This window comes from Microtus oregoni, unplaced genomic scaffold (assembly GCF_018167655.1).
Source record: "Microtus oregoni isolate MIOR12 unplaced genomic scaffold, Mior012 000002F_ref0000024, whole genome shotgun sequence".
Lineage (NCBI taxonomy): Eukaryota > Metazoa > Chordata > Mammalia > Rodentia > Cricetidae > Microtus > Microtus oregoni.
In genome coordinates this window covers 84,594,971-84,716,866 of record NW_024543061.1, presented here as the reverse complement: position 1 = coordinate 84,716,866, position 121,896 = coordinate 84,594,971, and the positions used below count along the sequence as shown (strand labels likewise).

Below are 121,896 nucleotides of genomic sequence, written 5' to 3'. Positions count from 1 at the left end.
GTTTACTAAAAACCTAAACTGCACTGATCCCCGCAGACTGGGGACACACGGTGAGGAAAACACCTCCTCCTCCTAAAACTCGCTGCCACTCCCCATGCTTTCCAGGAGTTCAAGGAGCTCAAATGAACTTTGAGTATTTTAATAAAGTATATCCCAGATAGTTTGTGGCTTATTCACAGATTAATGATGACTTGTCATTTGAAAACCAAGTATCCCTGGAGTCTTGATTTGTTACTAGCTAAATGTAGTGACCAGAAGGCCACAGAGCATCGCTCAGAAAGGCCCTGAGAGCACACCAGTTCAGCCACGTCTATGTCCTTGTGCACTGTACACACCGCTTTCCAGAGTTTGCCAAGTCCAGTGTTAGACCGTTGAGGTTAGCGAGAGGGCTTAGCAGTTAAGTTCTGACTCTCAGGACCTGTGTGGATGTGGAGGGGGTTTGGCAGCCTGTCTGTAACTCTAGGCTGGGAAGGTGAAGACAGGTAACCTCAGAGGAAGCTAGCTACCAAGACTAGCCGCACTGACGAACTTTGGGTTTTCCTGAGGGACTTTGCCTCAGTGAACTTGGTGGAAGAGCAGTCTGGGGGCGAGGGATTCAACCGTGGGCCTCCACATGCACACTCAACATATGTGTGCCCTTATACATACATATGTATGTAAATGCATACAACCAATGTGGAACCAATTTCCACACACATGGAAAATACTTCTAACAAAATCAAAAGGTTGAATTATGTATCTGTTGTAGGAATTTCCATCAGGGCTCAAGTGAGGTTATGCTACGTAGAATCCTGACAGCGGTCACCCAAGCCACTTAACTCCTCTCGTCTGATTTTGTAGTCTCGCGGAAGCAGGCACCACTGCTCCTATTTGTAGAACCCAGGTCCTGTTGGTGTCATTGCCGGAGCTGCCCTCTCTACAGCAAAAGAGCTGAGTTAACACCCGTCTGAACCAGAACTGCACAGCAGGAGTTCACTTCTCTGGTGCAAGACGACGTCTATAAAATGGGAATGACTCACGTCTTAGGTGTCATTGGAGTATAGTCTCAGGAGTTGTATTAGTTTAGCTATAGCTAGAGTCTAGCCAGCCTTATAACTATACTGACAGCAATGGTTTAGTCTCAGGGGTTGTGTTGTGTTATTTTATCTATAGCTACAGTGCAATCAGCCTTATACTGACAATGATGGTTCAGTCTCAGGGGTTGTATTGTGTTAGTTTATCTATAGCTACGGTGTAATCAGCCTTACACTGACAATGATGGGTTAGTCTCAGGGGTTGTTATAGTTTCTCGAACCTTCTTTCGTGATCCAATGGTGTCCAACACTAGTCTCTGAGATTGCACTCTGTGGCTCACGGCTACACAGGCTTGTTTTGTCTCCTGAAAGAGATTTTGGCGAGTTGTAATAAATCTATGCACGATACAGGCATCGTTACACAGCCCTTAGGTATTTACTGATAATGATAATTGAAGAGCCCGTGACGGATCAATATATTACTAAGTAATGATCTTCTTGCAGAAAGAAACACACAAGATGGGACTGAGAGATTGTAGCGGCATTTAATTTGTATTTTCATAAATAAAGTTTACCTGAAGATCTGAAGAGCAAAGCAGCCAGCCACTGGCTCTTACCTCAACCTCAATCCAAAATTGTGATCCTGCCTCCAGGAGTCTCAGAATGAGACTGCGTTTGAGAGTTGTCTCCTCCCATTTTATAATCCCTCCAGGGCTGGGATTAAAGGCATGCTACACAGCAGGGTTCCTATGGCTCGTGGGATTAAAGGTGTGTGTCACCACTGCCTGGTAGTGAGGCTGACGAGTGGGGCTGATTTACTCTCTGTCCTTCAGGCAGGCTTTATTTGTTAAAATACAAATGCAATGCCACTACAAGAGATAGCTCTTGTGCCTCACAAGCGCAAGAACCCAAGTTCCACCTATAGAATAAGGAAGGAAGAAAATAAGGGAGGGGGGAGGAGGAGGAAGGGAGGAGGGAGTTTGACCTTTTGCCCTCAGTGAGGATGGAACTTCCAGAACACTGTATCTATCACTTTGTATCTTTCCGGCTTTGCTTTTTTTCCGTTTGCTCTACTGAGCTTCTAATTTACACTGACTGTGTTGGTCAACGTCTCCGGCAGCAGATCATTCTGAGGTGGAGCGGGGCAGCATGGGGGCCGGCCCGTGGGGTGGTTTTTGCCACGGGGGCAGCACATTGTCTGCCAAGGTAGCTATGGTGAGGGCTGGCTGAAATCCACATATCTGTTGGGGAAACGCCACCAGTGTATTTTCACCGGCGTGTTCCTGCACGCCGTGGACCAACCTCCAACCTCTGCGTCCACACCAGGGAGAACAGAGGTCTGCCTATGGGAGGGAGAGGGGGGGAGCTCATTTATGCTGGTTTATATCTGCCCGCAAGGGGGCGGTGTGGGCTCGGTCACACCGGTCTTGGTTCTTCTGTAGCTCATGGCAATAGTCTTAGCAAGCAAAGACCCATGGGCAGGCTGAGGAGGAAGCCTGTCTGTGGACCCAGGTGGATGCTGTTGGCAGATTAGACCTGAACAGCCTTTCCTCAAGCAGAAGGTGGGAAAGCCTCCTACCTGTTTCTCTTCCGACATCGTGTGCTAGCTCAGGCTGGCCTCAAACTCATGCTGTAGACAGATGCTGGGATTACACGCTTGCACTATGGTTTAGGAAGTACTGGGAATTGAACCCACGGCTGTGTGCTAGGCAAACACTGTACCAGACCAGGCCAGGTGACATCCACAGATGCAGAGATCAATTTTGGAATTTCCTAAGATAATATGGAGTTGCTGTGTGAGTGTGTGTGTGTGTGTGTGTGTGTTTGCAAACATAACAGGATGCTGTCCCTTCCTTTTCTGGCTTGGAAGACACGGTATATAAATTGTGTAAAATGTAACAGTTAAAACACTGAATGCTCAGTATGTAAACAAAGCTGCACCCAGGGGAGATGATGTCCGTTCAGCATCCTGGCATGCTCTCCAATGGAAGGGTTGGCGGAGGGAGAATGTGGTGGGTGATGCTGGTTTGAGGAGTTCAGTCAGGTTGAAAAATGCATACATTCTCCTCCATTGCCAGTTCCTCAAACAAGTAAATAGCACTCAGCTGAGAGTTCTAGAACCAGAGCGCCACAAACCCCAACCCCAGAGCGGCGAGGAAGCAAGCCAGGACTCCGGCTCTGAGCTCAGAACCCGAAGCGTCCTCAAGTTTGCAGTCCCGAATGAGACCCACAGGGATTCCGCAGCCTTCTGCAAACTTCCTTATGTTAGTGTTTCCCTTACCACACACAGTGCCTCCCACAGAAACGACCACTGTGTTTCCTCTTTGCATCAGGGTCTCCCAAAGCCAAGGCTGGTTTTGAATTCTCTGTGCAACCTGGGCTACATGTAGCCCAGGCTGGCCTCAAACTTAGTCAAGAATGACTTCATGAACCTCTGATTCTCCTGCCTCCTGAGTGCTGGGATTATGGGTGTGCACCTCCACACCGGGGTTTGTAGTGCCGGGGATCCAGTCCAGGGCGTCATGCAGGCTAAGCACACATAGAGCCAGTGAGAGATAGCCCTGGCCCATCAGGTATTTGGATGATCTTCTGGAACTCCTTTAACACATGCAAAGCTTAGCTCCCCTCATCTGGCAGTTAGGCCTGGGAAATGAGCCGTGAGCCTGGCCTTTCCTCTGGACTTGCTCCAATTAACTTCCCAAGAGATTCTAACATCCAGGAATGTCACCTGCGCGTTCAGTCCACAGAGACCAAAGCCAGCAATACCCAGAGATCCGCCCCACACTCCAGGCAAACAAGAAAGCCAGGGCAGGGCCAGAAATAACCATTCCAAACTCAATAGACCTTATCTGTTCTCTGACCAGTGAGAAAAACTTCCTGCTCTCATTGAGGGCTCACACTGAATGAGGTTTCTCAGAGTGGCAAAATGGTGGCCGCTGGCGGGTAGCAAATCCCGGCAGAGAGGATGGGGGTGTGGAGGGGGATGGTGGAGGGGGGGGAGGGCACACGACAGACAGACGACGACAGGATTCCGCAGATCGTGTCTTTCCCGAGTTAATGCAAGCTCCATGGTCGACTTCTCTATTTTTTAATATTTTTATCTATGCATATGCTACATGTGTCCAGGTGTCCATGGCAGAGAAGCCTGTCAGATCCCGTGAAACTGGAGTTGCAGGTGGCCCTGAGCCTTGAGACGTGACAGTTAGGCATTGAGTTCAAGCCCTCTGGGAGACAGCAAGCGTTCTTAACCACTGAGTCATCTCCCCCCCCCCCCCCCCTCAGGAGCCCGGGCTGTGAACCTGAGAACGACCTGGACCTCCTGGTCCTCCTGCCTCTGCCTCCTTAGTGTGGGGATTACACACTTGAGCTAGCGAGCTCAGCTTTTATTTTTAGACTCTGTGTAGCCTAGTCCTCTTCTCTCTTTTTTTTTTTTTTTTTTTTGGATTTTTCGAGACAGGGTTTCTCCGTAGCTTTTGGTCCTATTCCTCTTCTTAACCACATGCAAGCAATTTAAACAAGATTTGTCTAAGTGACTAAGAAATCTTGAGGGTTTTTCTTTTGAGAGCCGGTCACTTTATATAGCCCTGAGTGGCCATTAATGCCACAAAGTCTAGGTTAGCCTTGAACTCCCAGTTCTTCTTCGTCGGCCTCTGTGCTTAGATTACAGGTGTCCACCAGGATTGCTGCTTCATTTTGAATATCTTCTCTCCTGTGCTGGGTATGGAACCTAGGACCTCATGAATTTGAACACTATAGTAAGGTAACCTTGAGCTGTCCTTTCCTGGTTTGTTTTGAGACAGGATCTCACCGTGAGCCTCAAATTCACAGCAATCCTGCAGCCTCGGCACAAGTTGTGGGCTATAGGTATGAGCTACCACACCTGATTTCATTTTGAAATTTTGTTAGCAGTTGCCAAATTTATTTCTGTAGAGATTGTATCAACCTATTCTCACCAGTGTCTGAGATGGTGTGGTACGCCATACTCTTACGAACACAAATGTGTCTATTGTTGCTGACCAGACAGCGGAAGTACATAAAAATATGCATAAATGTAAATCCAGAATTAATTTTATGATAACCGCATACAATATAGATAACCAAATGTCATAGACACCGTTGGATCCAGTAAAACACAAGGTGTTGTGAAAATATGGGAATCTGTAGCGCCCTCTGGTGGTAGCTAGTGGAAACTCAAACGGTCCCAAAAGTTACCTCTGCAATTCATCTTCCACTCACTCTTGTGATTTACTAGTGTGTGCTCAACTGTGAGCAATGAGTATTAATATTAATATATTATGTCATACTTTGAAAATATCCCTGTAGAAATATTTGAGCTTCAAAACTCAGTTTTAATCTAGTGTAACTGGGCTTTGTTCATTTTGGATTTTTAAACATAGACTTTTGTTTTATCACCCAGGCTGGGCCTCAGACTTGGGATTCTGCTGCCCTAGCCTCCACTGACATTATTGGTGTGTGCTACACACCCAGACTTCTGCTTCTAATGACGGGGTGGGGATGGAGGATAAAATCGTTCCTGGGGACTGGAGTGATTGACGGCTTGGTTGTTAAGATCACTGGCTGCTCCTGCAGAGGACCCGGCTTCTGCTCCCAGCTCCCGTGGGAAGTGGGAAGCAGGTTCCACCATCTATAACTTCTGATCCTGGCAATCCAACACCTTTGGTCTGGGAAGTCACCTGCACTCGTGTGCACCATCTTTTGTATACACACGTATACACACACACACACACACACACACACACACCTACACAGATACACAGAGATGCTAGCCAGCTGGGCCTATAGAAGACTTTGACCTTTAAAAAGAGCATAAATAGACTCCAGTTTTGCCACTAAAAGCCAGTTTTGGTGCCTAATGTGCTCACTGTTACATAGGCTGAGGAGGTCAGAAAACCTTGCAGCAGGTGCTGACCGGGGTGGGTGATGTCAGAGGCCCACCCACCTTGTCCGTGCTCCAGAGAGGTCAGCTGGTCTTTCTTACACTTACAGATTAAAGTGATGGGCATATAATTATAGAATGCTAAAACCCCGAAGTCCCTGTGTGTACGTGTATGTGTGTGCGCGTGGAAGCCACAGGAGGACACCGGGAGCTTGGCTCTACCACTTTCCGTCTTATTCTCTCACTGACCGTGGAACTAGGATTGTAGACGGGTAAACACCAGCAATGGAGCCTCCTGTCTCCTGCCCTCTGCAGGGCTGGGCTATGGGAGCTCCAACATCTGTACTTAGCTCATCGTGTGGGTGCTGGGGACTGAACGCGTGTCCTCATGCATGTATGTAAGAGTACACCAAACGTTCTTGCCTAGTGAGCCATCTCCTCAGCCCACAATTACCCGTGGAGATCGGGAGACAGCCTGGAATGCCAGTCCTCCCTGGCTACCTTGTTTTGAGACAGGATCTCTCTGCTGTCCTCTGCTGCATGAACCACCTGGTTTGAATACACCCCAGCTTCTTTCCCCACCTCACAAATCCCCACAGAAGCCCTGGGATGATAGACCCTTGTAGGACCGTGCGGTGTGATTTTTTTTCACTTTTATTGCTATTTTTGAGGGTCCCGCCACCCAGTTCTCAAATAAACCATAAACACAGGCTTATTCTTAGTTATGAATGCTCAGTATTGGTGTGGCTTGTCTCTTGCCAGCTTTTCTTAATTTAACCTGACTACCTTTTGCCTCTGAACTTTTATCTTTCTCTGTTTTTTTATACCTTTCTTTACTTCTTTCTCCGTGACTTGCTGTGTCCTGGGTGGCTGTGTGGCTGGTCCCTGATGTCCTCTTCTCCTTGTTCTCCTTGCTGATTTCTCCTTCTGTTTATTCTCTCTGCCTGCCAGCCCCGCCTATCCTGCTCCTGGCCGTTTAGCTCTTTATTAGACCATCAGCTGCTTTAGACAGCCACAGTAACACAGCTTCGCAGAGTTAAACAAATGCAGCGTTAACTATAGTCACATCTGAAAATAATATTCCCCACACTACTCCCTCGGAATTCCAAGGCAGGTCCTCACAGTTGTGCGGCACAATCCTGTAGCCACAGAACAGTCTTCTGGCCTTGAATGGTTCTTAACAGGCAATATTTCTGAACCGCTGGAAGCATTTTGGAAAGGCGCACAGACATTTGGGGCTCCTGTAATGACGTGAAGTGGTAACTAGGGCTGTTTAATAGGGACCTAAGTGTTTGGGATGTGTTCTAGGAAGTCCATCCCACAGAAGGCTGATGTCCCCATGTCCCAGAGGCAAAAAGTGTCTTCTGAGTAAGTCAAATCAAGACCTGCATGTAGGGGCTGGAGGGATAGCTCAGCAGTTTAGAGTGTTGACTGCACTTCCAGAGGACCTGGATTCAGCTCCTAGCACCTACATAGAGGTTCACAACCATCTGTGACTCCAGTTTCACGGCATTGGTGCCTTTTCTGGCCACCTTAGGTACCATGCACATATGTGGTACACAGACATACATGCAAACAAAGCACACATGCACATAAACAAACAAACAAATTTTCAGCAGGGTGGTGGTGGTGCAAACCTTTATTCCCAGCACTCAGGAGGCAGAGGCAGGTGATTTCTGAGTTTGAGGTCAGCCTGGTCTACAAAGTGAGTTCCAGAGCAGCCAGGGTTACACAGAGAAATCCTGTCTAAAAAAGAAAGTAAATAAATAATATAAACAATAAATAAAATTTAAAAGCCCTATATACCTGGATCTTGCCGACTTCCAGTTTTCCTTGTGGGAAGGTGAAACTCCTCAGGGGACTTCCTCTTAAGTTCCCTTGACCAAAACTCAGTCCCTTTGTCCTTCCTTGTCCAGGGGAGTGTGAGCCGGTAAGTACACTGCAGGTCAAAGAGAAAGCTTCCTCCTCCCAAAGAACTATGCACATCCTGTGTAAAAGTCGGTCTCAGGTCCCAAGAGGCGGCTCAGTGCTTCTGAGCGCATCCTGCCTGTGCAGAAGACCCACAGTAGGCAGCTTATATCAGCCTGTAACTTCAGCTGCAGGGAATCGTATGCCCTCTTCTGGCCTCCACAGGATGTGCACCCGTGTGCTCATGCCCGCACACGGGCACACACACAGGAGGCAGAGGCACGTGGATCTCTGTGAGTTCTAGGCCAGCCTGGTCTACAAAGAGAGTTCCAGAACTGAGAAATCCTGGGGCATATGAGGCATGTCAGGGTTTTATTAGAAGGGAAGAGGTCTCTCAATAGGTAAGTAATGGAATTAGCCAATGTTGAATTTATCCGGCATGGAGAGCATTTGGAATGAAAGACCAAATGTTAAGAACACGGGATGAATCCTGAGGGAGAAGAAAGACAAAGATATAGACACTCACAGACATGGGGGTGGGGGGGATGGGTGGAGGTAGTAGGTGGTGAAAGGAAAAAGCCAAGAAAATTCCCAGAGGCATTAGATTCTCCCATCTGACCATCTGACCTCTTCAAACATGAGTCAGCCTCCAACCCCACATCTTGAAAGGCTGCTGTGGTCTTACCTGTGGGTTTTCTGCATCCTCTCAGGAGCCCCCCTCCACCCTCTGCCAGGACACTCCCCTGTAGTAATGAGGCAAGCAGGCCTGCTTTTAGTCCCGCTCAGCTCCTGCACAGCTAGCTATACACCCAAAATAACAACACACAAACTGTATTCTTTTAAACACTGCCTGGCCCATTAGTTCTAGCCTTTTATTGGCTAATTCTCACATCTTGATTAACCCAATTCTAATAATGTGTGTAGCACCACGAGGTGGTGGCTTACCGGGAAAGATTCTAGCCTACATCTGTCTTGGGTCAAAGAATCATGGCGTCTGCCTCACTGCCTTCATACTCCCAGCATTCTGTTCAGTCTACTCTGCCTATCTAAATTCTGCCCTATCAGGCCAAGCAGTTTTCTTTATTAATTAACCAATGAAAGCAACAGATAGATAGAAGACACTCCCACATCACTCCCCCTTCCACCCCCACGCTCGCCCACACAGCCGACCTTCTCTGGGAAACTTCCCTTCCATGGTACTATTCTGTATGCTTTCCAGCTTCCGTGACAGGGCCCTTTTCTCTGTGTGCACATGTGTGTATGTGTGCATTCATGTATATGTGTGTGCGTGCTCATGTGTGTATGGAGGTCAGCCTCTGACATTGTTCGCCAGTTGCCATTTATGCTGGTTTGAATAGGAATGACACCCCTCCCCCACCCCCGCCAGAGGCTCACATATTTGAATGTTTGGTCATCAGGGAGTGACACTACTTGGAGGAATTAGGAGGCTTAGGAGGTGTGGCCTTGTTGGAGGTAATGTGTCACTGGGGATGGGTTTTGAGGTTTTAGAAGCCCAAGCCAGTCTCTCTCTCTCTCTCTCTCTCTCTCTCTCTCTCCCTCTCTCTCTCTCTCTCTCTCTCTCTCTCTCTCCCTCTCTCTCCCTTTCTCCCTCCCTCTCTCCCTCTCTCCCTCTCTTCCATCAGATCAGCATGTAGCTCTCAGCTACTGCTTCAGGGCATGTATGCTGCTGTGCTCCCTGCCGTGATGAAAATGGACTAACCCCTTGAACTTGTGAGCTTTGTTTCATAAGCATTGCCTTGGTCGGTCAAGCTGTTCCTCACAGCAGTAGAGCAGCACTAAGAGGCTGTCCTTGTGTTTTGAGATAAGGTTTCGCATAAGCCCAGAGCGCCCCCATTAGGACCAGCTGACTGGCTAGTAAGCCTCAAGGGTTTGCCTGACTCCACTTCCCACCTCTAGGATTATGAGCGTGTACAAGGGGAGTTTTCTCTGTGTTCTGGGGACTAAATCCAGGACCTAGCACTTGTACGGCATGCAGTTTATCCACCATGCTATCTCCCTAGATCCCCTCCCTGCTATGAATTCACATCTTTCTTCTCAAGCCCTCCAAATGCAGGCAATGTTCTCTCCGCCCACATCTAGGCTCTGCCATCTATCCACACAGCCTCTACACTGATAAACTCCGAAAGCGGCACTAGATCCCAGGCTCATCGCAATCACCTAAGTTCAGTGGCTTCAGATCCAAGCACAGTCCCAGAAAGCTGGTGTCTGAGGACATCCTTGGAGATCAAAACAAGAGTGATTAACTTGAGTCATCATTAAGACAGGCCGAGCAAGCAAGCTGAGCCCACAGTAGGATAACAGTCTTAAGTGGCTTCAAGATGTATTATTAACTCTGGCTAATATTAACTTTGAGGTCCAGCAAAGGTTCCCAGCCACTCAAAATGTCAGAGATATTTTCATAATGCTCTATCACCACAGACATCCTGCTGACAACTGGCATTCACCCAGTCACGCTCCAAACGTTAATTGGTTAATATCTTCACAGGCTGCACTTAAAGGGGGGAGGGGAATCCGAGCCCCCTCCACTAGCTTACAACTATGTCTTCTTATTACCCCCTCCGAGGGGTTCAGGAGGCCATCTTATGTTCCCATTGCCCCAGTTGACTCGCTGGGTTTAATCTCTGCTTTTAGCCTCCCTTGCCAACCCCCCACCCCACTCCCACTCCCGTCCACCCTGACCAGCTGGAAGTCTTCCTAGACTTCTCTCTAATCTGATTTTTCTCTGCTTTTCAAAAGCATATACTTTGCTGGCCACAGTGGTGCAGGGTTGTGGTCCCAGAACTTGGGAGGCAGAGGCGGAGGGAGGTTCCCTCTTCTTGGTGACTCTGGAGTGTGTCAAATTGACAATAAGAACTACCCAGGATGCATTCTTTCTTGAATGTGCCCTGGGGAGAAGAAATTGTGAAGAACAAATAACTAAAGATTGGAGCTGTAGTAAAGGAATTGGGGGGGGGGGGTTCAAAGGTGAGAGTCGCTGGGGTCCATACAGACAGAGCAGCTTCTGTGTTTGCAGAGTGTACAGCAATCTGCCCTACGAACCCACCTCATTGGTAGCACGGCATGGCGAACGAGGTTCCTTGATTCTAATCTTAATTCTCATATCACGGCACATAGTAAATATATCTGTATATCCATATCCACATATATGGGGTTACAGAGTAAAGAGGGGGCTGCAGCAGAGTCCAAGAGGCTTCAGGCTGCTGAAGGAGCATTGATCAGATAGCAAATCAGACCAGCGCCTGACAGGGCTGATAAATTTTGAAACCTGGTTCCCTTGAAATGATTTTAGTATGCTTGTGTGCCCTTGATGTGATTTTAGTATCTTTGTGTGCCCTCCCCATCTCGATCTGCCCTGATAAACTCATAGTCTATTTTCTTCTCCAGGAACAAGCTTTGTATCAGTCGTGCTGGATGGGTGACCTCCGAGAGATGGGGCCCTTTCTCTGGGTCTACCCAGTGCAATCTCCTTCTCCTCTCCTAGAATGGAATCAAAGGCTGCTTAGGAAAGTTGTCTCCCAGGGCAATGTACCATCTGGAAAACCCCACTCCTTATACAATGTGGAGTAACCCATGTATTTCTACATTCATCAGTCGATCACCTAGTGCTGCTTGAGTTAAAGCCATGCCTAGACTTACAGCCACAGGAACGGAAGAACCTTTTACTGCTGTGCTGCGTACAAAGACAACAGTGCGTTTGCCAGACAGATAATTCAGCCATGCGCTCACCTGGTCACCAGTTCCATCCCAGGCTCCGGAAAAGAAAAAAAAAAACAATCATTTTTATTTATTTATTTCCTTGTTTGTTTTATATAGAACACAGGCAAACACACGGTCCCAGACAAGGCTGATCCTTTTCCAGGGAGTTAGGAACGAAAAGTTGACAGCAAAGATGTCTGCTTTAGATTTACTGAACATCAAGTTTGCCATATCCTTAGAGGGAGGTAACTCCCCTCAACAAAAACACCCTTGAGTAGTCAGTCAGCTGGAGCCTAACCTGAGGCTCCACACAGAAATTCAGCCAAAACGTGCGCGCGCGCGCGCGCGCGCGCGCGTGTGTGTGTGTGTGTGTGTGTGTGTGTAGGGCAGGGAAGTGACCAGGCAATTTCACACCAGAAAACTGTGTGCATCAGAGGACACAAACTAAGAAAGTGAGCTGCCCAACCTGAGAGCCCATCCCAGGGCTCAGATGGCGGAAGGAGAGAACCCACTCCAGCTAGTTCTCCTCCACAGTGCGTGCCCAACCCTACACAAAATTTATTACATTTATTTAAATGCGATTTTAAAAAGTAGAGGAATTGGTCATTTGAAAGTAGCCCGAGGGTGGAGAGAACACGATAGACAAGACCCACAACCCTGGAAAAATCCAACCTATTCCTTACTATCCTAAAATACATCTTAAAACTTCCACGATCGGAGGCCAGACCCTGGTGCCCTGTGTGACTGGGGAGGGGGAAGCAGATAGCCAGGGTTTCTCAGCAAGGAGCAGGGAGGAAATGGATCAAAGGTGCTGTCAGATCCGCCCGTCTTCCCCTCCTGCAACACAACTACGTGCTCATCCCCGGTCCTCCACCCCGGCTGCCTCTGCCTGCAGGGCCAGTCGCTGATGCAATCCGCAGTAGAGCGCGCCCAGCTCTCCATCTTCCGTGCTCCGAGACCCTGAGCGCCACGTGTCGCCGCGCTGCAGCGGGAGGAGACGCAGACCTGCACCCAGGAGCTGGAGGCACCACACGGCCACGAGCAATGAAGGTAAGTGTTTGACTGAAGCTCCTGCTAGAATGCAGCCCCCCCCCCCCCACACACACACACACACTCCGGGACATCGCGGACGTAGAGAGGAGGATGGAAGGACAAGCTTGCTTTGTTCCCCGTCCTCGGCCACCAGGCGTGGGGACCTGGACTCGTTTCTGCCCGCAGATGCTTCCTCTCCGGTTCGTGCCTGGGGTCTGTGGGTACGGTACCCAGCTTCAGAGGATGCCACAGCGCCTGTCCCACATGCTCCCAAGGCGGGAAGAAAGACGGTGCTTTTGCGTTTGAGCTGCCGCCCAGAGATGGGGTTTGGGCTGGATGCTCTGGGGTGCTCTCCTGGTGGGTGTAATGGAAGTGGGAGGAGCACCCTCTTGCTTGAGGGCAGCTCATCTTTTCGGTTCCAGATTCCACGTGGGAGTTACAGATCACTTGAGCTTCAGGGCAGCCCGAAGGACTGGGGCGTCCCGCGTTGTATTCTACCGCTAATGGGAGGTAGCTATCCGAGTCACCAGCCAGAGGCGTTTAAGGCTGTTTTCCAGGGCTCTGACTCTAGGAAAAGCTGCGGGATCTGAAAGGTGCCCCTTTCTAAGGGAAATGATACTCAGTTGGTTGTGCTGTTTTCTAGCTTCCGGGAAGGAAGATTCCAGCTATAAAATGTGGGCTTTTGGGAGCAGCGGCGCGCGGCCACGTTTCAGAAACTGAAACGTGGAAGAGGGAGTTAAAGACGCAGACTGCTCAAGCCTCACTGGGCGGCATCCCCGCTTCTCCATTTATACCGTGTCTTCCCTTGCCTCCAGCCCTGACAGACACGGGTGATGAGTAGTTTGTTTTTTCTTATTTGGCATCTCTACTTTATTTCACTAAATCCTATGCATTTACTATTTTTATAGACGTGCATTTAATGTATCCACTATCTCTCTTAGCCAGTAGCTCATTCTGTAAACATCTACCTTAAAATATAAGTTCCCAAACTCCACGGGTGGGCAGTTTGTGTATAGAGAAGAGCTTACACGCTGAAGGTCACAAGCCCACTGAGAAGAGGGGCTTACATTTTCCAGCTGTGGCCCCTCTGGCGAGGCTCAACCCTGTGTACTAACAAAGGGGGCCTAACCTAGGATGGTACTGCCTTGTCGGGAAGTGGGGGAGGGGAGAGCGCGTCTCAACTTAATCTGCTTTCTGAGCCCTCGAGACAAGATGGAGAGCTTAAAAAATTGTCTCTCTGAAGCAGACTTGGAGGTAGTCCCCGTGCTTGTGGGGTGGAGAAAGAAGAATCCGGAATTCAAGGTCATCCGTGGTTAAAAAGCAGCAACCCTGAGGTACAAGAGATCAAACCTGGGCTATAGGAGATCAACGAAAACAGAGAAAAAAGTCTGTGTGTGAGAACTGGCCTCGGCTCATTAAATTCTGAAGTTTATATATTTGGAAGGGGTTGGAACCCTTTGGACGGCAGTGAAAAACAGCCCTGTGGTCCTAGCTGGTATGGCTTCCCGGAGTACCTGTGACTCACTGGTTGTTTTCCTAACTGTAGGTTTAATTGTTTCTCATGTGTGTCCAGGAGGGAACTGCCTGGAAGCTGTTTCCAACTAGAGGAAGTTAGGACTATCCAGACCTTACTTCAGTGCATAAATGAGGAAGCTGCCCGGCTTTCAGGTTATGTCTTTTGGGGTTTCAGGATTCAGGCTCCACAGAGAGCCTTTATGGAGGTGTCATGGTATTCCTGGCTAAAGAGTTCCCACTATTCCTCCAAAGTCTGCTAACCATATTCATAAAAAAAAGATTTATTTTTATGTGTGTGGGTGTTTTGGTGTATCTGTGCAGCACACACATGCCAGAAGGGGGCCATCAGATCCCTCTGGAACCCCAGTTCTGAATCACCATATAGATTCTGGGAATCGAACCCAGGTCTTCAGTGTTCTTCATCACGGATCTCTCTGGGCCCGAGAGGGCAGCATGCGAGAGTCTGTTCTCTCCGCCCTCTGTGGGGGTCACCAGGCCAGATCTAAAGAGATGAAACTTGGTAGTGAGCGTCTTTGCTCATGGGCCCGGTTCACTGACCCCACTGCCTTTTGTGTGTATGTGTTTGATGTGTGTTGGTGTCTGCATGTTTATGTGTAAGTGCAGGCCTACACATGCTACCATGCATGTGTGGAGGTCAGAGGGCAACCGCTGGAGCTCCTTGCCCTTCCTTGTTTGAGACAGTCTTTGTTGCCAGCCAGGAGTATGCCAGGGAAGCTGGCCTGTGAGCTCTGAGGAAGTGTACTTCCGCCTCGCTTGACATTGCTGATCTCTGGGGATTTGAACTCAGGTCCTCATGGCTGTGTCTTACTCACTGAGCTACCCACCTCCCACAATCCCTTTAAATATGTAACGGCTCCAGGGGCTGTTCAGCGCATGCTAGGGGCATGCCTGTGGGACCTGTATGTTAAATGTCATCGTCCCAGCTCCCCCTACCCTCTGTGGACACGACTTTCCCAGCTAGCATGGGAGAATCTAGCCGACCCACTCAGTTCTCGGCTGTATCTGTGGGCAGCCTTGGCAATGCCACTTTATATCTCAAAAAGCTGCTCAAAGTGTTTAATACAGCGAATAACAACATCCCTCCTGCTGGGTCTCCAAAGCACAGCTGGTAAGAAAGTGCTTATTCAGTCTATCCCCAAGAAACTGGTGCTGTTTAAATCAACAGAGACACATGTGAGGACTGTGGCCCAACGTGAAAAATCATTTCTGGGTTGGAGAGATGGCTAGGTGGCTAAGAGTGCTTGCCGTTCTCACCGAGCCCCGAAGTTTGGCTCCCTCCTTTCCCGTTATGTAGCTCACAACCACCTGTACCCCCAGTTCCAGAGAGTCTGCTGCCCTCTGGCCTCCAGGAGCTCGCGAGCTGAAGTCCACGCTCAGACGTGCAGAAAATAAACCCAAAGTTAGGGCTCAGGGTGTGCTGGTCCACAGGTGTGACTCTGCCTACCTCATCGAGGTCCCCGTGTCGTGTGAATGTGACATCCAGGCAGAGCTCTGGCCACCAAACAGGCGCCAGCGTCCATTTCATCACTGCCCTAAGTAATTCTTTGGACTCAGTCACTGAATTACATTGCTTCTGGAATTGAACATTTATGTCCTTAACGTAGCTTAGAAATTAGACCATCATCTCACCTGCAATAGCACGGTGTGCCTCACAGGCATTCTTACATCAGACAGGCCTCGACTTTCGGGGGGAAATAGCTTTCCCAGAACAACGTTTGTCTAGTGTTCAGGGGTTAATGGGAAAGGTGTGTGTGTGTGTGTGTGTGTGTGTGTGTGTGTGTGTAGTTTTCCGAGACAGGGTTTCTGTAGGAGCCAGGGCAGTTTGCTGCACACCTGCCGAGACAAGTTTGATAGACCAACAGGAAGGTTAGGCCTGAGTCTCAGTTTACCCTAAGGCAATCCCTGGTTCCAAGAAAGACCACAAGCTGGGACCACCCATGTTCCACCCAGGAACAAACCATCCAAAGGAAATTCCTAACTTTGCAACTATTATAAATAGGATCACTTCACTTGAAGTCCAGCATGCACCCATCCCCTTTTGTCCAGGGCACCCCTAGACAAATGTCAGCATATCAGGGATCCTGAACCTTAAAAATCCCTCTGCTATTATAAAACCCCACCCTAAACGTGCTCAGGGCTCTTTGATTGTGCCAATATGTCGGGCACATGGAGAGTCCGAGTTTGCAAACTTGTGTAAGAATAATGACTCTTTGCTTTTACATACAGGACTCGGTCTCCTTGTTGATTTTTGGGGGGACTCCACGAATCTGGGTATAATGGTTTTCTCTGTGCAGTCCTGGATCCTAGAACTCACTCTGTAGACCAGACTGGTCTTGAACTCACAGAGATCCACCTGCCTCTGCCTCCCTAGTGCTGGGATTAAAGGCGTGAGCTACCACCCTTGGCTGATATATTCTTTTTAAGAAAAGACTTTAATTCTTACTTTTTAAAGATTTATTTTATTTTTTTAGTGTGTGCGTGTGTGTGTGTGCACTATAAAAGGCCAGAATGGGAATTACATATGGTTGTGAGCAGCCTGCTATGGGTGCTGGGACTGAACTCAGGTCTCCTGGAAGGGTAGGAAGTGCTTTTTACCACCGAGCCATCTCTCCAGGCCCTATTTCTATAAGACAATTTTACCAGATCTTGAACTTGAGATCCCACTACCACTGAGTGTGGGATTATCATGTAGTGTGGGGTTACCACATAGTGTGTGGTTACCACGTAGTGTGGGGTTACCATGTAGTGTGGGGTTACCACGTAGTGTGGTGTTACCACGTAGTGTGGGGTTACCATGTAGTGTGGAATTACCACGTAGTGTGGGGTTATACTAAAAACTGGGATTGAAAACTATGAACTTGCTATACATTACAAATAACCTTAATTAAAAAACCGCAAGCTCATTTATTGTTTATTTTCATGTATACACTTGAATGTTTGATCAGTTGGCATTAACTGTCTCCTATGTAGTGTGTGTGTTTGTTATTTTGGCCTTACCTGGATGTCTGCCTTTGGAAGCCTTGTTTGGTTTTGGTTCTTTGAGACAGTCTCATGTAGGCTAGGTAAGGGTGTAACTCACCATGGAGCTCTCAATGGGGGCTGGAGGCAGGCATGGCAAGCCCCTGGCACACTGGCCAGGGATTCTGATTCATTATGAGTGTAAATAACGCCTGCTCGGGTGCTCACCCAGAGAAGCCCTGGCTGTTAACAAAGAGACTCAGCTGAGACACCGTTTGCATCCACCCTGCGTGAGGCCATGATGGATTGCCCAGGGCAGTCATTGAGCGGTTCTTTACTGTCCATCACCACACAGAGGCGGGATTTCTGCCAAGTGTGCTCATGTCTGGTTAGCTGGTGGAGGTACCATTTCCTGTGATCTCGGTCCTGGATGCTAGTTCAGCAAACTGTGAAATCATAATAAGCACTTCTTTGAACTCTGAAGATGAAAGGTAAGAGCATAGGGAGTTGAGCGCGGTGAAGGATGCCTGCCATCTAGGCACTGGCTCTGAGTACCTGAGGACACACACAGATGTGAACCTGTCCCTCCGCTAGAGGCGGTCAGAGTCTGAGCTCATCTTTGCTCTTTCAAAGCTGTTGACAAGTCTGGCCACACGCCCTGACCTAGGGTGTGGTTACTTGGTGGTTTGGACATTAAGATGGCCCATAGAGGTGGATCCGCTCTCCCTGACCAAAGGTCAGAGAATTCAAGCCTACTTCTGTTCCTTCTTTTAAAATAGGAGGTTTGATGTAGGGAGTGGCTGCCTACAGGGTACTTGGTCTAGGGTGTGTTCACTGCATATTCCTGCCCAAAACATCAAACAACGTACTCAGGAAGTAACGGCATAACGTCTCAAGTATTAAAGCAGGTCACTGTCCTGGTTGTCCTTTGTGTCCTGTTAAAGCAATCTTCTGCCTTCTCTCCCCTTGTGTTGGGGCCTAAAAATGTAAGAACAACCATGGACAAATTCAGGATTCAGATTCACTGAGTGTCCCTCCCTGTGCTGTTCTGTGCTTGTCTCTCGTTTCTCCTATATCTGGTTTTCTTTCTCAATAATTCTAATCCTCATGCTTCCATTCTGGAACGTATGAGTTTTAGCTGGTCTTCGACAGGGAAGGAGATAGGATCATAAATTTAAGGTTACCCTTGTGTAGAAAGTTTGAGGCCAGCCTGGGTCGTGTGATACTTGGCTTTAAAGAATAAAGATAGCTAGAGCCGTAAAGTACATAGGGAGGCGTACTGCATCGCAGACTCCACGGTGTTGGGTTGGTGGACGCTCTGTGCACAAGGGCCTTGTTGGTGAACCAAGGAGAAACAGTGGGCTTGAAAAAGGGGGTGTGATAGCTTCATTAAGAAAACAATGCTTGGCAGGAGAGGGTTGGTGGCTGTCTGTAGGGATAAGTCCCACCCCTTAGGGGGCGTGTTCGCCTCGGGCTAATGTTGGCCTATAAATTTGGCAAGTGTGCTTCCAGCCAGCCCTTTCTGCTTTCCTGGTCTCCGCACTGTAAGTCTATTTCGCCATTAAAGCTATATATATTTTTACAATCTGTCTGCATTCGTTTATGCTGTTACATTTTGGCACCCAACGTGGGGCTATTTTGCCCCCGACTCACGCGGGTAGTCCTCTAGCTAACACAGCACCCTCCTGGGTGCTGTTTTTTAGTTCGTGACTCTGGCCCCAGACATACTCGGCCACACAGGCCCATTCTGCCTGCTTTGGCTAAGTTTGCAGCGGCCCACTGCCTGAATTAGCAGAAGCTCAAGTACCTGCAGTTTTGCAACAAAAGCTGCCACAGCGGCAGATTTGGTCTGATGCAAAGTGACTTGGCTGGGCAGTGGTGGTGCACGCCTTTGATACCAGCACTTGGGAGGCAGAGGCAGGCGGATGTCTGGGAGTTCGAGGCCAGCCTGGTCTACAAGAGCTAGTTCCAGGACAGGAACCAAAAGCTACAGAGAAACTCTGTCTCGAAAATCCAAAAAAAAAAAAAAAAAAAAAAAAAAGGTTCTGCCCTATCAACAGTCCAAGGCAGTTCCTTTATTAGCCAATGACCTTCCTCCATCAGCTGTCTTCCTACTCTTCAGCGACTCAGCCTGGGGTTAGAGTATAGAACAGAAGTCATGGGCCCAGAGTGCTGCCCATTCCCGTCATGGACAACTTGTTTTCCGTTGTTGCAGACAATGCTATTTTTAAGCGAACTAAAGAAGGCATACCAGGGCAAAGCCAGCAAAGAAGCACTGACAGCGCTCACCAAACCCTCCGACTCTGAAAGAAAAAAAGATCTATTAGGCTGCTTTGTACTTGCTTTCTGCCAAAGAAAACTTGTTCTTTTGGGTTTATTTTTCTAGCTTTTAGTTCTCTCCACGTAGAGCAGGGATGTTCCCATTTCCTGCTGACTTCTGCCACCCGCTGGGCCATCTCAAATTCCTACGCTTGTTTTCCCTTCACTTTTGCTCTTCACACCAACTGTTTGTGCCTCTTTTCCTGACTGGCTTACCAAGGGGCTTATGCATATTTTTACTTATTTTTACATTTATTCATTTAATTTTATACACACCTGAATGTGTGTGTGGCCAAAGAAGTACCACATAAAGTTTGAGATTAGCCTGGACAATATGAACTCAAAAACAAACAATGAATGAACAAACAAATAAGCAAAAATCCAGCCTCCCCCCCCCGAATAAAAACAGCAAGGAGTATGTAAGTGTGTCTTTAATGTACTAGTTATACGTGCAGTAACAGTCTATAGGCAGTAGCTGATTTTATTTTTATATAATTAAGCCTTGGCAGAGCTAGTTCTTATGCTACAGAACAAGTTTGAGGCTAGTCTGGGTTCCACGAGACTCTGTCTTGAAAGCAAAAGAAATGTCAGTCAGCCTTGCACTAGGAAGAAATGATCGAATTTCAGCTGCCCTGGGGAAGCAGTTTAATCTCCCCGGTGCTCAGTCCTCCAGGTAAACCAGAGCATTGATCTCCCCGGCCCCCAAAAAACGGCCTGGAAAGGGACCAGCTGTTAAGAGCAAGGATCATTCCTCCCCCCCCCCACACACACAGAGGACACAAGTTTGGTTCCCAGGACCACAATTGCCTGTAACTTCAGCTCCAGGGGGAGCTGCCCCCTTCAGCCTCTGACACCTGCATACGTGTGCACACATTCAGCCCCACCACACAACTGAAAATCTTAAAAGTAACTAAACATTCAACGGAGTGGATTTGAGAAGTTGGCCTTCCTTGGACCTCTGCTCTTTCCTTGGCCCTGACTTGAATCAGAAATGCAATTCTTGCTCCAGGCTCAGACCTTTGAAAACACTGTATCTGCAGAAGACCCTTGAAAACACTGTATCTGCAGAAGACCCTTGAAAACACTGTATCTGCAGAAGACCCTTGAAAACACTGTATCTGCAGTAGACCCTTGAAAACACTGTATCTGCAGAAGACCCTTCCTCAGGTTCAGACCCTTGAAAACACTGTATCTGCAGAAGACCCTTCCTCAGGTTCAGACCCTTGAAAACACTGTATCTGCAGAAGACCCTTGAAAACACTGTATCTGCAGAAGACCCTTCCTCAGGTTCAGACCCTTGAAAACACTGTATCTGCAGAAGACCCTTGAAAACACTGTATCTGCAGAAGACCCTTCCTCAGGCTCAGACCCTTCCTCAGGCTCAGACCCTTGAAAACACTGTATCTGCAGAAGACCCTTCCTCGGGCTCAGACCCTTCCTCAGGCTCAGACCCTTGAAAACACTGTATCTGCAGAAGACCCTTCCTTAGGCTCAGACCCTTGAAAACACTGTATCTGCAGAAGACCCTTCCTCACGATTAACTTTCTGACAGACAGCAATATTGAGGATAAGGCAGAGGCAGAATATGTAGCTGCCTCTGGCTCTTCCAAAATGATATGGGACACAACCCAGCTACTGGAAAGACTCTTCTTCAGTCTGGGAGACCTAGTGATAGTTTGATCATTTTCTGACAATTTAGAAATTCTAGGCCATCTACTATACAGATTGTTCAAGACCAGCCTAGGCTCCATGAGACCCTGTCTCAAAAAAAAAAAAATCAAAAATTAAAAAAAAAAACCCCAGTAATACTAAAAAATACCAAAAACTGCTGATTCACCTGCTTCCTAAACTGAGACTGTCATATATCACGGTTACTCACAGAAGTAATTTATGCCAAGTGATTGGTGATAAATAGATCCCCCCATGCACTTCAGAAATGTAGCAAGCTTTTCATCAGCTGCCAGCTCACAAATATAACTACACAGAAACTTACTATTGTGAAATCTTGGCCTATAGCTTAGGCTTGTTCCCAACTAGCTCTTATAGCTTAAATTATTCCATTTATATTAATCTACATTCTATCACATGGTGTTATCTCTCTTCCATCTTGCACCTCCTGTTTCCTCTCTATGTCTCCTGGCTTCTCCTATGTGCCTAGATTCCTCCTCCTCTTCCTTCCTTTCCTTGGAAATCCCACCTATACCTCTTGCCTAGCTATTGGCTGTTCAGCTTTTTATTACACCAGTCACAGAAAATATATCTTCATATAGTATACAAATATTCTATAATGCCCCCCCCATTTATTTAAATAAAAAGGAAAGGCTTTAACTCTAATATAGTAAAACTATATACAATAAGAACAATTATCAGGTAAGAATTACATTCACAATGTCCAATCCATTTGTATTTGGCAAATTCAGAGAATGTATTATCTATCTTATCTTAGTGAGTCCAACGTTTTGTACCTAATTTACTTTTTATCCTAACTTGCATTATCATCCTAAAAGTATCTTTTTAGACTTTAAAACATCTTAGATAAACAATTTAAGCTTTTATGTTTCTTGATCTTAATAAGCTTTTTACCTCTTATGGAACTTTCTTTTCTGAATTTGGTGACAAGGAAAAGTGACTATCTGGTCTTTATCCCCATCAGAGACCCGAAAAGGATATAATATTTCCTGAGTAAACAGGAAGTTCAGGGCAAACAATGTCCAAAACTATAGAAATGACAGAAATAGTTGGCTGCCTGGACAGTCATCCAAGGTTCCTTTGCAGCATTGGGGTATCCATCTTTGGCTTACTGACCTAGATTATCTAGCAAATGTTTTTGTGAAGCAGGAATTTTGAAGGATCGTCCTACCATGTCTTGGCAAAGTTCGGCAGTTGCTGTCTTTTGTGTCCTGTTTATCCTGTTTGGACGGCATACTGTCAACAGTCAAGGTAAGGGAAGATTCTTGCCCAGTGGCTAGCTTTGGCACAATAAAAGCAAGCTCCATATAGAGGTTTTTCAATGCCCATCACCCTTTTTTTGAAGTAAATTGATGCTGCTAGGAGCAAACATGTCTCACTGTCACGAAAAGTCATATGCTATTAAAACATTTTTAAATGCTGTATTCTGTAGGTCTTTGAAGTGTGTGAAGACCATCTATCTATTTAAAATATTTTTTCTGTTTGACATAGCTAATGTGACTATGAGATTGATTTTTATAGTTGACTATTAACTTGTGTTTATTATCCTAAATAGCTTTCAAAAATAAATTCAAATTACATTTTAAAATTATCTGCATAGATACAATCCCTTAAACAAGATTAGAAGCCTAAATATATTATAATAAAAATAACCTTAAAATTGTATTAATATATAAAAGTCCATATCCATGTAAAATATTTGAGCCTAGTAATTGTTCAAAAGTAGACTCAACAATCTACCCTTTTATTCCATCATTTCTTGTTGGGGGATGTAGACCCTCAGACTCTGAATTTCCTATAAGTAAGTTGCTTGCAGCTGCTCTGAGCAAAACAACTTGTTTTCCTGTGTTTGCAGCTGCTCTGAGCATGAGACAGGGGAGTGGGTTCTGGTGGCTGCAGCTGAAAGATCCTGAGAGCTGGGGTATGGCCAGAGCTGGGGTGTGGCCAGAGCACTATATAAGCTGCCCCTGAACACAATAAAGTGGGCATTCTTGTATCAAGGATGACCCATGTCCCCCATCCCTTGCTCAGCTCACAAACATGAATGGTCTTGTAGTGCAGATGGTATGCTACATGTGTGGTACAGGCGTAGCACAGCATAGCGCAGGTGTAACAAGTGGTGTAGATGCTCCAATTTCTATGCTATATTCTCTTTATTCCCTCCAGAAAGAGATCCCTGAATCTAATCTCCTTCGTTTAACTTTTTTTCTGACCATGACCAGTAACAGCTTGTAACCAACCTCCCTAAATGATTACAAACACCCATAACCTGCTGACTTACTAAAAACCATCCACTCTACCTCTTGAGAAAGTGGGTTTCTTGTCTGGGAGTGATGGCATCTTTAGGGGACCCTGCAAAAATTGAAATAATGGTCAAGTTCTAGGAGGACTTTATACCATCTAAGCTAGCAGCTTTAAAATTGTTTTGGATGCAGATTTTTGAGGAAATTGCAACAGAGGCATTCTGAGAGGTTGGATCACATGGGCTACTTGTTTTTATTGGTGTCTGGTCCTTTTGTGAAAACACATAAACTTTTAAAGGTAACATATATAACTGCATTAACCCAAATACAGAATGTGTGGTTTGTACAAGTTAGCTAAGGATTTTTTTGTTTTATATTTGAGCAGGTAAAAGACATCTGTCAATTTTATAAATCCATTTGGACGTATAATCAAACTGTAATATAAATCTTTATTCATATGAAAGGGTGGCATATAATAAGTCATGAGGACTCTGTAGACAACAAGATTTATCAGGTCTCATCAACTTCAGAACTGTTGCCATTTAGAGGGATCAGTGTATTAAAAAGACCTGAAGTCTTTTTCTTTTAATTTTTAATGTTTGTAGCTAAGATATTCAGAAGGTCTTCCCCAATCAAATATGATCTTCATTAATTTTGAAGAGACCTATAGCTTTTTGTTTCCTGTGGAACAAAGGCACAACCTCTCTCCCAACACAACATATTTTCTGACTTCCATTCTGAAGTTAAGACATTCTTAAAATATAGATTGGTTTAATTTAGCAGTTTCTATAACCCAATGTCTCTCAGAAGCTATTGTTTTTTGTACATTAGCATTTAAAAAATTCAGAGTCAGCAAAGCACCATACAGGATCCAGACACCCTGTGTATTTCCCATCTTTTTGTTTTGTTTTTGTTTTTTTTTTTTCGAGACAGGGTTTCTCAGTAGCTTTGGAGCTTGTCCTGGAACTTGCTCTGTAGACCAGGCTGTATTTCCTATCTTTACATGGCTTATTTCTTATATACTTTACTCGCTCTATAAAGGCTTCACTTTATTATTTTTAAACTATTTATTTTTCCGTGACTTTCATACCCATTTTTAAAAGATTTTCTTTAGCGTCCAAGCACATGTTTAAACATATTATATCCGTTTAGAAGATTTTTTGGTCTGGGCCTGACTTTTTGCATGTGTTTAACCTATTTTGACTGCATGAGCCAAATCTTAAACCACTAAGTGGTGGCTAGTCTCTCCGTTGCATGGCTCAGCTTAGCACACGGCCTGGCAGCTGGCTCTTCCCCTTCAGGGTTGGTGAGAGCAGAGCCTCAGGCCTGTGAGCCCCAGCCTGGAGCAGGTCTATCTGCCCTGGCTCTGGTAGGTGCTCTACCTCATATCCCACCACTTGGTAGTGAGCACTCTGCTCATAGACCGCATTCAAGTGCTTACCATATCCTACAACACAGAAGCCCAGAAAGAAACCAACCAGACTAAAAAAGTAAGAGTTAAGTCTTCAGAGGACTGGACTGCATCTGGGCATTGAGGGAACCTCAATGGGAAACTGGCTTTTCTCTGTGTGTGGCTCCAGCCATCCAGGACAGGCTAACTAGCCAGCATTCTCAGGAAATGGGAAATCCACACGGCATAGTGAATTTGCCGAAAGCCTTTGTGGATGGATCGTGTCTGGTCAAGTGCTATTTCTTTGTTCTGCCCAAGCCTCTCATTAAGCCAGGCTGTAACTGTGCCCTGTGGAGCTCTGATTCTGTGGTTCTTTTATGTTCCCTAAATTATATACAGATTAGGTTTCACAAACGACACCGATGTCAAAGGAGCTCTTGACTCAGGCGTGTGATGGAGCACACTCACAGTACAACCACTTCTGAAGGACGAATACTCAGGATGGTCCAGGCCAGCCTGAGCTACCTGAGAAAGAGAGAGAGAGAGAGAGAGAGAGAGAGAGAGAGAGAGAGAGAACGAACTCAGGAGCTGAGCGTGCACTTGCATGACTTCTGTGGCTTGGGTCCTAGAACCCTAATTAGCGGTTGCAAGGGAATGAGGGAAGGACAGGCCCATGGATGGGAATCAGGTGGGATTCTCTCATGGCCACAGCCTGGAACCCCAGAACCCCAGCATGTTTATAGGTACAACTCCGGGAGAGCAGGGTCTTCACTAACACAGTTTCCCCACTGTCCCCCCAAAAAGCAAAAGTCCCAGTGACATTTAATGGGGAAGTCTTGCTAATCAATTATCTTTAAGAGGTGGGGCCAAGTTAGGGTGTGGCTTTCTGGGACCCAGGTGCTCTCTCTCTCTCTCTTTCTCTCTGTGGTTCCCTCGCTGCACAGCTGAGCTTAGACTTCTTGCTTCAGTTTCGTGAGTTTTCCCCTTATGATAAATAAAAATATAATTGTTTGTCTTTAAGCTAGCCTGGTTATTTCCCGAATTGAGTTAGTTTCTGCAGACATTTAATTATGTCTCCCGCAGTCTATGGAAGTTGGGCAAGGCAAAATATCATGGAAAGAGGAGGAGACAGGAAACAGTTTAGTAAACTAGCTAATTTAAAGTTCCAACCTTAACAGCCACATTTAAAACCTATTTTTGCTTTGCTTGGTCTTTTGAGACAGTGTCTCACTAGATAGCCCTGGCTGGTCTGGAACTGTGTAGATGAGGTGGCCTAATTAAGGTCTTAAACTCACAGAGATCCGCCTGCCCCTGTCTCCTGAGTGCTGGGATTAAAGGTGTGCCCTAGCGTGCTTGGTTCCAGCTTTAAACAAAAGCATGGCAGGTCTGAATAATTCATCAAATTTCAGACACTAAACATTTAGAAAAGAATGAAGTCACTGCCCTGGACTAGAAATGAAAACTGAACTCATTTCTTCAACCTAGAACTTTCCAAAGAAGATGGCCACACAGAAGGACTCTGGAGTCCCTCAGTTTCTCAATCTTCAGCACAAGTGACTGCTTTGAAGTTAGCATTTGTACTGATCAGGCTAAAAACCAAAATGGAGCCAGTCGTCCCTAAGTTCTACATTACCTACTCTTCTAGTTTCAACAGACAGAAAACATTTCCTCTGTCCAAGCTCGTACCAGATGTTCCCGGTGTTAACCAATCGGCTGGGCCCTCTGCTAAGTGTTCTAGCTTGTTGGAACGAAGTGTTTTCCCATTCTGAAATAGAAAATAATGTCAACCAAGCCAGGGGTGGTGGAGCATGCCTGTCACAGCAGTATGGAGGCAGAGGTAGACAGATTGCCTCTAGTTCCTCTAGTTTGACGTCAGTACGATCTACTTTGAGTTCCAGACCAGCCAGTGCTGCATAGCGAGACCTTGTCTTAAAGCAAAATGAATGAAGCCAGATATTTAAATTAAATTAAAAAGACCTTTTAAAGGTCTTGAAAATGTAATTTTTAAGAAAGAACATTGTGTGTGTGTGTGCGTGTGTGCATGCATGTGCATGTATGTGCGTGCGTGTGTGTGTGCGCGTGTGTGCATGCATGTACGTGTATGTGCGTGTGTGTGACACACGTAGTCTACCTTGTGGGAAGTAAGTTCCCTCCTAACGCCACGTGGGTTTGGGGGTCAAACTCACGCTGTCAGGCTTGGTGGGAAATGCTCGTGCCCGCTGAGTCATCTCTTCAGCCCATGGGTTTGTCCTTGGTAACCCTTTCTTTAAATCTTTCCCGAGGTTTGCCTGGCAGGAAACATTTGATGGAGGGAGCATCTTGGCAAGCATGGGTCCCACCTCTATTTCACACTTGCTTTTCACCCTCTTTAAAAAAAATCAAAGCCTTTCTTTCATCCTCTCCCAGTGGTAAGCCACAAAAGTTGCTAGGGCAGAAAGAAATGAATGACTTTGGTTATTGCATCTCAAACCCTCTTTTAATTACACCACCATAAATCCCTGTCTGTCCTCCCGACTTTGTCTCTCTGAAACTTCACTCCCAGTCAGGGTGGAACAGGATCCCAACGGGGGCAGCTACTGTACCCTCCACTTAGCCAAAAAGAAGACAAGGGTCACAATGCATAAACCAATGGACTGCTCCAACAGAAGACCCGGGTTCATTTCCCAGAACCCCTGGGTGGCTCACAACAGCCTGTTACTGCAGAGGGATCCCACAGCCTCCTCCGGAGTCTGAAGCCACTGTCCTCACAGGCACATACCTATACACAAAATTAAAAATGAAAAGAAAGCATTTGCCTGGGAATGGTAGTGTCTACCTTTAAAGATGAGTTCTCAGAAGCCAGAGATAGGTGCATTTGGAGCTAGCCTGGTTTAAGGCAGTGAGTTCTAGACCAGCCAGGCCTACATAATGAGACCTTGTCTAGAAGTAAATTTTAAAAAAAAGTATGCTTTTAAAAATTGCATATTTAGAGAAAAAGAAGAGAAAGGGAAAACAGTTTCTTAGCAAGCCTTGGAGAAGTAACTTGAGAGCTATCAAAATGATGGTTTGTCTGAAGCCCGTAGAAGCCAGAAGAGGGTGTTGGATTCCCTGGAACTAGAGTTAGAAATGATTGTGAGCTGTTGTGTGGCTGCTGGGAATTGAACCTGGGTCCTCTTAACCACTGAGATACCTTTCTTAAAATTGATTGTTTAAGATTGTCAGCGCTGGAGCTTGCCTCCAGGGCCTTGTGCATGCCGGGCGAACATGCCAGGCTGTCACTGATGCACCCCCAATTCTGATTTCTGCTGAGTCACCCTGCAATCCAGGGATCCAGTGTCATCTAGTGTCAAGGTCCCTACAAAATGAACAGAACTCCTTTGGATACTGTGATTGACAGTTTCCTGCCCAAGCTGGTAATGGCATTTAAGGTTATAAAGAGCACCCCAAAACCAGGCTTGCCCCTGGCAGCGTTGCCCCAGGAAGCTTGACGGGCCCTTTTAGCCAGATGGTGTTTGTTGTGGACTTAATGATGTCCCGTGGCGCGCCGGGTGCTGGTTACTTCATCTCTGCAAGGGCACAGCAGTTTGTAGAATGAGAGAGTGATGGCAGAGAGGAGAAGTGACTCCACTTAGTAGACAAGGGTCGAGTCTTCCATTTGGGCTCTGTATCTGTATGCATCCAGTCCAGTTTTGTGGCCCAATGAGTTTATTGGAGACAGTCTACTGGGTTATGAGAGCATGGTGAGTATTGTACGCCTTTTTCCTCAGGGCCATTCACAGTTTGGAAGAAACTACCCTGGCCAGGGTGTGAACGACAGAGTGACAGCCGGGCCTGTGGTAGTGGAACTTTCCGGTCACAGGACACCATGGTTTTTCCTTCAACACAGCAACTGCCCTTAAGCTACTGCTGTCTCTCTGGCAATTGTAACTCTGAAGCCACTAGCAGTGGTTTGGCCAAGGCTGCAGCCAGGCACTGGCTCTATCATAGCCACTAAGGGAAACTGTATCTGAATCTCTATCCTTCAGTAGAACTCAGGATTCAAAGGTTGATGAAATCCTGCTAGCTCAGAGAGGCTGAATAACAAGTAGCTAATCTTCCTTTTGCTTCGCCCCCACTAAAGAACCCCACCTATACTTAGTTCCTCCCTACCACTTCCTGTCAGCTAGTTGCTCAGCCTCCTGACCCAAGGTTAATTTTATTTAATCAAACAAATGTAACATGTCTTTGCATCGCCAACAAAAGCAGCAGAAACAAATGTAACACCTTTACACAGTTAAAATAATAGTCTACAACAAGACCTTCACTTGGGAGTCTGTCACTAACTCCTTCCTGCCCACCTCCAACTGTGGTCTTGGGAGATGCCGGTTGTGGTGGTGCACGCCGGTAGGATTTGCTGAAGGAGGCAGAGGCAGGAGGATCACGAGATGCTGGAATATACTGTTAAAAATAATCCTTAAAACCGCCGGTGAAAAGAACTCCAATCAAACCAAATTTGACCGAATCAAAAATGCCCATATTTAATAAATGCCACATTCCCTGGTGAACGGCGACAACATGGCAGGGAGAGGAGCCCACGCAAACCTGAAGACCACAGACCACGTGTTCCTTTTTCTGGGCGCAAGCCTAAATACCCTGTGGGAGTGGTCCTGACCCTCCCTGGGGAGGGGGTCAGCGCTTGTCAGGCTGGGAGTTGGAGTCCAAGTGCTTGGCAGGCTGGGAATTGGAGTCCAAGCGCTTGGAAGGCTGGGAATTGGAGTCCAGACCAGGGCAATTCCCAGGCCAGGGGCTAGGGTGACACTTCCAACTCAATATTACATATATGAAGTAGTGGAAGTCATCCATGACAGGCGGGACTTTGGCGATGCCGCTGTCATGGGGTCACCCGTGGTCCTTTAGTAAACACTCAGTGACTTTGCCGGCATCTGCACTTCTGTCTGTCGTTGATTGGGGGGGGGGAGGGGAGGGAGGGTGATTGGATGTTTCTCCATGTTTTCCCAGAAAATGCGAACACAGTAAGAGGTTAACATTCACTTACATGGGTGACTGAGGTGGCTGTGTCACCCCAAAGCCCAGCCTAGGTGGGCTGCGTGGTTGAAGCCTCACCCCTGTCAGCCTTCTCCTCCTATAGACTCCTGGAACTTTCAGGACCATAGGCGTTTGGGGCAGGAGAGATTGGGTGACAGGACTCCCAGGTGTGTCATGCTCAGAGGACAGAGTTCCACAACTGGGCCACCTATTAAATAAGTTACACATATATTAAGTTAATTAAAAAATTTGAGACAGTTTTATGTAGCCCAGGCCAACCCCGAACTCTCTTTCTCTTGAGACTGGGTCTCACTAAGTAGCCCTGACTCTCCTAGAACTGACTAACAGAGGTCCCATTGCCTCTGCCTCCCCAGTGCTGGGATTAAAAGCCCTGTGTCACCTCACCCAGTTACTTTGAGCCCTACTGCTTGTGTGTCTCGGGCATTGGGAGGACAGGTGTGTCCCATGTACTGGGATGTTCTTTTGAATGTACAGCACCCTTACAGAAAAATCCCTTTAGTTAGCTGTTCCGGCAGACTAGGTGCTTCAAGTTCCCATGCCGTCATTTGCTGAGAACCTCTGCCCACTGTCCACCACCAGCCATGTTCTCCATCTTTCCCTGTATTCACGTCCTCTCAATAAGTCCTGCATGTGCCTCCTAGAACTGCTTCACGCTTACTGGGCAGACAAATGTGGACCGCATCTATGCAGTGGTTCCCATGTCTGTGGACTCTGAATCTGGGACTAGGGACTAGGGCATCTCAGAGGAGCATGGCAGGCTTGCAGTGGTCACATGTGCATCTGCCTCTGCCCCATCTCTCTCTCCCTCCCTCCCTCCCTCCCTCCCTCCCTCCCTTCCTTCTTCCTCCCTGCGTCCTTCCTTCCTTCCTTCCTTCCTTCTTCTTCCTCCTCCTCCTTTTCCCTCCCTCCCTCCCTCCGTCCCTCCTTCCTTCTCCATTCCTCCCTCCCTTCTGGCCTCCTTCCTTCCCTTTTTTCCTCTTAAATTACTTACAGACGTAGGTTTCTTTATGGCATTTTCACAACACTATGATGTTTGCTTCCCTGCCTTTCCCCCCATGGTTCCTTCCCCTTTTCTCTGCCTTTACCTTTCCCACTATGCTTCTTTGCCTCTAATATTCCCCCCTCACTTGTGTTCTGTTTCCCTTCCCGCACCCTGTCCCCCCACAGCTTCCCATCTTGTGAACCCCCCACCCCCGGCTAGATTCCTGGACTCGACACATTTACTCCCACCTAGCTACAAATATTTAACAATTAGAAGCTAGGATCGCCATGTGGGAGTAGCATATGGTCCCTGTCTTTATTTCCGGATGAACTGGTGTAAAGTGATGGTTAATTTCGACTGTATACTTTGTTACACTGAGAAGGACCCAGAAGAGCTGCTGAGCCGAAGGGAGCCTGTCCTCTCCTCCCTTGCTCTCTGTTAGGTCTTTCCTCACTCCTGCCAGGAAGTAACTAATATGCACAGGATCCACACTGTCGAGCATCACAGGTCACACAGGGACGATGAGGGAAGAGAGAAACAGTATAGGAGAGGGTGTGAATGCCTTAGATATGGATGCTGTCTCCTTTTTATCCAAATTCCAGTGTCTCAGGAGTTTGCTAGCTCAGCGGCGGGAAACCTTACATTTTACCCTGGTCAGTTATTGTCAGTAGAGTCATCTGGGAGGAAGGAACCTCAGGTGAGAAAATCCCTCTACTCCCCTTCTTCCTTGAGCCTAGATTCCTCCTCCTTATTCTCTCTGGCTACCAGCCCTGCCTAGCCCTCTACTGCCTAGCTGTAGAAAAACTACTGTCCAGATTTTCATTAGATCCATCAGGTGCCTTAGGCAGACAAGGTGAAGTAGCAACATCCTTACATAATGAAACACACCTTTACATTGTTAAACAAAGGCAGCGCAGACAAATATAACCCACCTTTAAACGGTTAGGTAATATTGCGTAATGTAAAGAAATGTAGCACATCTTTGCCTACTTGAGGAAATAGCCGTCAATCTGTGTGGGCAGCAAGCGTTTTTAACCATGTCTCCAGCTCTAGGACATGAACTTTAAAAACAGAGTAGCACCCAGTGCTGGGGTTCATGTGCATATACAGGAGGCAGACAGATCTCTGTGAGTTCAAGGCCATCCTGGTCTGAACAGTGAGTTTGAGGCCAGCTACACAGTGTGACTGGATGAACGTGACAATGTATAGCACAAACTGTTCTCTATGAGTCATGAAAGAAATATCTGTTGTCGGTTTTTAAGCCTCATTTAATTAGGCTTAATGTCTTTCCTTCAGAACTTGAGATGTGAGGCTATTTTGGTGAAATATAAAATTCTGAGTTTGTTTCCAAAAATACACTGCAATCTCTCACGGCTGCTCAAGCCCCTTTCCCTCTGTTGATCCTGCAGAAAGAGCTTGAAGGTGGCGGGGGCCTTTCAGGCTGATGCTGTCCTCTGTGTACAGAGAATAATGGGACGGAGAGGGAGGAGTAGGCTCTGGTGTCTGTCCTGTCCGAGAGGGGCCTGGGCTACCAGAGCAGTTACCACATTCGTTTTCCCTGAGACACTGGACTGCCCGTGTTCCGCCTAACACATGACCATCCTGTGACAGATTTGTGTGGTTTTCTGAGGGACGAGGAGACTCAACCATGACCAGGGATTGGGTCATCTGTGAACCTGCCTCTCAAACAGGTTTGCCACATGGAGGTCTACAGAAGTTGAGCTAAGGAGATTTGAAGATTAGGTCATGGAGTGTTAATTGCTTGGGATAATTGGATTTGAGAGATCTGTGAGGAAAAAGCAAACATAAATAAGAAAAAATGGAAAGAATAAATGCAGGAGAAAGAAAATAGCAGCAGTGTAACCCGAGACCACATCACGTCTATTGTGGCCAAATGAATTGATTTGCGCTCTTATCACAAGGGCTCCTGGTCTGCATTATAAAAGGACAGCGGCAGAACAATAGTAAGCTTTCCTTTAGGCCCACAGTCTAGATTTTGGACTCCTTAAGTAGTGTTATATATGGGTTCCATCTCATAGAGTGGGCCTTTAATAAAAAATAAGTGGCTGTGGAAAGAAAAGTTTATCTGAGGGAATCAAACTGCTGGGCTGTCTGCACAGGAGACAGCAGGAAAAGCCTTGCTAATTTGATGGAGACAGAGAAGGAAAGGTGTGGGCCAGAAAAGCCTGGGAATTAGTGCGAGATTAGTCAGGCACTAGATGCCCTTGCCAGAGGCTGGGCTAGGGAAGCCTGGGCTTTCCTGGTAAACAGAGACCTGGTGGATGCTGAGTTTACTATTTTTCACCCCACAACAATCCGTCTGTCCACCTGGTCAAGTCACAGTCCTTCTGTTTAAGACATTCTCACCAGCACTGCCATTTGGGGGACCCCACTTTGGGCAACAGTAACATTTGTCCTCTGTTCTACCAGTACATCCTGCAGTCAGGTGGTTGTTGGAGTCACAGGTTCATACCTGGGAGTTATTGGTGATCACCTTTCTCCTCTGGTGGTGCCTCCCAGCCCAGCATGCCTTCCAGCACCATGCATCGCATGCTAATCTGTAGGGATGGAGCGTCAGCGGGGCACTAGCTCGATTTCTCCATGTTTGATGACGTAAGTTAGTTGTGCCTTACCGCCAGGTTATGAAGAGAAACCAATAGCCTTGACAATAGCCTGTGATGTCTGGGAATCCATGGGACCCCTTGGGCCAACAATTCATCAAGGTACAACCTTGGCACTGGAGGCTCTACGTGGTAGCATAAGATGTCTCGTTGGGCAGCATCTCCCCCGTTACATGGTGATTCCACTTAAGTTCTCTTCCTTGTCTGTATATATTTTAGGAAGTTTTATAGCACTAGGTTTCCATACGGCTTTCTGATAGTCCCTCCTTTACTCTTCTGCCCACCCGTCCCTGTCAATGCTATTTTAGTTTGCCCTTTGTCTCTTTAGAATGCTCTATTTCTGCTTTCCGGGAAGGTCCGTTCTTCTCCCTGCTCCTTTACCAGCTACCCATCCTCTGTGAACATTCCCCGAAACAAATATTTAGAGCTGGAAGTGAACACTCACACATAAGAGAAACCTCATTCTCTGTCGTTTGGGGTCTGGGTGACCTCATGGTGGTTGTTCCCAGCTCCATATACTTCCTGGTACACTTCATTTTTCTTAACACTTGAGTAATTTCCTTTGTGTAAATGGACCACATTTTTATTACTCATCAGTTCATTGACGGACATCCAGGCTGTTTCCAGTTCTTGGCTGTAATGAGCAGAGTGGCCATGACTATGAATGAGTGGTAAGATGTAGGTCCTTTGGACATCGGCCCAGGAGGGCTAGAGCTGGGTCTTTAGGTAAGCCAATTTTCAGCTTCTTGAAGGCCCCCTGTGGTGGGTCATATCCTGGCCAGGTGACGGACAGGCCCAACTATTTAACTCTTTAGGGAGAGATCAGTAGAAGACAGTATAAGAACTTTGGGGACAGATCAGAATTCCCTTCTCCACTCTGGCTGGAGGTTGAACTTAGTTGGGTTCCTTTGTTAACCAGGATGAAGTAGGTCTCCTTTAAAAAGGCCTCAACAGAGTTCTGATGTTTCCACTTTGCACGTGGAGTTTTACTTGGGAAACAGCAGGTGGGGTTCAAAGCTAAGGGGGACGGGGTTGATCCACCCTCTACTAACCCCCAAGAAAGCAGTTCTCTGTCCAGCTACTTAATAGCAGGACTTTGAAACCAGGTGGATTTTAACTGCCTTCTCCCCACAATACAGGGCCAGGTCCCCATTTCAAGATCAGCAAGGTCAACCCAGTGCCCACAATTGATTTCTGAAGGAGGAGGGCTCACCGTCTGTAGGCTGACACTGACCCAGAATCCTTGGGACCATAGTGTACCTTAGTAACTATAGACAAATACGCCCCAACATTAAAAACAAAAGAAGAAAATACATTTAAGAGAGACTCTTCAGGCTGTTGGAACAGGACAGGGTTTGCAACTTTGCAACTCATCCGGAGAGCGGATGGAGGGGATTAAAGCTGTCCTACTCTTCCCTGCCCTTTACTAAGCCCAGAAATATCTCCAAGCCCCCTTAGCTCCTCTTTCTAACGTTGCTAGCATGGCCCTCTGTCAGGAAAATGCCAAAGCAGTATACCTGGCCATTTAAATTATGTGTCCCGAGTGCTGGCACTCAGAGCCCAGCTGTGTGGGATCTCTTGCAGGTGGGGGTGGACATGGGTGCTAGGAATCAAGCACCATGACTGAGCCAACCCTCCAGTCCCCAGTTTTTTGTCTCTGAGACAGAGTTTCACTGTAGCTCAGGTTTGGCCCGAACAGCGCCGCAATCATTCATCAGCTAGGGTTAAAAGCGACAGCCACCTTGCTAGCAGGGACGCTGTTTTGCCTGAACAGGACAAGCGGCACGGAGCTTGCTTCTGAGGCTGGCAGCAGGGTAGCAAGGCCCTGCGGGTACAAATGCCGGTCTCCAGCACAAACCCTGGTCCTTTTCCCTCCCGAGTTTCAGAGAAAGCCATTGTGATGTAAATGTGTCGCAGAAGTGTCCTGGGTCCTGCCCTACTGAGTTCTTGAGTAAAACGCCTGTGCTCCTGGGCCCTTGATTCGCGTGCCCAGCCCCGCGTCATTGCGCGCACCCACAATACGGAGATGCTGCAGCGTCTGCGCTCCTCCCTGTGCCGGGTACTAGCCCGTGGTTCAGCATTCGGATTTCCAGGGCTCAGCAGAAACAGCAGCCCCGGGTTTGTAGGATTCATCGTGCGCCACGTGTCGCCGCTGCGCCACGCATTCCCACACGCCCGCAGCTTCGTCATGGCCTGCTTGCCCCGGGCAACTGCAGCCCTGGCCCGCCAGGTACCCGCATGGGCGAGGGGCGTCAAGGACCAGCACCCCTTGGGGGACTCTGGGGGTCACCGCGGGAGGGCGCCACGAGGCTCTCGGGATCACCGCCGGCGCCACAGTTCAAGAGGGGATGCCAAGGGGGATTCGGGGGTTGCCACGGAAGACACAGGGATTGAGAGACTCGGGATCAAGGCGGAGGTCGCCACCAGGGGACTCGGGGATGGAGATGATTCATGGGTGCTCTTGGGGTCGCCACCAGGGACTCAGGGACTGCTAGTGTCTCCAGGGAATTCTGGGGTCATCCTGGGGGTCTCAACCGGCCATGGGGGGGGGGTTCTACTGGGGACTGAGGGTTCACTGTGGGGACTCAGGGGTCGCCACTGGGAACTGGGGAAACATGGTTCTCCACTGGAGACGCAGGAGTCATCACTAGGGATGTTGGGGTCACAAAGTGGAACAGGGAGAACTTGAGGGTCGCTACAGGGACTTGGGCAAAACCAAGGATAGCGGGGATGCCACCAGGAATGCGGGTGTCACAGCCTGGAAATCTGGAGGATGAGGGAAAGCCTTCCCCACCTCAAAATATCCCACCCCAGCCTCTGCAAGCCTGGACCCCTTCCTTCCCTCCTTTCCAATTATTTAGCAAATTAACGTCCAGCTTTTTGAATGCCTGCCCCTTTCCCTAGTTAATTCCGAACTTCGGTGTCTTTTATTCATTTAATTGCCACCAGTATCAAGAGGTTTTGTTCTTCAAGTGTGAGGTTTTGGCGGCGCCAAAGCACCAGGGACCCTGCGGGTGGAGAAAATGGTTCCAGCCAGTCCGCGCCCCCTCCCTCTTGAAGCCGCTTGCCTATTGTGCGCCTCTGATTGACAAGACCACGAGGCTGAGCGCGCTTGGGAGATTTTTTCCCCCCCTATAAATGGCTTAAACCCTCGGTTTAGACGACTCACTTGGACATTCGGGAGACAATTGCTTTCTTGTTCATTGCGGGTGGACCCTGTCTCCTGGGTTGACCTGGAATTTAAGGAGCCCCTCCCTAAACTACTAGAAGATAAGCCAAACCTGGGGCCAAGTTGGGAGGCTGGGTCGTCATTCTGGTTGGAGCTGACGCTGGGTATTGAACCGTCCAGGCTCGGCTTTTCTGTCTTCTGTGATGGTGAGTCCCTTGATCAGGTACCGGCAATGACCCACCTGACTTTGGTTAATGGAGGTTTATTTTTACTTTTAAGGACTGCAGTAATGGATGCCCGGCGCCCTTTGCTGGAGAAAGAGGATCAGAAGTGGCCGAGACTTTCAGGGTAAGTCTGCAGGAGGTTAAGTTGCTAGGTAATGCATTTCACGTTGAGATTGGGGGTTGGGGAATTTTAATTGTAAATTTACACAGATTTCTTAAGTTTTAAATTACAGCCGGTGAGGGAAAAAGTCATTCGAGATTATTACCAGTCAGCAAAACAAAATTCACTTAGCAGCAAACTGCTTGTTTTATTTTATGAATCATTCCTTTTATTGGCAAAGGGTCGATTGATGAATCGGAACCTGAGTTTTGTTTTGATCTTTTATTCTTGCTTAATTGAATCAGCTCAACCCTTCACTCTGCTCCTCCAAGAAAAAGGCACCGTGTCTTTCCTCCTTAAAAAATCATAGAACTCACTTACAGTGCGGTGTTTCGTTTTCTTTCCCTCTGAATTATGTGGTTTATGTACGACGTGGCCTCCTGCTTCCCAGGAGAGTTACTCAAGGGATGAAGATAAAGATCTCCTCCGAGTTCTTCATCATCCACACCACCCCACAGGGTTGTGTGGCTCTTCATGGGTGCTTGGCTCTGTCACTTTGTTGGCTCTGATAGCCACTGCCAACTGTCATCCATAGAACAGAATGTCCTTCTGACCTCACATCCTGGCAGAGCTCAGGGAGGGGCTGAAACCTGACTCATCAGTTTTGTGCTACAGGGAAGGCTCGGTGTGTGGGGACAGTGCTGGGAACAAGGGGGGGGGGTGCTAGATTCAAGATGAGGCTCTGCTCACAACAAAATATAGTAAAACATGCTACAGTGAGCTGCTGTGGATTTTGTCTCTGTGGTTTCTGGTGCACTAAGCAATAGGCTTAACCGCTAATCCTTACAGACTGCTTGGGAGCTTCCAAGACTGCCCTGGTCAGTGGAGGTGGGGTGCAGTTCTCCCAGAAGTGCTTGCCTAGAATTCTATACCCAGTACTTTCCAGAACTCAATTATAATACATGAAAAGCTTGGGATCATTCTGGCTGTCCCGGAACTCCATACAAACCAGGCTGGTCTTGGCTTCTTGCTAACCTTTATAAGACAGAGATTCAATTTCTCAAAAGAAATTATTATATGTTTTTTTAACTGAAAGGACTTTATGTTTTTATACAAAGTATTCAGCACAAGATAAAGTTCATAGTGAAGATAATGTGTTTGTTAACTAAAATTTGTATACAACTTGATTGTGTGTGTTAATGCTTGTCGTGGCTTGAGACAGTATTGATAATCTGGGGAATAAGATTGATGGGTTTTATTGAAAGCTCAGTGCTGGCTGTTGAACTTAGGGCCCGTGTACACACTAAGCCTAGAGCCTCTTTGACTGAGTAACACCCTTAGCCTAGATCTTCTGTCTGCCATCACCTTGCTCCCAGGTCTCTCCTAGGTCCCTTTCCCACTGTGACGAGGTCCCATTAAAGGGAGGGTGATGTTTTCTAGCTGGGCCCAGAAAGCAGGCATGTTTGTTTCTATATAATTCTTTTTTTTTGTTTGTTTGTTTTTTGTTTTTCGAGATAGGGTTTCTCTGTGGCTTTGGAGCCTATCCTGGAACTAGCTCTGTAGACCAGGTTTCCGAATTCACAGAGATCCGCCTGCCTCTGCCTCCCGAGTGCTGGGATTAAAGGCATGCGCCACCATCTATCTAATTCTTTACAAATTAAAAACACATCTATTGTCATTTTAAAATTTTCATTTGTGTATTAATTATCGTGGGAGGGCACCGTGGTGCGAGTGTGGGTGTCAGGGGGCAACTCGGAGGGGTTGTTCCTACCCTTCCCCACCATGACTTGAGCACCCTGGAGCGAGCCTATAGGTGTGAGTAGTGCGCCTTTGTGTGTGTGTGTGTGTGTGTGTGTGTGTGTGTGCAGTAAGTGTGCACATCTCTGTGAGTGCCCTTGGAGATCAGATGCGCTGTATCCTCTGAAACTGTACTTACAGATGCTTGTGAGCCCCTGGACTCGGTGATGAGAATCAAACCTGGGTCCTGGAAGAGCAGCCTGCGCCCTAGCGGGTGAACTGTCTTTCCATTCTTTTAAGGAGCTGTGTGTGTTACCTGTGAGTCTTACCGCAGACACCAGGGTCCTCTTTGAAAGAGATGAGCTCTCTGCGTCTTACGTTGCCCCTAATTGACCCCAAAGCTGTAGCATCATCTTCTTCTTCAGACCCCTCTAGGTTCTCAGAGAGGAGCCATCAGAAGCACTGAGCAGATCAGGGCGTGTTTGTTTACTTATTTTGTATACGTGGATGGGTCCGTGTCTGTGCAAATCAGTGAACAACTTGTAGACCGTGACTCTCCCCTCCTACCATGTGGGTTCCAGGTTTTAAACTTAGGTCACCAGGCAAAGCACCTTTACCCACCTAACCATATAGCTGGCCCAGAAACTTGTTTTTAATATGTTGGGTGTTTATCTATATATCTTATTATTTTCTAGTTACCATGCTTTCCTGTAATCTTCCAGTGTCCATGATATAAAACATCCCTGTACAAATACTGGTTGGTTGGTCCCCTCCCCTTTTTTTTCTTTCTGAAACAGGGTCTCACCATTTTAGCCTAGACTGGCCTTGAACTCCTAGAAATCCACTTGCGTTAGCCTTTCAAATTCTGGGATTAGAGGTGTATACCAGCCATCTGACATTTGTTTTTTTTTTTTTAAATTTATTTATTTATTAAGGATTTCTGCCTCGTCCCCACAACCGCTTCCCATTTCCCTCCCCCTCCCCCGATTAAGTCCCCCCCCCTCATCTGCTCGAAGAGCAATCAGGGTTCCCTGACCTGTGGGAAGTCCAAGGACCGCCCACCTCTATCCAGGTCTCGTAAGGTGAGCATCCAAACTGCCTAGGCTCCCACAAAGCCAGTACGTGCAGTAGGATCAAAAACCCACTGCAATTGTTCTTGAATTCTCAGTATTCCTCATTGTCCGCTATGTTCAGCTAGTCCGGATTTATCCCATGCTTTTTCAGACCTAGGCCAGCTGGCCTTGGTGAGATCCCAATAGAACATCCCCATTGTCTTAGTGTGTGGGTGCACCCCTCGTGGTCCTGAGTTCCTTGCTCGTGCTCCGTCTCCTTCTGCTCCTGATTTGGACCTTGAGATTTCTGTCCGGTGCTCCCGTGTGGGTCTCTGTCTCTGTGTCCTTTCATCGCCTGATGAAGGTTAATATTCCTGAGGATGCCTATGTGTTTGTCTTTGGATTCACCTTCTTATTTAGCTTCTCTAGGAACATGAATTATAAGCTCAATGTCCTTTATTTATGGCTAGAAACCAAATATGAGTGAGTACATCCCATGTTCCTCTTTTTGGGTCTGGCTTACCTCACTCAGGATAGTGTTTTCTATTTCCATCCATTTGTATGCAAAATTCAAGAAGTCCTTGTTTTTTACTGCTGAGTAATACTCTAATATGTATATATTCCATACTTTCTTCATCCATTCTTCCGTTGAAGGGCATCTAGGTTGTTTCCAGGTTCTGGCTATTACAAACAATGCTGCCATGAACATAGTTGAGCATATACTTTTGTTGTATGATAGGGCCTCTCTTGGGTATATTCCCAAGAGTGGAAACAACCCACTGACTGGGAGAAGATCTTCACCAACCCTGCAACTGACAAAGGTTTGATCTCCAAAATATATAAAGAACTCAAGAAACTAGACCGTAAAAGGCTAATCAACCCAATTATAAAATGGGGCACTGATCTGAACAGAGAATTCTCAACAGAAGAACTTCAAATGGCCAAAAGACACTTAAGGTCATGCTCAACTTCCTTAGCGATCAGGGAAATGCAAATCAAGACAACTTTAAGATACCACCTTACACCTGTCAGAATGGCTAAAATAAAAAACACCAATGATAGCCTTTGCTGGAGAGGTTGTGGAGAAAGGGGTACACTCACCCATTGCTGGTGGGAATGGAAACTTGTGCAACCACTCTGGAAAGCAGTGTTTCGGTTTCTCAGGAAATTCGGGATCAACCTACCCCTGGATCCAGCAATACCACTCTGACATTTGTTTTTTAAAGATTTATTTTTACTTTGTATGTATGAGTGCTTCCCTCTCCGTGTGTGTGTGTGTGTGTGTGTGTGTGTGTGTGTGTGTGTGTACCATATGCATGTCTGGTGTCCACATAGACCTGACCAGGACATCGGATTTCTAGGACCCTCATTATGGATCAGTGTAAGCTCTCATGTGGGTGCCAGAATTGAACCAGACCCTCTGAAAGAGCAGCCATGGTCTTAACTGCTGAGCTGTCTTCAGGCCTCACCTCCCTGCGCCCCCAGCCATTTGCCTTTAATACCAGCACCCAGAACATAGAGACTGGTGTATCTCTGAGCTCCAGGCCAGCTAGGACTATACAGTGAGAATTGCAGAGATTTCCTCAAATAGAGGAATTCGGAGTTCTTGGTGAAATTATGATGGCCACAAAATTTTGTGTTGCTGAGAAAAAACTGGATCCAAAGCATTCTTTATGTTCAAGTCTGGATGAGTGGGGAAGTAGTCAGGGAAGTTGCTGCGGTTCACACAAGCAGAAGGAACGCCGGGAGATTTTCTCATTTAGGGTTTCCACTAGTGTTTGAAATTTCTTTTTGGTTAATTGTGTGTTTGTATGGATGTTGCTGTGTGTGTGGTGTCTTCGGAGGCCAGAGGGGATGGCAGAAAGTGCTGGAGCTGAGGCTAAGCTTGTCTGTGAGCTGCGAGACTGTGCTGGGAACTGAACTCTGTAACAGTAGCTGGTGCTCTGACCTCTGAGCCATCTCTTTGACCTAGAAGAAACACTAAATGAGCATAAATGTTCTTTGTGTCTCAGCTTGGCCACGAAGCAGCCCTAGTGCTTTGGTCTAGCCTGGGAAGACTGGGTGTTTTTCCACTTTTTGTAATGTTGCCCAGTATTTTACACAGTAAGCAAAGTTCTCTACCCTGAGCTACAGGCCCAACTCTGGAAGCATTTTAGGCAAAGGATTCAGAATATAGAATTATAGAAACTAAATCGTGGCCTGGGGATTTGAACTTGGGTCTTCTTTTACGGCAAGTGTTTTTTTTTTTCCACACTGAGCTATCTGCCTTGACCAACCGTAGGGGGAAAAAACTATCAGCTAGATTGCATTGCAGAAAAATGGACCTAGAACCTTCAAGGGCTGGGGGTTTAGACTCATTTTGTTCCAAGTTTCAAAGTTGATATTTAGCTGGGCAGACACAGTGAGAGCTACCAACTCTCCCACTGGTCTCCCAGGCTGGAGAGCCTGGGTCTGGAGGGAGGGAAATCTGGAGAAGGATTGCAGGACAATACTCAACTTGCTCAGATTCTTTTACCTAAATCTCCTTAAGTGCTTCCTAGCCTAGCTGGCTTGCTCAAGCAACTGATAAGCCACCAGGAAATACAGGACAGACATCACCCTGCAGGCATCCCTAGTGGTGGCCCCTCCCATGGGCTGGCCTGCGGTAGTGTGGCTTCCTGTACCTGCCGAGGTTTTGGAAACTACATTCCTGGGGAAGGAGATAACCAGGGCTACAGTCTGGGCCTCTGAGGACTGGAATATGATTGGCATATGGGGACATAGCCTCCTAATTTGGTCCACCCCTTGCATGGTTTTCCCAGCTGTGACAGCCATAGGACCTCTGACCCTTTCCCTGTTCCTTCTCTCATTCCTTCCTGTATTCCTAATGTAGGGCCTTTGCTATGACCTGCTTGGCTCATCTGCCCAAAGTACGTCAATCCTAGGTATATAGATAGATGTCAATCCTGGGTATATAGACGTCCCTCCGGCCCGCTCTCTGTGCTCAAGGCTGCTCAGCTGTACCCACAGGATTGTAGAAAGCCAAGACTAATGTTCCCTTCCCTGCCTGTCACTTTTAATTCAGAAGGCCATTGAAAAGTGAAAGTATTTTTTTTTTTTTATGCTTGAGGACAACTTTATTAAAGTTCAAGAGAAAAATAGCAGGGTGAACAAGCTGTAAATCTTGATAGCTGCCTGGAGGAGGTGGATTGATAAGGGGAGGAAAGAAAGCCTTGTTGAAGAACCATGGGCATTCTTGATTACGTCACTTAAACCAGAAGTCAGGGCCACAGATGGCTCAGTGGGAAAAGATTGCTGTATAAATCTGACTCCATGTCTGATCCCTGGACTGCATGATGGAAGGAGAGAGCCACCTTCCAAAAGTTGTCCTCTGACCCCCACAGATGTTGTGGTGTGCCCACACACTTATCATGTGTATATACACACAATAAATACAATTCTAAACCGCCAGTGTGCATTGGCTGTGCAGTGTTTAAGGTATGTCTGGAGGGCCAGAGAGATGGCTCAATTGTTAAGAACACTGGCTGCTCTTCTAGAGGTCCTGAGTTCAATTTCCAGCAACCACACGGTGGCTCACAGCCATCTCTGATGAGATCTGGTGCCCTCTTCTGGCCTGTAGGCAGGCATACAGGCAGAGCACTGTTTATATGATAAATGCATAATGGACATTACTTTTTAAAGAATAAATAGGTCTGGAATTCAGTCTCATCCTTCAGCCACACTGTCCATCTTCAGCCTGCCCTGTTCTGTGTGTTCCTTGTCAGAGGCCATGGGTGGGGCTGGTCATGAAGTCCCTTTGGTAGAATTCTTGCTCAGTGTACCCCACTCACACCTGGGGTGATGGTGCACATCTCTAACTCTCAGGAGGCGGAGGCAGCCTGAGTGACAGGAGTCTGACAGGACACCCCCCACCCCCACCAAATGCTTTCTCCTCTCTACCTAGGGTTTTTGTTTATTTGTTTGTTTGTTTTTGTTTTTTTACTGTTCTCTAACTGTTCACAAGTTAGGGATCAGCACCATGGTGACTTTGGCCATTCGTGATGGTCCAGCCCGCTTTGTGGGGAGTGCCTAGGGTAGTTGTTTCCTGTGGCCCTTGTTGCCCTTGCTTCTGTGTCCCCGAATAGGAGGGCTTTGTTCATCGTCTCATCCTCCTAGAACAGAGGGCTTGTATCTGAGGCTCCATTCTCTGCTGGTCCATCTTCAAAGAGGAGAGCGCTTTGATGCTCTCATCCCTGCCCTGTGCATCTGGAGGCATGGGAGGCTTGTGCCCACAATGCTCTGGGGAGATGGATGGACGCAGCCATGGGAGCAGTGGCTCTGACCTCAAAGGTCCTCCTGCCTCGGTGAGCAGCACTGTTCCCTGGACGATGCCCCTCCTTTCTGAAAGGATCCATTCGAGTCTGGTGGGAGTGGGGAGCAGTCCCTCCTCTTCCTGCATCTTTCCCCACACCTACCATGTGGGTACATCCCTGAGGTGTGCTTCCCATGACTTTTCAGCCAAAGTCACTGCAGAGATTTGTTTGTGAGTTAGCCTTGTTATGTAACCTTGGCTGGCCTGGTACTCGCTATGTAGCCTAGGCTGCCCTCACATTTGTGACTCTCTTCCTCCTTCAGCATCCTGAGTGTGGGGCATAACAGGTGTCCAGTGCCACTCCTGTTGTAGGGATTACTGATTTTTATAAGAATATATTTTTAGATGTATTCATTTTGTTTTATATGTGTTTGGCCTTCAAGTATGTGTGTACATGCACTGTGTTCATGCTTGGTACACACAGAGGTCAGAAGATAGTATCTGATCCCCAGGGTGAACAAGCTGTAAATCTTGATAGCTGCCTGGAGGAGGTGGATTGATAAGGGGAGGAAAGAAAGCCTTTTCCACTGAGCCATCTCTCCAGCTCTATGATTATAGTTTTGTTTTAAATGTTTTTAATTGCAGTAATTTCTTGTGTGTGTGTATGCGTGTATATGTGTGTGTGTTTGTGCATGTGTGTGTGTGAGGGTGGGGAGGGAGGATGAGAATACGTGTGTGTGTGTGTGTGTGTGAGGGTGGGGAGGGAGGATGAGAATATGTGTGTGTGTGTGAGGGTGGGGAGGGAGGATGAGAATACGTGTGTGTGTGTGTGTGTGTAAGGGTGGGGAGGGAGGATGAGAATACGTGTGTGTGTGTGTGAGGGTGGGGAGGGAGGATGAGAATACGTGTGTGTGTGTGTGTGTGTGTGGATGTGTGTGTGTGTGTGTGTGTGTGAGGGTGGGGAGGGAGGATGAGAATACATGTACGTGTGTGTGTGTGTGTGTGTGTGTGTGTGTGTGTGTGAACTCCAAGCACAGGTTTGGTCTATTTGCTTCTCTTGGTGTTATGGTGTTATGCTTAGGTTGCTGTCTGAGACTTGTTTTGTTTTTTTAGACAAGGTTGGTGAACTTCTGAACCCTTTGCCTCCATGTCTTTCAGTGGTGCGGGAGGTTAAACCTAGGGCTTCTTGCACACTCAGTGTGCACTCCTCCAACTGACGCATGTCCTCAGACCCTCTATTGTTAAATTATGTGCTCATTGTGGATATCAAGGGACGCCATTCACTTGTGGACCCTTGGACCATTTAGCCGGCGCGGTTCTGATTGCTTCCCCTCACGGTGCTCATTTCTCGTCTGCAGGCCAAAGACATCATCATCACACCAGCCACCGTGTTAAAGGAAAAGCCAGACCCCGACTCGCTGGTGTTTGGAACTGTGTTTACCGATCACATGCTGACGGTGGAGTGGTCCTCGGCGTCAGGGTGGGAGAAGCCTCACATTAAGCCCTTTGAGAACCTGTCTCTGCATCCTGCCGCCTCCGCTTTGCACTACGGTGTGGAAGTGAGTGCTTGGGAGCTGCTGGGAGCCGTTACTCTCCTCCTTACGAGCTTCTCTGGGCTAGGCAGGCTCAGCTGTCATTACTAAAGGTTGCCATGCATGTCTTCCAATTTTTCCTGCAGCCAAAAGGACTGAGGACACATCTAAGAACGGCTTTGCAGATTGTCTTGGTTTCTCTGTGATGCTAGTTTAAAAAAGTACCAGTACATACGTAACTAAATGTATCTCTGTGTGTGTGTGTATATGATATGTGCACACACACACACACACACACACACACACACACACACAAAGGATAGTGAGGAAAATTAGAAACCTAAAGAGTCCACAGGAAGCCAGGTTTGGTGCTCATGACTGTTACCTCAGCTCTTGGCAAGCTAAGCAGTGGTGGGCAGAAGGTCCAAGGCTAGCCTCGACTATACAGTTCATTCCAGGGCAGCCCAGGCAGGCCAAGGAATGGCACTTCACAGAGCCCCAAAGCCGTGAACGTTGCTATTTTATTTATTAAGTTCCCTCTTTACTCAGGTGCCCGTGCTAACTGCTGTCTTGTAACCAGCCTGAGGTTTGTTTATTAAGGGATGGTGTTGAATGTACTCTTTCATGTTTGAGGATCCATTTCCTGGTCCTCTGCAGACACATGGTTAACCAGCTCCGTCATTGCCTTGGTGGTCCTACACTTTATTTTATGCGATAGCTTTTTCCAGAATATTGAAGGTGCTAGAGATAAACGCTACCAAGGGCTTGAAAAATGACCATAGGAAAAAACAATATCAATAGCAATGATAAAAATAACCATTTCTGAGTATTGAATTCCAGTGCTGTGCTTTGTAGAGATCTTGTACTTTCTTTTTTATTAATATTTATTTATTATATATACAATATTCTGTCTGCATGTATGCCTGCAAGCCAGAAGAGGGCACCAGACCTCATTACAGATGGTTGTGAGCCACCATGTAGATGCTGGGAATTGAACTCAGGACCTTTGGAAGAGCAGGCAATGCTCTTAACCTTTGAGCCATCTCTCCAGCCTGAGATCTTGTACTTTCTGTAGATCATTCTCATTTAATTATTTGTGTTTAGAGTTCAGATTTCCCACCTTACCTTGGCGTCATTCTTTTAATGACTTGAAGTGAGAAGTGTGGGCATCAGCATTCAGGGCTCCGTGGTTAGGGCACTTGCTGCTCTTGCGGAGGACCTCAGTTCAGTCCTCTGCACCCATCCCAGGCAGCCCCGCTCAAGGTTTTAGGAGATCAGATGCTCCTTCATGCCTCTGGGCAAACACACGCACGTGAGCAGACATGTATATGTGTATACAAATAAAAGAATCTTCAAAAGAGCTGATTTTTAAATTAAAAAAATTCAGGGTCTAGAGGCAGACAGGGATAGGGCTTCAGTTCTATTTCAGGTACTTCTGAAGGTTTATGGAACTTGGGGAGTGTTATAGGCGGCTTGTTTGTTCCTGGTTGCTCAGCCCCAAAATAATCACAGAGAACCCATATTATTTGCAATACTCTTTGGCCAATAGCTCAAGCATATTTCTGGCTAACTCATATTTTAAATTAACCCATCTCCATTAATCTGTGTATCACCACGAGGCTGTGGTTTACCAGGCGTCTGTCTCTGGTGAGGCTTCATGGCTTCTCCTGACTCTGCCTTCTTCCTCCCAGCATTCAGTTTAGTTTTCCCTGCCTAGCTCTACTCTGCCCTATCACAGGCAAGGCAGATTCTTTATTCATTAACCAATAAAAGCACCACATATATAGAAGGACCTCCCATACCAGGGAAGTACAAACACTTATGATTTAATACTTTTGTTAAAGATGGATACTGACTGATACTACTTTTACATTTTTATTATATTTATTCATTTGTGTGGAGGGGCATGCTGTGCCTACATGTGGGCATCAGAGGATGACTTGCGGGAACTGGCTATCCTTTGTCTAAGTGGGTGTCTGGGCTTGAACTCAGGTCGTCAGACTTAGCAGCAAGCCCTTCACTTGATGATCCATCTTGCCCACCCCGTAGTGGATCTGTGTCCATTTGAGGCTGTGCCCCTCGCCCTTCCTAAAGCTGTGGCCCGTCCTCATTGGTACCCTCCTGACCTTAATTATTTTGTTGCTGTTTCATAACTAATTTTGCTACTGTTATGAATCTTAATGTAAATATCTGATATACAGATAGCTGATATTCGACCCCTGTGAAAGGTTCATTCAGCCCCCGGAGAGGTCTCTACCCACAGGTGGGGAACCACTGCTGGAGAGCCATGCCTGGTGCCAGGGAGAACATGTGTGATGACCTAGTCTACACAGTCCAAAGAACGGCGCATGCACTCTCTTTAGAATGAGTAACTTAAGCTTACAGCGAGCACCAAGTAATGGAAGGAACAGCAAGTATCAACTACAAAGGCTCAGCAGACAGCAAAGCATGCTCAGGTTGGGGGGCTTGCAGCATCCGGGAGAGACAGCCTGGGTAGCCCCATTGAGGGGACAAACAGAAGTCATGTCATTAAATCCGTGCTCACAACCCCATGTAGAAAGGGACTAGGGGTGTCTGTGCTCAGGCCACCCTGGGTGCTCCAGATCTTATCTGATAATGGGGGGCTCAGTGGAGTTGGGCCTGCTTAGGAGCAAACTGATCGGCAGACCTTCCCAGCTGAGAGCAGGCTGGTCTGCCCTTGAACCAACTTCTGGCCTCAGATTCCCACACTGGATTTTAAACATGGGATAAGCAGTCTGATTTTCCAGCTCTTCTCAAGGACACAGTGTTTTGGCTGTTAGCTTTTCTCTCCCTCACGGGTTGAGGGTGTCAGGGTGTTGGCCTGCTCCAGGTTTGGAGGACACTTGGGTAAACACACTTGGGTCTGAAGTGGGAGGGGCCGGCCTTGCCTGGAGAGTGAGCTACTTTGTGAGCTCAGACAGCACCCCTCGCCAACAGTGTGCATCGGTGTACCCTGACCCAGCAGTGCCTGCTATTCTAGAAGACAATCAAGATCAACCTGTAGAACCTTTTGTTTTGTCTTCTAAAGACAGGGTCTCCGATAGCCCAGGCTGGCTTCCAGCTTACGGCACAGCTGAAGCTGGTCTTAACTCCCAGCTGTGCCTCCACATCCCAGGCGCCAGGATTGCAGGTGCGCACCATTGCCCAGGCCGAGCTTAGGGTTCTTAGTTTCTTTCCCAGCTGACTCCCAGTGGACACTCTGGGCTGAGTTCTTATGTTCTTCATGCCAAGCCCATGTGCAGCAAATGGTGGGTGAATAAACCATCCCCTTTCAGAGAAGCTGGTGGCCTCTGGGATCCTGATTCTCAGACTTAACGCTCAGAATTCCCGTGGGTTTCTGGTTTTCATTCATTTTTGAAGCTGTGTAGCCCAGATGAGTAAGGCACCACATCCAGAGAACTGCCTGTCCGCAGGAAGTGAATTACAAGGAATTAAGGTCCTTTTTGAGGCTTAAAGACTTGGGGTTTTGGAGTAGATTGATTGAAATTCCAGTTTGACTTTTTCATATTATTATTAGTGGTGGCAAGCTGGCTTTAAACTTATAGCAATCCTCCTGCCTCAGCCTCCCAAATACTGGGATTATAGTTAAAAAATAACAGGTCTGGGGATGTAGCTCAGTGCTCAAGCACTTTCCCTCACATGAATAAAGCCTTGTGTTCCACTTCTGGCCTGAAAACACAAGCAGAACCAAAAATAGCCCTCAAATTACATTTATTCTGTCATGGAGTAAAACCCGCAGTCCTCTCTGTGTTATTAGGATCTAATAAAAATACAGCACTTCTCTGAGAACCGAAGACCAGATAGCCCAGGGACCTAGGGTGAAACCAAATACTGCTGTTCTTAAAAAAAAAAAAAATGTAGCAATAAAGTTACTCTTCCTTCAGGAAGCTTCTTCCTGTAGCAGATGGGAACAAATACAGAGACCCTCAGCCAGACAGGATGCAGAGAGGGAGAGACCTTGGAACACTGAGCCCTACATCAAATGTCTCCATCAAATCCACTCAGAGCTCAGGGAACAAACAACCACTCTTCTGCCCCTGCTCACTGAAAAGGAGGCAGAAGAGTAGAAGAGGGATGGAGGGGCCAGGAAGACAAGGGGATGGAGGGACAGGAGAACAAGGCCCTCAGAATCAATTGAACAAAGCTCATGTGAACTCAGAGACTGAGCAGCATGCACAGGGCTTACATGTGTCCTCACCAGGTCCTCTGTGTTTATGTTTTGGCTTCCCGTTTAGTGTTTTTATGAAATTTCTTGAGTGTGTGTTGAAAGGAATCGCTTGTTTGTCCCAGCCATCCAGAACTGAAATAATCACACAGAAACTGTATTTATTAAATCACTGCTTGGCCCATTAGCTCTAGCTTCTTATTGGCTAACTCCTATATCTTAATTTAACCCATTTCTGGTTAATCTGTGCATCACCACGAGGTCATGGCCAACCAGCAAAATTCTAGCATGTCTGTCTCCAGCAGCGGATCCATTGTGTCCTGACTCCGCCCTTTTTCCTCCCAGCACACAGCCTAGCCTTTCCTGCCTAGCTTTGCTTTTTCCTGCCATAGGCTCAAAGCAGTTCTTTATTAACCAATGAAAGTAACACGGTTCTGGGCGGCCAGGATGAACAAGTGGTCCCTTACAATAAGCATGTGAACGACTGGGTCTCTGATTTTTGTACCTTCAGGTGGACTTTTTTCTTCTGTCAATTCTGTCCAGTACCGATGTGTTGTTTTTGTTTTATCTTGTTATATTTTATTGTTATCACTTGAAGCCTGCTTTCTAATGAGAGACAGAAAAGGAGGTGAGGTGATGGGGAGCTGGGGGAGTAGAAGGAGAAGACACCATAAATCAGGATATATTATGTGAGAAAAAAATTATTTTCAATAAAAGAAAAAAATATTGGGGGTGGGGATGTAGCCCAGCCCGAAGGATGCCCCTCTGTCATGCAGGTGGCCCCTGACCAGCACACGCGTGTGGGTAAACACCCATGCCATCTGCGTGCAGGTGACCCGACCAGCCTTGATGGAGACATCACCGGGGGCCCTCTGAAGCAGACTGTGGCTCAGGGCCACTTGGGCAGGGACTGCTGGGGAAGTGCAAGTTTGGAATTCAATCTAGAAAGAAAGCTTGTGGTCCAGGGGTGCATGGCCCTAGGCCTTTAGCCTCCTTGCCCAGGGAGGTCATAGCTGAAGAATGTGGTTGCTGGGGTCTGAGGGCAGCTCGGGTCATTTACAAGTCCCTGAAGCAGTAGTTTTCCGTTATGTGTCCTTGTCCAGGCTTTCTTTTGGGTGAGCCTTTTTCTTTCCTGGGAATGTTCTTGTGCATGGGGGCAGCTGTATGATGTGTAAAACCCTGCTCTGGTCCAAAGGCGGTAAGAGATGGGTTATTCTGAGTCAATCAGTGGTTGTGGCCTGGGCACATGGGATCAGGTTGCCCCGAATGACATGGCCACCGTGGAAGTGGTTACATGAACCTTTTATAGTCACAGAACAAGTCATCGGTCAATACTCTTAGGAGATGTTCGGATTAGGACAGGAGGGAGCTGGTTAAGCCAAGCAAGAAGTCCTGCTATCTGATGATGTGCTTTTAGCTTCCATGATGATCTACTTGAAAGTCCAGAGATTGTGAAGTTAGAAACAGAAGTGGAGGATTGGTGGCTGTGGAGGTTAAGGATAACTCGGGATGATTTGGGCTCTGGATCCACAACATTCTGACTCTCCACAGTTAGGGAATGTTCCGAGGGATCTTCAGACTTAGGCCACCTTTTCAGAGAACTCCAGTTCACAAATCTCCCCCTCCCTCTGTGTGTGTGTGTGTTTGTGAGAGAATGTGTGACCGTCTGTCATTCTGTAGGCAGTGTCCATCTTGCTCCTCTAGTACTCGCTGACTTGGGACTAAGTAGGTTTGGCCGGTCCTCTTGCCAGCTCTGGGGATCTGTCTGTCCCTCAAGCCTCGCTTTGCTTTATATGGATTCTGGGACTTGAACTCATGCCCTCATGCTCATGTGTATCTATGTGAGCATTGTGTGCATCTGTCTGTGTGTGTGTGTGGGGGGGGGGTGAGATTGCCGTGATGCACCTGCCAGGCCATAGGTTAACCCACAGGAGTAGTTTTCTCCTCATGTAGGTCCCAGGAGTTGAACTCAGGGCTTGGAGGCAATCCTCTTTATCTGTTGAGCCATCTTGGCAGCTCACCATCATTTTAATATTTTGTGTGATGAAGCAGCTATCCCCCTGCTAGTTTGGTGGGCTGCAGTACTGCAGCCTTAGGGGACAGCAATCTCATCTTAGCCAGGAACTTGTGAGCCAAACACGTCATGGTTTTCAGCCACCCTGCTTTCTCTTGAAAGGACAAAGAAATGATTGCTCTGATTTGGGCGTTTAGCAGATGTTCCCGTGAAGAAGAGATGAAAGGGCCCTGCTGTCTCAAGTAAAATGATGGGGGAGCTTTTGTTATCAGTGTTTACATTCTTGCTGAAGGGAATGTTTGTTACCAGTGGTTACCTTCTTGCTGAAGGGATTGTTGGAATTTTGAGGACTAAGGATGTAGCCAGTTGGGAGAGTTGATACTTAGATGCACACTGGCCCTGGGATCAATACTTGGTACTGAGAGAAAGAGGAGCCAGAGAGATGGCCAGTGGGTAAAAAAAAGTGCTTCCTGTTTTATGGAGAGGACCCAGGTTTATGATGGCTCACAAGTGCCTATAGTTTGTTCCAGGGGATCAGACACCCTCTTCTGACCTCTAACTCACTAGGCATGCGTGCACACAGTGTGCATTCAGACATGTGGGCAGACACTCATATACAAAAGGGGGGGACAAGGAAGGAAAAGAAAGAAATGAACTAGAATTTTCTGTTGGCTTGACCACTTTGAGCTCTTAGCAGGCTGTTTATGTCAGCCTTGGCGGGCCCACCTAGCTCTGTCAATCACTGAACATTACAGATGGATAACTGAATAAAGATATTCTAGGGGTGAGGTCTCTCTGAGCGTGTCTTGAGATGCCAGATTAGCCTGAACAAGTCCCTCAACTTCTCTCTTCATTTCTTTCTGGTGAGAAGGGACTTCCAGGGTGTCCAACTGCCTGGAGGGCAGTGGGGGGCAGTGGTCACCCTGTGATCACCCTGGAGGACAGTGGAGGGCAATGGTCATCCCTGCAGCTGTTCATCTTCTGTGAAGCTTGGTACCCACTGTTGGGAAGAAATTCTGGCGTGTGTGACTTAAGTCCCCATCAGGTGCTAAGATGGTCAGAACAGTCTTTCCTGAGCAGGACCTTGAGAAAAGGCTGCCTTCAAAAACCTAGACGAGCAGTTGGCTTTTCCCCTCCTTTCTTCCCCTTCCTCTCCTTCTCTTCCTCCTCTCCCCTCCCTTCCTCCCTCTCTTCCTTAACCTGCAAAAGGTACATACTCAGCTCCAGGCCAGGAGCAGGTGAGGTAGTATCAGTATGTTTGGATCTTCCTTCCTGATTGCTAGCAGGTCTCCTTTCCTCCCTTTCTTTCCCCACTGCTCCCCCTTCCCCTCCCCTCTCCATTCTAGCACGCTTTGTCAACATCCACTCAGACTGTCTTCAGTCACCTGCTGACACCCTACTCTTTCCCACAGCTCTTTGAAGGCTTGAAGGCTTTTCGGGGAGTTGATAACAAGATCCGGTTGTTTCGACCAGACCTCAACATGAAGAGAATGTACCGATCCGCCGTGAGGACCACTTTGCCTGTATGTGCATCTATTGGTACCTTCCATTTCATGATTTGTTCTGGTCTTGTATCAAACAAAACAAGACAGGAATCCTTCTTGAATAATTGCATCAGGTTTTCAACAGATTGTATGAAGGCTGACTTTATTATATAGGCAGGGTACTTCCGGTAAGTTTAGAGGACTCCTCACAAGGGCCAGTTCTCTCAGCCACATGGGTTGCTGAGCCATCTTAAGGCATTTATTGTAAATTTTAGTGCCTTTGTGTAGAGAAGAAAATTAAGACCACCCTGGGGAGAGCAAACCATTTAGCCAAGGTGGCTCAGGAGGGCAAGAAAGTGGGCTTACGTTTCTTTGATTTCCTAGCCTAGGTCATGGGATTGATTAAACTTCATCTCTGACCGGCTGCACCTACGACCTGACTTGTTGACCCTGGTTTACCAGTGTGGCTGGTCACCCCTGCCCTGCGGTCACATGTAGAGGTCACCCTTCCGCTAGCCCGCTGTGCTCTTGGACCCGATGTCACTCATCAGGTCTCTGTGTGTCCCTCTCTGGCCTGCAGCTGCCTGGAAACCACATGAGCCTTTTACCAAGCCTGTCTGTCCCCTGTGGTGTATGGAGATGTCCCCGTCCCCTGAGGAATCTGCCCCTTGTCTGTCCGACCCGTGTTCAGGATGGCATGGCCTGCCCTGGCGCCCTTCCTTACGGGTGTCTCACTAGCGACTTCCGGTCTCAAAAAACCAGGAGTCCTTAAGTTTCAAATAGGCAAATTTTATCTTTATTTTTCTTTGTGGTTTGTGTTTTATGTTTCCTGGGGAAGAAGTTGTTTTGAACATTAAAGCTGCCGATATCATCTAAATATTTTGTTCTACTTGTTCATAATATTCAGTTATAATTAAGAATGTGAGGTCACAGATGTCAATTTTTAAATAGAAGTCATAGTGTTTTGTTAGATTTGAGGATTTGGATTTTAAGATAAGAGGTCCCAGATGCCCATTTTAAAATAAAAGTCTTTATTTGTTACATTTGAGTGTAAAACCTAATTATAACTGATGTATGAGCGTGCTAAGTGGGATCTGATCTTTTTTAAATAAAAATTTCATTTGTTTGTTTGTTTCTTTGGGGGGGGGCAAGTGTGGCGATCATAAGACAACTTTGCTGTCTCTCTACCATGTGGGTTCTTGGGATCAACTCGGACCATCAGGTTTGGGGAAACATGGCTTTACACGCTGTGCTGTCTAGAGCCTCAGGGCATTTAACTTTTTATCTTTTCCTTATGAATAATTCATACTTACTTAACTTTTTATTTTGCCAAAGGGATTCAGGTTCTCTTTTTTTTTTTTTCTCTTTGCATTTATTACGGATTCCTTTCATGATGTTTCATGTTGGGGGAGAATGAACGAATAAAAAATGTCTGTTCAAGGAGCCAGTTGGGACTGTAATACGGATTGACCTTGGAAACTGAGTTTTCTGTCTGTTCTCTACCGGAAGTCTGCCTTGTGTTCTCTGCTGGCATTCACTGGAGATTCTGTCTGCTCAGGTGTTTGACGAGGAGGAACTTCTACAATGCATTCTGCAGCTCATACAGATAGACCAAGAGTGGGTCCCTTACTCCACCTCTGCCAGTCTCTACGTCCGCCCCACATTTATCGGAACCGAGGTAAACCTGACTCTTTTGTGATTTCAAAAGTCTTTTAAAAGCCGTGCATTTATTTTTTGTTTGTACGTGAGTGGGCGTGTGTGTGTGCCACAGTGCGTGTGGAGGCAGAGAACATCTTGGGAGTTAGTTCTGAAGGAACCCTTGGGAGCACAAGGCTCCCCAAACCAAGTTCTTAGCACTGGGAGTTAGTTCTGAAGGAACCCTTGGGAGCACAAGACTCCCCAAACCAAGTTCTTAGCACAAAGGAGATTTACAGAGGTCAGGGATGAGAGACAAAGACAGGAGATGGAGGTAGAGGGAGAAGGGGAAAAGAACAAGGGAGAAGGGGGTGGGTGGTACAGGGGCACAAAGGACGCCTCTGAATCGGGAGGAGACAGACGTGGCCCATAGGCAAATGGCAGTTTATACAGGTAAAAGGGGAAACCCTGAGTTTGGATGAAGTGCTTACTTTTGATAAGGCATGTTAATTAAGGCAGCCAAAAGGGGGCTTTTGTTTAGCCAGCCTTAGGAAGAGGAGGTGGCCAAGTGAGGGAATAGGCCTTGGTGGCTTGCAGTTTAGCAGGGCTGAGGGGATTGGGGGAGAGGGAACAAGATCTTCCAGGGCCATGATTGTCAGGCCCTGGCTGCCTAGGGTCCCTTCAGGTTCTTTTCTTTTACTGTGTGGGTTCTGGGGATGTCATACGGGCAGTTAGGTTTGGCAGCAACTGCCTTCCTCCTCACTGGGCCCTCTTGTGTGTCCCCAAATGTCATTGGCTGGGCACTGTTGCTCAGCTTAGCCTCCAGCCTGCTTCTTTCTTGAGCGAGGCTTTCAGAATGTGGTTTGAATGACACCCCACCCCATCCCTTCCCCAGCCCACCCCCGCCCCCTACTCTAGTCCCAACATTCATGGCTCCACGCATCCTCCCTATTGTCGAGGTCATCTTTCCTGTGAAAGATGAGACAATAGGTATTTTAGGTTTGCAGGTGACAGTTTGCCACCATCAAATTGGTTACTGTAGTAGTTGGCCCAGGACTAACTGAAGTGAAAGGCATGGTGATATTTGCCTTCTCTTGATCAAGACTGATTGCTAGACCTGAGCTCTCCATGTCATCATGGCCGGCTTCTGGTGAGGCCTCCCTTTGTCTGCCAGTTAGGGAGAGAATTTTAGTGTCTTTTTCTCTTTACAAAGACCCTCGTCCAGATGGAGGGATTTACTCTGTGACCTCACATGGTGTAACGCCCGGCCTTAGAGGCCCTGTGTCCTGGGACAGTCACCTCTTCACCGTCAGCCTGACTGGATTTGTCACCTAGGAGACACATATCCGGGCGAGTGTGTCTGTGAGGGTGTACCTTCGAGGGAGAGCCACCCCAGGGTGTGGACAATCCTGGGTTCCTACCTAAATCAAAGGGAAACTGAACAGAGTACCTGCATCTGTCCCTCTCCCTGGCCATCTTTCCAGCCCTAAGTTCTTCTTTCTTTTTTCAAAGGTCTATGTAGGCCCAGACTCTTCTGCAGCTGAGCTGGCCCTGACCACTTGATCCTCCTGCCTCAGCCTCCCAAGTGTTTGGATGACAGATACATGCCACAGTATCCAGCTCCATTTTCTCCTTTAACTTCAAAACTGTTTTTAAAAAGAAGTCTCTTAGCCGGACGGTGGTGGTGCACACCTTTAATTCCAGCACTTGGGAGGCAGAGGCAGGCAGATCTCTGTGAGTTCAAGGCCAGCCTGTTCTACAAGAGCTAGTGCCAGGACAGGCTCCAAAGCTACAGAGAAACCCTGTCTTAAAGGAAAAAAGAAAAGCAGTCTCTGGTTGAAAGAGAAGGCAAGCTGGCCTCTTTGACAGGCTTTAGCCCCTTCTGGTCCCAGGCCTTAGCCTTTGCTTTGGTTTGCTTTTCTGATTAGAACTGTCTGTCCTGCATCCTCCTCCCCACAACACACGCGCGCGCGCACACACACACACACACACACACGCGCGCGCGCGCGCGCCGTGCTGTTGTACTCTCTGCTGTCTGTCCTGCAGTCCCCTGCCCCCCAGGCCGCTAAGCTCTCTGCCTCTGAGGCTGCACTATTGGTTGGTACTGTCTGTCCTGCAGTCCCCTGCCCCCCAGGCCGCTAAGCTCTCTGCCTCTGAGGCCGCACTGTTCCTAATGGAATTTCTCAGCTCACTGGCTCTTTTCTGCCATCCTTCAAATAACCAGTGACATCCCGCCTTTCCGTGAAGCAATTCTGGGTGACCCAGAAAGAAGCAGGCTTTGTTTGGCAACACACCTCCATGCCGTTCCTCTATGCAGAACGCAGAGGGGCTTCCGTGTTGTGGAGCCTTAACTTGTGAAATAAAAGATCTCTCCCCTTCTCTCTCCCCCTCTCTGTGTACACTTACGTATATAAACATATAAAGACATTAGTGTTTCAGCCTCAGTGAGGTCTCTTGAAGCACGCGAAATGCTACAGCCTTCCCCATTCTTTATTCAGATTATCTGAGGATACAGAGTCTGCTGTTGTTCTGAGCAGCCTGGGGTGTAGCTCAGTGGTGCCATACTTACCTAGTGTGAAACTCCCAGCATCTCCCCAGAAACACCCCCACCCCAAGGAGGAGCTAGGTGTGGTGCTATAATCACAGTCCTTGGGAGGCTGAAGCAGGAGGACTGCTATGAGTTTGGGGCCAGCCTTGGCTGCATGATGAGACCCTGTTTTTCAAAGTCAAAACAAAAATGTCCCCAAGAGAATCAGACTGTCATTTGCAGCCCCTCAGCTGCTGGCTTTTGTTTTTGTTAATCAGACACCCAGTTTTACCTTCCCAGGATTCTGTCACTGTCATTGATTGACAGCACCATAAAACTCTCTGACAAGGAGCATGGGGCTCAAATTGCTCTGCGCTGTAGAAGTGCCAAGTGAAGCCAAGGTATTAGGGACCTTGAGGGGGAAGTGCCTGTCTGTCACCTAGCTCCTTCACAGAGCCAGAATGGCATTTGACGCATGCTCAGTATTGAAGTGGAATTGAGACCTTCTCCCCAGCAGAATCAGTGAGTTCTTGGAAGATATAATCGTTTTTTTGTCTGTGAGCATTTTGTCTGTGTGTTTATCTGAGCTCGTGGGTACTGTGCCCATTTGAGGACAGAAGAGGGTATTGCATCTCCTAGAACTGGAATTACAGTCAGTTGGGAGCCTCTTTGTGGGGCTGGGAACTGAACTTGGGTCCTCTACAAGAGCCAGATCCCTCCCCCTCCCCCAACGAGTTCTTTTCATGGAAAGGCAATGAATGTAAATGACAGAAGTTTCCTAAGCTGTGATCCACAGAGGAACACTCGGTTGTCGAGGACCTGGCTTCAGTTTTAGAAGGTATTCTCACACACAGCTTTGGCCAGCATCGAAAACTGCAAATGTATAACTCAGCTGTTGCTAAGGATACAGATATGAATGAAATGATTCATCAGGATGCCTTTTCTGGAGACAGATTTGATGGAGATGCTGAATGAATCTGCCTTTTTCCTTCTGTCTGCGCTCTCTGCCGCCACCTGGTGGAATACAGGCAAATGGACTTGGAAAGTGAAATTTGCTTCTGTTTTCGTGCGGCTCTTGAAATCTAGAGGGCTTCGTGTGCCCTGCCACAAGTCTACCTCCTCAGCATAAACTAGGTTAAATTCAGTACAGAAAGAAATTTATCCTATTAGGTGACTGTTACTTTTTAAATATAGTGCAAATTGCACTGATGCCTGTCAAGTCATTGAGGAGTCCCAGAACTCATGTGGTAGATGACAAAGACCTATTAGGTTATACATCAGAAACGCAGTTCGTTCAGAATTTAAAAGCTAGATGTGGTCGTCAGGGAGCAGGTACCGTACTGTATCTTCAGTTTACTCAGAGTCCTTATCATTGTACTGGTTGCTTTTTTGCTGTGATAAAATACGGTGAGCAAGGCAACCTAGAGAAGGAAGTTTATTTGGGCCCGTGATTCCGGACAGAGAGAGTCCTTAATGGCAGGGGACGCTAGCAGGAAGCCAGAGATCACTTCTTCAACCACTAACATAGAAAGTCAGTTGTAATAATAGGAGTGGCGGGGCTGCGTCCCCAGCACCCCGGCTGCCTGGCTAGCTTATGCCCGAAATAACAACACACAACTGTATTCATTTAATCACTGCTTGGCCCATTTCTATCTAGCCTCTTCTAGGCTAATTCTCACATATTAATTTAGCCCATTTCTAATCATCTGTGTAGCGCCCCTAGGTGCGCTTACCGGGAAGATCCTAGCCTATGTCCATCCTGGGTTGGAGCTTCATCACGTGCGTCTGTCTGGGAGCTGGGAGCATGGCATCTCTCTGAGGGTCTGCTCCCGAGAGGAGAGCTGTGGAATCTGAGCTCACTTCCTCTTCCTCCCAGCGTTCTGTTCTGTTTACTCCTCCCACCTATCTTCTAACCAATGAGGGCCAAGCAGTTTCTTTTTATTTAACCAAAGACCTTCCTCCATCAGTCAGTGAGGTTGTAATCAGCTGTGTAAAGAAGCAGGCTGTGGCCTGCTTCTTCCGCTTCCACCCCTAAAACCAAACCAAACCAACAGCAGCAAAACCCAGACCATCCCAAATGTTCTTACGGGGCCACGGATGCTCCTGTGTCTCTCTGATCTTTCAGCATTTACCCCGATATCTGGCTCCAGGTTTTTATTATTAATAAGACCAATTCGAACTCGTGTAACGTGTGTGAGTGCGCGCGCACAAGCATGCACACGTGTGAGTGTGTGCATTCATCATGGCCCAGTAGTACAGGTAAGCCAACCAACTGGCCAGTTTTCTGAAGTTCCTTCTCATTTCACCTCTTTGAGGCGGGATCTGGCTACTGTGTTGTGCTTCAGGCTAGCCGGCTTACTCTTGTCTCCTCACTGCAAGGGTGCAGGGACAAGAGACACATCCTACCTTACCTGGCTTTTTAACATTGGTCCTGGGGATTGAACTCAGGTAGTCAGGCTTATACGGCAAATAAGCCACCTCACCACCAGCCCACAGACGCTTCCCAAGGCTTATAGATATTTACCATCTGGTTCTTCCCCCTCCCCACAAGACAGGGATTTCCTGCCTGTCCGTCTTGGAACTATCTTTGTAGCCCAGGCTGGCTTTGAACTCAGTGTTCCGTCTTTCCTCTGCCCCAAGTGCTGGAGTTAAAGGCTAAAGTGCTGTTGTGAGAGATGACCTTGGGGCCAGGGGCAGGTGAGAGGCAAGTACACCATGCAGGCAGAGTTTAAGTGAGGGGTTTATTGAGAGAAGGGTGAAGGGAGGGAAGAGAGAAGGAGAAATATTTGGAGAGGAAGAAGCTAGGAGCAACCTGCCTCTGGAGCAGGGTAAGGGGGGATGGGTGGAGCTTGTCTCTTAAAGGGACCTTTTGCACCCGCATACCTAGGTAGTGATGTAGCAGCCACAGGACCCTAAGTTGGCCAGGGTACTGCCCGTTTTTATCTTGCCAGGTGACAGGGGCCAGCATAATGCCTGAATCCTAACAACTGTCACCCAGCCACCATCTGGTTCTTAATGAGGGGGCCTGGACAGACAGACAGACAGACAGTGTGCAGTAGAGTAGGTGCGATGGAATGCAAGCAAATGGCAGCTTGATAGGCCAGCATCAGCTTGTCAATAAACCCCTGCCCCATCACTGTCGCTTCTCATGGCTTCCATCCTCGGTGACACCAGCAGATCAGGCTGCAGTTAGCACCTGTCGCAGGCAATCCTGGTTGGTTGTCTGTTGCTGAGGTCTTGTGCTGCATAGCTCACTGGAAACAGACCATTCTCCCTTTAGGACACACTGCCTTGGATACTTTCAGTCTCTAATAATCCAGAGGCCCAAGTTAACATCCTCCCTTGTGCTGGAGGAGTCTGTAGGTCTCCAGTATTCATAGAAAAGGCTGTCTGTCCTCTGTCTTTCATTCATTTCTTGTTTAAAGACTATTTTTATTTTATGTGGAAGGTTGTTTTTCTGCATGTGTGTATGTATGCTGTGTGTGTGCAGTAGCGGAGGAGGCCAGAAGAGGGCACTATGAACATAATGCACTGGCAGTGGCATTATGAAAAGCTGTGAGCCTCCATGTGGGTGATGGGAACTGAATCTGGGTCCCCTACAAGAGCAGCCAGTGCTGTTAGCTGCTGGACCACCTCTCCAGCTCCCGGTTCATGATGCGAGGTCTCCTGTCCTTTTGATGTTATTTCTCCTGTCTGTCCTCTCTGTCTAGAAAAGCTACCCCATCTGCCACCTTTTATTGCCTTACAGGTAGGCATGGTCGCAGCCTCCTTCTCCATGTCTACTCCCTGCTCACTGCCCTCACATGTTCTGGATGCCCAACAGGCTGGGGAAAGAGTCATAACTCAGGAAAAAACCAAAAATGAAGCTTAAAGTTTTTTTTTAAGTCACATTTATTTATTTTGTGTGTGTGCAGGGTGGGGCTGGAGGAATATGCATGCCATACCATGTATGTGGAGGTCAGGGGACAGCTTATGGAGGTTAGTTCTCTTCTTTCTACCCTGTGATGTTTAGGCATCAGGTTCCAATTAGTTGAGTTTTCAGGCTTGGCAGCAAGCGCTTTACCCATTGAGCCATCCTGTGTCCCATCCTGTCCTGTCCTTCTCACCTCCTAACCTAAATACTCATAGTCAGTCTTTTCTTTAAAAGGCTTTGGTTGGGTCCCCCTTCTGGGAGGGGGACACAGTCTATCCCAGGCTTACAAAGGACGTCTCACTGTCTGTTACAGAGGTGTCTTTTATCTTTATTACAGCCGTCTCTTGGAGTCAAGAAGCCATCCAAAGCCCAGCTCTTTGTGATCCTGAGCCCTGTGGGATCTTATTTTTCTGGTGGAACATTCAATCCAGTGTCACTGTGGGCCAATCCAAAATATGTCAGAGCCTGGAAAGGTGGAACTGGGGACTGCAAGATGGGCGGGTAAGTCAGTCTGGGCGTCCTTTCCTGGCTGTTCATTGTTGGTTGTGTGCCTCCAGCCATGTGGGCAGAGTGTTCAGGAGTGAATAAATAGCTCTTTGTGCTTTAAGGTTTAGCTAGGCGAATTCTGGGAAGAGGAATGGCAGAGACACAGTCACAAGCCAGATGCAGAGGAAGCAAGATGAGAATGCCTCACTGAGAAAAGGTACCAAGCCACGTGGCTAAACATGGATAAGAATTATGGGTTAACTTAAAATGTAAGAGCTAGTTAATAAGCCTGAAAAGTAGGCCAAACAGTTTATAATTTTTTTTTAAAAAAATTAGCTTTGTCCATGTGCTAGTTGCTGGTGTCACTTGTGGCCCCTTCTTGGGTAGCAATGACAGCCATGACATGAGCGTGGGACTGTGCTTTGAACCCATATCCCTGAGCTCTGCTCCTCTCCAGCTGCAGGCTGGTTCTGGAATTGATGCTGTCAGTTGGCTCCAGGGAGCTGTCTGGGAAGGTGCCTGCTTCCCTGAAACACCGTCTGCTCTGCCATGGATGGCAGGCACACCTGCTGTGAAGGGACAGAAAAAAGCCCCGCTTTGGTATTGCCTGGCCAGTCTCACATCAGTATGTAGTTGGCAGGAAATGAAAGCGCATTTGAGATGGGCTGGCCTGTTTCAGGATGTACTTGGCCCTGAATTCAGAATGCCCCTTGATGGGTAGACTGGAAGGATTAAGTTCGCTGGGGCTCTTCCCAGGTCTGAATCAGCTGTGACATACATGTTACAGCCAGGGCAGACGCTCCTGGAAAGTGACTTTCCATGATGTCCTGGGAGGTTTAGGATAGTCAGAGCCCAGTGACCGGCCTCTGAGATGTGGGGGATGATGACATCTGGATGTGAAAGGTGCCCTACTCCCAGTGACAAACCTTTTCTTTCTTACCATTTCTAGAGATGGGCTTCTCTAGAGAAATATGTATAGCAGGCTTTTTTGGACTGCCAGTCCCCAAATTGTGACATGGAGACTTTTTATTAGTTATGAATGTTTGACTTGGCTTATGATCGTTTCTAGCTAGCTCTTAGAATGTAACCTGTTTCTCTTCATGTATGTTTTGCCTCGGGCCTTTTCACTGCCCTTTCCTTCTGTATGTCCTACCTTACCTGTCTGGCTGGCTGGGCACTGCCTGGCTGGCTGGTCCTAGGTGTCTCACTCTCTTTCTCCCTTGTTCTCTCGAGGCTAGATTTCTCCTATTTACTCTCTCTGCCTGCCCCATCTATCCCTCTATTCCCTAGCTATTGACCATTCAGCTTTTTATTAGTCCAATCAGGTGCCTTAGGTAGGCAAGGTGAAATAAATGCATCACATCTTTATATACTAAACAAATGCAGCATAAATAAATGTAACATCTATGCACACTTAAATATTCTATTCCACAACAGCTATAGATTCGTTGCTTCAGGTCTATTCCTTCAGTCTTTTGTATTTGTAATATTGTTACATTTAACTTGAACAGTATCTGCTACAGAGGAACAAAAAACAGAATTCTAATCTCTCTTTAAAAGAGCAGATGGGGGCTGGAGAGACAGCTCAGTGGTTAAGAGCACTTGCTGCTCCTCTAGAGAGCTGGAGTTAAATTCGCTGCATGTCAGGAGGCTCGGGACAACTTGGAAATCCAGCTCCCTGGGATCTGATGCTTTCTTTTGACCTTTGTAGGCAGCTGCACGTGACATATGGCAAACAAACACAGACATACTCTGTGGAGAGTATGTATTTGTGTTACTGGAATATCAGTGCTCATCACCATAAATGCCAGTGAGCAGAGGCAGGGACCGACAATTGAAGGTGCGCTCTATTCGCAGAGTCTGTCATCTGAGAACAAGGTAGAATAGCATCTTAGTATCTTGTCTCACGTCTCATCTGCATCCAGCAGTCCTGGGGGAGGTAGAGTTAGGCACAAAGCAGCCCATCGTTGGAGCTCTGCCAGGTGTCAGGCAATTTTCTGAGACCCCTGGTGTTCTTACCTCTCCTGTTTTAAAATTTATTATATATGTGTGTGAGAGTTTTGCCTGACTGTAAGTCTGTGACCCATGTTCTTGCCTAGTGTCCTTGGAGGACAGAAGGTGGCCTTGGATCCCCTGAATCTGTACTTCTAGGTGGTCGTGAGCGGCCATGTGAGTGCTGGGAACGGAACCCAGTCCTTTGCAAGAGAAACCATTGTTCTTACCACTGAGCCATCTCTTCAGCCTCCTTGTGTCTCATATATGTCTCTACATTCCCAACGTGGAGTATAAATGTCTCCTTATGGGGCAGAATATTAAGGAGCCCCTCTTTGTCCCTCCCGCCACTATTATTGGTACAATTGGTTACTTCTTGTCCCTTTCAGGGTCTCATCTGTCCATGCTGCTGACTTCAGGTTTTGTGTCACTGGGATCAATTTTAAAGTCAGTCAGCCTTTTTCCAACTGCAGGCTGCTCCCAATCTTTTGGTGGGGAAATGTGTACCTCTCCCAGTCCATGGTTGTCCCTGGGCCATCATCGTGGCATTGTATGAAGACATTAGCCCACCTGCAGGGTGCCTTGACATAAGTGAGTTGACATAGTCATAGGTTCTGAGGTTTAGGGCGTGGGTATCACTGCATTGAAATGCGTGGCAAAGCTAAAAGCGTGAGTGTATTTATTATCTGACCATCTCATGTGTTAATGTTATGTGCTGGCGTAATCTTTATCTATCAGGGAGTAATAAAGCCGGGACACTTTGGGCTTCCTTTGAAGTCACTAAAGAGAGAGAAAAAAAAATGTAGGCTATTTAAACATTAAAGAAGCTTGGGGACTTGACTTTCCAAGCCCTTAGAGCCTGAGGCATTCTGAGATAATGGAGATGTATTGGTTGAGAAGCTGTTTCCCATAGACCTCTTATCCAGGCCTGAGTTTCAAGTTAGTTCTCAAGTCCTGTTTCCCCTCCTTCCCCTGTCAGGGCAGCATCTGTTTAAATTTTTTTTGATATTTATCTATCCTATAGTTACTTTATCTATTTGTGTCTATGTGCCAGTGTGTATGCCATGGCATGCAAGGCAGGCCAGAAGCCAACTCATGGGAGCTGGCCCTCTTCTTCCCCTGTGTGGGTCCTGGGGGATCAGACTGAGGCTTGGCAGCGAGTGCCTTTACCTGCTGATGCATTTGCTGGCCCAGGGCAGGATGTTAAGGAAAATGCTTGAAGAAACTAGGTCAGTTTATTGGGGTTCTTAACGCAGAGAATGGTCTGTGGTTTTCTCAGCTGAGACAGTGCCAAGTCTACGTTAACCAGGTTTGGTTTTAGAGAGCACTAATTCTTCAAAATTATAAGTGGGTATAAGTGATTAGTGATGCTGGGGGAGAAAGACAGACTTGGGTCTGACATGTGCTCTCTGTCCAGAGAGAGAGAGAGAGAGAGAGAGAGAGAGAGAGAGAGAGAGAGAGAGAAACAGAGAGAAAGACAAACATAGAGAGACAGAGAGAGAGACAAACAGAGAGAGACAGAGAGAGAGACAGAGAGAGAGAGACAAACAGAGAGAGACAAACAGAGAGAGACACAGAGAGAGACAAACAGAGAGAGACAGAGAGAGAGTTGTGCCTTGTGCACGCTGACATGTGGGTTCCCACTGGTCTAGATCATTGTTTTTTCTTTCTTAAGAAAATTAATAAATGGGGATGGAGAGGTGACTCAGTGGTTAAGGGCACTGGCTGCTTCTGCAGAAGACCTGGGTTTGATTTCCAGCACTCACATGGTGGCTCACATCACCTGTCACACCAGTTCCAGAGGATCCACCTCCTTCTTCTCATTCCCACAGGGGCCCTGCAGCATTTACCTAAATTGTTCTATTATTAATAAAAACCTGATAGATCAGGAAAGCAGCAGAGGAATGTCCAGCTAACCTTGTCTCTTCTCAAAAGGGCCCCCGAATCTTTCTAAGCCCCTCTCTACTCTTTCCTGTGCCTCTCTATTGTATCGAATCCTGGGTCCTCCAAAATCTTCATGGCTAATTCTGGTCAGTTGGTCATTGGCTCTGGAATGTAACCATATGATCATATCCTGCAACATTTCCCCCTTTTTATCTAAACAAAAAGGAAATGTTTTAGCTCTAACACAGTAAAACTATATATAGTAAGAATTACATTCATAATGTCCAGTCCATTTGTATTTGGCAATTTCGGAGAAAATACTCTTATCTGTCTATCTTGATGAGTCCAAATTTTTATACCTAGACCACTTTCTATCATACCTTGTATTACCATCCTAAAAGTATCTTTTTAGACCTTAAAACATTTTCCTAGATAAACATCGTAGTTTCTCAACCTTATACAATTTATATCTCTTTTGTAAGTTTCTTTTCTAAACTTGGTAAGAAAAAAAATGATATAACTATCTAGTCTTCAATTCCATCAGAGACCAGAGAGAATAGAATACTACCTGAGTAAACAGGAAGTGCAGACCAAGCAACTTCCAAAACTTTAGAAATGACAGAGACATCTGGACAGTCAGCCAAAGTTCCTCTGCATCGTTGGGGCATCCATCTTTGGCCGTAGGCCTAGGATATCTGACAGACTCTCCTCCCTTGTCTCAGCCAAGTTCAGCAATCACCTTTTGTGCCTTGCTTGTCCAGTACAGACAGCTTATTGCAGCAGTTGAGACAAGGGCAGCTTCTCTCCCAGTGGCTAAATTTGCCACAAATGAAAGCAAACCCCATATGGAGGTTCTTTGACGCCCATTATCGTCTCCGAAGTAGATTGGTGCTGCCAGGAGCAGACATGTTTCTTTGTCATTTAAAGCCTTATGTTATTAAAATGTTTTAAATAGTATATTCTATCTCTGAAGTGTTTGAAGATCATCTATCTAAAACATCTATTTGACTTTGAAAACACACCTAACACCCCAAGTTTGCATGTTATAGATGACTATTAACCTGCATTTCTTAATTACTCTAAATAGTTTATAATAATAACTTTCAAACTATTTGAAACTAAACTTTACATTTTAAATGAGCTGTAAAGGCACAATACATTAAACAAGAGTAGAACATATATACATATACATACAGTATGTTCTAACAAATAACCTTAAATTTGTGTCAATATACAAAAATCCATACCAATGTAAAATATTTGGGATTAATAGCTATTTCTTTTTAGTTTAAAAGTGTTTCATTTTATCCTATCATTCCTATGTCCACCTCCCTTTTTTTTTATCTTTTCAGAAAGAGATCCCAGAATCTAACCTCCTTTGCTTAGTGTTTTCCTTGACCATGACCAATAACAACTTGCACCAACCCCACTAAACGATGATAAACATCCATAACTACCAGATGACCAAAACTACCCACCCCACTTCTCGGGAATGTGGGCGTCGTGTTCTTAAAACTACTTCCTGTTGTCTCAGGACAACAGCATCTTTAGGGGACCCTGAGAAAGTGAAGATGATGTCAAGTTCTGGGAGAGCTAGCTGTTGTCCAGTCTCGATACAGTGGGAACATGCAGGGCTTATTGGAAGTCCTAGCGGAGTGATCTGAAGCTAAACCGTCTAACTAACTGCCTTGATGTCCTGAACAGTTTGTAGTCCAAAGCTGATCTGGCCAAGTGGCACTGCCACAGTCTAGGTGGCCTCGTCACTGCAGGATGCCATCATCTTCTGGAGACCTCAGAAGTTACTACCAGGTATAGTCATGTTCACTGCAGAAAACTTAAACATTTTAAATGAAAATATACAGCAGATCTTGGAGATGTTAAAGGACCACAATCTGTTAAATCATCCGGGGTCCTCAAACTTAGTTCCTAGTTACCTGCTTCAGACTCAATCCCAAAATCGCATACGGGAAGCTAGATGACGCTTATTTCTAGGATTAGTTATTATTCTATATGACCATTAATATCTGTCTGTCTGTCTGTCTGTCTGTCTATCTCTCTATAGATATCTATATGTATCTTATACATTTTGTAAAATATCCTTTATCCTAGGTAATTAATAGAATCTCTTTGTATTTTTTCCCCAGGAGCATTTTATAATCCCCAATAAGGCAAAATTCTCTTCAAAAAATTTTCTCTATATTATCTACATTCGAATCAGCTAATAAGATATCATCTATGTAATGGTAAATTATAGATTGAGGAAACTTTAAGAATTATTTCCAATAATTGTTGTACAGAATATTCTGGGAGGGGCTATTTAACATTCTTTGTGGCAAGACTCTCTATTGGTATCTTCTAACAGGTTGACATTATTGTAAGTGGGCACTATGGAGTCAAACTTTTTTCCATCGTCCTGTTCTTGTCAAGATATAATAAAAAAGCAGTCTTCTAAATCCACTCAGACAGGTTTGTCAGTTAAACATTTTAAAGGCAGGGAGGGCTATTGGTACCTTTGAAAGATCAACAGCTGTTGTGCCCTGCTTATGGTACAACTTGAACGCTTGGTGACTCTTAATTCCTTTTAACATTTCTCTCAGAAGCATTCTTTATTTTATGGTTTGTTTCTGAGATTGGAGGAATGTCAATCTGTGTTTTCCATTGCTGAAACAAATCATGTCCCCACAAATTCATTGCTGTGTTGGATTCGTATGGCTTTAATTTTACTACCTGTCTTTCTGGCCCTAAACACCCAACTCACCCTGTACTTTGATTTACCTGAGATAAAATTCCAACTCCTAGAAACTCAAATATTTACCCCCTGAAGAGGCCAATCTGGATGCAGAGATTTTGGTGCAATTATTTTACAGCTGTGCCTGTGTTAACCAAACCTTCACTTACTATGCATTTATTCATATTTTTTTCCTTTGATCATTGATCATTTATAGAAGTTTGCCAAATTCCTTGCTTTACAGTCTTTCCTGAGAGTTGTGTCTTACCTGCTGAAGCTGTTCTGTCGTCCACAGTACGGTTTGTAACAACAGGCAATACGTCCTTTAATTGCTCTATGGAGGAGTTTCTTCAGTGCTGACAGGGAGTGATTGAACCAAATTTGATGTTGGGGCCTGTGAGAGTCCCCCTAACACAGTTTGCAGTGGTAAAGGATTACTTCTCCATCCTAGTCCAATGCTGGCTGTTGCCACACTTTCCGTCTACTTCAGAAGGCTGGGATCTTCTGTTTGGGTTATCTCTAGAAAAAACATTGTTTCTAGGAATGCTTTGCCTACAATCCCTTTTCAGATGACCATGTTTATCACAATTAAAACATCTTTCCTTTTGACTTTTCCTAAAATTTTTAGAAATCACTTTTGTCAAAGTAGTATCATAAGTGAGATCCAGTATTAGCTGTATTTCTGATCCATTCATCTTTGGGTGCTGATCTTGCCTTTAAAGACCTAGTCACTCTTTTGCATCATGAATGAGCATTTTCAAAAGCCAAAGATTCAATTCATATTTGTCTGACTTCTGGATTTGATAGTATTCTATTTACAGGTCAATCTTTGGTCAATTTAGAGGTCAATCTTTGCAAAAAATCAGTGAAGGCTTCTTTTGGGCCTTGTATAATTTTAATAAATGGTTCAGTCCTCTCTCCTGATTCTTCAGCCCTGTCTCAAACATCTAGCATTGCTAGATGACGTAGGGCCTAGGTGTGGTCATCAAGTCCAAACTTTGCAAATCATCATTCTGGCCATCACTGAGAAGCTGGTCCACTGAGAAGCTGGTCTTGGGAAATATCATGCCTCTAGCCCTATGTTGTTGTTCTGTGGTTCTAGCTTCATCTTTCCAGAAGGTGCCTAGTGTTTCTTAGCACCAGGCTGTTTGGGGGCATGCATGTGATTCTCCTGATTCCATTCAGTTGTGATGGTCCTGCATGGGCCTGTGGACATAGATTTCTTTGGTGTTAGAGTCTCTAGTGCGCTTTCTTTAATGTTCTAAAGATAGAATAATGTATTAAAGTGATATCTCGTGTGAGCATGCTTGTGTTTGCATGTGTTCTTATCTGTCCGTCTGTCTGTCTTTGTGTGTGTGTCTTTGTGATTAAGGGTGGGCACAGTGACTCATTGCCTTAGCAGGCATTATCAGATCTCACAGCAGGGGGGGCCACGGGGGAGGGTGGTAAGAGTGAACCAACTCCCATGATTTGTCGTCTGACCTCCATACATGTACCCTGGAGGCATGTTGCGCTCTCTCTCTCTCTCTCTCTCTCTCTCTCTCTCTCTCTCTCTCATGAATGGGATCTTGAGACTGTAGAGTGGGTGACACATGTTCATGACCAGCAGGTTTTCTTCTCCCCATCAGCAATTACGGTGCATCCCTTCTGGCGCAGTGTGAAGCAGCGGAGAATGGTTGTCAGCAGGTCCTCTGGCTGTATGGCAAGGACGACCAGATAACCGAAGTGGGCACCATGAATCTGTTCCTCTACTGGATAAACGAAGATGGAGGTAATTGCTTTTCTGGTGATATGACTGACCGCTGACAACGACAAGGGTCCAGAGGCTGCTATGGAGCTGCCATCCGACTTGGTTTTATATTCTTGTTTCTGTTGTTTGGGTCCAGAGGCTGCTATGGAGCTGCCATCCGACTTGGTTTTATATTCTTGTTTCTGTTGTTTGGGTTGAGCCTGTGGCTTAAACCTCAGCTGATGGAGAGATGGCTCGGCACACTAGGGGACCTCTGTTCTGTTCTGAGCAACCACGTGGTGGTCACAACTGTTAATACGCAGCGTCAGGGAATCCAATGCACTCTTCCTGCTTCCATCGGCGCTGCACACATGCAACACACAGACATACAGACAAGATACATACAGTGTCACAACACTGTCGCTAGTGCTGAGTCTTGGTTAGTTCAGTGGTTGTTCAATCTGTACCAAGTGATATGTGCTAGTAACCATCTATTGGCTATGGGGGGAGGGGGATTAGTACAATGCTACATGCTAGGCAAGCTCCTTTTAGAGTTACACTTGTGGCCCCCATTTTACTGTTTATTTTGAGGCTCTCTGTAGTTTGCCTGGAGTGGCTTGAACTCACTGTGCACCTCACAGTGGCCTTGAACTTGCTATCTTACCTGAGCTTCCAACTTTGTGAGGATACAGTCATGCTTCACTAGACTTGGCTGGGATGCCCCTTTGACTTTTGTTTGACTTTGTGATGCTGAAGGCATAAGTCAGGACCCTTCTGCCCATTGTCAGGGCTCCACTTCTGCCCCATACCTCTCTCTCACTAGACTTCTCTTCAGAATTGGTGTCGTTGCTACACATTTTGATAACATCTCAGAAGTCCTATAGACTTTCTTTTTTTCCCATTTGATTAACTACACTCTTAGGGCTGCAAGGAGACTCAGTGGTTGGGAATGCTTGCCACCAAGACTGAGTTCAACACTTGATACCCATAAGGTGGAAAAAGAGAACCGACCCCCTTAGTTGTCCTGGTACATCCACCTGGATGCCCTGGCACATGTGTATCTGCACATTCCCATGCAAAATGCACAGTGTATATCCCGACCTTGCCATACATGTTCATTGACTCCTGCTGGCCGCTGTATGTAAATCACAGAGATTCTGTTCTTTTAGTTTTTTAAGATCTTGAACTCACTATACAGTCATGGCTGATCCCTCATTCTCTACTTCCTATGTGTGTGGAATTATAGCATACCTGGCTTGAGGTTTTGTGGGTTTTTTTGTTTTGTTTTGTTTTTGAGGTAGGGTCCCATCTGTAGTCTGTGCCAACCCCAAACTTACAGGATTCCTCCCGTCTCAGGCTGTAGAATGCTGTAATTATAAGCATGATCCCCTATATGTGGCTTAAAATTCAGGGCTGTCTCCAGCATCCTGAATGCTCAGGGTCTGCCGTTGATACGGGTTCAGTGAAATGGTGACACTTTATGTGGTGGAGAAGGGAGTTTCTATCCCACCCGGTCCCACAGCCCTTCAGTGCCAAAAAAACACATGGAGGCTTATATTAATTATAAACTATCCAAATAAACACATGGAGTTTATATTAATTATAAACTATATTAATTATAAACTGACCCATTTGCTCAGGCTAATTACTAACTAGCTCTTACAACTTAAATTAACTCATAATTCTTATCTATATTTAGCCACATAGCCTGGTATCTTTTCTCTTCCAAGAATTCTCCTATTCTGGTTGCCCCACCCATACTTCCAATAAACCAATCAGTGTTTTATTAAACCAATACAAGTGACAAATCTTTACAGTGTAGAAGAGCATCATCTTCTACAATATGATGTTGAGTTAAATGACCCAGGGCAAGGAACAAATTAGATCTACATTGACCATTAGGATTTTGATTGGTATGTGTAATTTAGGAGCACATTTTTAGACCTATCTCTATCTCAGCTGTGATCCGACACTCTCTAACACATCCTCGCGTGTCTCTCCTGGGAGGGTGAGGAGGAGAGAAAACAGTGGCTCACAGAACTCAGGGCGATAACCAGCCCCCGGCATTCTCTGAGTAACAGGCTGCATCTGTAGGGTTCTGTTTCCCCCGGCGCTGGCTCCGGCGAGTGTTTGGGTGGCAGGGGAAAATGACTGCTTCTCACCCAAATGTCGGCATGTCATCGGCTCTGTCTGGGGACCAGTGGAACAGATGTTCTGTTCCGTGACCTCAGGCTGGTGGTTACAGTTGGATGCTAAATCCGTTTCCCACAACAGTCTTTGCACACTTGGAGGCTGCTGTTTGTGTTTAACTCGGTGTTGTCTTAGAGTTGAGCTAACTGTAGGAAGGGTCTGTGTGTGTGTGAAAACTGCACACACACACACACACACACATACAGACGCACACACTTCTGTGTCTAGCTAACGAGCTATCGCAAAACGCGTTTATTTTGAGATAATTAACACTTCTAAAATGACAAGTAGCCTCCGGAACGTTGCCAGAGCCAATTTCTTCTTTCTAAAACGCAATTTTCAGAAATAATCTCTCCAAATCAAACTGCGGCAGCCTAGCAAAGACGATTCATTCATTCATTTTGTAACATTAAAAAATAAATATTATAGGGGCTTGGGGCATGCCCCAGGGGCTCAGAGTACTGCCCTTCCACAGTTCCCGGGACTTAAGTGGTCAGGATTGAAGTAGGGTGTTTTCCACCTTATGTTTTGAGGTACAAGGTGAGCCTAAGGCTACTGATTTGACAACCCATCCTTGCCTCTGCAGCACCGATATGAGCCACCCCGTTCAGCTTTTACATGGGTGCTGGGATCTGAACTCAGGCCCTGACTCGGGCTTCCCTGCCCAGACTACCTGGTTCTGAGGCACAGGGTTGCTGGCTATGGCACTGGCGTGGGTCCTACGCACGATTTTATGTTTGCTGCTCTAAGTGCCTACCAGCTTTTATTCCCTAAGTAATCATTCTGATCTAGACGTTTATTGTGAAGAGCATTCTTTAATTCTCACTTCCGAGAATAGACTTTATTTATTATTATTTGTGTGTGTGCGTGTGCATGTGTGCATTCTTTAGAAACTGCATGTGCTTTACATGTGTGCAGGAGCCCTTGGCAGCCAGAAGAGGGTGTTGGGATCCTCAGAACTAGAGTCACAGAGAGTTGTTAGGTGCCCTAGTTGGGTCCTCTGCAAGAGCAGCCAGTGCTCCTAAGGGCTGAGCAGTCACCAGCCTGAATCTCTTACCCTCGAAGCAGTTCATTGTTCCACAGCTGAAGGATGCATGGAAGATGACTAGATAAGGAGCTACCTTTCTGCGTCAAAAAAAAAAAAAAAATCTTCCTTTTACAAAAGTTGTATTGCATTCTTTTATGTTGTGTAAAACAAATAGCATGTACACTGTGCACATGTGTGGTGGTCAGGGGACACCCTGTGGGAATCGGTTCTCTCAACCACAAGATTTCTGGGAGGTTGAACTCAGGGCGCCAGACTTGGAACCTACCTTTATCCACTGAGCCATCTTGCTGGTCCCTTTTTGGTTTTGCTCATTTAAGAAAATTTGTGTTGTTCTTAATTATGTGTATGTGTGTGGATCTGCGTGAAGAAACGTGCCCACAAGTGCAGTGCCCATGGGTTCCGGGAGAGAGGACGAGTTCCCTTGAAACTGAGTTACAGGTCTCTTATGTGGGTACTGGGGGGAGCAGAACTCTTGTCCTTGCAAGAGCAATACCTGCTCTTAACCCACTGAGCTGTCTCTCTGGTTCTTGTATTAAAATTAGTACCTGGCTGAAAACCGAGTAGAGCTTTGAGAGCCCACTTATGCAGGAGAGTGGAGTTAACTACCTGCATGTTGATTATTGGTCTGATCGTGGGAAATGTTCCTAACAATGGCCATCGCGGTGACATGTCTAATGAGATTTTGCAAACACTCCTGTTTCTAATTAACAGAAGAAGAGCTGGCGACGCCTCCACTAGATGGCATCATTCTCCCGGGTGTGACGAGGCAGAGCATCATCCAGCTGGCGCAGCAGTGGGTGAGTGCCCTTGGTCCCAGCTTCCAAGTCCAGCAGAGACTCATCAAAAGTGATATCAGATCCTGTGGTTCCCACCAATAGTATCTAATCTTCAAATCTTCCCTCGAGCCAGAGATCTCTCTAGGTCTGTGTTGGCAAAAACAGCCAGTAAGTATTCTCTAGTAGGGCACACAGAGAGCCAGCTGAACAGGCTGTTTTGGTGAGCAGGGCTTCTGAGTAGGCTCAGTGCATACAGGGTGACTTCTGCTACTAACTTACCTGCGCCACGCCGGGTGTTTCCACGCAGCCCTTAACTTCAACTCGTGACATATTTATCCCAGTGTGTCCCTGACCATTATAGGAGCTACAGGTTTTCATTGATGTATTCATATCAGCAAAATGTTGATTTGTCTATTTTTCTCCTTCTACTATCCCCCCATTATCTTACACATGCTTATTTTGAAATTAAAAACACTTAAAGCAAATATAAAGTTGTTTTCAACAAACTTTCCAATCCATGCATAAGAGGCAGGAGTATTGAAGCGTGTGTTATTTGAAGTGACGCAGCATTTGTGAGGTGGATGTGGAGTGGGCTGGCAGGCTGGCGTGGGTCTTGGCTGGTGCTTGTGACCCACATGTTCTAAAGGTCCCCAGAGACCACGGGAAGGCTTTGAGCACACTGTGGCCAGACAGTCCTCGCAGACAAATGTTTAGACACACACATTATCTCAGAGCGGACCAGCGGTTTCTCTGGAAAAGACTGAAAGGAGAGGAAATGGCTAAACAATCCTACCCTGTACAGAGTGGACAGAACCAACTGCCGCCTGTCGGCTGCCACATCGGACATGGCATTTGCAAACCGTTGGTTTCATTTACAACAGCTTGCCCTGTCCCAAATGTGTCTGCACTTGGAGTGATGGCTTTTCGGAGCTCAGTAATTTGTTTTATTAGGAGAACAAATCGACCAAGTACGCAAGACCTGATGACAGGGTGTGAGCCTGCGTGTGTTCCACACCTCCCGTTCCCAAGCTTGGAAAACAGGTTATTATGGAAGGGTCTTTTTTGACTTCTTAGCTGCAGTTTATTTTAAAGCTTTCTTGAAACAGACAGAGTGCCAAGAGGCTCTCGGGGTCACCGCGACTTGCCAGGGAGCTAGTCCAGAGATAAAGATGAGCCCAGTGAACATGATTCTGTTGACTTGCAAGATGGGTTATTTTGTTTTCCGTTTTTTTTTTTTTCTCTTTAGAACACAGACCTTAATTGTTGTCAGTAATGTTTGCTGGTTTCTGGAACACAAATTGTTTAGCAATTTAATTTTGTACAAAATCACAACACTGCTAGGTTTAATTCTCATAAAATCAAAATATTGGCTCCTAACAGTGACTATTTCAGTTATATCAGCTTAGTTATGATTCTTACCAGTTTCAAAAGCAATCAGATCAGGCTTAGTTCAGATCTAGTCCTCTGTTTACTAGCTGTTTGGTCTTTTTTGGTTTTTCGAGACAGGGTTTCTCTGTAGCTTTGGAGCCTGTCCTGGAACTAACTCTTGTAGACCAGGCTGGCCTCGAACTTATAGAGATCCGCCTGCCTCTGCCTCCCGAGTGCTGGGATTAATGGCGTGTATCACTACTGCCCAACCTAGCTGTTTGGTCTTAAGGAAGCCCCTCAACCTTCTGGAAGCCAAGTGTCCTCCCTCTGACGTAGAGGAGGTGACGACGCCTTCAGAGCCTGGCAGCTCCCCCAGTACTGATGTGTGATGCCACCAATTTTTCTCCTTTATTATCAAAGACATGGAGAATGTATTAAGTGGGAGACCTAATCCATGACAGCATGTGGGTCTTGAACCAGGCATGTGTGAGAACACGCCACGAATGCGCTGGGAGCATCTTAGTGACTTCATTTGGAAGTTCAGCCAGACCCAAAGGTAAGCACTGACTTTTCTCTTTCTCTTCTTTGTTTATTTTTTGCTGTTCTACACAGGGTGAGTTTAAGGTGTGTGAGAGGTACCTCACCATGGATGACCTGACCACCGCCCTGGAGGGGAACAGAGTGAAGGAGATGTTCGGCTCAGGGACGGCCGGCATTGTCTGTCCAGTCTCAGGAGTTCTGTACAAAGGCCAGGTAAGACAAAAGGTTCTATATGTTAGTCATTTCTAAAGTCAGCTTTTGCCCTGGGGTTGGCGAGATGGCCCAGTGGTGGAGATATCTTTCATCCAGGCTGAAAACTTGAGTTTCGGTCCCTGGGATCCACATAACGGAAGGAAAGAAGCCAACTCTTGAAGCTTCTCATGTGTTTGACAGCACCGCACTCTGCCCGATGATCTCAGTCAGTAAGCAAATAAATGAATGGAATTATGAAATACATAAACACTTACCTGTCATGTAATGAAGTCATAAAATGTGTGAGGGAAATTTGAGCAGGTTGGGCCTGTGTTGGCACAGATCTTCCATCTTCCCGGCGGTTTAGTGAAGGCTCAGACGTGAATAGCGAGTCAGCCGTGTCCTTGGCAAGTGTGGAGCTGTGGGGAAAGACTTAACACAGCTGCCTTGCTCTGTCTGCCTGCTGAGGCAGGCTGCATAGCAGGAAGCTCAGTGTTCCAGCTTCCGAGGGAAAGTCAAGTTGCTGCCGTAGGAGCGGAGCAACAATAGGCACGAAAAGCACATGAGAACTGCCCGCTCTTTCCTCTGCTGCCGTCACTGTTGTTGGACTCAGACCTCTGCAGCAATTCGAGGATTACCTCTTTCCTACACTTGTCCCTTTTATAAAGAACAGATTTATTTTATTTCACGTGTACAGCTATTTTGTATGCATGTCTGTCTGGGCACTGTGTACACACAATGCCACGGATGCCAGAAGAGGGTGCTGGAGCCCCTGAAACTGCCGCCACAGGTGGTTGTAAGTCACTCTGTGGGTGCTGGGAATCAAATTGGGGTCTTCTGGAAGAGCAGCCTGTGCTCTTAACCATGCAGCCCTCTTACCCATCTTTCTTGTGCCATGTATGCGTTATCTTGCCGGTTGGAGGCCTTTCTCCATTATAGCAAAGCCAGTCCTCATGCATGTCATTCAGCCTGTCTTTTTTTGAGATAGAATTTCTGTGTAACAGCTCTGGCCACCCGAGAACTAACTTTGTAGACTAGGCTGGCCTTGAACTCACAGAAATCTGCCTGCCTGTGCCTCTCAAGTGCTAGGATTAAAGGCGTGTGCCACCACTGCCCAGATCAGCCTCTACTTTTAGAGTGTAAAGATAGGAATTATTTTTACAGGCATTCTATAAATGTGTAAATGTTACTCTATATGTGTATGGGCAGTCTGTAACTGTAGGCATTATTCTGTAGTTGTGTGCTTGTTATTCCTATAAGACTAACTGCTTCAAATGACTTGTTAAATGTAAATTCCCCTGACTTCAACCTCAGCTGATTGGGTTTACAATGATGATGATGATGATGATGTTTTGCTTGACATTTCAGTGTTTGCTTTCCAGGGGTGGTTGCTGATACAGTTTCATGTAAAGATTATTTCACTGTGGAAGAACTACCTGGTTTTATATCCATGTGGCAGAAAGATGGGAGGGAGGCATGCATGCCAGAGAGGGATCTAGAAAAACAAAGAGGGAAAGAAGAGATTGCAGGAAGCTAGTTTGAGTATTTTTTGGCAGTGTCTATGTGTGATATTGGTCCGTTTTGGTAACTAAAATCCACTTGTTACTCCACTCTAGAAATAAAAGTTTACAAAGGTTAACTTATTTTTAATGCTTCTCCTAAATGCTTCTGGGAGGCATTCAGAACCCAAAGGGCTTGTAATTATCCTATTACACTAAAAAGGCATAATAAGAAGAGTGTTTGAGAATATGAGCTATCTACTAAAATCAAAGCATCAAAAGCCAGCCTGCCAGCAAGACATGAACGGGCAGGACTCAGATACACACTACGGGCACGAAATCTCTTTCAGCTATGAATTTAGCCTGCCTTCCCATGGGAGTTACAGCCCTTGGAGGTACACCTTGCCCTAGATGCAGGTTCAGAAACCCTTTTGTGAATGGGGATGAGACTTGCTTTAATTTATCCCTTTGAAATGACTTGCTTTGGTTTGTTGCAAAATATCTTTGAGATCTGGATTGTTGGCAGAGGGTTCAATAGAGGGCAATTATTCATCCTATGAATTCTTAGAATCCTGAGTTCCTCTACTGTTTCAGGGACCTCTTCTAGTCTCCCGAATCCCTTAGACTGTCCGAAGAATGGCACTCAAACCTTTTGTGTGCTCGATTGAGTTGGTAGGAAACGAACACGCTGTCACTGGCTGACTTTTTTTTCAAATTCTGAGCAGAGATAACTCAGGTGTAGGAGGTAGCGTGTGTGGTAGGTATGCTGGGGTGCCTCTCTGGGCCTAGCGGAGTTGCCATCATGTCACAGGAATGCCATGTGTGCTGCCCACTCTCAGAGCGCTCTCTCCCTTCTTCTGCAGATGCTGCACATCCCAACAATGGAGAATGGGCCCAAGCTTGCAAGCCGCATCTTGGAAAAGTTGACCGATATCCAGGTAGACGTTTTGACCAGCTGGGGTTGGGGATCAGCTAGGAGATGGCTCAGAGGTTAAGAATATTACTGCTCTTGAAGAGGACCTGAGTTCATTCTCCAGAACCCACAAGTGGGCTCACAGCCCTAGTTCCAAGAAATCTGATGCCCTCTTCTGCATGCCTGAGGTACTCTGTGCATATGGTGCACATATGCACATGTAGCAAAAACATTAAGATACATAAAATAAAAGTAAAGAAAATATTGCAAGCAAACCCACCTTGGGGCTCATAATCATAAGAAGCTTGGTGAGGTGGCACACCCCTTTAATACCAGTACTTGGGAAGTATGGGCAAGGGGATCTCTGACTTCAAGGCCAGCCTGCTCCACATAGGGAGTTCAGGTCCTGTCTTTAAAAAAAAAAAAGTTGAAATAGAAAAGATTCATATAGGGGGTGGGTGAATTAAAATGCTCACTGTCCATTGTACTCAGGTCCCCAGAATCCTATATAAATACTGGATGGACACAGCAACCCAGCTGGGAATTCCAGCTTCTGAATTACTAAGTGAATAACTAAGTGGTTAGTGAGACTACCATATCCGTGAGCTCTGGATTTGACTGAGAGACCCTACCTCTAAGAATAAGGTAGAAGAATGTCGGCCTTGGGATTTTCCATGCATGTGCACACGTGTACATCCACAGACACATGTATCTATATACATACAGAAATGCATAACACACACACATATAATAAAGGACATGCATGGTAGAACATTTGAGAAAACCAGACCTTTTCTCTCTTGACTTTCATGTTCTTTAGCGACGGTGGCATTGACTCTAACATGGGCTGGGGATGTAGCTTGCCTGGCAGCGGGCTTTCTAACACGCATGGCACCCTGGGTTGTGATGCCTACAGCCAGTGGGTTTCGTGTGCATGCCTACAGTTCAACACATGGGGGTTGGAGGTGGGAGGATCAGAAGTTCGTGGCCGTCAGATACGTTGCAAGTTTGAGGCCAGCCTAGGCTACGAGACAGCCAGCCTTTAAAAACACACGAAAGGCCGACAATTCACTTGGAACTCATACAGAACAGAGAGACAAAGAGGTTGTAAGCACAGGCACAGGGGATCAGGAAGTGCCTCAGCGCCACTCACCCCGTACGAGCACCGTACATTTCCCAGCGTTTGTAAGCACCAGGGCCAACCACCAGCAATCAAAACCACATCTTTTTTCCCCTCAATTATTTTGTGCTTGTGTCCTCAAGTCTCCAAATTATTCCCTTACAAGAGGGCAAATTGGTTCTGATCGCCAAGGGACTAGCTAGCCTGTTTCCAAGAACAACAATTTTGGCAATTACTGAGGGAGCAAGAAAAGAAGGATGTTACATCATGTTTGAGATTTGATCTCTTTGGGTGTTACATGGAAACATGATGTTTCCCTACAAAGTGTCCCACAGATTTTGAAGACAAGGGTAATAACCAGCAACGCAAGGGAAAGAGAAACTGAGGCTCTTGCCAGTATGACCCAGGGGGAAATCTCTGAAACCTCGGATCTGACTTGACGTTTAGACTTTTAGTGCTAGGCTAAGTAAGTGCTTGTCCAATGGGGCCAATAACCCACACTGTCCAGGGTGCTAGGTTACTATACACACCTGTTGCAGGCGAGAGTTCAATACAAGGTTATTCTGTCCCCCCCCCCCCCCTTCTTTCTATTTATAACCAACAAGGAAAAGCACTCCTGTTTTTTTTTTTTTTTTTTTTTTTTTTTTTTTAGCAGAAGCCGAGGTAAGCATGGGCAACGCTGCTGCCTGCTCTTCTGTTTCTGCCCACCAAGCCACAGCAGCACCCAGTCTTTAGGTCAGCTCTGTTCTCCAGATGCTCTGTGTCCCGTGATGCTGCCTGCCTCTGCTGAACCTCCTACGGTTTGGTTTACAGGGTCATGTCTGTCCTTCAGCATCCATCCCTTGTGGGACTCTGTATCACTGGGTTTGCTTTTGAGACAGGGTCTCACGGTGTAGACCAGGCTAGCCCTGAACCTCTGTGGGAACCTTTTAAATACCTCCTGAGCCACCTAAGACCCTGATGTTTCTTTATAATCAGTCACGTTTGTCCCCTCCTCCAGCTGTTTTAATGCTGGAGGTTTTTCCTTCTCTTTATGTCACCTGGAGTTTATCTCGGGGTCTAGGGTAGAGAATACAGACAGTAATGTTTCTTCACTGAAAGGAACAAGAAGCTGAGATAAATTTCTTTTTTTCTTTTTTTTTTTTTTTTGGTTTTTCGAGACAGGGTTTCTCTGTGGCTTTGGAGCCTGTCCTGGAACTAGCTCTGTAGACCAGGCTGGTCTCGAACTCACAGAGATCCACCTGCCTCTGCCTCCCGAGTGCTAGGATAAGTTTCTTTAAAACAAATCTTGTGGTGTTCCTAAGTATTTACATATTCTAAGAAAAGATAGGAAAAGTGTCTTAAACCATGTGGCATTGGTGACCTTTGTAGTGAAACACTCAAGGCTAGGGATTTACAAGGAAAGGCTTGTCCAGCTCACAGTTTTAGAGAATCAATATTGATCTGGTCTCTGAGGTTGGCAGGTGGCAGGTGACCAAGCCACACACCCTAAAGTTCTGCTGTCTTTCAGTAGCGTCACCCTGGAGAAAGGCCTTCGAATGAGGGCCGCTGAAGGAGACCCAACTGACTTCACATCACTGGAAGTGTCAGACTCCCCTTCCAAAGCATGTTTTCCTGTCTGGATGGATACTGACACGGCTATACCTGCCCCAGGGCAGCTGGAGCCTGGGCCTCATGATCAGGGAAAGCAGTATGAACAATGAGCTCTTGGTTCATGGGATGGGAAAAGGCAGCTACAGGTTCACAATAAGGCCATTTTCATTTTATTGATCGAGGTAGGGTCTCATATAGCCCAGGCTAGCCTTAAACGCCTGTAGATCCTCCTGCCTTCATCGCCCAAGGGCTGGGATTGCAAGCATGTGTTGTCACCCCTGATTTACTGATTTTTTTTGTAGACTGATTTTTGTTTTTAGTTACGTGTATATGGGTATGCTGAAGGGGTTGAAAGTGTATGGAGGCCAGAGAGGGCCTTGGATCCATGGAACTGGAATCAGACGTTTGTGTGCGGACACCCAGGTCCTCTAGAAGGTCCGTCTGTGCTTTGAACAGCCAAGCCCTCTGCGGTGTAGTAATCGAGCCCATTGGACAGTTGTGACTGCTCGGGTTTGCTCAAGTCTTGGTTTTACACTAAAACATGTGTTTTTGTTTTTGTTGTAGTACGGAAGGGAGGAGAGTGACTGGACAATCGTGTTACCCTGATGGAAAATCTCAGTGGGTCGATGGTGTGCCACAGAAGACAGACCTCTGCCCCGAACCGTGACCGCCTGTTTAGTTTTCTATGTTAGAGATGCAGTGTTTGTGTGTTACCAAGTTAAGGTTTTTCCTCGAGCCACAGAAATTGTCGGTACCAGATATCACCCGTAAACGCGGTAGCGACTGGTTACTGTCGTTTTCTCTACTGGAGCTTTCTCTGAGAAGATATCGATGCCTCCCTTTGTCCTGCACAAGATCCAAATGTTCGTTAGCAGAAGGTAGCGTTCCCCCAACCACTGAGACGTCTGTATGTGCAGAAGGATGGCTGAGGACATTTCATAGGTGGTGTCCCTGTGGCTCATGGGTAGCCTTGGGAACACTCAGCAGGGCTTTTTGTTATTGTTGCCAGTGAGGTTTTTTTGGGTTTTGGTTGGGAGTTGAACTCTCTAGGTAGCCCTGGCTGGCCTGGTACTCCCTGATGTCTGCCCAAGCTGATCTCAGACTCAACACCGTCCTCTTGCCTCCGCCTTCTGAAGCCGGGTGACGGCTGGGCATGGTCATGTCTTGATTTGTTTTTTGTCTTTGAGTCAAAAATGCAGTCACCTGGATTTCTTCCCTCCGTGCTTTTGTAGGTCCTTAAGTCCAAGCTAAGGAGGAACTGTCCCTCCCTGGTATCAGGGTCTGCCGCAGTTTCACCTGGAGGGTCTCTGAGGCTCAAGCTCATTGCCCCCACTGCCTTTTGTATAGTATTAGAACTGCCTGCTCACCATGCTGCTATGGACTAGGGGCCCTATGCCTTCTAGATGGTTGTATCCTCAAAGCCCAGCACACGATAGGTGTTCGGTACGTATTTACTATAAAAACAAACACTGAAGCGTGCTTCCTGTCTCCATGCTGGACCACTTTCGGAAGCCATGCCCGATTCTGGAAGCACGCTGCAGCATCACCTCACACTGTCTTTCTTGTCCACTGACTCCTGCATCATGGTCGGTTGGGAGAATGATGTTACATTTTAAGGTTATATTGGAACTGAAGTGATTGCCCTGGACAGAATTCATGATAAAGTGCCAACCACATGGAAATGACAATGCTGTACTTTGAGTGTTAAATGCCAAACAGAAGGGTAGGTAGGAAGACACTCTGGGTTTTGATCTTCATCCACCTTTTGTGCCATTCTCTTGGGTGAGCATTGATGTGCCACCTGGCTGGGTAACAGAATAATTCCAGACAGTGTTTCCCTTGTTTAGGGACTGTGAGTGGAAAGGTCTTTCATTTCCCGGTTTATCCAGGAGAGAGTCGTGTCTGCTCTTTAGCCTTTGCGTTCAGAGTCAGGAGCCTGAGTCTAAATAGACAGTGGTGTCCAGATGTGCTCCCACAGATATCTGGGCAGCCATAGCTACACACAGGAAGCCTGAGTTACACAGGCCCAGGATTTGTGCTCCTTTGCTACCTCGCCTGGTGATGTTGGTGCGGAGAGCAAATGAGTACCACAAGCTTTGACATCAGAGATTATGGGAGGGAACAGCGTCAGCACAGGGGCCACATCTTTCTTAAGCAGACAGAAAGAGGCATTGTGAGCAAGGCTTGGCTTTCAGGGAACATGGTCAGAAGGTCTTGAAGGGACTTAAAGGGATGGTAGTGCAAAGGTGGTGACATGCGGACACTGGGTGAAGGGTTTATAGAAGCACAGTTATGCACTCAGAGGTGGCCTTGGGCCACAGCCATGTTGAGTGCAGCGCTCTATGTTTGTGTTAAGGACCCGAGGTGGTTGTATTCTGCAACAGATAAATTCTTCATTGTTGGCAGGCTCTTCAGATCTGTGATTATGCACACTTTGCTGCTGTCAATAAAACAACTGAAAAGCACACTGTCTCGTGTCGTGAAACCGTCAAGCTTGCATGTGTGAAGTTATAGTATGTCCCAAGGTTTGGGCAGTAGCTGCAGTAAATGGAGTGGGCATGTTTGAGCCACGGCAGCACCAAGCGTAAGGACTGAGGGCACCAGATACCTGAAACCACACGACCATCCCAAATGTTTGAGCAAGAAATAAAAGGGGCATTTAAGAACCACCCTGGGCTGGTGAAATGGCACAGGAAGGAAAGTCCTGGCCACCCAGCCTGATGACATAAATTCAGTCCCAGGACTGACCTGGTTGAAGGAAAGAACTGACTTCTACAGGTTTTCCTTTGACCTCTGTGTGCCTGCCATAGAATGCTCCCAACCATCCCTTAACACAGCACATGAGTAAATCAAGCAAACAAACCATCTCCCCTGGCTACAGTGTTTTGTCCCTGCCTTTCAGTGTGGCACAGAAAGACGATCGATGTGATAGCCAATCTCAAACTGTCATCTGAAGGGAGACGGACCTCCCTGAGTTTGGATGACGAGACCTAATGGGCTGGGATGTGGGCCTCGAAAGGGAAAGGAACCTGTTGAGCGACGGCATTCCTGTGTCTGCTCACCGACCTACCAGGCTGTGAACAAGCAGCCTGGACTTCTCATCACGGGGCTGCACGCAGCCATCCATCTGGCCATGAAACCTTCCTGCCATGAAGAGCACATCTCTTCAGACTGAGTCAAAATCAGCCCCCTTTTCTCTACTTGCTTTTGTGAGGTATTTAGCTGTGAGCAAAGTTACTAAAACTGGTCTTCTGTTTTCTGCCGTAATGAGTTCACCTCTCTGACAAATGATGCTCCAGCATGTGGCTAGTTACCTTCAGAGTACAAAATACTTTACAAAGATACATGGTCAAGGCCCAATAGCATAAAAAAGACCTTGTAACTATATTAGTTCTTGATCAACTTGCCTTCAAATGCACTTGCCTTTGAGAGAATAAAGCCAAATCCATAAATATATTTATTATATATGCATTTTTACAATTATGTGTATAGATTTTTTTTTCCTGATTTCATGTCTGTCTGTGCACATATATGTGCCAGATCCCCATGGCTGGAGAAGGATGTTGGAACTCTTAGGACTAGAATTTCACAGGTGTGAGATGCCATGTGGGTGCTGGGAATTCAACATAGGTCCTCTGGAAGAGCAGCCAGTGCTCTTAACCACTGAGCTATGCCTCCAGCCCCACATATGTTCTTTGGTGGTTTATTCAAATTAATGTAAGTGTAACAAAAACTAAAGGTGTTTTTTTTTTTTTTAAGAATTGCCATAAATTGAACTTAAGAGAATCTTGTGTTAAGACCTGCACACATTGTTAACCTTTGAAAATCTCGGTCCATGCTAATATCGTTAACAGGGAATTAGATGTAAGTGTTGGGGTCAAAGCCTAGCAGCAGAATACTTGACTAGAAAGCCCAAGGCCATGGGTCTGATCCTCCAGCATCGAGGGACAAGAAAAAGGGAGAAAGAAACAACACATGGAATCAGGAAAGTCCTTCCCCTTCTGACAGTGTCAATGCTGCTCTTCCCCAGGAATGACTCGGGAGACATGTCATTGCTGAGGGAGGGGACACACATTGCAGGCACCGCTGTGACAGATGGATGAGACAATGTCTCCTTCAGGGTCGGACATGTCTCTGTTGACATGAGAAGTACAGATAGTAAGGAAGGGGTTTCCAGCTTTTGTGATGATTTTTCTACAAGGCTGATTTAACATGATCTTAAGCATATTCTCCTCATCAAGGGTCTGATCCCACATAAGACACGTGACCAAGCCTTCCTGTCTTGATAACATGCGTATTACACAGCCTGACTTCCTTTGGAATGTCGACAGGAGGCAAATTCACGTCCTGAAGTTGGGAACCTCATGATCAGGTAGGTGTAGATGCTGATCCATGAAGTATCTGCGTGGCTTTCCAGCTCCTCCTAGGAAACCTGTGGCTATTTTCCCCCAAAGTCATGGTTACCAGGGGCTTTTTTAAATGCAATGAAAAAAAAATATTTCCAATTTTCCATTATTTTTTCTATAAGCATTTATTTTTGTTTTATGTGTCTGTGTGTTTGGCTCCATGTCTGTCTTTGTAACTGCATGCAGGCCAGGAGAGGGTACTGGATCCTGTGGCCCTGGAGTTAACAGATGTTTGTGAGCATCCAGTGAGTATTTGGAATTACACCTGGGTCTTCTGAGGAGCAGCTATCTCTCCAGCCCTTGCCGTCCCATTCTTAAGAGATCTGTGCTGTCTCTGGTCCCTAATTTTCAAAGCTGAACTTTTTTTTTAAAAGAACAAAGTGACTTGTATTTGTTTAAAGGTAGTTATATAATCAAGTAAGCATTTCTCATTGAAGATTCCTTCACCCTGGGAAACAGGCGATCCCTGCTTTAATCTCTGGCATCTTCTGAGCTAGGGAATATCCTAACATGCAGATGGCTAATCATGAGAGAATGGTAAGAGCTGTTGGCTGATCTCATGGCCAGGAGTTCACTCCTTAATTGGTGAGTAGAGGAGACAGAAACCGGAGTGGGAACCAATTGTATGAGTCAAGTTCTACCGTCCACGTGAATAGAACCTCGATGGGCAGGTCGCATGTCTGGCTACTCATCAGATCAGTGAGTTCCAAGGATAGCAGATGGTCCTCTGTTAGGTGGCCCTCACCCCGTCAACTGAGGTCCTAAGAATATGGCCAATCCTGCCTAAACTTCCCAGCCTGCTTGGCTCCCTGTGCAGGCTGGTGCTTGGCTCCCTGTGTAGGCAGGATGCAGATAAAGACAACAGTATCAAAACTTGAAACCTCCCAGCTGTTACCGTCCCCTGTGCAGAGGTTAATTTTAACTGTGGGCTGTGTCATAGTTAGCTTCAGCTGTGAATCTGACACCCAGAAGAGGATGCTCAACCTAAGAACTGACTGCTTCACATTGGCTTTGGGCAGGTCTATGGCCATTTTTTAAAATTATTGCTAAAGATATAGGTGGGCTCAGCCCTGTGTGTATATTCCTACGCCAGTGGGCCTGAACTGTGTAAGAAAAGCGGCAGAACGTGGGCCCCTGAGCAAGTCTGTAGAGAGCATTCCTCTATGGTTTCAAACTCCTTTGAGCTCCTGTCTTGACTCCTCTTGATGCTGGACTGTATGAAACCCATCAGATGAAATAAGCCCCTTCCTCCCCAAACTACTTTTGGTTGTGGTGTTTATCACAGCAGTAGAAAGCAGAATGAAGGAGGCTCACCTTTGGGAATGATTTGATTCTGACACTGGGGAGGTGGAGGCAGGAGAATCGGAAGTTCAAAGTCATCCTTGGTTACATAGTGAGTCTGAGGCCATCCTGGGATACCTGAGACCCCCCTGGGGTGGGAATTAAGACACTTGGTAGGCATTGAATTGGCTGGCCTCCTTTAATGCCCAAATCACAAGTTAATTGGATTCCTTAAACCCTCACTGGCTAAACTGAGAGATACAGATGCCACAGACTGAGCCCCCTTTCAACTTTCTCTTAAGAACCCAGGCTCATCCAGCGACAGATGACATTGTCCCCGTGCTGAGGAAGAAACATGTGGGATATTTTCTCCTGGTTCATTCCAGGCAGTTCAGAAAACTAATCAGCTAAGGCACCTTGGCTAGTTTACTTTAATGGCCAACAACACCTAAGAGAAACACGAGTTCCAAAGCCCTCGGTGCTGCACTGCCTCCCAAAAAGGGAGGACAGGCATCAGGCATGAGTCGCAAGCATAGGGGAGGGGAGTGTTTTTGAGGGCTCGGTTACACATTGCCCCTTAAATTATTGTTAGTTTTTCTTGCCTGGATACTATGCCTTGAGAAGGTACATGTACCCAATTCTTTTTTTAAGTTGGATGAAAATGTTTTGGTGTGTGTGTGTGTGTGTGTGTGTGTGTGTCGAATGGAACCCAGGTATAAATGTGAGTGTGTGCATGTGTGTGTAATTGGATGGGAGGAGCATCAAGTAAGCAGCCACCTTCACAATAAAATCTCATCTCATGGCTTTACTAAATCTATGGACGCACTGACAACGATGGTGTCCTCTGGAAGCTGCTGAATTCACAGTGTAAATCCCAGGTTCACTACGTGCTCATTAACAGTGCTGTGCTCATCAGACTCAGCTCAGGAAATAGTCAGCATCGTCTGGACTTGCCTTTCTCTGTGTTTCCCGTTTACTCATATTTGCAAGTACATATGTGTGCATACAATGTGTTCTCTATGGATGGGTATTTTGTCTGCATGCCATGTGTGTGCGTCATGTGCACACAGTCACTGTGGAGGCCAGAAGAGGGCGTCAGATCCCCCTGAAAATAGTTACTAGTTGTGAGTTGTCATGTGGGTGCTGGGAACTGAACTTGGGTCCTTTGCAAGAGCAGTCAGTGCTCTTGACCACTGAACCCTCTCTCTAAACCCTGTCCCCTCTTAGCAAATTTCGCTGTTGTTTTAAGATAGAGTCTCATGTAATCCAAGCTGGCCTCACACACATAGCTGATGGTGACCTTGAAGTTCCGGTCTTCCTATCTCCACCTCCCAAGTGCCAAGTTTATGTTTCACTGAGGGGCTAGGGAAGGCCTCTGCTAAATGAGCCACATCACCCTCCTGTTCTGTTCCTTCCTGTGTATCATCTAGTTAAATGTGCAGAGTCACACTTCCTCCAATGAGACCACCCCTAGGAGCCAATGGGGCCCATGTGCATTCAAAGCACAATGTCTTCCATCACAGACAAGTTCTTTTAAGCACTCATCTTCTGACAGGGCATGCCTTGCCGCCTGGCTTGCAGGTTCCGTGAGTCTTCTTAGAGAGCTGAGGGTCGGGGGCATGAAAGTAGCTGTGAGATGCTAATCGTAGCATCTGGCATCTCCTGAACAAATCCCTGGACTCACTGAATGAGCTTCCTCCCTGCCCGCCATGTGTGGGCTCATCCATGCTCACAGACAGGATTTCCACCCTGGTACAGGTCTTTGTAATGGATACCGTGCCCAGAACCGCAGTTTGCTTGGCCAGGACCCACCATCTTTTCAAGTCTGGACTTTTCTATTCCCACACAGGTATTATGGGTCCAGTTTCTCTCTAGATCAACACTTTTGGAACCAGATCACTGCCTCTTGCCTGATTATGGCTGCTTTGGACGCCACCAGCCAGTCTTTAACTCAGATTCTCAAAATGGCTTTGATTGGACCTGGAGTTACCATAGCACTTTGCCCATGGTAATTTGGGCAGCCTCCTGCCTCCTCAGAGTTGGTCTGGCTCTGGTCTTCACTGCTTGGTCCTGCCAACTTCCTCTCGAAGCCTCATCTTGCAAGAGCTCCTACTTGGCCCAAAAAGACATAACTATTTAGCTTTGAAAATCATACTAGCTTCCTGGTGTGTGGGTTTAATTTAATTTAATTTTTTTTAGAGAGTATCTTTTACAATCTAAAATTGCACCTGCTGGATTAGTTCTGAAGTGATTTAAAACCTTGAACGCATGCAGCTCTGCTGGCTGACCAGTAGCAATAGAAACCCCGTGTGCTTTTTGGAAATATAGTCTCTAAGACTCTTGTCAGACCTATGAAATCAGAATCCTCATTTTAGCAAGACAACTTCTCTGCACGTTCAACCCCAAAGTGCTGTTCTTAAATCTACTCAACATGACAGAGCCATGACATCCTCTCAGCCAGATCATTTGCAAAGCAGAGATGGCCTCATAGAGGAAGGAACTGGGGGTACAGGGGGGAATGATTCTGTGGGTGGAGTCATTACACAAGGATGAGGACCTCAGTTCAAATCCCCAACATTCATGTACAAAATGAAGGTACAGCACACACGTCTGTAGGGCCAGTGCTGGGGAGACAGGAAGATCCTTGGGAGTCATCAGGCCAGCCAGTCTAGACAATCTGTGAACACCAGGGTCAGTGAGATACCCTTCCTCAAACATGTGGTGCAGAGTGACCAAGGAGACATCAAATGTCAGCATCTGGCTTCCCAATGCACACGTGTATGCACACATGTATATAGCACACATCATATTAACAAAAGAAAAATCAGTTCTGATGTTAAAGGGGCTCACATTACAGTGCTCAGAAGAGCCCTGGGTTTGGGATGTGAAATTTTCCCCTAAACAGCTAACCTTTCTTTCCTCCTGAGAATCTCCTGGCTCTTCCCTTCTGTCTGGGTCTCCTGTGAGAAAGGCGTTGTGGTGATCCATAGACATTACCACACAGGAAATTGCATGAGCTCTTAATTAGTGAATTCCTACACATGATTTCGTCTCCCCCTCTCCAACTGCGGGCCTTAGGGCATAGCAACACAATTAGAAAGATCTACACGCTCGCTCGGCGAGAGCTGCAGCTGAGCTGACTTGTGGGATGCATTCCTCCTGAGTGATTCCTCTCATTGCCTTGTAGTTTTACAATCGCTCTGCCAGTGGCAGCTGGCTAGCTGAAAATATGACAAAAGACTTGGGCTCTCCAAGGGTTAGCACAGCCCCAAGAGCTGAGGCTGAGATTAAGGCAGGTGTGTGCACGTGTGTGTGTGTGTGTGTGTGTGTGTGTGTAGCAGAAACAGAGAAGTCTCTGTGTGGGAGGGTGCATGTGTACTTGTGCGCGTGGAAACCAGAGGACAACGCTGGGTATCTATCTTCCTGTTTCTATGAGGCAGGGTCTCTCATTGGTACCTAGAAGTCCATGTTTAGGCTGGGCTGGCTTGCCACTATGTCCCAGAAATCTGCCTGTCTCTGTCTGCCCACTGCTGGGGTTATAAGAATGTGGCACCATGCCTGGTTTTAAGATTATGCATTATTGCATATGAGTACATGTAGGGATAAGTCCCGCCCCTTAGGGGGCGTGTTCGCCTCAGGCTAATGTTTGCCTATAAATTTGGCGAGCATGCTCCCAGCCACTGCTTCTGCTTTCCTGGTCTCCGCGGGAACGGTGGTTCTGTAAGTCTATTTCTCCATTAAAGATATATATATATATATATATATATATATATATATATATATATATATATTATATATTTTTTTTTACAATCTGTCTGCATTCATTTATGCTGTTACATTTTGGCACCCAACGTGGGGCTATTTTGCCCCTGACTCAAACGCATAGCCCACTAACTAACACAGCACGCTCCTGGGTGCTGTTTTTCAGTTCGTGACTCGGGCCCCAGTGCCAAGTCCGAGACACACTCGGCCACACAGACCCATTCTGCCCCGCCTGCTCGCCAGAGCAATTAACCCCTCCCTGCCTGCCTTGGCTAAGTTTGCAGCGGAACCCCACTGCCTGAATGAGCAGAAACTCAAGTACCTGCGGTTTTGCAACAAAAGCCGCCACAGCAGCAGGTTTGGTCTGATACAAAGTGACTTGGCCGGGTGGTGGTGGTGCACCCCTTTAATCCCAGCACTTGGGAGGCAGAGGCAGGCAGATCTCTGTGAGTTCAAGGCCGGGCAGGCGGTGGTGGTGCACGCCTTTAATCCCAGCACTCGGGAGGCAGAGACAGGCAGATCTCTGTGAGTTCGAGGCCAGCCTGGTCTACAAGAGCTAGTTCCAGGACAGGCTCCAAAACCACAGAGACCACCACTGGCAGGAACCAATCATTGCAGGTAAAAAAATTTTCTTTATAAATAAAATGTCTGAACACATTAGTATTCAAGAATTTAACAGTTTTTTAAATTGTACCATGTGGGAGATTTTACAAGAGGTGTCTATCACCCCACATATATGGATCCTTCTGGGATTCGTAGTTTTCATAGTCACTAAATGGTTTGATAATAGAAATATGATAAAGTCTTTATGAGATGAATCCAGGATTCTTAAGGCAGAGATTGAATGCTTAAAAACAATTGAGAATGACAACAATCTTCTCAAGAATCAGTTTGAAGTTCTCCAGGCTGATGTTAAGGAGAAATTCATTACTATGGAAGAGGGAACAGCTGATCTGGATCGTAAGGTTCAGTCCCTTTCTGTAGGAATTGAAACATTAGTGGCTGATATTAAGGAGAAATTCATTACTATGGAAGAGGGAACAGCTGATTTGGATCGTAAGCTTCAGTCCCTTTCTGTAGGAACTGAAACATTAGTGGCTGATATTAAGGAGAAATTTATTACTATGGAAGAGGGAACAGCTGATTTGGATCGTAAGCTTCAGTCCCTTTCTGTAGGAACTGAAACATTAGTGGCTGATATTAAGGAGAAATTCATTACTATGGAAGAGGGAACAGCTGATTTGGATCGTAAGATTCAGTCCCTTTCTGTAGGAAATGAAACATTAACTGAGAGAATCAAAACTGCTGAATGTGACAATCGGATTTTGTCTAAAGTTTATGACAGATTGGCGGAAAGATTGTCAATACAAGAAGGCATGGTTTATATAAATATAAATATTATGTCCAAAGATGAGATGCTATCTCTAATGGACAAACTTCATACTTTAGAATCCTCAATGAAGGCTTTGGATCATAATTCTGGACAGGAGATTCTGAGATTGCAGAAGGCAATGGTGAATAGAATTGAAAAGATTGAGGAATTTCTAAATTCTGATGAAGAAGAGCAAAGGGTAGAAAGGCAAATTTTAACTCCATCTGTGGGTAAATCTCTCTGGGACAATTTCCACAAAGCTCTACCTACAGCTCTACCTGCCTTTCCAGTAATAACAACAGAGAAGGTGATTGGTTCCAGAAACCCTAGGGTCATCAAGGAGGATACATGGGAGCCTGTCCGTATGAATGACCTCAAGGAAATTAAACAGGCTGTCATGACTTTTGGGATGCAAGCCTCTTTTGTTAAAGAGATGCTAAGATCTTGGGCCACGACAAGCAGAGCAACCCCCTTGGACTGGCTCCAGCTGAGCTCTGAGGTACTTGAGAGTGGACCGCAATTGAAATGGAAATGCTTATTCAGGCAAGAGGCTAGACTTTTAGAACAGCAGGAAAAAGTGAAGGGAATTGACATTTCCCTAGATAAAATTCTAGGTGAAGGGCTCTTTTCCGACCCTCAGGAACAAGCTAATTTGGATGAAAACACACTCTTCATGTGTACTACAGCAGCCTTAAGGGCTTGGGACAGGGTACAAGACCCAGGACAGAGAATGGAATCATTTGTCAGAGTTAAACAGGGTCAGAGAGAACCCTTTAGTGACTTTTTACAAAGATTAACTAAGGCTGTACAAATAGGGATATCTGACCCAGAAGCAAGACGTATAATGATTGAGTCTTTGGCTTATGAAAATGCAAATGTGGAATGCAAAAGGATTTTGGGGCCTTTAAAGCTCAGATCAGCGCCGTTGGAAGAATGGGTCTTGCATACACTCAATGTTGATACATTTGATTATGGCACTGAAGCATGGGTAGAAGAAGCAATTTCCAATGGTAAAAGGAGATACCAGAATACCAAATGTTTTAATTGTGGCAAAATGGGTCATATGAAAAGGAATTGTAGACAACGGATTTTCAGAAATAATAATAATAATAAAAATAATAATAATAATGCATCTTTCAGAAATAATAATAATAATGCATCTTCTAGAAATAACAGAAATAGAAGGACTCAGCCTTCAGGTTTATGTAGAAGATGTGGAAAAGGCAGACATTGGATGAATGAATGCAGGTCTACAAGAGATAGACAAGGCAACCTGATACAGTCGGGAAACGTGAGAGGGGGGGCCTCACAGGCTCCCATGGCAAACATGGTTCAGTCATTTCCAGTTTCTGCAGAGAACATGCCTCGTCAGGACAATTAGGAAGCCCCATGCCTACTGTTACAAGCAATAATGATCAGAAAGATAAGTTACGTGTGTTTTGGCAAACTTCTATAAATGATCAAAGACCTAAACTGAGAGTGTGTGTAAATGGCATTTTTATTACTGGCCTGCTGGACACAGGTGCTGATGTAAGTATCATTACCCCAGAATCTTGGCATCCGTATTGGCCTCTTCAGAATGTAAATGTTCAGCTCCTGGGAATTGGAACCCTATCTCGAGTAAGGCAGAGCACGAGATGGGTTGAATGTATAGGGCCAGAGGGACAAATAGGAAAATTAAGGCCATATGTAGCCAATATCGCAATGAATTTATGGGGTTGTGACCTATTACAACAATGGAATACCGAAATTAACATTCCTGCTACTTCTAGAGCCTATATTTCTGAGAATAATATTAAAAGATATCACAAACAGAGAAAACTGGCCATTTGGGCTGTACAAGAACAAGCAATTGATGTCCCTTCAGAGATACCAACAGCCTTGCCTCTAAAATGGTTGACTGAGAAACCAATATGGACAAAGCAATGGCCTTTAACTGAGGAAAAGTTACAGGCTTTAGAACAGCTGGTACAAGAACAATTAGATGCTGGACATATAGAAGAATCTACCAGCCCTTGGAATTGTCCTGCATTTGTGGTTAAGAAAAAAATCAGGTAAATGGAGAATGGTGACAGATCTCAGGGCCATCAACAAGGTTATTCAACCTATGGGCCCTCTGCAATCTGGAATTCCTTTGCCCTCTTTATTACCTAAAGGATGGCCTCTCATAGTTATTGATTTAAAGGATTGTTTTTTCACTATACCTTTGCAAAAAGAAGATAGAGAAAAATTTGCTTTCACAGTGCCTACTTATAACAATTCTCCACCTTCGAGGAGGTACCACTGGGCCGTCCTCCCCCAGGGTATGTTAAATAGCCCCTCCCTGTGCCAATATTTTGTGAACCAACCATTGCAAATAATATGCAAGAAATTTCCCAAATCTATAGTATACCATTACATGGACGACAATTTATTATCCGATTCAAACATGGATACCTTGAACAGGCTGTTTGAAGAAATAAAGATATTTTTACCTAAATGGGGATTGCAAATTGCTCCTGAAAAGATTCAGAAGGGAGATTCTGTTAATTATTTAGGTTATAAAATAGGTTTGCAAAAAATTAAGACACAAAAAGCACAAATTAGGAGAGATCGCCTACGGACTCTTAATGACTTTCAAAGACTGTTAGGAGACATTTCCAGTCTACGACCAGCTATTGGAATAACACCTGATCTAATAATTCATTTGAACAAAACCTTGGATGGTGATAAAGATTTAAAGAGTCCCAGAGAATTAACAGCTGAAGCAGAAAAGGAACTGACAATGATTGAGGAAAAATTACAACAGGCACATGTGGACAAGGTGAATCTAGAGCTTGATTGTATTCTTGTCATATTACCATCAAAAATTTCTCCTACAGGAATTTTAATGCAGAGAGATGATATTATTTTGGAATGGATCTTTTTGCCACATACACCAAGTAAGAAACTGAAAACTTATGTGCAGAAAGTCTCTGAGTTAATTATAAAAGGCAAGCTGAGACTTCGTCAACTAGCAGGCATAGACCCAGCAGAAATTATAGTGCCTTTCACTGCTGATGAACTAAAGAAATTATGGGAAGATAATGAACCATGGCAAAGAGCTTGTGCTAATTTTTTGGGAGACATTAATAACAACTATTCAAAAAGCAAGAGGCTTAACTTCATAAAGAGAACTTCTTGGATTTTTCCTCGAATCATCCGTGATGCTCCAATAACTGGAGCCCATACATTCTATACTGATGCCAATAAATCAGGGAAGGCAGGTTACAAATCAGAAGACTTGGGTAAGGTGGAACAAAGTCCTTATAATTCTGTCCAGAAAGCGGAATTATATGCCATTCTTATGGTGCTAAGGGATTTTAAAGAACCTATTAATATAGTTACAGATTCACAATACGCAGAAAGAGTTATTTTACATATTGAAACTGCTGAATTTATACCTGATGATACAGAACTAACCTCATTGTTTCTCCAGGTTCAAGATTTGATCAGGAACAGGCTTTGCCCTATGTACATAACACACATCCGATCCCATACAGGTCTGCCAGGTCCTCTAGCACAAAGTAATGCAGAAATTGATCAATTATTGATTGGTAGTGTGCTAGAAGCCTCTGAATTTCATAAAAAACATCATGTTAATAGCAAAGGTTTGAAGAAAGAGTTTTCAATTACATGGCAACAAGCTAAGGAGATTGTAAAGAAATGCCCTACTTGCTCTTTCTATAACCAAACGCCACTGCCTGCAGGGGCTAATCCAAAGGGCACCCAAAGGAATGAAATCTGGCAGATGGGTGTGTTCCACTGTGTAGAATTTGGCAAATTAAAATATGTTCATCACACCATTGACACGTATTCAGGCTTTCAGTGGGCAACTGCTTTAAGTTCAGAAAAAGCTGATTCAGTAATCACTCATTTATTAGAAGTCATGGCTATCATGGGTATACCTACACAAATAAAGATGGATAATGGTCCTGCTTATGTCTCTAGGAAAATGAAACGGTTTTTTGATTATTACAATATCAAGCATGTTACAGGTATACCATACAATCCTACAGGTCAAGCAGTCATAGAAAGATCAAATCTAACTATAAAGGATATGTTGAACAAACAGAAAGGGGTGGAAAACACCCCCAGAAATAGGTTACATAATGCTTTGTTAACCTTGAATTTTCTCAACGCTAATGAGAAGGGAACAACGGCTGCAGAAAGACATTGGATAATGGAAAAGTCTACTGAACTAAATCAACCAGTTTATTTCAAGGATGTGCTGACCTCACAATGGAAGCCAGGAGATGTGCTACATTGGGGAAGGGGTTTTGCTCTTATCTCCACAGGTGAGGAAAAATTGTGGATACCGTCAAAATTAATAAAGGTTCGGTTTGAAGAAGAGAAGCCACATGGAAAAGATAAATAACAATTCTTTCACAAGGATGGCGAGCATACTGATGGTAAGTAATATAGATAGGTTGGAGGCAGGGTTCTTTTCTTATCTCCACAGGAAAATACTCATCTTCAAAGAAATTAAGGGACCCTGAATATTTAATTACTGATGGATGGACACATTTTGTAAGTAATATATATATATATATATGTCTTATTAAACATTTCTTTATAAATATGTAGAGCTGGTTTTGAAGTTGGACTCTGGCTCAGTCCCTCTCCAATTCCAAGCCTGTTAGTAAGAGAAAAACCCAGGACCCAGGACCCAGGACCCAGGACCCAGGACCCAGGACCCAGGATCCCGGACCCAGGACCAGAAATTTCAAAGGCAGTCACTATCTGCTTGTCCTGAAGAATGTCTTGCAGACTCTTTCATGAATCAGGAACCCCAAAAGATCATCTCACCTTTAGGCAAGTTCAGTAGTCCTCTCTCTGCGGGTTCTCTGTTTCCAGTTTATGCAATAGTCCAGGCAAGAGCAGTTTCTTGCCCAAATGGCTAATAAAAGTGCCATTTATACAGACTCTTAGCTTTGGTCTTTGATCATTAATAGAAGTCTGCCAAAATATACATTTACTCTGTCCTACTAGGTTTTTTTTGACTCATCCTCCACACGTAATTCATCATTTAGACCAGTATTACTTTTTACAGCAGAAATTTGAGCTTTTAATTTTCTTGGTGAGGCACATTCTCCACTGTGACTGGGAATGACTGGGCCACTGTTGGCTTGGGGGCCTGCGAGAGGCCCCTCAAGGAGTTTCCCCGATGATATCGGATTGCCCTGTCTGTCTGTTGTTGACTTGCATTCGTTGGACCAAGGACCCAGGACCCAGGACCCAGGACCCAGGACCCAGGATCCAGGACCCAGGATCCAGGACCCAGGACCCAGGACTCAGGACATGCTGAAATTTCAAAATGGAGGACGTACCATTTTGTGCTAGCTCTGGGGCCGCCAGGTAGGAGCAACACTTAGCACTTTAATTCTGAGGCTGAGCGTGCAGCACAGAAATTCTTTTCATCCAAGTTACAGCCAAATCTGACAGGCAGAGCACTGTGCAGTCTGAAAACACATCTCTGTATGGTGGCAGGAATCCGCCCTGCTCTTCCTGCTGCCTAAGCCTGATTCGGCTTCAAAAAAAGAGTTTCGCAAGACTCTTATGTTTCTATAATGTGAAACACATTAAGGAGTATAGGTATCAGCTGTTCTTGGAATTTCTGGTAAAATTCTGCATTAAAACCAATATGTGGTTGCCAGGAATCAAACTTCGCCAGGAATCAAACTTCTAACCTTTGAAAGGGCAGCCAATGCTCTTAACCCCTGAGCTATCTCTCCAGTTCTTCTTTCTGTAGCCAAAAGAGGTTGCCTTGGCCTTGAGGATCAGAGGATAAGGTTTTCACTTGTTGGCCCACTTGACTGTTGGGTGCTAAGCCTCCAGGGTGCTAGTGTATAAAGGGCTTCTTACCACTGACTAGAGGTCCATGTCTCTGTCTCTCTGTCTGTGTGTTTGTGTATTTTAACCTCTAGCCCCTTGCTCCTAGCTCACAAACTGTATGGTAGCACATAGAGTGCAGACAGGCATTGTGTGCTGCTCACCTGGTCTTGATTTAATTTGGGTATTTGGATTTTATCTAAAAACAAGTCCATCTCTTTTACATTTTCCAACTTTGTCACACATAGGCTTTTTTTTTTTATTGAGAAAAGGAGAAAAAAAAACAAGTTTCCACCTCCTCCCAGCTTCCCATTTCCCTCCCCCTCCTCCCACCCTTCTCCCCCTCCTCCCACCCTTCTCCCCCTCCCTCTCCAGTCCAAAGGGTTTTCTGCCCTGTGGTAAGTCCTAGGTCCTCCCCCCTCCATCCATATCTAGGAAGGTGATCATCCAAACTGGCTATGCTCCCACAAAGCCAGCACATTAAGCAGGATCAAAACCCCGTGCCATTGTCCTTTGCGTTTCATCAGCCCTCATTGTTTGCCATGTTCAGAGAGTCCAGTTTTATCCCATGCTTTTTCAGTCACAGTCCAGCTGGCCTTGGTGAGCTCCCAATAGATCAGCTCCACTGTCTCAGTGGGTGGGTGCACCCCTCGTGGTCCCGACTTCTTTGCTCATGTTCTCCCTCCTTCTGCTCCTCATTGGGACCTTGGGAGCTCAGTCCAGTGCTCCAGTGTGGGTCTCTGTCTCTATCTCCATCCATCACCAGATGAAGGTTCTATGATGATATGCAAGATATTCGTCATTATTGCTCTAGGATAGGGTCATTTCAGGTTCCCTATCCTCAGCTGCCCAAGGACACATAGGCTTTTTAACAAGACCCAATGATTCTCTGAATTTCCTCAGTGTCTGTTGTTATGGCTCCGTTTTCATTTCTGATCTTGTTATTTTGAGTGTTCTCTCTCTTCCTTTTAACTAGTTTGGATAGGGGTTTGTCAATTTTGTTGATTTTACTCAAAGAACTAGCACTGTTTCCTTCATTGATTCTTTGGATTGTTTTCCGTGTTTCTATTTTGTTGATTTCAACCCTGAGTTTTCTCCATCTTTTTTTAATTTGTGAATTTAGCGCTATGAACTTTTTTCTTAGCACTGCTTTCATAGTGTCCTATAGGATTGGGTATTTTGTATCTTTATTTTCATTGAATTTAAGGACGACTTTAATTTCTTTCTTTATTTCTTCCCTGACCCAGGGGTGGTTCAGAAGTTGACTGTTCAGTTTCCATGAGTTTGTAGGTTTTCTGGGGGTTGAATTGTTGTTATATTCTAACTTTATTCCATGGTGATTCGATAAGACACAGGTGGTTACTAAACTTTTTTTTTTTTATATCTGTGGAAGTTTGCTTTGTTACCAAGTATGTGATCAATTTTCGAGAAGGTTACATGAGATACCGAGGAGGTATATTCTTTTCTATTTGGGTGAAATTTTCTATAGATGCCTGCTAAGTCCATTTGATTCATTACCTATGTTAGTGGGGCAATCAGGCAGGAAATAGAAGCAGGGCAACAAGAACATGAGAATTGTGGGAAGAGGAAAAACGGTCTGCACTGTCACAGAGGAAATCAGACATAGAGGAAGCAAAATGAGAATGCCTCACTAATAACAGTACCAAGCCACATGGCTAACATAGACAAGAATTATGGGTTACTATATGATGTAAGAACTAGTTACTAAGAATCCTGAGCTAATAGACCAACCAGTTTATAATTAATGTAGACCTCTGTGTTTTGGGGGGGGCTGATTGGCTGTGAGATCGGCAGGAGGGAAATCTCTGTCAACAAATGTATAGACTTCTGTGTGTTTATTTAGGACTGAATGGCTGCGGGACCAGGTGGGACAGAAATCACTTTCAACAGAAGGTTCCATTGGGTGTTGAGAAGGTATGTGCTTTTGTATTTGGATTGAATGTTCTAGAGATGTGTGTTAGGCCCATTTGATCCATAACATGTTAGTTATTTTATTTCTTTTTTAACTTTATGTCTGGCAGACCTGTCCAGTGGTGAGAGTGGGGATAATGAAGTCTCCCACTATTCGTGTGTGGGGCTTGATGTGTGATTTAACCTTTAGCAATGGTTCTTTTTACAAATGAGTGTACCCTTGTATTTAGGGCATAGATGTTCAGAATGAAAACTTCATCTTGATGGATTTTTCCTTTGAAAATGAAATGACCTTCTTCATCTCTTAATTAATTTTAGTTTAAAGTCTATTTAGATATTAGGATAACTACACCAACTTTTCCCCCCAGACCATTTGATTGGAAAATCTTTTTCCAACTTGTTACTTTGAGGTAATGTCTGTGTTTGAAGTTGTGGTTTGCTTCTTGTATGCATCCGAAGAATGGATTCTGTTTTTGTATCCAATCTTTTAGCCTGTGTCTTTCTGTAAACAAATTGAGTCAATTGATATTAAGGGATGATAATGACCTGTGATTGCTAGTTCCTATTATTTTTGTTTTTGTTGTTGGTGGTGATATTGTGTTTGTGTGTGTGTTTCTCTTAGGAATATGCTTGTGTGGCAATATCTATTGCCTGTGTTTTTGTTGATATATCTAACTTCCTTGAGTTGGAGTTTTTCTCCTAGTACTTTCTGTTTGGCTGAGTTTGAGAATAGATATTGCTTAAATATGGTTTAGTCATGGAATATCTTGTTTTATCTGTCTATGGTGATTGAAAGCTTTGCTGGATATGTTAGTATTTGCTGGCATCTGTGGTCTCTTAGTGTCTGCATAACACCTGACCATGACTTTCTGTCTTTCACTGTTTCCACTGAGAAGTTGGGCTAAATTTGAATAGGTCTGCCTTTATATGTTACTTGGCATTTTCCTTTGCAACTCTTAATATTCTTTCTTTATTCTGTATGTTTAATGTTTTAATTGTTATGTTTTGAGGGAATTGTTTTTGGGTCCAGTCTATTTAGTGTTCTATAAGCTTCTTGTATTTTATATAGGTAAGTACTTTTAGCTTGGGGAAGATTTCTTCTATGCTTTTGTTGAATTTATTTTCTGTGTTTTTGAACTAGACTTCTTCTCCTTCCTCTGTGCCTATTTTACTTAGGTTTGGTATTTTCAAGGTGTCACAGATTTCCTGGATAGTTTGTGTTAAGAATTAGTTGGATCTTACATTTTCTTTGAATCTATTTGCTCTATGATATCTTCAACTCCTAAGATTCTCTCTTCTGTCTCTTGTACTCTGTTTATGTTTGCATCTGTAGTTCCTTATCATTTACCCAGATTTTCCATTTCCAAAGTTCTCTTGGCTTGGGCTTTCTTTATTGCCCCCTTTTCAATTTTTTAAGTTTTGAACTGTTGCCTTCACCCGTTTGACTGCTTTTTTGGTTTGCTTCATGGGAGTTATTGATTTCTTCTTTTCTTCCATTTTTGTAAGGGATTTTTTTTCATTTCCTCTTTCAGTGCCTCAGTATCTCCATAAGGTGATTTTTAGTGTTATTTTTTTCTACTTCATCTGAGTTGGGATGTTCTGGTTTTCTTTCTGTAGAGCCAGAAGTTTCAATAATTCTTTAATTATAGTGATTTTTATGCATAATCTTGGCTGTGGTCTTTGATATCTTTTATAGAAGTCTGCCAAAATATACATTGCCGATGAAACTTTTGATTCATCCTCCAGGATTTTTCTATTGTCAAAAGGAATATGTTTTTTACAGCAGGCACTGGAGTTTTGTATTGTCCTGGGGAGGCATGTGCCCCACGGTGACTGAGAATGACTGGACCACGTTTGAACTGGGGTCTGTGAGAAACCCCCTAAGGAGTTTGCCAGTGCTGACAGCTTACCTTGCTTGTCTCTTATTTATCTGAGTTTATTGGTGCATTGTCGGCCTTTGCCTCATCTTCTCTATAATTCAGAATATTGAGATTGTTTATTTTTGTTATTTCCACAAGAAACATTATTTGTATGAATGCCCTCTCTACAATCCTTTCTCAGATGACCCATTCTACCACAATAAAAACATTTGATATTTTGATGACTTTTCATACCTTTGGAAATTTCTTCTCCTACCCACGCCTCAGTCAAGCCTCAGCCTTATAATCAAATGACTCAACATTGACTGGGTGCAGGATCCATTCATCCATTGGTGCTGATCTGACCTTTCATGGTCCAAGTATCATTTTGCATTCTAAGTTGGCATTTTCAAGAACCAGAGATTCAGTAAGTACTTGTCTAGCTTCTGGATCTGTTACCCCTATTTGTACAGCTTAGCTAATCTTTGTAAAAAGTCACTACATGATTCTCATGAGCCTTGCATGGCCTTAGTGTATGATTCAATTTTCTTCCTAGTTCTTGAATCTGTGTCCCAAGCATTCAAGGCTGCTGTATGGCACAGAAATAAGATGTATTCATTGTATATATCTTGACTATCTGGATCAGTGTAACATCCCTCACCAAGAATTTAATTTTGGGAGACCTCAATACCTCCAGTTCTGCCTTGATGATCCAGGGCTTTAGCCTCTTCTTCCAATAACACTTCCACTGTAACTACAATCCATCTTCTAGCATGGGTGAGACTGATTGAAGCCAATCATTTTGAGTAACCATATTTCTTGAAGCCTATGTCTTTAACAACTCCCTCACATATGGTGATTGCATGCCATAAGATACTACTGCTTGCTTAATCTTTTAGATCTTTCAAATGTATAGGTTTCAATTTACATTCTGTATATCCTTTTGGGTATTGAGAATTTACTGGCTTTTCAGCGGTAGTAACAGGATCAATAGCTAATACTCTTGGAAAGTCATGTCTGACTCTGAGCTATTGGCAATGCTAAATCTTTACTACTGTCCTTTGCCTGTACCTCCTCTCCCTGCTTATCCGATCTGACAAGGTCCTTGATTGATTCAAATCTTTTTATCACTGTCTTTTGTAAAATCTAAACCTCTTGACCTCTGAATATTTCTAATGAGTTCCTCAAATCAATTAATTTCTAGTTCTCATTCTGCACATGTTATTTCAAGGTTTTAAATTTTTTCACTTATATCTTCTTATCCATAGATATTATTTGGATGGCGTGTAGACTGCCTTCCTGGTGGGATGTTCTATCTCCTGGCTTATCATACCTTTTTAGCAGATGTTGATGGTCAATTTCAAAAGTATGAATCTTTACAGATAACTTCTCATTACGAGTCAATAAAGACTGTATCATTTCTAAAAGTCTCTCAGTCTTGACTCTGTTATGAAACCATTTCTTTAGCGATATCATATGAAAAAAATAATAGCCACCATGACCACAAAAATATATGTACCAGGTAGGTCATACAGCTTAGTTCTTGCATCAATCCATTCATAGCAGAAACAAAAATATTATTATATTCCTGGGTAGTGATATTGTCTACAATTATCTTGGGATTGGTTTACAATCTTCAAATTTATTTATTTATTTATTTATTTATTTACCAATCAATCTGATACTTAGGTATCAAGTTAACTTACCTCCCTTATAATTTTGAGAAAATTGTTGTAGGTGTAATACTGTGGATTTTTCAGCAGGTGTCACAGTTGTGGCAGTAGGGCAGGGCCTAGATCAGGGCCTGAATCACCCGAGACTCAGCAAAAATTTTTAAAATTAGCACACCTTCACAGGGAGAAATTTGAGCTTCACAGGCAGAAGCTCAAAGGACTCAGAGCTTGCAGGCAATTGTGAGCCGTGAAGTTGCTGGTGGATTTTGGGTCAGTGGTTCTCATGGTTCCAATCTGGGAATGCAAGCCTATGTTCTAGGTGCAGGCATAGAGCTCAGGCTGATCAGAGCAGGCCAGACAGCAGCTGGACCTCAGAAGCAGACCCTAGCTTGGGTAGCAGCAGTGAGCCACATGGGTCAGAGGAGCCACAGAGGAGTTGCCACAGGAATCTGCAGGCGTCAGTTACTCAGCCACTTAGCTGGCAGGACTGAGCCACACAGGGGTAGGAGGGCTAGAAATTACCAAGTCCCTACTGAGGATCAGCCAACCCAAACCTTGCTTAGCTTTCAGGCAGTTAAAGTACATGAGACCACACCCAGAGTGGGCCAGTATCCTAAAGGCTATTGTCTGGGGGAGTTCCCACAACACAGGGGCTGCTGGGACCAACAAGTCTGAGAGCTGGGATTCTGACACACAAGGTGGCAGTCACTATGCAGTTCAGAGGTTGGGGACAGAGCAGCTTGTTAGCTAGAAGAATCTAATCATTCATAAAAGAAATATCTTTGAGTGTAACTAATTCATGGGAAAACCCAGAGCATTTTAGTTGCTGAAACAAGATACCAAAGCAGGTGGAGGAAAAGCCATGCCCAGTTCTACAATAAAGTGAAATGTGTCCTTGCAGATCCGAGAACTCACAAATGGAACACTGTGTATTTTAGCCAACCTGAGCTTCGGGTGACCTGTGGTTAACGCTAAGGGGACTCTGTATAAGGAGAAATTTGCGCAAGGTGAGTTTCAGATCTTCTGTGCTCTTTATTTGGACAATGGCACTGTGTAGGGAGTGGGCATCTGTTTTGGAGGTGTCTCATCCCAGAACCAGTTCTTAGGATTCAGGATATTGGCAAAGTCACACTCCTTACTGAAGCGAGGGTTTGGGGCCAAGTTACTGTTGAGGAGAGGGCATGAGAGGCCAAGTCCACAGGAGCCAGAAGCTCTTGACGTTGCTCTCCTAGTTGGGACACACAGGGTGCAATCTACCACCCCAGCAATGAAAGTGTGAAAGACTTTCTTCCAAGGAGCTGCCCAAGCCCAGGGCCAGGGTTATGAGTTATGCAGGTACCTAACTGCATAGCGCACCCCAAATGCAGATACCCACAAGTATAGCAGGTCTCAAGTGTGACGTGAACTGTTGGTAAATGGTTGGGGCATGGAGATTCATTCTGTGATTCTGCGAGTGACAGAAGCGCTCTACAAAGCCTCATTTGCAGACTCCACCCAAAGTTCCACTGTGCCAGGCAGCATTTCTTAGATCACAAACATATATCACCACAAACTTGCACCTGTAGCTTCTCAAAAAAGATATAATCACACACGCATAACAATACAAGTCAAACTACAGCTCAGAGCAGTAGTCTATAAGGGTGTCAACATTCAGGTTGACAAATAGGCTCAAGTTTTACTAAAATTATAACAATGAGTGGACGTGAATCAAGGAGTTTCCTCTATTTGTTTTTATACGTGCCTGAGAAGGGCTCTAAAGGAAACACACCTTTGACTGAAAAACTTGGAGGGCTCCACTTTCCTGGAGAGTTTGTCTGAGAGGTACCAGGATGAGTAAAGACTGCCTCAGTGTGACAGCCTCCTCCACACTAGTGTAGGAATAGAAATTTGATGTCACTGTCTTTGGGGAAAAATTTTGGGAAACTATGGGGTGGGAATTTAGTGGGGCTAAATTGGGGGCTTAATTTCTGCTTTTCATTGGAGGTGATTACAGGCATTATTCTCAGAGATGAGGGGACAGCTCTATGCTGGAACCCTCTGCAGCCTGAGTAGTCTGTCTCCCTTCCCCTGGGACTCCTAGGGACATTGAGTCAGGACAAATAAGGATATAGTGTTGAGAAGGAAAAGAATTTCTAGAGTAGCCAGGTTATGGCAAACCAGGGTTGGAGGTTTTGTTAAAGGTATTTTAATATGGGTTTAAGAGTGAGGGTAGAGGAGAAAGAGAGGCACTTGGAAGAAAGTAAAGGATGCTCAAGTCGGGGTGTGGGCACAGGCATCTCCCCAGTCTCCAAGAGAAGGGAAGCAATGACTGTCTTAGCTGTAGCCATGTGTGATGTTTTTGCTGGTTCTCAAGTTACATCTCAAAAGTTGCTAAGAAACTCCCTTCCCCTTTTCTCTCATCTGGTGATAGAGATAAGTGGCAGCAGCCCAGCCTTAGATGGAGCTATAGTGTAATGAAACCAGAGGCCACTGGGGCTGCACACTTCCTTTCTCTGTAAATGGGTTCCTGGGGAGAGTCCCAGAAAACTGCAGTGGGAAGGGAGAGGCCCTGAGCAGTTGTTAATTTTGCTGGAGTCTTTGCTCTGAGACTGGCAAGAGGCTTTAATGGGGTTCCAGGCAGGCTCCTCTTTTCCCTTCTCCTATCTCCCATATGTTCCCCATCTTTCTATCCCGCCTTTAATGGTTGTTGGTGCCTCAAGTCCTTAAATGTGACACCCATCATGTAAGACTTCTCACCACTAGCACACACTCAAGACCTGCTCAAAACATCTGCAGGAGAGAATCCATAACCCAGAGCAGGCTGTATGTAAGACAGAAGCCTTTGGATAGAACATACAAGAAGTCTGTCTATAAGAGGATCACCAGATGGACAGACAAACTCCCATCAAGAGATAAATCAACCATAGATAAATATATGAGTTCTCTTTCTAAATGAACAACCCAGACACAAAGTGGAACACCAGGATCCACAGAGGATGGGCATCCTTGAATTTAAAGGCCACTGGTGGGTTCCCAGCTGTTGTTCCCTTGCAACACTACAACTCCCAACATCCCTCTGGACTCCAGCGCACGGCAATCGCGGGACACATTTCCCAGAAGCCTTTGCATCCTCTGTTAAAAGCAAGGACAAGCCACAAGTTCGCCCCTTTTATTATCCCTTCCCTTTGTCCCTTCCTTTCACTTTTCCTAGTGTGTTTTCCCCTCCCATTAAAAAGTGTACCACGTGGTACCGCCGCGTGTCTGTGTCTTTCCTCGCGTAACCCTCGTCTAACCTGCAGGAATTAAGAACAACCCGCGGAATTAAGAACAACACCAGCAAGGAAGCAGAGTGGTTAAGGCTGAGAAACTGAATTCGGGGTGTGGGTCCATATTTCGATATGGCACAAAAGCCATTAGCCCGGTCCGAGCTGACCACGTAGCTCTGCAGACAAGCTGTCTCTGCCCTTAACAAAGGCCAGGATGCCTGCTCCTAGCTTCTTTTGTTAAGATGTGGATTACCTGAGAAGAGATGTTTGACTGAAGCTGATGACTTCAGAGTTCAGATATTTGGTGCTTCCTTTCTTTTGTAATTTGGAAGGATGTCTTATAGAGATGCTAATTTAGGGCCTACCTGACTGCTAGATGTGGACATGACTTGAGCCCAGGCACTTGGTTGCCTAGGTGATGGTGTAATGTGTTTTCCCCCTTCCCAGCTCAATTTGGTGTGGGTATATAAAATGTTTGGAGAATAAAAGGTGAGCTGGCCATTTCCATGATGACGGTGTAAGCTGTGTCAGTTCTTTTCCTCGCGACTCCGTTCCAGCCGGTTTGAGGAATTAGGGAATTTATGTTGGACCCTCACGGGCCACGACATCGGGGCTTCCTTCTTTCCCATCTGCTCCGGCAGAGGTGTTCAGTGACCCGGTTTGTGAAGCAGTTTCCCCATGCACACAGCTCAGTCTTGGAAATCTCCTGGTAGTCCAGCCTTCCAGCTCCTTTAAAGGATGGGTGCACTTCTGAGTCCATAGGAGGTCAGCGCCCTCTCACCTACCGGACCCGTCTGTAAAGACCTCAAAGAAGTAATGTATGCATTGTGTCTGTTTCTCTGAGGTTTGGCTGACGAGAATTTAGGTCAGTGTGAGAAAAAAAGAAAAGACAGAAAGGGGGAAAATAGTTACAGTGCCAAATCAGGAAGTAAGGCTCAGCCATGAGAACCTGCTGTGTGGGGGAGGGGGGACTTGTACCCTATTACATGTCCTGGTAAGGGGAGACTCATGCTCCCCAGACGGTTAACTAGCCGTTGGATGTGTCATGTTTACTGAAGTCACAGCATTTTCAGGAGTGTTTTCCTGCATAGTTGACTGACAAGCCCATGCATCTCACACGACTCAACCACACCGAACATCTGCATGGGAAATAAGGACTGCTTGACTCTAGGCAATGGCATCGCCCCTCTCCTTTGGAAGTAACAAGGACTGAGTACGGAGGACCTATGTGTTTCCTGCAGTTTTTCTGGCTGGGAAGGTAAACGCTTAAACACCAGCCCACACTTCCCACTGCAGATAAGAACTATGTGCTTTGGTCCCCAGCCAAGAAGTTCATTTTCAGCATGAGGTGTACACATTTTTATTGTTGTATTAAGTGATGTTCAAGTTGCTATGAAGTTTTAAAAGTTAACAGTTTCGGAGAGATGACTCAGTGCATAAGCATACTCTCTGTTTGCAGAAGACCGTTTTTAGACCCCAGCAACCATGTTGGGTGACTCCCAATCATTTGTGATGCCAGCTCTAGGGGATCTGATGCTCTCCTTTGGCTTCCACACAAAGCCATGAGACCTACAACTGGATTACCTGTTAACGATTCAACATCTTTTTACCTCTTGTAAGGCAGGAATCAAGTCTTTGGAAATACAACTGTAGTGATGAGCTGCGGGCAGGCCTGCTTTTCGTCCCGCCCAGTTCCCTGCACAGCTAGCTTTACACCCAAAATAACACAAATTATATTATTTTAAATACTACCTGGCCCATTAGTTCTAGCCTCTTCTTGGCTAACTCTCACATCTTGACTAACCCATATCTAATAATCTGTGTACCACCACGAAATGGTGGCTTACCGGGAAAGATTCAGCATGTCTGACCTGGTGGCTGGTTCCATGGTGTCTGACCTCACTTCCCTTCTTCCCAGCATTCTGTTCTGTCTACTCCACCTACCTATGTTCTGAACTATCAGGCCAAGCAATTTTCTTTATTAATTAACCAATGAAACAACAGATAGATAGAAGACCCACCTACATCATACAACCTCTTTCTGGGTTCAGCTCTGACACATCATCTCCATTCATTTATATGAGCTTTAGAATGTTCACGGGGAGAGCTAGCATTCTCCAGCAGCAGCTGAGATTACTCATGGTGACTTCTGTTGGCATGTGGTACTTCAGCTGGCTGTCAGTCACTGGTGGACGCCATCCTACAGGGGTTGAACTTCTTTTTCTCTGAAGGCTGCATGTCTGGTCTCTGTTCTTTTGACCCCTGTGGATATCGTAAGCTCTGGATGAACTCTAGTACATCTAGAACCTTCTGTTCAGACAATATGAACCATTCCAGTATACTTAATTATTCATGTATTTTATGTATTTGCATGCTCTGCCTTCATGAACACCAGAAGAGGGGATCAGATCCCATTACAGAGGGGTGTGAGCCACCATGTGGTTGCTGAGGATCAAACTCAGATCTCTGCAAGAGCAGCTAAGTGCTCTTAGGAAGCACAATTAATAAAAACTCAAATAAATAAATAAATAAAGATACCATTACTCTTAACCACTGAGCCATCTCTCTAGCCCTAATATCCTTAGTTAAATTGTGACAGTCTCAATGGACAGACCAACTCTCTGCCTTGTGTGGTCATTTATTCTTATATTCAAGGAAGCTGCTGATCTTTTGTAAATAACCTTTTAGCTTAAAGTATTTATTTTTGTTATTTTAAATTATGATTAGGTGTGCCTGTATAAGGGTGTGGGCTATGTGTGTGCAGGTGCTGAGGGAAACCAGAGACCAGCAGCATCAGCTCCCCTGGAGCTGGGGTGACAGGTGGTTACGGGTCATCTTATATGGATGCTGGGAACTGAGCTTGGGTTCTCTGGAAGTGGACCTCAACCTCTGAGCCATCTTTCCAGCCCCTGATTATTTTTAAAAATTTATGTACGTGTGTGTGTGTGTGTGTGTGTGTGTGTGTGTGTGTATGTGAGTATAGTGTGTTCAGAGACCAGAAGAGGGTGCCAGCTCACCTGCATCTTGAGTTACAGGCAGTTGTGAGCTCCCCAACTTGGGCGTTGAGAAGGGAACTCGGATCATCTGTAACACCCTTCTACACTAGTAACCGCTGAGCCACTCCTCCAGCCCCCAAAGCGGCCTGTCTTTATGACTGAACCTACCTGAAGATCATTTACAAGAATCAGTGGTTGAGGTAGGTGGATGGGCCACTCTGCCATCAATTTCAGTTTATGTCTGTGAACATGTGCGGCAAACCTCCTGTGCTGACATTTTACAGCAGATCCCGGAATACTGATTTATGAGCCAATTGTAGTATCTGCCCTAGCAGAGAAGTAAGGGATTATCTGTAGGGTGATCACTTACATTTAAAGTTAGAGAAAGGCATGTCACATTGAATTGTTAAATTTAATTTTTATAAGCAACTCATTTAATAAATAGCCCCTGACCTAATTTCTGCCTTAAGAAGACTGCAAAATGATTTATGTGCCTTTTCCAGGAAGTGGGTGATGAGCTGGATTTAGGGATTTACGTGTTTCACCGGGGGATAAGACGCCAGTGGAAAGGGGAGGGTTTGCAACTAGACATGCAAGGTTTCCCACAGAGGGATACCCTGGAGCCAATGTAACCCCCCAAGATAAGTCTTGTACTGGATAGAAACAGGGGAGCTGTAGCAACCCAATGTATTTCTAGGGTTGTTCCAGGAAGATGGTGTGGTCTTTCCTCAGAAGGTGGGGGTGATTCTGAAGGTGGCTGTCATGTATACACACACACACACACACACACACACACACACACACACACACACACACGTATATATGCTCTTTGTCGTTGTTGACACGAAAACACAGCTTGCACCTCAAAGGGAATAGGAGATTGTTTGGAGTCAGATGCAAATGACCATGGCCTAGAACACAGATTCAGACAATCCCGGTCTGTTCAATGTGGAAACAGTTTCATTAAGTTATATTGTATTAACAAAGAAGTACAAAAGTCAAGACACTTCATCTATTTTTTAAAAATTTCCTTCCTTCCTTCTTTCCTTCTCTCTCTCTCTCTCTCTCTCTCTCTCTCTCTCTCTCGTGTGTGTGTGTGTGTGTGTGTGTGTGTGTGTGTGTGTGTTTGGGAACGGAACTCCAGTGTTTTATAGAGCAGTGCACACTCGCTGCTACAGAGCCATCTCTCCAGCCTCTGAAGACACTTTCTGAACGTATTGGCAGAAACCTTAGTTCGGCAGGGTACAGCTAAGTGGGGAAATCTCTGCTGCAGCTTTCTGGGGTCATTTGACAAGAGTCTACGAACTTTTGGGTTTGTAGAACCTAGTGGTCTCTTCACTCGTAGTGAAAAGGAGTCACACACATAGATAGGCAGTAAACACAAGATAGTTTTGGCTCACAACATACAACATTCTAGGTTTTCACAATTAGTTAATTACTGCTATCAGGTGCGAACTTTTCCTGGAAACTTCCCTTTGTGTAGTTCAATTGCAAAATTTTGTATAAGATCCAAGCAACATATCCCATCTTAGCAGTGCTGGTTTTCCCTGGATGCCAGGATGATGTTTGGTCCCTCGTGGGAAGACCTCTCAGAAGAACCCATACCACGACTGGAGGTTGTCAGCCACCAAATCTTTGGACAAGTAGGCTTCTTTCCTTTTTGCAAATTGCCCAGCTTCAGGGATTTTTTGTTGCAATAATGGAAACAACCCAATATGCTCAGGATTACAGCTATATACGACTTAGTGACATTTTCAAACACACACACTGTCATCTAACCATGGCTCATATTTCATCTTCAACACCAGCAACAGCTCACACTTAACACAATGGGGGCAAGCTCTCATTTTCTAGAATGGAACTGCTATTTTATCTTTTCTTTACACAAGAAAATGCAGAATAATTTTCCCATATTATTCTGTCTATGACAACAAGCATAGCAGATATGCTCACTGAGGAATGTATGTGATGTAATTTTGGGGGGTGGATTAGTGCTTATTGTTCTGTTTGGTTTTGTTTTATTTCTGAGATAGGTTTTTGTGTAGCCCATGTTGGCCTCAAACTTGCTGTGTAGCTGAGGGTGACCTTGAACTCCTTACTGTCCTGCCTCCGCCTCCCAAGTGCTGGGGTTGTGGATGTGCACGGTCACACCCAGCTTTAACTCATTTTACAGAGAAATGCTAGCAGCATCAGAGCCTGTGGGTGGTTTTACAGGCTAGGGTAGGACTTCAGACTCTCCAGCACAGCCAGCCAGCCCATGTAGACATAGCTAATTGTGTTTAGAGAGTGTATTTCTATGCCAGGTAACAACTTAACTCATGGAATTCTCGAAAACAAAACTTTAACAAGACAGACCCTTTTTGCTGGGCACACAGGCCATTTAGTGGAGTGCTTGGCCAGTGTGCATGAAGCCCGAGTTCGATTCCCCACCACCTTATTAGCCAGGTGTGCATTGCAGCTCTCTGAACTTGAGGTCTTCCGACAAATCCACCGTGTGGGGCTGTTGAGACAGCTGAATCACGAATGTGCTGCGTCCATGGCCTAGTCAGTGGGCAGGTTGCTCCTCTCAGTCCGTCTGTCTGCCAGCTTTGCTTCCATGCCCGTCACAACTACACAGAACAAACAACAAGGCAGAAGAGGGCTAATCTACTTTAATTCTAGATACACTGAGTGCTCACAGTCTGATGTGGGATTCCCCTCTGTATGCTGTGAATACCATTGGTTAATAAAGAAACTGCTTTGAGCCTATGGCATAACAGGGCAGAACAGAGCTGGAGGCTAAACAATGCTGGGAGGAAAAAAAGGCAGAGTCAAGGAGAAGCCATGGAGCCATGGCCAGAGACAGACATGCCGCAGCCACGTGGCGATACACAGATTAATGGAAATGGGTTAGTTTAGGATATAGAGTAGCCAGAAATATGCTTAAGCTATTGGCCAAGCAGTATTGCAAATAATATAGTTTCTGTGTGGTTATTTCGGGAGTCTGGGCAGTCGGGAACAAACAAGCGGACTCCTACTACAACAGTCGAATGTTCTGAATAGTACGATGGTCTCTGAATGATGTGGGTAGGGCTCATGGCAATGGAGTGATTGCTTTAACCAATCCTTAATACTCTTCTATACTTTCATGGCAAAATCATGACAATGCGTCACTGTAGGGGCTGATGAGATGGCTGGGTGGTTGAGATGCTTCTTGTCAAGTGTGACCACCTACACTTGATTTCTGGGATCCACAGGGTGGAAAAAAGGAGAACAGAGTTCTGCAAGTTGTCCTCTGACCTCCCCACGATGTCATGGAGGTGTGCCACGCTTTCCAAACATAAATGTAAAGACAAGAGAATGTGTCATTTTACTTTAAAATGATTTAGCCAGAGGTGAAGTTCCATGTTCATATTGAAATCCTTGCTTGTTTATTTTCTGATGCCTCTAATCATGTGAGAAACTAAAGATGTGAGGTAGCAGGACCCTGCCCTACCCACACGAAGCCGGCAGGGAGCACACGTTTTGCATTTATTTAAGAGCTACAGTCAAAGCTGATGGTCCAGGGATGGAAACACAGCTTTGATCTCTCTTCTGGGTTGGATGTTGCCCAGATTCTGATCAATAATTCATTCAGAGGGAATCTGAGGTGCAAGGAAATCACTTCAGTTTACTGGACTGATTTCCCCATCATTGGATATTTAAGTCCATCTTTGCGTTTACGTTAGCAGCTGTATGGGGTTAAGTCCATCTTTGTGTTTACGTTAGCAGCTGTATGGGGTTAAGTCCATCTTTGTGTTTACGTTAGCAGCTGTATGGGGTTAAGTCCATCTTTGTGTTTACGTTAGCAGCTGTATGGGGTTAAGTCCATCTTTGTGTTTACCTTAGCAGCTGTATGGAGTAAATACCCAAACCTTGCTGTCTTATTCTGGTAACACTGTTTCTGCTGCTCACACAAAGCACAACTAGCTCAGGAGACATTTTACAGATGGTGGGTCCAGGGACCCCGGCTACTTCCTACTGTTTTGACAGCATGCAGTGTAGGCTCCAGGTTTATTTATCTGACCCTCTGCACTTCTCTGTCATCAGTGCCGGAAAGCCTAGAGGCCGCCTTGGCGGTGTGGGTGGATCTAATATTCAGTGACCCCAAATACAGCTCTGCAATCCAATCCAACCCCAGAAAGGCCAGGAAATGTTAGCAGACAGAGGAAACATTTCTCTGAATACTAGTAGTTTATACCATATATTATTTCCAATCTATTCCTATGATAAAAAAAAAAAAACCCTGAGATGGACATTGCTTTATTTCAATCTTTGTTCACATCGTTTTCCTTAGGACTCACTACTTAAGTGAATTTGGGGTCAAAGAATGAACTTTGCTGTATTGCCTTTGCTGGGGAGCTGCATCAAGTCCTTCCGTTCCAGTAAATACTACTGTAATAATTTCTCTATGTCCTTTCATGTTAAGAGAATGTTTTATGCACATGGATATTTTGCCTGTGTGTATATCTGTGTGCTTCATGTGTTCCTGATGCCCGTGGAGGCCAGGAAAGACTGTCATATCCCTTGGAGCTGGAATTACAAGTGGTTGTGAGCTCCCTGATGTGGGTGATGGGCACAGAACTTGAGTCCTCTGGAAGAGCAGCAATTGCTCCTAACCAAGGAACCACCTCTCCAACCAATTTCTCCCTATCCCTGCCAACAAGACTCCTGGTCAGTGACATTCATTTCTTCATCTATAAAATGACATCTGTTCCACACAGATGGGCTTGAACTTGATTCATAAGTGACAATGTTTATACATAGTCTACTATGCTATGGGATAACCGTCCTGTGCACTGTGAATATCTGTGGCTCTCATTGGTTGATAATAAAAGCTGATTTAGCCTATAGCAAGGCAGAATAAAGTCAGGTGGGAAAACCAAACATACAAAGATGCAGGGAAAAAGAAGGGTGGAGTGAGAGAGACACAAGCCAGCCTCACAAGAAACAGGATGCCAGCAGATGGGTAAAAGCCATGGCCATGTGGCAAAGCATAGATGAATAGAAATTTAAGTGTAAGAGCTAGTTAGTAATAAGTCTGAACTATAGGTCAAACATTCTGTAATCAGTATTAAGCCTCTGAGAGAGTATTTAGAGGTGACTACAGGACAGGATGGGACAGAGAGACCTCCATTTACACGATTATTATTACTATTTGTATTTTTATTTATTACCCTTGGGTGTGTGTAACATGAACGGCTGGCTTGTTTGTTGGGGTTTTTGTCCTGCCCAGTTCCCCAGCTGTTTAGTCACAGAGAAAAATCACACATAGGTCTACATAAATTATAGGCTGATTGGCCCATTAGCTCTAGCCTCTCACTGGCTAACTCTCACATCTTGATTAACCTATTTTTCTGATCTATGTTAGCCATGTGGCTCAGTACCTTTTTCAGTGAGGCAGATTACATCCTCCTGCTTTGGTGGTCTGGGCAGGAGTGGGGGGAATTAACTTCCTCCTTCCCAGAATTCTCCTGTTCTCATTACATCATTTCTACTTCCTGTCTGTTTTTTTTTTTTTGCCTATATTTCCTGCCTGGCCAATCAGCGTTTATTTAAAACATGATTGGCAGAATACCAGGTGTGTGTGATGTATGTATGTGGGTGTATGTGCCATGGTGCCCAATGACTGGAGGACAACGTGTGGAGTCCATTTCTTTTTCCATCTTTTATGTCCTGTCCTAGTCAGCTGAGCTGTCAGCTTATGCAGCCCAGAGCTACCCAAGAAAGGACTGCCCAGATCGTATTGTCTTGTGCACATGTCTGTAGAGGATAGCTTTGATTGCCAATTGATGTAGAGGGCCCCGCCCACTGTGGGTGGCACCATTCCCCAGGGAACGTGGTCCTGGACTGTATAAGAAGGCATTAAGCATGAACCTGGGAGTGAGTTAGCCAGCAGTGTTCCTCCACGGCTTCTGTTTCAAGTTCCTGCCCTGACTTCACTCACAACAGACTGTGACCTGTGAGCTGAAATTAGCCCTTCCTACCCTAAGTCCTTTTGTTTGCAGAATTGCCACAACCCAACTCACGGGTTCTAAGGATGGAATTCAGGTTGTACTCGGGTTGTCGGGTTCAAATGGCAAATGTTTTTACCCCCTGAGCTACTGGCTGGCCCTGGTCACTATTGGGAAGGAAGTTTGGGAAACATCTTGAATGTCTGCTCCCTCCACCCCCATGCTCCGAATTTTGTCAGGCAATCTTGTCTATTTACCCTTTCCAGGTGGATTCTCTTTGGATAGATACCTTGCTCAGCCTTGACATAGTAGGGATGGCCTTGGACCTTCCCCAAAACAGTGTCTTACCCTCTCTGAGGAGTGGCTGGGGTTGGGGGGGGGATAAGGGTTAGATGGAGGAATAGGTGGAGGGAAGGGAGTGGGAACTGGGATTGGTATGTAAAATGAAAAAAGATAGTTTGTTTTCTTTTTAAAAAAATTATAGTTCCCCAATCTTGAATGCCTGACATTCATTTTTTTAGTATTTTCAAAACTTTATTTTATTAGAAATTTTGAGGAATTCTACTCTTTCCCATCATTCATGCTCATTGATAAACATCAGATCCACCCCCGAGTTGGTGTGGAGAAGGAATCTATTCTCCATGGACTCTCTTTCTCCTCCAGTTACTTCCTAGCAGTGAACGCTGGTTAACTTCCACTAGCAATGTTGGCAGCCAGGCACTGCTGGCCAGAAGGCAGAGCAGGTGTGGACTGGAGCAAGTCCTGCCCTCCTTTCCTAGTGTTGTCAGTTAGTGCCAGCGGCAGCCCAGAGCTAGCAGCTCAGTAATGTCACAGATTAGTATTGGTAATCAAGATTGTCTACTGCTAATATATAAATAATATCAATGAAGAAAAGACAGAACAACTCAGTAGGTATGGGTTTTTAGCAGGCAGGCAGGAAAGTCACCTATGCCTTGTAAAGATAGTGTCTCTGTAGAGAAGAAATGAAAGAAATGGCATTAAATTTTGAATATATGTTTACGTAGGTATGTAGGTGCTCATTTGTGTGTGTGTGTGTGTGTGTGTGTGTGTGTGTGTGTGTGTGTGATGCTCAAAGGACAGATGAGATCAGAGGCAGAGATTGGGTGACCAAAGACACAAAGTAATAAGACCTGACCAGTTCCCCTTGGAACGTTCCTCTGAACTGGGTGGGTCTTGAGAGGTCATTTAAAGAACAGGTGCTCAACACGCAATAGCAGGAAGCCTAGGTGCCTAAGCACTAAAATGAGCAAAATGATAAAGGTTTTAATTCCATGATGTAGCCATATTCTTGTCCACCCCCAAACATAAATCAGCCATATTTCCCCTCAACCCTACCAACACAAAAGTCAATGTGCCAATGTGTGTACCCACAAAAAGTCAGGGGCTGAAATTTTGGATATCTGGTTCAGGATTTTAGTTACCGCGTCAACTTTCGTGTCCAGGTGAAGCAATGCTCCTCCTTTACCCGGGTTGTATCCTCACCCCTGGGACCTGTGACTAAGTTATTTCTCATGGGAGAGGGAAAATTTGCAGATATAAATAGAACCTTGATGGGGAGGTTTTCAGGCTAGCTGGGTGGATTAGCTCAGTCTAGTCATGTGAGCTCTCAGAAGGCAAAGGAAGGGGAATGTGGGTGGAAAGAGATCTTCCTCAGGAGGAACACCTTGCTGATGCCTTTAATTGCTGCATAGAGACCGTTTGAGACTTAGCCTCCTCAGAACCCAGAGATACTTTTGTTTTAGCCACTTTATTGCAGCAGTGACACGGAACCAGAGCAAGTCCCCTCCTTAAAGAAACAATCCCACCTCTAGACCAAAGTTCCGTTTCCGGCACCCATAGGGGGTGCACAACTGTCTGTAATGTCAGTTCCAGGGGATCCAGTGCCATGTTTTGGTCTCTATGGGCACAGCACACACATGCTTCATACATATACACCCAGGTAAAATACCCCCAATCATACATACACACACACACGCACACACACACACACACACACACACGCACATACACACGCACACTCCCTACTCTAGGATGCATTTCCTTGCTGTGGACCATGCGGTTGTTTTATTCTTGAGCATTAGATGGTGCTAAGCATCCATGTTTCTGGAGTCGTCAGCCTGATGTAAAGTAATTAGGACCCCACGATAGTGGTTGAAACCGTTGTTTGGGAAAGTGTAAATCCCACTGTTACAGACTCAGAAAACCTGCCTGAGAGCAGTGGTGATTGACAGCGCGTTGGAGACCCGACAGTCTCTACCAATGAAAGAACTTAGAGATTAAACTCATTTTCTGTCTGCTGTGTAGAGTTGTCTATATTCCTTCAGAATATGGAACTGTGAAGAATGGCGTCCCTCCGGAATCCCCGAGCACCGTGGAGTCACAGAGCACGAAAGAGTGACTGGGAAATCAGTGCTCCAGGGGAACTCAGCAAAGCCAGTTGGGGTACAGGCATTTGTTTTCTTAGACGCGGTGTGTTTCAGTGTTTAAGAAAAGGCAGCAAAAGCCTCCGTGCCTTTTATTGAAAATTATTCACTCTATTCCTGTTCGTGTTGAATAGCAACAAAGGCGACATCGTTTGTAAGATCTTGGCGGGTAGGGTCGTATCTCCTTGTTGATATTGTCGTTGTTCTGAGACAGTGTCTCCCTATGTAGCCCGGGCTGGTCTATAACTCACAGTGTAGACAGGCTGGCCTTGAATTCACAGAGATCCATGTCCTCTGCTTCCAGAGTGCTGGGATTTAAGACTGCACCACCATGGCAGCTTTGATGATGCTTCAGTAATTTGTGTCTGTGGTTTTACGTTTGCCATGTAAGAGCAGGATTTGTGGATTGCACATTTCTGAGCAAATGTGTATACTCGGGGCTCTTTTTTGAGTTTAGGAGAACAGGTTGCTGATAGCTCAGACGTGTGGCCCATAATGGAGACTTTGCCCATCTGGAACTCCGCGTAACAGAGGAAAGGTGACCAGTCAGAGGGGCATCTGGGACTTGCCAGTGCTGACGTCATGGCCATCTTTGCTCGCTTCCCGTTCAGAAAGAGCTGCAGCAAGTCTTTCCTGCTGGGCTTTCTTTGGAAAATCTCCCACATAGTGACACAGATTATCATCAATTATGAAAGCTTGGCCTTGGCTTAGGCTTGTTCTACTAGCTCTTAATTAAATGGGTTAACTTAAATTGACCCATTTCTATTACTCTATGTTCTGCCTTGTGGCTCTTTACCTCTCCTCCATTCTGTAAGTCCGACTCCCTCTCTGTCTCCTGGGCTAATGCCAGAGGTCTAGACTCATCCCTGAGTTCCTCTTTCTGCCTGGAAGTACCATCTGACCTCTCCTGCCCAGCTATTGGCCATTCAGCTTTTTATTAAACCAATCACAATGACACATCTTCACACAGTGTACAAATATCCTGCAACAAATAACATTTCATGTACTCCTTTTCTTTTGAAAACAGTTGTGTGTGTGTGTGTGTGTGTGTGTGTGTGTGTGTCAGGGTAGATGTGCCTGTGTGCCGGGCAGTGCAGTTCTTGCAGAGACCAGAAGATGATGCTGGATCCCTAGAGCTGGAGTTACAGGAAGTTGTGAGCAGCCATGTGGATGCTGGGAAAGCAAACTCTGGTCTTCTGCGAGAGCAGTACATGCTCTTAAGCAGAGAGCCATCTCTCCAGACTAGTGTGCTGTGTCCTGAGCGTGAGCTGTGTCCTGAGTGTGCTCTGTGTCCTGAGTGTGCTCTGTGTCCTGAGTGTGCGCTGTGTCCTGGGTGTGCACTGTGTCCTGAGCGTGAGCTGTGTCCTGAGTGTGCTCTGTGTCCTGAGTGTGTGCTGTGTCCTGGGTGTGTGCTGTGTCCTGGGTGTGTGCTGTGTCCTGAGTGTGTACTGTGTCCTGGGTGTGCGCTGTGTCCTGAGTGTGCGCTGTGTCCTGAGTGTGCGCTGTGTCCTGAGCATGAGCTGTGTCCTGAGTATGTGCTGTGTCCTGAGTGTGTGCTGTGTCCTGAGGAAAAGGGAACACCCCTGAAAGGTGAACGTCTGTCAGCGGAACATGATGCAGAAAACACATCTGCACTCAGCGCAGCTGCAGATTCCCAGGGCTGAATGTTGAATGCTGAATTCTGAGAGCATGGGCCAGAAACACCCCTTTTTTCAGTAAGAACTTGTCTCCTCTAAACTCAAGTCAGGGCTTACTTGAACATCTTCTTCATCACTCAAGGGTCTAACCTTGGGAAAACTTTCTCCCGTGTGTGGATGAAGAAACCAAGGTCAGATGGGATACTTGGCAGCCAGTGCCCCAAGTCATAGGTCCTGACCATAACTTTTTCTTTTCTCTCCACCCGGTTTTCATTTGAGACAAGGTTACACTCTGTAGACCAGGCTAGCCTAGAATGCATAGAAACTTCCCACCTCAGCCTCCCCCATGCTGGTATTAGAGGCATGAGTCAGACTGTCAAGCCTAGCACAATTAATTGTTTTCTCTTCTCTTGAATTAGTGTAATTAAACAGTTAAGGAGAGGAAATCATGGACATAAAAGAAAGACAAGTTAGTTAAGGTCCACACCTGTGAAGAAAGCTCTCCTTACAGAGACAACTGATCTCTAACATCTACGCGTGGAAGAAAGAACCCGGAGCTGAGGCCTGCAGGTGAGGAGCCAAGGGCTGCTAATAGCTTTTAAACTTTGCCACGGTCGTAGCAAGTGACAGAACTCTAATATAAATCCAAGATTCTGGCCAAAATATCCCAAGCTGGATATTAGTAATGGCTAGAACACACACACACGGACATGTTCACCTGTGGAGGGGTCAGAGGTGGATATTAGGGTCTTCCTCTGTGATGCCCCCTCTTAGTGTCTGAGACAGGGTACTCAGTGATGTGGACAGGAACATGTGTGTCAGGGCATGGAGTGCCGAGGGCTGGTGGGCGCTGGGGTACAGAGATAAGCTGGAGTGAGACCCTGGCTAAGGAAGGCAGCAGGAAGAAAATCAGCCTCATTTGAGACTCATGCTCATGACCGCCAGAGGGACTCCCAAGTTCAGTCACTGGTACAAGAACAGCTTTGGAAGCCTTAGAAGATGCTTGTTAGTGAAGATATAAATAAAATAGAGACACAGGTGCTGGCCATTATTGTAGAGAAAGAAACTTACTCAAAACTGAGTGTTTTCAAGAACTCCCTGGGGAGGGAAGTGTAAATGGAGATTGCTCGTTCATTTCCCAGCCTCCCAGACCCGAATACTCACACAGAAATTGTATTAATTACAACGCTATTGGCCTATTAGCTCAGACTTCTTATTAACTAACTCTTACATCTAAATTAACCCATTTCTATTCATCTGTGGCCTACCAGTAAGGTTCCAGCATCTGTCTCCTTCAGTAGCTACATGGCATCTCCTTGACTCCACCAACTCTCTCAATATCTCTGTTCGGATTTCCCGCAGGGCTTTATTGGGCAGATGGTAATAAAACATATTCATAGCGTACAGAGTGAAGTCCCGCATCAGGGAAAGGAAAGCTTTCATCACCAATTCAAGGGACTGACCCACCAGCTCCTTGTGTCTCGGCCTTTCCAGCAACCCTGTGAGGGGCTGCTGTTCTCTTTTTACAGATTTCCATGTCTCTGTCCAGCCAGAAGGTGGCGCTCTAATACAGTGAGCCACGGAGGACAGACTCCTGCAGCAGTAACCCGCACCAAGAGGGATAAAGTTGTCAATTGTGTCTGTACGAGAATCCAGGCACACACACACACGCACACACACACGCACACGCACAGAGCGTATCATTATGAGGGGGAGAAGACGGCTTCACTGGAGCGAGTCCCCTCTATAAATAGTTGAGTAAACACAGCGTATTGCCTAGCGATGTTTGCGGCCCTGTAAATGGTGGCCTGACTTTTCATTACGCCCCTTTCTCCACACGGAGGCTTCTGCACTGTGAATTTGGGGCAACGTAGAACGATCTGTAACTTTTTTTCCCTAACAGGGCGTAGCGTATATGGAATAAAAGCCAGAACTTAAAGTCAGCAGACTTTTATTTTTATTTTTAACAAACACAGCTTCGCTTTACTGTATAAGACCCCATATGTTATGGGGAGAGCGCTGTGAGTGTCGCAGGAACTAACAAAGGACCCGAGCTGGAGTGGGGCTCCTTCCGATGGAGGGAAACAACACCCAAACAAATACTTCTAAAGATGTCACACCGTCACTGAAAATGTTAAACCCGATTATAAGACGCGCATCTTTAAACTGGGCTGAAATGTATTTAGAATTACTCATTTTACTTTCAAAATTTAGA

The 121,896-nt window shown here is 45.8% G+C and overlaps 1 protein-coding gene across 3 annotated transcripts; it reads left to right on the top strand.

Moving 5' to 3' along the window:
- Nucleotides 1-12,010: 12,010 nt before the first annotated feature.
- Bcat1 (branched chain amino acid transaminase 1) lies at nt 12,011-83,717 on the top strand. 3 transcript variants are annotated; one of them, XM_041644222.1, is made up of 12 exons: nt 12,011-12,068; nt 12,431-12,585; nt 36,779-36,847; nt 45,262-45,462; nt 53,048-53,158; nt 54,678-54,797; nt 61,532-61,695; nt 69,913-70,055; nt 73,963-74,048; nt 76,008-76,148; nt 78,490-78,564; nt 81,817-83,717. In XM_041644222.1, exons 1-12 carry the CDS (start codon nt 12,026-12,028, stop codon nt 81,856-81,858), a joined length of 1,350 nt encoding a protein of 449 aa, XP_041500156.1. In that variant the 5' UTR covers nt 12,011-12,025; the 3' UTR covers nt 81,859-83,717. The 3 variants fall into 3 exon arrangements, with proteins under 3 accessions (XP_041500156.1, XP_041500150.1, XP_041500162.1); XM_041644216.1 differs by lacking the exons at nt 12,011-12,068; nt 12,431-12,585 and adding an exon at nt 35,305-35,560; XM_041644228.1 differs by lacking the exons at nt 12,011-12,068; nt 12,431-12,585 and adding an exon at nt 36,423-36,705.
- Nucleotides 83,718-121,896: the final 38,179 nt, after the last annotated feature.

Bases quoted from the DNA above. Each gene is read 5' to 3' on its own strand.
- Bcat1 (XM_041644216.1), top strand. From the start codon at position 35,357: ATGCTGCAGCGTCTGCGCTCCTCCCTGTGCCGGGTACTAGCCCGTGGT. The intron at 35,561-36,778 runs GTACCCGCATGG...TTTACTTTTAAG, and splicing joins CTGCAGCCCTGGCCCGCCAG to GACTGCAGTAATGGATGCCC. The intron at 45,463-53,047 runs GTGAGTGCTTGG...TCTTTCCCACAG, and splicing joins CTTTGCACTACGGTGTGGAA to CTCTTTGAAGGCTTGAAGGC.